We start from the raw sequence: 106,515 nt of genomic DNA on the forward strand, positions 1-106,515 counted from the left end.
TCAAAGATCATAAACGTTGGTGGTAAATACGTGAAGTTGCAGATATGGGACACAGCAGGACAAGAGAGATTCAGGTGCCCTTTTCAGCCATTTCATTGTGTTGTTTCTTCAATTATTACTTTTGGTGATGGGTGGTTGTTTTTTTTTATCCCTGCTTATAAGGAGGGAAAATGGACTTTGAGAATCCCTGTGTGGCTACATTCATTGAAAACGCTTTGTCAAAAGCCTAGTTATAAATAGTCTGCTGCTGCGAAGCTTACTGTGTTTAAAATCATGTTTTATTTAAATAAATAAATGTTTCATAGTGTAGATTGCATTATATTAACCCAGATCTGAAACAACAGAAATGTAACAGTGTGGTGATTTGCACCAATGGCCAACTAAACTCCACTGCACTGCTCTTTCACTCATCAAAGGAAAGGAATGGGGGTTGAGAAACTATTTTGGGGAAAAAAAGTCTCACCGTTTGAGATAAGGCTAATTAAAGAGAAAAGAAAGAGGAAAAAAAATACACAAAGGTCATGTGGAAGCAAAGAGAGAGAAAAACAGTCTCTGCTTTCCATCAATGAGCAATGTTTGGCCACATCTTGGGAAACAGGGTCTCACTGCATGTAGTGGTTGTTTGAGAGGACAGGCATTTTTATAGCAAGAGCTTCCCTTCTGTGTCCCCTTTTCCACCTTTTATTGCTGAGTGTGACTCCATACCATATGGAATATCCTTTGGTTTGGGTCAGCTGCCCTTATGATGTCCCCTCCCCACCTCTTGCCCACTGCCAGCCCGCTGGCTTTGGGGTGGTTTGGAGGGAGTCCTGCTGCTGTGCCAGCACTGCTCAGCAAGAGAGGTAACACTGGTGTGATACCAGGGCTGTTCTAGCCGCAAGTGCAGAGCACAGCACCGTATGGGCTGCTGCAGGGAAAGTTAACTCCATCCCAGCCAGACCTGGTACAAATAGAAATGGATATCTGTAATTCTGTTTCAGGTCTGTAACAAGAAGTTACTATAGAGGTGCTGCAGGTGCTTTGCTTGTCTATGACATAACCAGGTAAGAAAACTACTGCGTTTTGTTTATTGGCTATCAGACATAGTTAACAAATAATTATGTATTCCCCAAGTATCTAATCCTCAACAGAGAATGAACAGGAAGAAAAGAAAAATGTAAAAAAATATTAGTTTTAGTGTGTACTCAAGTCTTGGAACTTGCTCATGTGAGATACTATGAATGCCATAAATGTAAACAGAACGTAAGGGTTAGAAAAATAGATGGGAATGGGCTCACCAGTAGCTATTGTAATCATGGTGGACTAAATGCAGCCACTGGCTTAGGAAGCCTGTAACCACCATCTCTTGGAAACTGAATAAATCAGGGAAGGATCACTGTGCACATCTCGTTGTTCTGTTCCTGAAATCTTTTACATTCATGGTTTTACAAAGCTAAAACAAACCTCTGGCCTGATCTGTGTTGCTTAATTTCATAGCCTTCAAAACAAATAACCTGGCATTGGCAGGGTGCAACAGAAATTTAGAGCAGACTTGAGCCACTTTTAACCAAGGCAGTACACCCCTATTTGTGGAAATTGCTTGTTAGTGTTCCGGTATAACAGGTCATCTTCTGGAGAAGCTAGCTCCACCTATGCATTCCTTAACCATAGCCCCCCCAAAAAACTGTTCATCTGTACTTTATTTTTCTGGCCACCATTGACATACTTGTCGGCTAAGTTTCATGTTGGTTAAAAATGACTTGGCTAGGTCTGTTGCTTTTTGTCCTGTGAGTGTACTGTTCTCCTCTGGGCAATCTTTGAAATCAGTGTTTGTGCTTGAGGTCAGCTGGACTCATTTGTCAGTCCTGTTTCTTGAAGGCTTTAGCATTGACCACTACTACAGTGACTAATGGTGTGTGCATAACTGCCTGCACTGTAATTGGTCTTAAAACAAATGTGAAACTTCAGGTCAGCAAGTCTCTGTAAGTGTAAGTTAATTATTATAATCCCATCTGAAACTTAAGAATCGGTTGAATTCCATGTTAAACAATAACTCATTCTGTTATCCCTACATTTCGTGTACAGAAGGCTGAAACTAGATCAGCACTAAAAATTCTAACCTTTCATTTTAACAGAGTATTTTATTATTTATTTTGACTTACTCCAACCTGTGGGATTTTTTGAGTGAGTAACAAGCAAACTTTCAGAGCCTTGCAGAGGCTACAAGTAGTCTAATTCATCCTGAGCTATGGATTTTTTTTTGTTTGCTTTTTTGTTTCATCATCTGTTCCCCTTCCATCCGGGGTTGTCACTCTAAACCATATTAGTGGTATTTTACAAGAGGTCCTACTTTCAGAGAGCTTTAGAGCCGCAACTGGGATATCTGTATGTGTTTTAGCAAAACATAGTTCATAGGACCTGGTGTCTAATTAGAACTTATTAATCAGAATGACTATCTAATGAAAGGAGGTACGGCAGTGGAACAGAATATTCATAAATGCAAGGAGAAGTAAGCTGAGAGGTATTGCTCTCTAAAGGATCCAACAGCACATGTACACAGCTAGCATGTTTCTTGACTTTGAATATATAAAATACTGCTGAAAAGAAATTGGCTGTGTTTGTGATTAATTGAACTTCTGCGTTTTAAAAGGTTTAAGCTTTTAAATAGTTTCATGAAAGAACTTGATACACTTCACAGATTATTGCTGCATAGGTGACTTGCCTGACTAGCAGCAGTTTGTGGCTTGCCACAAATACAGACTTGCCGTCTAAGTTTTATCTCAGTGATCTGTTCACTAGAAACAAGTGTATTCTAATATGAGATGTTATTTTCTTCGCAGCCGAGAAACCTACAATGCACTTACTAATTGGCTGACAGATGCAAGAATGTTGGCAAGTCAAAATATTGTAATAATACTGTGTGGAAACAAAAAGGATCTTGATGCAGATCGTGAAGTTACTTTTTTAGAAGCATCCCGGTTTGCACAAGAAAATGGTAAGTAGTACAAAATCATCATGTAATGATGAAAGATGTCTTACATTTAAAACAATTTATTTTTTGTGCAGAGAGGGAATACTTTGTTGGCCCACTGTAACTTGTCAAGTATCTGTGGAAGAGAGAATCCTGTTAGTACACGAGGCAGAGGGAAAGGACAGTGTCTGTAACAAGAACTGCACGTACTATTTAAGTCCCATTACCAGTGATTCTTCCAGTCGTAGCTGCTACTTGAAGTGTGGCAATGTAGTTTGTAGGGAGTGCAATACAACCTCAGGTGTTACCTTGCCACCAGTGGGCTGGAGAGAAAATAGAGAGTAATATTTCCTGGTTTTCAGCTTCTTGTAGATATTATACATTATAGAAAAGGTTGGATGGTGTTGACTCCAGATGAAAGCAATACGTTTTATTCATGAGAAACAGTTCAATATATGGCATGGATCCAGAGGACTATTACCTGGTCTGTAGTATCCAGAATTTTCAGTCTTTCAAGACGTATTTCAGTGGCAGCTAAAGCCAGTCTCATTCCGAGCTTCTGCGCTACAGTCCTGCTAACAGTAACATCTGTTTTCAGTTTGCAAATTGATGATGAAGTCGTTTCTACCATGTATCTTACTATGGTTGCTGGCTGTCCTCTTGCATATAGTTTTCTATTAACAGGAAACTATATGAAGCTCTTCAGCTTCATATGCTATTTTGCATGTGCAGCCTAGGCTATTGTGTTTAGATTCCGACTTTCTAGCTTTGTATAAACTTCAGAGGAAGTTTTTTTTGGTTTTTAGTTTTGTTTTCAAAAATTGATTTTTTTTCAGGACCATACTATTCATAGTATGAGGATAGCTCTCCTCTTGTTTAAGAAAAAAAATATTGTTCCTATCAATTTTTATGTTTGAATTACTATATCAGATATTTCAGACTTGCCTTGAGATTGTTTTTTCTGGTGTCAAATACAGAGCTGATGTTCTTGGAAACAAGTGCACTAACAGGGGAAAATGTTGAAGAGGCCTTTGTACAGTGTGCAAGAAAAATACTCAATAAAATTGAATCAGGTAAATAGAGATTAATATTATTAATATTATATTAATACTATTATATTTTTTAGAAAAAATAATATTAAAGTATACATGTAAGTATAATCAACTAAAGTGAATTAATTGTAGTAAAATAACCCGTTTGATTTATAGCCATATGTTTTAATAGAAATGAACATTCAAGTCAGATCAGTATACCTGAAAGGAGGAGAGGGGTGGATTATGGATGTTTTGACGTGGCATTTACCTTAATTGTCAGCTCAGAGTATGGGCAATGCATTCTGTGGGTTGCTATGTCCATACGGGCATGAAGCATGACATTAGTTTTAGCAATGCAGAATAAAAACCTAACATGGGGGCAGGCGTACCCTTTATTTCTGCTTCTCTTATATAGCAGGAAATGTGGTCAGGAGAATTTAAACATGAACACAGAAGATGCCGGGGATGTTTCCTAGCAACTGTATTCCCTGAAGTGACCTCCCTAGCTCTCAGTTGAAATCATTTTTTCTTTTGCAGATCTAGAAATATACCAGAAGCTTCTCAATGCAAGTGGGCAGGTTTCTATCAGAAACAGACTCCCAAGTGTTGTGTCATTAGAGCTAATCTGTTGTTCTGATTTCTGTCTGTCATCAGCTGTCCAATGTCTCCCAAGTTTTAAGAATGAGCTATATTGAAAAGTATCTCAGACTCTAATTACACATTTTGTATGCCAAATTTATGTGAAAAGAATGCAGTATTTTCACAGGAGTTTCCTGATTACTGTATTAAATAAATGCCAAATAGCAACCTTCATTAAAAAAAAATGAAGAAAAGAAAAGCAGAGTATGGCTAGCTAGTCATGATACTGGATTTCCATGACTGATTTAGGCATTAATATGACAAAAACGAGTCCTGCTTTCTGTGAGCTGCTTGTCCTTCCCCTTGTGTCATCACACATGCATTGAATCATGAAAAAAATGAGCCTGGAGAGGGCCTCTGGAGATCTCTAGTCCACCCTCCTGTTTCAAATAGGGTCAGCTTCAAAGTGAGAGCAGGTTGCCCAGAGCACATCGAGGCATATTTTGAAATGCCCCGAGACATACAGTTCTCCTTGTGCTTCCTGTGTCTGTTGCCTTTTGTCCTTCTATTGTGCATTTCTGAGTGCAGTCTGACCCCCGCCTTTAGACCCTTTTAAGATCCTGTAGTCCTGCATTTAGATTCTCTCTGAGCCTTCTCTTCTTCAGGCTGAACAAACACAGCTTCCTTAGCCTCTGCCTGAGCTTCAGCCTGCAACTGAAGTTGGTCTCAGTGGCCTGAAGAGGTCTCGGGGCTCTCTCCTGTACTCTCTCCAGTTTGTTCTTTTGCATTTGTGGAATGCAGAACTGGACATACAGCTCTCAGTGTGGCTTTGCAAGTGCCAAGCAGAGTGAAATAATCACTTGTCATCCTGCTGGCTACACTCCTGCTATCACAGCCCTGTGCATTGCTTACCTCCTTTGTCATGCGTGTATGCTGTGTCTCATGGTCAGCTTGTCCATCAGGACCCCCAGGTCTTTTTTGGCAGGGCTGCTCTGTAGCAACTGGTCAGTCCCCACCCTGTACCAGTGCTTGGGGTTGTTCTGTCACAGATACAGTACTCTGCACACGTAGGCACTGAATGTCACGAGGTTCCTGCTGCAATGCTTCCTCTAGTTTGGTCAAGGTGCTTTCTGAATGGTAGCCCTACCTTCAGGCTCTGCTCAACGTGGTGTTGTCTGCCAACTCACACGGGGAGCAGATACGTGCAATGAGCCTGAATAAGTTACCTGAATTATTTAGAGGGATTTTTTTTATTTTTTTATTTTTTTTACCTATATGTTTCTAATCTTGGCCAGTTCACCATGGAGTAAGAAATGGAAGAGCATTTCTGAAGGCACTGGGTGTGAAGTAAACCAGCCACAGAAATGGATTAGCAGTAGCCAGGAAGGCTGAGGCCATTTCCTCCGGGAGCAGTGCTGTGCAGAATCTTACTGTCAGATTGATCCATTTCTGTTTGGCTTAGTATTAACAGTGCTTGCTTGTTAGTCTCTGAAAGCAGGTGTCTTTTAACATGAAACAGTGTTTGCAGAACACATTTTAGGTATTTCCTTTGTTAGAAGTAGTGCAAAAACACTTCTGCTGCAGCCTAGCTCAGAGACGAACTGCTTTGTCATTATGATTAAGGGCACGCAGTTGTAATTACAGGAGAAAATAGTATGGTTTTAGAGTTGCCTACAAATAAACAGAATTGCAATAGATCTCTCCATAACTAGAGCAGAACAGCATTTTATGTTTGTATCTGATGTCGTTTAAAGTGGAATGTATTATTTGTAAGTGATCCATCCTCTGTGACCATTTTGTTTCTCCTCAGGAGAACTAGATCCGGAAAGAATGGGCTCAGGTATTCAGTATGGAGACGCTGCCTTGAGACAGCTGAGATCACCACGTAGAGCACAAGCGCAAAGTGCTCAAGAATGTGGGTGTTAAAGAAGCAAAGCACAAAATTCCAAATACTCGCTTTAGATACAGAAGGTAAGTTAGAAAAATCTCGTGGTGTTTGGTAAACTACTATATTTCATAAATGGGCTACACTAACTGCTTGGCATTTTCAGTTTCACAGCCTGTAAAAGCAGCAGCATGGAATCTAATGAAATAATGCACAGTAGAGGTTTACACAGGAATAGTATTCCTACTGCTGTATTTGAGGTTTTTACTCTGAGGAATGCTGCGGAAAACATTTGAAAATTCTGTGTATCTGAAATGCATTGTTCTTCTGATACTTACCTAGTGCCCTGTAGAAAAAGTGAATCATTTCCATGATATTGTGAATAAATATTACTAGGAATGAGAATTCACAAAACGCATGGGGGCAGTATCTTGCCCAAAACTATTAGACAGTATTTTCTGAAAAATAATGGACTTTAAAGACTGACACTTGGAAATGAAAGGTAGTACTGGATTTCAAGCTTCCACTGACTGTTTTTTTCCCACTTTCTCCCTTAGTCACTGAGGGTAATTAAAGAATTGCTGTGTATAAGTTGTTCCAGCCTCATTAAGCCTTAGCTCTCTGACATGAGGGCAGTGATATCAAATTAAGCTATTACTGGAAGCATAGTTACTACGTCACTCTTACTGTATTCATTTTTATCAATTTGGGCAGTGCATGGCAGCATTACTCAAACTGCCAGCAGAAGCTTTACAGAACGTTAAATAAGGCCACATTCAATTATGTGTTCTCATATTTTGTTCTATATTCCAGGAGCTTCGCTCCCAATTAAAGCCCAGAATTTTAAATAATGCATGAGAATCCTTTAACTGCTTTCCTCCCTTTTTTATTTTCCTCCTACAAAATACCTTCCTTCAACTAAGACTGCTAAAAGGGGTATTCATTTAGTCCAGCTCTGTATGGCTGCACAGCAGTGCCTATTTATTGATCTTATTTCAGCTCTTGAGATTTCACATTGGTCAGTGTAAGTGATGGAGTTCTTATGTATTTTTCAGCTGTCCATGTAAATGACGTTTGAAGAAACAAGGTTTGAGAGCTATGCAGTTTTTAAACACGCCTTTCCACTACATCCAGACAGAGCAGATGACTGCTGACAGAAAGGTGCGCTGTGTGCTGTGGGTGGAAGAACGTCCATGTGACACAAAGCCTGTAAAGGGAAGCTGATAATTCAGTGGACAATGTTAAGGTGGTACCTGTATGTAAACATTTTGTTGCCTAGTTTTGTTCTTTCATCTTTAGTTGAAAGCATTGCTATATACTGTAAATAATGTAACAGTAAATTTACAAAGCATGGTATACTTCTATGATGATAGAATGTTGCACTACGAGCAGTTTAATATTTTATTTTTTTATCATATAAACTGAAATATAACTGAGGTAGGCTTTGTCATGTTTGTCGCACAACAGTTTATATTTATGCCATATATTATAAAACCACTGGCAGTGTCAGTAAGAGGTGGCTGTTTGTTCTTCCTTCTTAGTTTGACACGTTCTGACAAGGTGTTTACACAGGTGATTTTCAACATAGGGTTAGACCCATACTTAACATTTTGTAGCACATCAAATTGGAGAAGTCATTTTTATTGAAGTTCACATTTCCTATTTTATCATAATTCTTAAATATATTTTGAAGTTATTTTACCAGAACTTAGAAGTTCAGAAAAATGCTTTTAAATCTCTCAAATGGCTGTCAACTGACATGCATCTTGGATTTTTTTTTGGTTCTGATGTTTTGTTTAGCACTGGTGTTATGTTTATAGTATGTATATGTGAATGGAGCTGTGTATCTCCTGTGTGTTTTGTAATTCCAGTGCAGGGGCTTATGGAAAACCATCACAGTAAGAGTTCTATTTAACCTCTTACTTCTGACTAAGAAATTAACTGGTGAAAATGATTTCTGGTGAAGCATACCTGGTAAAGTACAACCTGAACCCAAGTGTTTTTTTCTAGACTATCCTGAACATTTGAAAGTTAGAGTAGTATTATCTTGTTCTTAAACACCTATAAAGTACAACTAAGAACTTGAATTGTAACATTAGACTTTAAGGAACTTGGATTCTGCCTTTCTGGAGTTCTACATTTTAACTTTTGTTTAGATACTATATAATGCTATCCACATTGCTTCCAGAAGACTTGCATGATAGAAGAAAAAAATGCATACTACTGATGTAGGTCTTTCTTCCTGTGAAGCTCATCAATGAAATCTTCAGCCTTGGTGCTGATTTTTATATGTTAGAAGAATTCATTCTTCCCTTCTGCTGTTTTTGTATGGTGGGGAAGAGGTATGAAACAAGAGATCAGGAATCCTGTTGTCATTGCTTAGCTGGAGACAGAAGAGACTTGCAGAGGGTTCAAGAGGGAGGAGAGAACTGCAAGTAGTGCATACCATTTTGTCAGTGTCATGACAACTGATCAGGTAAGAGATGGGGCTTTTGTGGAGCTGTGGAAATAAGTTCATGTTTCTTGGGGTAGCCAAACTCAAACTGCTGGGGGGGAGTGACATTTCAGTTGCACTGAAGCAGAAGTAAAAATATCACCAGTGATTTCTAACTTGAAAGGGGATGTTATCCTGGAAGTACAAATCAACACAAAATAGCTCAGTGTTCAAATTCTAAGGGTAAAAATGCTTTATTTTTCTATATGTGAATCTTCCCTATTTAAGGGACATCAGTCAAATGCCCATTTAAAAAATAAATCAGAAAACTAAACTGAGGCTCTAGTTCAGAGGGCGGTTAATGCACGAGAGCAAACCAAAAGTGCTACGGAGAGGAGCAGTATACTGTTTTCCATGGAATTAGAATTGCATGTAAAAGAAAAGTCCAGACACTTTCAGTTCAAATAGATGCTCATTGCAAAGTTATATACCCTTGGCTCATCTCTGAATTCAAAGTACAAAATAATTAAGTTTGCTATGTACTAGAAAAGTCTAGGCTTAATTTTAAAAAGGTTGGAAGATCAAAAGCTTTTCACGTTATAGCTCTCTATGTATGTCTTAAGATTTGGATTTTTATATAACTGGTGAGAATTTATTCCAAGGCATTTTTTTGTTGATAAACTGTCTCAAAAATATACTTGTTAATATTAATCCTGCATTTACAAGAAGAACTCCAAGTAACCTTACCTGTCTTAGTCATGACATTTTGGCTTCCATTACTGGAAAAGCAAGTTCCCCGAAGTAGATGGTGAATGCAGTTACCTCCTCCAGCACGTCCAAGTGGCAGATTGTTCAGCTGAGTGTGTTGCATTTTTGCTACAGTTCTTGAGGTTGGGGCTAAAGCTGTCAGTTCTGAAACCCCAAACCAATACTGAAATACTGGAAAAGAGATAGAGGAATGTGTTCCCCATGATCTAATCAGATTTCTTGGTACACAAAAATAAAAGCTGTGCACCTGCCTGCCATGACAGCACAGATGAAGCCAAAGGTCTCCCTTCCAGCACTGTTAAAATGGTTGAAGTGGGGTTGGCACTTGATCAAAACTTGTTATTACAGTAACAGTTGAAATGGGGGGAAGTGTTGTTACTTCTGTTGCTTTGTAGTAGTACACTGCTGAAAGAAAGCACTCTACAGGGTGTTTCTTATTTTAAAAATATGTTCCTGTCCTTTTCCCTTTATATACAAGAGTGGCCCTTCATTTATACTAGCTCATGTGATCATTTTGGTAATGTGTCTGTGGTTAAGCAGCAGTAAGCACAGTTTTATTTTTTAACAAATTGTCTTATGCTGTCCCCTTCCCATGAGGAAGGAAAGAATACCTTCATTATAATCAGGCTTGCCAGGTTTTTACCATTCTCTTATACTTAGACCATTACTATATTAGCACATATTATATCTGGTTAATATACATGTTTTGTGAAGTGTTGCACCCTTAGGCTGTATCTCACTGACATTTAAAAAAGATACTTTCTAAAATGGCAGCTTCTGAGGAGAATACTGTTGGAAGCAGTAGCTTTCTAAGCTTTGCTGTTTACTCTTTTCCTCTGAGTATTTTTATTTCTAAAAATAACCATCATGCCCGTAAGAGCTCTGGAATCAATTTTAAGCTTTAATATTATAGTTCACACAGCAAACCAAACCTAGCTCACATAATACTAAGTGATAAATGTTAAATTATGTATGGTTTTTAGTGTAAAGTTCTTACTTTACCAAAGCAAGATGGCTTAGTTTTATACAAAATACTAGGCACCCGGATCCTAGGATTTACTGGATATGGAACTTTAACCATTCAGAGCTTTAGAAGATTTAAATGTCTTATCAAATCCTGTCTTGCCTTTTAATGAGGCTGCTGGCCTATACTATCTCATTTCATGCTTGTATTTAACCCCAAATAAAGAAACTTTGATTTTCTAGGTGTTGTACTGCAAATCCTGTTTATTTTCACTTCTGCCTGATAAGCTACATCCACACAACAAATATTAGATGGCCTCAAAACCAAAAAGAACACTTTTGCTGAATTCATGGTGAAGCTGAGCTGGTAGAATATCAGCTAGGAGAACTGGAGCACAGTTTCAGCACATTTCCCAGCAGCAGTCACTGTATTTCTCCCTGGCAAGCAGCTCCCCCAGCACCCCCACCACACAAGGCAGCCCCCACCCTGGAGCACTGCTGCTGCCACCCACTGTTAGAAAGGCAGCAGCTGCCAAGGCTACCTTCCACAGAGAATCTCAGCTCCTGCATGTCTGAGCTGCGAGGCTGCATTCAGTTACTTGGTTCTTAGCCTTGCTGGGTTTGCCTTTTTGCTCTAAGGATTCCAATACTGATTAATTTCTAGAGAAGATATATCTGCCTAGAGCTCCTGGAGAACATGGTTTCAGAAGATACATTTTTAAAAAAAGCAAAGGGAAGATGTTTCTGTGCAACCTGAATCCTGTATATGCTCTTATAACTTCTACAACCTACTTAGCAACAGATTATCCCCTTTCTTTGTACTCAATTAGATACATCTCCAATAGGAACTATGCCTCTTGAGCCTTAAAAAAAGAACACTGAGAAGTTATTTGTGTATATGGCTCATTTGCATTCACATTCAGTACACTGAAGGAATTAAGTCTTAAGGGAAAAACTCATCACAATATCAGAGGAAAAACATACCTGGTAGTTTGAGTTGTATTCCTCATTCAGTATATATATACACTCATAGAAGCATGTAGAAACTCAGTGCAGCCATTCTTAAATAACTTATTTGAAAAGTTTTCCCAGTTGCAACATCATACTTGTTCTTAGTGACGCAGCTTCTTGCCTTTTCCCCGTACTACCATTTTTTACCCTTTTTCCAGCTATAAAGGAAGATTCACAAGGACTTCAGCCTGCATTTGAGACAGAGCCAAAACTGTAACAAGCTGTTTTTTCCTTGAGTTTATGCTACATTAAATGAGTCATCTAACAAAAGGAAATTTTAAAAATCATGGGAGAGTTTTAGGAACAACGTAGGAAAAACTCAGCTCTCAGGATGACTTGGTTCTGTAAAGAGTGGTTTTAGTTACCTTTGTCACTTACACTCCATAAGGGGAGAGGATATGTGAGAAGCAGAGGCTGTATATAGTCTGCATGCAGTCTACAAGAGCCCAGTAGCAAAACTGAGACCCAAAGAACACCACAGCATAAGCACTCCAGGATACTGTGTCACTCATTTTATTCACATATACAAGTTGACACTACACTATTAAATATAGACAATACAGAAGCATTAAAAACATATACTATTAAAAACTTTAAAAAACACATATTGCTTCAAGCTTAGATGGTATCTCCCTAGAATTTTTAAAGTGATTTAAAGTGAATCCAGTGCTAACAATAGCTGAGGCAGCTTCCCATTCACTTCTACCCCTAATTTTATAGGCGCTATTGTCAAGGTATCGAGTCAGGCTCTACATATGGCTTTGCTGCTGAGTGCACTAACTGAGCTAGAAAATAAACTGGCACATGCAGGTTATTGGACATCAGTCCTCAGATTGCTAGATTTTGGTCCTTATCAGTAAAAAAAAAAATCAGAGGCCTTTATAGTTCAGTTATACTGCATTTATACCATAAAAATTAGAAGGGCAGTATGCACTTCCATAGATGTTAACATTTGATTAATATGCATTGAGTACCTTGATAGAATTCGTTACCACACATTCAGGTCTGTCCCTCGCAGTTAAGTTTGGCTCTAAATTTAGGAATCACCTTGACTATCTCAGCTTCCAGTAAAGACCACCATAGTTCATAGCTGCAGAGATGTGACAGCAGTGACTGAACAGGCATGCTACTGTACTTCACAGGGACATTCATATGCAGTTTTCATTGCAACGTTTCACATTGTAAACACGAGTCTATACAACACTATAGTTAAATTGCAGCATTACACTGTGAAAGTCATTTCACTTGGCTGAGTGCTTTCAAAAACTGAAAGGAATAAACAGTTACTTCAATGAAGACTGGACAACTGAGTATTGACTGTGTTCTTACAAGGTTTTACTGGTAAAACAGGAGTGAGAAGCATTCATAACTTGGCTCAATTCTAAAGTCTATGGCAAGACAAGTCTGAACTTTCTTCATTGATAGGGTAAACATTATCTAGAATGGAAAGCAAAGTCAAACTTGATGCAAAGCGACCTGCTCCTTTATCTATGGAACGTAATTAAAGCTTTGACACTTGAAAGTTCTGTTTTCCAAGTCATTTGTCTGTTCATCAAAATTCATGTTAGAACACTAGAAGAGTTTTCCAGACCTCAGCCTGGCACACTAAACATTTTGCATATACAACTTGCAGTTATCAGGACTATACTAGTTCACAGAGCCTGAGCAAATCTACTAACCACTTTTTTTAAAAAGTCAAATAATGCCCAAATATAAGAAAGCTACCTGATCAGCAGAATAATTTGCCCCTCACTTCAGGCATTACATTACTCAGACTAAAATTGTACCAACATAGCACCCAAGATTTTTAGCTACAGACCATTTAAAAAACACAAGTGACTCACGTGATCCAGTTCTGTCACTATCTTCTAACTTACTTTTGGTGGGGAACTGCTCTTGTCCAGACTAGGATAAGAACTAGAATATTTCCTTAGTACACAGCAGCCCAGATGCTGCTGAAAGTTTCTCATGTTCTACAGAACACCTGAACGACCCTGTTTTGAGACTTTCCAGGTTTGGTACCCAGTATCCAAGGCAGAAGACTTTTAAAGCCCCTAGTCCAACATCTAACAGGAGATCCATCTTATCCAAGAATGGGTACTTAAGGCAGGCACAGTCATCTTGGCTCCTCCATCCTCAGCGGGAAGAGAACTCTGGAAGCTGTCTTGGAAAGTGTGGCAAGTCCGTGATCAAGAAAACTGCTTAATGTGGGCACACACTGAGGGCACACAGTCCATCTGCTAGGGTCACATGAAGTCTACAAAGCCAGAGGTGTACACAGCATCCTGGGCGACAGGAACAGGCTGTATTGAGTAAGGCTGGTAAATAGTACTGAGTTAGTGCCGTGATGCTGCTGTTCAAAACTAGGGTGGATTTCTGAATTCAAAGTGTCAAAGCAACTTGAATATCTTTACAAAAGCTATTTAAATAAGAAAAACAGCATGCAAAAAAAGTAAAAATCCCATGTGGAATAAAAAGCATTTTGTCAAATAGTTTGTCTCAGTTTTGAACAGAGTTTTGAAGTTTTAGAAAGTTCTAAACTGTGGCCTACTAAGAAGTTGGAATATAGTCGTTTTGCCATGTATAAACATACCTAGTCATGCTCTGCTTCCCCAGCTTTAGAAGCTGTAAGATCTCTGGTCAGTAGCCTGAACAAAAGTTATTAGGACTTGTAAAGCTTTATACTTGAAAATCAGGTTATAACTTCATGGGGTCAAAGACACCTTAGTAAGACTGAAATTAATGAAGCCTTTACTGATGTAACAATTAATACTAGAAGGCAGCAGTGTTTGGTCCCTCCACATGATTACTTGCTTTCAAAAACATCCACAACCAAACTCAACTACGCATCTGTCCCTTGTTGCAGCAGCAATTCTAGTCCTGCTTACTCACTGAGATGGTGCAGTGAAGCGAAGACAGGTACAGGCTTCTGCTGCAGAAGTGCAAGTGTGCTTACTGTGAGAAGTTGTCTAGTCTGTAAAAAGCGAGCTGCAAAGGTGTTAAAGGTAAGCAACGTACATAACTAACACACAGCACATCTGAACAAAATCTTGAAGCTCACAACTACAGGAATAGTCTGCCTAAAGCTTAGTTATCAAACTGAACAAGTCATACACAGCAGCCTGAGGAGAAAAAACACTAAGAATTTGACAAACAATGACTCCTAATACATAACAGACCTACAAACTGAAAGCGTTCAAGCTCCTTTATATATATGTACTCTTTACTAAAAGGCTTCTTTACTAAAAAGTACCTGTCCTTCCTTCTCTAGCCCTCACCCCACTAGCAAGGAGTTCTGCACCAATTTGGGGGCAGAAAGCTTCTCAACTTCACCTACAAGCATCATCAAAAATAATTTAAGTTTTAAACCCCTAAAAGCACACTCATACAATACCACCACATGGAATGCATGTTGCAGTCTAACCCCACTGAGCGCAGATATTCCTAAGTGTTAAAAATAGACTTCACTAGACAGAAGCCAGCCCACCGATAAACCGGCATTTACATGATTAAATGTAGAATAAGTTGACCACAAGCTTAATACAGTGGTGCCAAGTTGATCCTGGTACAACAAGCAACTGCCTATCGAGCAGCAGCTGTGAGATGATTGTCTACATCAGTTATTTGGTACAATAGGCACAGCAACAGCAAAATGATCCTGTAGCTGTTACCTGCTCTGATAATTAGTAGTTTATTACAATGACCTTTGTAACATCAGTGAAAATTAGAAAGTATCACCAGATTCACCGATTCAGCAAGTTTTTTGAAAGCCTCTATATACAGACAACACTTGGCATTTGCCTAAAAAGCATCTATGTTTATTAGTGCTGCTTACCAGACCTACTGGCTTCCCTGTTGCCTGTCTTAATACACTTATTTTGGTAGAAATATTGACTCAATAGTACTATAAATACAAAGGCACCTCCATCACACCTTTAAAGTCTCTCCCCCCTAATATAACACCACCTCCCCATGATTTGGAGGGCTTAACTTTGAAGTAAGGGACAGCAGATTACTCATAACCAAGATCAAAAAATGTTTGCCTTGATTGCCAGTATGCCAGGCTTCCCCCTCCACTCCCCCCACCCCCAAAACAAGTCAACTGAAACGCATTACAAAGATTCCCAAAAGGGGAATTGTTTAAAAATTTGGGTAGCTATATCTAAAAGCCGCTTCAAATGTTATGGCTCCAACTATACACCCCACTGTGAGGTAGGTAGCCAAGATAAAAATACTGTAACAAATATTTTAACAGCTGGAAACTCCCTATAAAAACCTTGCATAAGTAGTTTGGTTCCTTGCACCAGTGTCCTGATAGGCAAAGCTTTATGATGATACCTAATGGAATCCAATTTCACCGAGCTCTTGCTGAGTAGCATCTCATATACTCTGTCATCCACGGGTTGTCTGGCGGGGGAGGTTTTATCCGGCAAGGTTTCTCTGTTTCTGCGGATCGTACTCGCCTCTGAGAAAGCTTCCTTTTCTCCACTTGTCTCCTGTTCTTTGCTCGTAGAGCAGATTCATGAATCTGGAAGACCAGAGTTAGTGTTACAAGCAGGAAAACAGGCTAGGAAGCCCCCAGGAAAGCCAAGGGGCACTTGCTATTTATCCCAACCCCCATTCTGAAGAAACAGGGTTTGCTAGGAAGATCACATTTTCTCATGTAATTTGCACCACTAATAAAAAAAGAAGCACAGAACTTTTCCAAAAAGAGATGCTTCAAATTCTACTCTGCAATATTTCCCCCACCTCATGGTGGGAAAGACTGCAAAAATCTTTAATGTTTCTCTGAATCTTAACTCTGACATTTTAAAAAGCCTTGTTTCTCCTATTTCTACCATAGAAAATTCTTAATTATCCCTCAGTATGTATCCCTTAAGATCTAGGCATAGTAGTAGCATCAATGGTTAGAGACTGCTCACTAGATACCAAAGAACTTCTTGACGTTTAAATATAAAAACCTGTGTCCTGATGCATATTCAAGTTATCATTTTCACCAAATTTGGTCTTAATAGCCAGCTTGTGTTTGCTTGCCTCTGTTTCCAGACTTAAAGATCTCATCTCAAGAGGAGAGTAACAACTTTGAAACATCCAAGAAAAGTGACCTAGGCAGGCAGTAAGCAGTCCCTCCTTACAGAGCCACCCCTACTGACAGGGCACTACCATGGCTTTCAATTATTTAACTGTTTGAGAGGAATCCTGCCACTCACTACAAATCAGAGACCCTTAAGGGTTCTTCAACTTTGTTTCTAGCATGAGCAATGTTAGAAGTCTTCCACAGTATCTCTCTCCACTCAAGTTTGACATTAACATTTATTGGGCTTCAACAAGGCACCAGTCAGCATCTTCCACTGCTGATCCAAGCTTATCAATCCAGTAAGAGTGTCCCTTATCAGGACAGGCAGCTTCTTCCAAAAGCTGCAGGTCCCATTCCTCATTTCCTTAAGAGTTCACAGCTAGAGTCTCCCAGGAAGGAGAAAATGCTTCAAAACCTTCCCAAAACAGCCTGCTGGAAGTCAGCTCACACATCAAGAGTACATCCACCACATTAATCCTCAGGTATCTTGGCTCAGGGATTCAGACTCAGAGATTCAGATCCCAGCTTTGGGATGCCTGGTGCTAACCGCCTGCTGCTTTTCATGAAGTTCAGAATGCAGCAATACACTTACAAGAGCCAGTTTTGCTGGTAGCACTATTACAGCCAGAAACGAGATAGCCAGGCATTCATCAGAACTTCCAAGTATTGCTCAAAACAGGTTAACAGTTAACAGCTACTGCAGTCAGACATGTCAAACATCTTGAAGTTTACTGCTATAACTTTTCCTTTATTATTAATGACAATACTGTACTGACAGTACATAACTACAGTTAGGTAGATCTCTCTGAACTTTCCTCTGCTTCTCCCCTCCACACCAAACCCAAGTTCTTGACTACCACATAGAAGTGTTAACTCTAGTGAGTTAACTCTCTTTTTTAAAAAGTGGTTTTTGGTATCACCAAAGCTAGACTCTGCAAACTCAACTGGATAATGTAGAAAACTGGCTGTCTTTATAAAACAGGGTTTAGCAACACACAAAGACTCTGCAGCAAGCAGAGCTAGGCATCCAAACATGTTTTTGTTTTTTGACACTTGCCTTTTTTTTTTTGAAAGCCTTTTCTCAGAAATACCGTACTGCGCAGAAGGACTAACCTGACCAAACTCTGCTCATACACAACTCCAAGCACAGCCAAACCTGGAGGGATGACACCAGCTCTCAAAGGAAACAAAGCAAGCCCCTAACTCCACTCCTGCATGACATAGCATAGCCACAGCAGGACAGTACTTACAGGACAGTACCACCCACAACAGAACAGGTTGTTGAAGCCCTGTTTCCCAAGCAATGACAAATAAAAGCATCCTTGGAAGTTTTACCTAGATATTAGCCATGTGTCTTTTCTAGGCTCTAAGTCATCAGTTCTCACTTAAATAGAAGCTTTTTACTTACTTCATTCACTGAAGCAGAAGCACAGACGTTGTGAGTTTTCTGGCTTCCAGTATCTGTCTGTTTTTCTCCCCACCCATACAGAGCAAATGGATGCTTATTCTCCTTTGGTGCATCTGTCTTTTGAGGACTTTTGGCTGATCTTCGATCGTTACGACTGGACAAGGCACTTCGGCTTGGACGTCGTCCTGTACGGCTGGTTTTATCTGCTTCCTTTGTGGAAGTCTGTTCTACAGTTTTTTCTTGCTCTTCCTTCTGATGCTTTTCTTGATCTTCTCTTTCTTTTTCTGAAAAAAAGAAAGGTCTGCTTTGAGCTCCCAATAACAACCATGCCTATCTGCACAGCCTCTTGATATGTCACTGAAGCTGCACTTTTTTTTCAGCAAGTGAAGACGTCACTAATTCCACCGCAGCAAAGGCATACCTCACTCAAACGCCTTCACTCCTTAGTGACTGATATTTCCAAGCCCATCCCTCTGCACATCAGCTTCCACACATTTAAATGTGCCTTTCGCTAGTGAGGCTACAGAAGCCTAATAGCTCCAGGCAGCACTGTAAATGCACTAAGAATGTTTCCAGTGATCTTCCATCTTCGCCGTTTCGTCCTTTCATCTTTCAGACAGCGAACAGATGGACTGCTGAACGGCATGTAGATGCTGCCAGCCAGAGAACAAGCCTGATAAAGCTATGTAAAATAAATCCCTCATATTACAGACATCCACTGAAAGAAGAGTGCATTTTCAAGCTCCCTGATTATTCATGCATACATCTTGGTTATGGTTTGCTGTTTACATCGGAGAGGGAAATATGAACCAAAGATTTATAAAGCAATCAACATCACCCTTGCTATCTATTCAGTGAAGAATGCCTTGTGTTTAAAGTATCACACAGCAGGCAGTGCTGCCCTAGACTAGTTTCCCCACCTTCCCTAACAGCATGTCAGTCACCACCCCCAGCTCCTGACACCAGACAACAGGGCTGATATAACCAGTGCCATTTTATACAGCAGTTACACCTACAAGCAGGGTGATCAGCACTGAGAAAAGCACACTTGCCCACCAGCACGATGAAAGCCCCCATGGCTGGGCTGCCAGGATGCAGTGACCCCACCACCGAAGGAAGTACAACAGCACATGAGATGTTACCCATAAAAATCAGCATCTGCAGCTTCCAAGTGGGCCTTGTACCAGAACTGCTGCTGGATGGCAAACGATACCACCATGGTCATCGTCCTCCAAGATGAAAGGGATTTGAGTGATTTTGTGTATTCCAAGTCTAGGTCATGACTATTGTGTTCCATGTGGTTTACTCAGTACTTGACCCACACTGCAAAGGGCCCAGGTGATTAAAAATTAGGTGATAATAAAGCTATGCTAATTGCTAAAAACTCTGTATGAGGATAAAGCTCTAATTATACCAACAGCTTTCTGGCCAGTTCCCTATCCAAGATCCCTAAAGGCCCTGCCTGTTCCCATAGCACCAGGTGACAAAGGGGTGCAGCATTTGTCCACCAGACATTAATGTTTACAGAACCTAATATGCATCATTTAAATCTGCACATTTAGACTGATACTGAAGGCCAGATCAGCATTATACAAGACGATATATAATATACAATAAGACATTATACAAGCAGACATCACGACCCAGTCTTTCCGTAACTTTTAGGCCAACCATACCTTTTGTTTAAAAGGCAACCAAAGCCACCTATTAACCTAACAGCACAGCAGTCCGCTGCTAAGAGCTCTCCCTGCGAGGGGCTACCTTTGAGCTTGAGCTGCAGCCTTGCCCTGAACACACAGTGGTGCCCTCAAGCTGCTCGCAGAGCAAGCTGAACATGCAGGACTACTCCTGCCGCACCAGCTGCAAGCTGCCCACACTGCAAGTCGTGTGCTTCCAGCAACCACCAGCACATGCTGGTGTGTATGGAAAGAATTCCTCCACTGATATAGAATGAATTTGTCTTGCTTACATATTGAGAGGTTGACCACAAACAACTAGAGCAAACTTCACAGCAGTACCTTCATTAAGAGCAGAAGGACTTGCCCATCCCATGACACAACAGCAACTGCTCATGCTAATCGCTGTGATTTAGCTAATCAAGCTCATGCATGCCCGATCTGACATCACTTTAATTTCATTCCAGCATCCACCCAGCTTCACCAGAATGGAAGTTACCTGCCTGCGCTTCACTCGTACCCTCGCTCTGCCCCAGCAGGGTACAGGATAATCCGCTGCACGCCCCAGCACTGCCCCGAGGTGGGCTGCCTCAGCTGCTCAGCTTGTTCATTTCCTACTCACTGCCAAACCAGCACAGCACCTGGTGCTGGGCACTCCAGGCTGTGCAGGTGCAGCGTTCAGAAGCAGATGCCACTGCAGCATGGCCAAGTAGCTGCTAGAAGTAGCCAGCAACACAGCAGCATCCAGAGTCCAACTGAGTGCCCCTAGAGAACAGCCAAGGAAAGCAGCCGGTGCCAGTGGAGTGACAGAAGAGCCATGAGTGGCCACATACTGAAATATCAGACACAAGGTTTCGGTCACAGCCAAAGCTGGATAAATGTGAAAAGCAGTGTCCCCAGTGTGGTAAAACACCTACTTTGCGTGGCATCCTGGGCTCTAGGGCTCAGCTTCACTGCTGACAAGGCAGCACATGCACCCCAGCTGCAACAGGCAGCACAGAGGCATCCCCTTGTAGTCTGTTACCTACAAGTTCCTCTACACTGCCCGCTCTTAAAGAGGAACCAGCTTGGTCCTCTTCCACATGCAAGCAGCCATATCAGGAGGAGGCACTGTTTTGAGCATGTCAGCGACGTTTCAGAGAATAACACAGTGAAGGGAGGACATGTTGCTGTCAGATATGCAATGAGTCACTCGGTGAAAGAAGCCATTCCATCCTGCCCAGGAAAACTGCACCTTCCTTCTCCACAGGAGAGCACAACAACACGGGAGTTCACAAGCCACGGAAGATGGCATTTAGAGTCTCCAAAATACAGGAAAGCGGGGTCTCCGCAATCACATCGGTAGCCTTACTTCAAAGCAACAGACAAGCCTGGATGCTGCTCCCTCGGATACAGTCCCAGCTGGTGCAGAAATGACGAAGCCAGCCTGTCCCAAAATAGCTATAAAAGCATATGAGTAAATGGCACGCAGAATCCTGCTCAGCCTTGCAGTAAACGCTGTATGCTGGAGCATACTATGGCACCTTGTGTGCACTTGCTATTAGAGCAGATACTGTAATGAGTGCACTCCTACAGCTCATTTATATGAACTCAGTGAAGGTACAAGGCTGATGTCTTCACCAGACATTTATTTAAATCTTATTTGAAACTTCAGCAGATATCCCAGCAATTTCGTGAGGCACCCCTGTTGCAGGAAGGCAGCAGCTGACAGCAGAGAAGCAGACCCAGGCACCAGCAGCCATCTCCTGCCCCTGCAGCACGGCAGCTCCGGCAGGCACTGCTGAACGCGTGCTGCAAATAGAACAGGAAACCCAGAACCGACTGGCTGCAGCATTACGGGGATTAGCCACGATAGGGAAAAAGCTGGGAACATTTCAGAACTGCATCGCGGATGCTAAGCAGAGCACACTGGACAGGAGGGGATTAAGTGCTTAGCAGCAAAACAAGGCTGCCAGGCCCACCCAACAGGGCAGTTGAAGGCTCCAGCCCAGAAGAGGTCACTTAAGTCCTCCTGCAGCATCCAACTTGCATAACAGCTCCCCTCCACTGCCCAACAAGAGTTGGTGGAGCTTTTCTCCCTCCCACAGCACTGTGTGCTCTACCAGGCTGAGAAGAATCCCATTCCAAACGTACTTCCAGCAAGCCAGCAGAGCCAACAGCCTTCCTATTAGACCTACAAGTCCCCAGGAATCAACTCTATCATCTGTGTGGGATGTCCACCCCACACAGGGCTACCTCAGGTTCAGAAGCATTTTGTACCAAAGCAGGAAACTCTGGGTTCTGCCCCCAAGTCACCTTCAGAGCTCCCCTGTCCAGATGCAGCATTGAAGCCAGGGTTTGAGAGGTGCCTGCTCTGGGAAGCCTCCTGCACACCAGTCCCCTAAGTGCCAACACCCCCAAGCAAGGCAGGTCTCCAAGGCCTCTTGAGGGGGCACATATGCAGTTGTGGCTATGAATAACTCCCACAGCTGGGCAGAAATTTGGCTTGACTCGATGGCAAAGCTTGTTTCCACCCAAAAGACACTCAAGTGACTGGATCACAGTACTGTAACCCCTAAGCTGACACCATTACCTTCTTCCCCCACCACCAGTTGCTCCTCCCCATGCACATAAGCCAGCAACTACACCTGCAGCATCATGACAGACAAGATCCAGGAAGGAGTTTGAAATTGGATCTTCTACTGAGCTACACAAATCCAGATCCATCAGACTCTTGTGTGGCAACTGCTTTGACACCAGCTTGTCACCGCTGTCATTCCAGACCTCTGTACAGAAGTGCTGAAGGCAAAAATCACAATATGGATGGAAAGATGGCTTAATCCTGGATGTGTGCGCAGCAGTATCATCTCACAAACATGTTTGCCTGCTGTGCCGCTGCCAAGAGCTCCTGTCTTTCACTCACCAGCCCACAGGGTTCTGTTGACAGGTCCGAGGATGCGTCAACTGAACCAGCTGATTTAGGTCGAGATTTCTTTGGATTATGTTTAACTCACACCCATGCCTGGACATGTTCTGCAGAGCAGTCCCACCAACAGTGTCGCAAGCGAAGAGCCAGAAGGAATTATGCCAAATTTGCCACTCAGCGCACCTTAGCATCACTCAGCTGCCACTTCAGCATGAGATATATTGACAAAATGCACTTGCCCTAGTTGTCACCTCAGAGTTTGATGCTGGCAGTACTTTAGACCAGCACCACTAAACCTTGAAGTCAGGCAGTGCTGATTTGTGCAGCTTTCAGTGCTCCCTCATGGGTAGGAGCTGTGTGAGGAGCAGGTAATTCTGTTTCTTCTACAAAAAAAAACACTGCGTGTGGTAGTATTTGGACATTCAGCAACATTACTGTTGGCCAAACATACTTTGCCACAGCCACTTTAGATACCACATAGCCAGAAATCCGGCTCCCCCCAGCACAGAGGGAAGCAGCAGTAGCCAGGTAACAACCAGGATGCTGCAGCGTGTGGGTGGATGCCAGATACAGAAGACAAAAGATGTCACTGGCATGAGCACACTCAGCTGCCCCCACAGCACTTCAGCATAATTAAGCTCCTCCAGAAAAAAGAAAAAAAAAAAAAAGGCAGTTGAATAACGCAAGATTCACAGGGTGGCAGTTTGTGTGTTATCTCCTCTGCACTTTTTAATTAGCCAGTCGCTAAAAAGAAAAACACATCTTTAATTGCCTAATATTGAATGAGTCACTTGCTTTCTGATTGTACACTAAGCTATACACTGATATAAATTTCCACTTAATCCAGCTGCCTAAGCGGGGTTGTTCTCAGGCCTTTTACTAAGGCTCTTAAATGCCTGCAAGAAAATATATTTATACTAAGTTGCTTTACAGAGAAGCAAAGATCAGGTACAGATTTTTCTCCCATTGTAAATGGGAAGAACCTAAGCAAAGATGAGGTGTTCTCTTTGAGTAGCCACAGCACAGTTCCACCAGCTACAGGCACAGCTGCCCAAGAGCTCAGAGCTGGGCAGGCTGGCATTGCTCTGCAGCCCCTTTGCCACTAAGGTGAGGGGACAACCATGCACACACACAGGACAGACACACCCTCACTGGCCACAGAAAACACCTGTATGAGCAGCTCATCTGCAGCTAGCAAGTTTTTACCTGCTGCCAGAGCAGATCCAACTGGAATCAAGCCACGGTCTCTTCCAGACACAGCCAGGGAGGGCAGCAGGAAGGCCAAGGACTGCCCAGCATCCCCACATGCAGCCTCAAGCCTCACCAGCTGCCAGTCAGTCCAGGTCACAGCAAGCTACCTGCTGTGCCCCACTGCTTTGATACACAGAAGAATGAGATCCTGGCCCCCACCACATCCACCCAGGATCAGCATGTGTTCAGACTGCATCAGAAGTGGCAGGAACCCCAAGGTCTGAGCCCCAACTGCTTTTGCACTCCCCTCACTAGAAACCAAGCCTTTAGCCCACCCTAACAGAGCACATCTTTTCCCACACTGCCATTCCCTGCTCCTTCAGCAGAGAGATTTCTCAGTGCTGCTATATACTTGCTTCTTCCACACATACTCTGCAATACCCCTTTCCTCAAGGCACTACAAAATACTACTCGAGGAAAGCAAGATCAGACCCACTAACAGTGTTACATTCTGGCTACCTGGGGTGCTGTCATCAGTGTATGGCTGTGGGGAGATGGAGAGCTGTAGTGGGGCAGCCAGCAGCAGAGCACACCTCCAGCTCCTTCAACCCAAGCAGGCTGTGTTCTTAAGAGTGTCTGTGACCATTCCTGATGCCTTGCCATCTTCCCCCACCATAGATGTTACAAAGTGCTATACCACCAGCAGGCACTGTAACACCGGTCCTCCTGAGGAGGAAATAGCTAACAGAGCTAAAGCTAACGTGGTATTCTTAAGGGCAGTGACTGCAGCTGAGCTGTGAATATCAGGGTACAGCCCATTCTGGTAAGCTCAGGCCCCAGGGGACATCAAGCCAGACGATGTGATCTCCCGAGGCCAAAGCAGCACATCTAACCCCAGGACTAATCCCCAGCAGCACGCGGCTTAACTCCCCGCTCCCTGGGCACGCAGCTGGCCCTAAACACGCCGCAAAACACCTGTCAGCGGCTGCCGGATCAAGCCTCATTTCAGCACAGGTGAGGCAAGGCATTTTAGGGGATGAGAAGTTAACGGTGTTGAGAGCTCGGTGGCGGCGCTACCTGCCCGCCCGTGCCACAGCGCTGCTTTTGGGGGGCCAGAAGGTGCCATAAGCTAGCACAGAGCACTACGCGGCCGGTTCTGCTCCGGCTGCAGACCCGGGCTGCTGCCGCTGCGCCTTACATAAGCGGCGGCTCCATGGCAACGCTTTACATAAGCGGCCGGGCGCCGCTTCCCACAGCCCCCCGCTGCCGGCACCCACGCCACAGCCGCCCGCGGCCGTTGGGGCGGCCGTTAACGGCCGGTGTCGCGCGCCCCCCACCCCTCACCCCCCCCCAACCACGCCGCCCCCGCTCCTACCGGGTCTGGCTCCGGGTCCGGGTCCGGGTCCGTCCCGCCCCGCCTCGCCGCCCGCCTCCTCCTCGTCGTGCGCAGCCGGGGGCGGCGAGGGGGACCCGGCGGTGCTGCTGCCGCCGCCGCCGTTGCTGTTGCCGCCGCTGCTGCTGCTGCCGCCGCCCTGCTGCCAGCCGTCCCACAGCCAGGGCCGGTGCGCCTGCTCCAGCAGGCGGCGGCTGAGGCGGTAGCGCAGCAGCTCCAGGTAGCAGGCGCCGCACGCGTCCCACTGCGGCTCCCTGAAGCGCTTCATGTACTCCGTCTGCACGCGCCGCGCCGGCACCACCATGGCGGGGCCCACGCCGGGAGCCCCGCGGCCGCCACCCGCTGCTGCCACCGGCCACCGCCACCGGCCGGGCCCCGCCCCGCCCGCTGCAGCGTTTAAACCCAAACGGCGCCGCACGGGCCCGCCCCCCGCCCGCGGGCAGCCAATCGCGGCGCGGGGATCCCCCCGCTGTGTGACGTCACGGGGGTGGCAACGGCCTCCCCCCTGCCCCAGCTCCGTGCCGTCCCCTCGGGTCCTGTCGCTGTCCCCAGCGAGCAGAGCTCAGCGCCTGCCCCTCCGCTCCCCTCGTGAGGGAGCTGCAGCCGCCATGAGGCCTCCCCTCAGCCGCTCCTCAGGCAGAGCCCGGCCGCAGGGGGGCACTGGCGGCCTTCCGCAAGCCCGTGTGGGCGGGAGGCGCCGGCACCCAGGGTCAGCTCCGAGCAGCATTTGTGCACGGAATTTTTCTTTATTCCTCCCCAAAAAGGCTCTGCCCCCAGTTTAGGCAAGCACGGCTCACGGACACTCCAATCCATGGCTTCCCTTCCCGACAGCGAGGAAGGGATTGCCGAGCTGCAGAGCCGAACTCCCCCTGGGTGCCCACAAGGCTGCCCCCAGCCATTAACACATGCCTCAGCCTTCGTACACGAAACACCACAACTCAAGCTCCCATCTTCTGCATTTTCTCCCCAAACTGCACCCTTCAGAGCAGGTAGCTGCTCTTCATGCTGTCCCACAAGAAGTTAGCACATCATAAGGGTTGTTGTCAGCTGCCCCTGCCCCTCCCTCCATGGTACCAGCCTTGTTTTGGGGCCATTTGCCCTGGCTGGCATGAAAACAAGCACCCAGCCACATGTGTGCTATGAGGTAAGCCGTGTCCTCATGCTCCCGCCCCGGTTTCAGCACATCCCTTTCATTCCTCGCACACACACCCCGCAGTGATGGGCAGATTGGCCGCAGCCAGACTTGGGGAAATAACCCAGGACAATTTGTATTAAAAGACCTGTAACAGAAGCTTGTGGAGACACCCAACAACACCGAAGCCAAAAGCCACACCTTACCCAAGGCACATTCTGCACGGCTTGCCACTATCAATCTTCAGGCCTTAGCAGTGCAGGAGCCACCAGGCAATAGGGCCCGGTGTCCCTCCAGGCAGCCCCCATCCGAAACCAGCCCCGGAGCACATTCAGTGGCTCTGGGGGAGGATGCTGGGCCTGTGTGGGGTGAAGGAGGCGAGGGACAGCTCTTCCTAGAGCTGGAGCTGAACAGCTCCATGTGCCCCAGCCAGGGATCGCTCCCAGTCCTCAGCACAGCAGCTCTGGATGATCTCAGCGTAGCTATATAAACATTTACTTTTTTAATCCTAATGAGTTTTGGCTTCAGCACGTCAGGGCAGAGACCTCCATGGGCTGAGAGTAGCCAGTCATTAAGCAACTGCAGCTCCACAGATGCCTGAATGAGGAACTACAATATTTACGAGCCTGAGAATTTCCTCCCTTACAAATTTTGCTTTTTTTTTTTTCCCTTCATTAAAAAAACAAGTAAAGACACCATTCAAACCAAAACAGAAATTTGAATCCTGCTTTCAAATCCCTTTTCCCCCGAGGATCTTATTTCTGCCTCTTAATCCTTATTATTGTTCTCCTGCAGGTAGCACGCCAGGTGGCCAGGTAAGTCAGGAGTTTCACACCAGATCGATGGCAGAGCTGGAACCAAGCCCCAGAGCCCTGATTTCTTCCACCTCTCCGTGGCAGCGGGCACCAGGGGAGGAGAGGTGGAAGCAGGGCTGGAAAATTACATGTCAACATTGCATTCACATTAGCAGGCTGACTCCCAGCTGAAACAGGAGCAGTCATCATCTGAAATGGGGCTGCTGAGAGACCTCTTGGGTAAAGTCTGAGGGAGGGAGGAAACAGGGAAAAGAAAGAAGCATTTTCTTATAAATAAATGTACTTTTTAAAGTATTTAACAGCATAAAATCCAAATCAGCAAGGCTTTCCCTGCCAGAGAAAGAAAATAACACTCTGACACAGGCTTCCTAGGTCCGTATCTGCTAGTGAAACTGCCAAGCCCTGGGGGTGGCTGTCCCAGCCACCTCACAGAACAAGCCCCCACGCTGCTCACAGAAGCCTGCTTAATCCAGCAGATGCAGGGGCTTTGGTTTCACGGGCTATTATCCCTTTTAGGTTTGTACCAGCTGCCCCCAGAATAAAGCCATCATGAAGAAGGATCGGAAGCCCCAGCGGCTCCCTTGCAGAGCATCCCCCAGGCTGAGGGGCTCTCCAGAACCGTGTGCCATGGAATTAAACACCGAGTCGGACACTCTGAGGGTGCAAATCACCACGCATGGAGACACAGACCACAACGCAGTCAATTGCAATATGTGCAAGGCGTTCTTGAGCTCGTGGTCCCAAGAACACGTGTAGGAGGCCACTGCAAGGAGCCAGCAGCAGCAGCATGCCGGGGACCGGGTGACATCTCCCCCTTCCCTCCCTGCTGCCTCTTCACTTGTTGTCACCTCCACCTAATGGGGAAGAGCGTCGGCGGGGAGGATTAGCGGCTGGCCACTAATCCCCAGTGGCCATGATGCCCTGGGCACGCGTCTCACCTGCTCCACTGCCCTGGCTATGTCTTTAAGCCAGCACACGGGGGGACCTCACGGAGAGCCCTGCTGGGGGGACGCCAAGGGGGGCACGCGGCCGGGGTTTGGTGAGCGGTGTCCCTAATATGGTCTCAGCTGCGCTGACTGGCTGGGGGCTCCCCCGGGAGGAATGCAGCCCCTTATAAAAGCCCTCACGAAGGCAAACCCTCCTGGGTTTTAGCGGGGAGAGAGCGAGGCGGGCTCGATATGGGAATTTCGCCTGCCTCCTGGAGACCGTCCAGGCTCTATTGGGTTTCACGCGGTGCGCAGCGGCTGCCTGGGCTGGGTAAGACTTGACAGCGACCGGGACGTGGTGGACATCAGCAGAAAAAGCCCGTTTTCGTGCAGCGTTGCTTGGGGAGGGGACACCTGCCCCCAGCCAGCCCCCTGCCCTGAGCTCCCTGCTCCACTCCAGCCACAGAAGCAGCACGGCCACGCTGGACTCCCAGCCTATGCTCTGCTCTGACTGCTTTTCTGTTAAATCCTTGCTTTATTATGCCTGCCAGCTTTGTTCTGCTCCTAGTTGGCAAAACTGAAAAAAAAAAAAAAAGAGGAAGAGAAGTCCCCCACAGAGTCTGCAGAAGTGGGCACTCAGGCAAGGAGCTTTGTCCCTCTCTGTGTGGCGGGGAAGGGGCTCTCTGAATTCATCCCTTTTTGCATTTCCCACATCTGTCAGCTTGCCTGCCCCTTCCCTCCTCCCACCCTTTCCCCTTTAGCACAGAAGATTCAGCAGCAGCCTCCCCAGAGCATGCAGGGGGCTGCCATGGTGCTGGCCCCTTCCTCCAACAACCTCAACTGCTCCCCGCCGCGGCAGGACCCACAGCACCACTACTTTGTTTTTTCATCTTCTACATCCACCCAAGTGTTACATTCATCCCCTTAACCCATCCTCATCCCAAACAGCCTCCCCTGCCCCACAGGCTGTGGGTCCAGACCCAGCTGTTCTCTCGGGCACAGCTCCTCCTGCACAGGACACGCTCGCTGGGACATGCCAGGAAGCAAACGGTAAGAAAGGCGGATGCTCGGAGTAATGCACGTGCTGGTAGGAGAGATGGTGCTCCTCTGAACAAACCATCCCAGCACCGTGGTTAAAAAAAATGAAGAAGAAAAGCAATGGGAAGTGTTTTACCCATTCCAACGACCAAGCCCCCATTTTGCTGAGAAACACAAAAAGGATCGCCAGCTGCTGACCGTGCGCCGGGGCAGCCACCGCCCCGGCAGTGGCAGAGAGAGCCACAAACGTGCGAGCAAACATGGTGTAGCACCCAGTTTAGAACAAGGCACATAGATGGCGAATGCAGTCCTGGTGAAATAATACTTCAGAGGGGAGCTAGCCCAGATAGCCATAGTTTAAAAAAAAAAAAAACACACAACCCTGCCTTGAACAAAATGTCACCACTGTAAAAGCATTTTCTCAGGTCTCACACAGGAGTATGAGAATGGAAATGCATGAAAAGCATGGCACACCTCTAAATGGACATGAAACGAGCCATCAGCAGGGGGGGATTTATTTTTAACCCCTCGGAACCTGCGGATGTGCAAATCCCATCTGTGCAAGTCTCTACAGCTAGCAAGAGGCACGTAATCGGCCGCTTGGCTATCGGGCTGGAAAATGCCAGTGCAGTCAGGGTTAATTTAGCCTCCAGATAGGAGGGAGATTAAAGTCTTAGGGTGTCTCTTCCTTTGGCTTCCTAGCAATCCCAGCCAGCAGCTTGAATGCACACACATGTGCTAAGCGCTGCCGACCGCACAGCAGCTTTGCGGTTTGGGCAGAGCCTGGCCCGGCTCGCAGCCTCTGCTCCAAGCAGGACGGAGCTGGTACAGCACATGTTGCTGCCCTGGGGCTCATCATCTCTGTTAGCATCACGGCACTGGGTGCCGGCCCTCGCACATGGGCAGCAGGCAGCATGGACCCAGAGCTCTGGGCTTGCTCCATCCCCAAAACTGTCTGCAGCCCCTCACGTCACTCAGCATTTAATTGGAGATTTCCCATCGGGTCTTAAAGGCTTCCCGGAGGATTGCTGATCAGCGAAGCACAGTGCCTGTTTTAAATAAAAGCAATCATTACAGTGAGTTTCTCCAGTTTAAATTGTTAATACATTTGTCTCTGGATGCCTTTTTGTCCTCTCCAGTACTCTCTATCCTAAAATCCTCCACCAAAGTAGCACTCTTACACGGGCAGTCACCAAAAAGTCCAGCCACTCTCAAACAGCAGCTACAGACACAGCAGCATCCTTACAAAAAGAGTATTTCAGATCCATAACCAGACAGGTTGGTGCTGGGATTTTGATTTTCAGAGGAAGGGGGCCAAGCACAGCCGTGCACCTGGTGGCAAAAGCCAGCATGTGAAGCACTGCATCCCCACAGAGCACCAGCAATATCCCCAGAACGGTTTTGACAAATGGGTGTCCATGAAAAAAAGACACGCACCACTTGTGAGCGCCTCGCTCAGAGGGCGTTGACATCCGCTTGCATTGTTTACAATGGATTATCTGCTCGGCGCGAGGGACCTGTTGGCTCTGGAGAGTGCTGTTCAGATGACTTTCATCTCCTGAGCTCGCTGGTTTCCATCCAGAACCAGCTGCCAGCGAACCAAACCCCACACAGATCGTGCCCCAAGTGCACGGTGGCACAGGGCAGGAGGCAGGCAGCTGCCCCTTCTTGTCCCCAGTGCCACGCACAAAGCCAGCATCAGTTCTGCTCTCAGGGAAGCTGGGCACCAGCTTGAACACTACTGCACCCTGCCTTGCTACGCTGGGCCAGAGAGAAATTGCCTTTCTGTAAAGTCCTTCAGTATCGATGTCCATCAAAGAACAGTTAGCTCCGTGTGACATGCAGAAAAAGGCAAACAGGAATAAAATCTGTCACTTTCATCACAAATGTGCGGCAGCTCTGCTTTCCAAGGAAGATTATGAACATGCCAGACTTGCCTACATTGATACTCTTAATTTTACGGCCAAGGAAGATGGGCAGGTAGGTCTCCCTCTCAGGATCAAGGGCACACAAACTCCAGATTCTCCCCACCCATGTCCCAGGGGACAGGTTTGGCCAAGAAATAAAAGTAGGAGCCACCATTAAATATAGCAAACAGTGAGTGTCCTCCTTTCCCAAAGCACAGCAGCTGTGCAAAGGCAGAGCTCTGTGGTCAACAGGCAGAGTGGCGCTGAGCCTGGCTACCTGTGTGTGCCCACACCCAGCCCTGGCCTCATTTGCCCAGTCCACCAGCAGACTGGAAGGCCACCACTTAAAAATAACCAAAAGGGAAAAAGATGATCGTGCACTCATCCAAACCACTCTTTAAAAACTCTTTGAATGCCTTTGTCCCTCTTTGCCCTTTGCCTGTGGAGAGGAGACAGGCAGAAAGGGTCAGGATCCTTCTCCTGTATCCCAGTGGGCTGGAGATGTTTTCTTGGTTTCTGGTGGAGAAACTACAATGCCAGGCACCTGACAAATCCCACAGAGAAACAATCCTTCCATTCCTTCAACGTGCTACCAAGCTTTCCTTTGTGAAGAAGGTATTTACTCCTAACTCATCAAGGTTTCCCTTCAAGGAAGGTGTAAAACCATTTAAATAAAAATGTTTTGGACAGAGCCAAACAGCAGATCATGGCCTGGAAATCTGCTGTGGGAGGACAACCCTAAAACCCTTAAATTTGCTTACTTATCCATGAAAGCTAATCTAAAAATAATAATAAATAATAATAACTCGATAGATAAGCAAACTCAAAGCCTTAATTTAGTTTGTCATTTTGATCAAAAAAATCTTTCTGGAAAATCCATTTTTCCATCTTTTTTTTTTTTTTAGATTTTTCATCTCCGAGTCAACTTTGTCCCTTCACCTCTGTTTCTTTAGATTGTTTAAGGTGCCTGAATGTTAAGGTCACGGTGACTTCACCTTACGGCAGCCTGCTTTCCCTTCCAGACCCAATGCTGTCTCTCCCTATTCTGTGTAAAATAAAGAGTCAGAGAAATTGGTGGGAAAGTGTCTGAGGGGATATGAAGCGCGGTGTTCCCAAAATAATGCTGGGTAATACCAGGGTTTGCAGCCCCCTGCCTCTGCTGGTCTCTGCCCACCCTGCACCCAGCAGGCCGGGGCTGCCACGCGTGCCGAGATGGCTGTGCCCTCCCCGGCTCCCCTCGCTCCTCTGAATTATTGCCTGCGTCCCATAGTACGCCCCCAGAATCCCTTCCACAGTTTGGAAGGGTTATTTAGCGAGTCAGATATAGCAAGGCATGAACTTATAAATAGAGAAGGGGCATGGCTGGGGACTGTGCAACGTGACTCACGGCTCAAACTGACAGCGAAGAACTTATCAGACATTTGCTTTAAATATTCATTTAGCAACACCAGCCCCTGCTCACGGTTACACTTACCATATAAAAACATCGTGCCCATGCGTGGCCGGTGTATCTACGGCCATTTCTCCAAAACGGGCCTCTTGCTGGCCAGAGGCAAACCGGGGTCCCAAAGGGAAAAGCCACCGCAGGCCCGCAGCGCACCCATAGCCCTACCTCGGCACGGCCAGGGCAAAGCCGATGTGACCGCTGAGGGTATCAGACCCTACGGTTGTGTCACGACACATTTATCTCCTTAAATGCTTCTTTTCCACCCGTGTATCTTAATTGCTAAAGCTGCTGCTTCTGAGGAATATCTGCGCTCCAGACGTAGGCCTCGCTGCTGTGGATTTCCTTCTATACCCCTTATCTCTTCCTCAGTTCGGACTGATTCTTCCACACAAAATGGTGAAAAATAGGTTTCAGTCATGAAATCAGCAATACAAAACCCTACAGAACAGGCAATAGGTTAAATACATACACTTTACAATTTTCAGGAACATATAAATATATATATTAATGGTTTACTTCCAGCCAGTCATTTCATAGTCTCAAGCCATTTTTCTGGACTTTCAGAAATAAAATTAATTGTTCTCTCTCTCCCTTTCAGATTCCTCATGTTATTGCCTTTATTGTTATGGCTTTGTTTCTTAATCTGGGACCGGATTGTGCCAACACTTAGACTTTAACCAAATCCCTTGTCCTCTCAGTGGCTTCAGTGAGGATCACTTGCATAAGTCAATTCCAGCATGTCTGCCAAAAGTTAAACTGAGAGTTTGTCTAACCCAGTATCTGAGACCTGATAAATGGGCAGACATTTTGCTGCAAGGTGTGATCAGTCAAATCTAACCTGCACAGGTGGTCGAAATTAAGTGCGATGTCAATACAGGGCCCCTGGGAGCCTGCATTAATTTGTATTAATCTGGGAGCACATCATTAATGCGATCATCTCAGATGATCCCATATGATCACCCCAGCCCCCTTCTCCTTCCATGGCCACCCCTCCACGTCCACAGCTTCCACTGCTTGCTGTCCCTGCCCAGAGCCCCCTGCCCCGGCAAGAGCACTCTCCACACCATGTGCTGACCCTGCAGTATTTTCCGTGTTATTCTTTGCTCTCCCCTCTCAGCAACCTACTCCTTTTATTTTTAAACAATGATGCACGTCCAGCAGGTGTGCCCCATGGGCTGCCTGCACTTCTGGGTCAGCCTTTGCCCATGCAAGCTGCAGACTGTAACGAAACCCACCATTGCCAATTTGGGCAGAGCTACACTTGTTTTCTGGAGCCTGGTCAGGATCTGACAGGAGTTATCACAGGATCACAGAGTGGCTGAGGTGGGCAGGGACCTCTGGAGCCCACCAGGCCCAACTCCTACTCCAGCAGGGCCACCCAGAGCAGGCTGCCCAGCCCCACATCCAGGCAGCTTTTGGAGATCTCCCAGGAGGAGACCCCACAGCCTCTGTGGGCAGCCTGTGCCAGGGCTCTGTTACCCCACAGCACAGAAGTGAGAGCCATGGCACAACATCACCGTGGAGTTGCTTCAGGTTGCTGGTGCCTCCTGCCCGCAGCAGGAGAGCAGAGGCAGAGTGGCACAGCCGGTGGCGCCGGCACCTCTGGTGGCCACCACAGCCTCGGGGCTGCGGCCACGCTTGGAAGACATTCAGACTTCAAGACTTTCTCTGGTATTTGTGCCAGGAAACTGGATTGCATGACTTTCAGAGCTAAATTTAGGATCCCAAGTATTTCCCGTTCCCCGAATACCTTCTATGACAACACCTCAAAACCCTCCACGGACACTAGCTGTTCCTCATCATCTTCCTCTGAGGCAGAAAACAGAAAAGCCACTTTGCTGGTAACAAACAGAGCCATGACCTGTTTGTGGTCACAGGGCAAAAGCATGATGGGCTTGGGGTGGGAGAGAAAAAGAGGGAGAGAAAACCAATGCACCTGTGCAACCACTCCCTTCCTGCATGAAACACGATGCATCACCTGGAGCAGTGCTGCTTGGATTGGGGTGAAGCAGCACCACCACTGGTTGGGATCAGGGAGTTCTGGGAGCTTTCTGTTCTTTTGTTTTGCTTACATATCCTTCAACAACAAAAAAACCACAAACATATAGCCATAAAGCTGGTTATTAAAATACAGACTCAATGTGGGGGTGCCCAGGAAAGCAGCATCCCATTCTGCAGCTTTCTGGCCAGTTAGTGGCAATGTAAAGCAGTCGTACTTTGCACTCAGGTAGACGAGGCGACCTCTGTGTCTGGGCTGAGGGATGAGGAGGTGTCGTTTGAAGTAGGCATGTCCACCTCCACAGGTACAGCTCAGGCCCTCAGGGAAGAGCCCAGCAGTGCAGAAAGGGCTGTGGCGGCTCCACGAGCAGGGTCGGGCACTCAGGCCAGGTGGCGCTGGCTTTGGTCTGCTCATCCCTGAGCATGAGAGCCCTTTTGTAAGGCTGTCCTCCCTCTTCTCCCTCTTCTCAGCTTCAAAACCTTGTTTTCCCCACAGCGGGGAGAAGCTGCTGGAAACTCAGAGCGAGGCAGCAGGGGACAGGGCAGGCAGGCTTGCAGGGTATTACGGGCTGCAGGGATGTGCCAAGGAGGAAAGCTGCTTCCAGGGATCTATATATACGCAGCTCTGCGAGGTGGGGTTACAGAAGAGCCTCATTCCCTGGCCGCCTGAGGCATTCCCTGAGCAGCCGGGGCCACAGCAGCCTCCAGGCCACCGGCATCAGCTTCAGAGCACGGCCGGGACAAGAGCCTGGCTGCAGTCCCTGCAGGCACTTCAGGATAAACTACTTGGGGTGGCCGGTGCTAGAAGTCTGGGCATCGCTGGCCCCAGCTCTGCTTCTGGCTGCGGACTTTTGAGGCTGATGATGAGCCCTGCATGGGGAAGGAGGACATCCCTGGGGACATCAAATGTTCCTCCAAGTGTCCACTCACCCCCATCACACATAGTGTGCCTGCGATACCCCTGGCTTCCCCCAGTGCACAGAGATCAGAAGCTGCTTTATTTTTCAGGTACTGAAAAGACAAAAAACAGGGTCTCCTACAGGTCTGCAGCTGCTCATTATGGGCAGCCACAGCACGGGAGATGCCTGCAGGTAGACAGGGCTGCCCCACTGCTGGCAGGGCAGCACCGCACTTACCCATTCCCCGTGAGCCCACCCCAAAGAGGGGAGCATATCCCAGCACTGAGCACTGGGCAACAGGTGGTGGTCACCCTTTTCCAGTCCTAGGAGACGTACCATGGAAATCTATACATCTGAACAGTTATTTCAGCTGGTTTTTAAATAAAAAAATGCCTGCTCCATTCAAAAACAAAGAAAGAAACCCTAGCAGGTAATGTTCCTTTTTTTTTTTTTTTTTTTTTTTTTTCCCTGCAGATTAATTAATAGATGCAGTAAATCTGTAAGATATCTGAAATTTTGAACAACTGTGTTTTGAAGGCATCCTGGGAGAAAAAAGTAATTTGCAAGCAAGCTCTATTTTATCCTTTTACTAAATCTTTACTCCTCCCTGGTCAGATTCAATGCTTTCCCTCTCTCAAAACAGAGGATGCTTGTCCTGACAATCCGTAGTCTCCTGCCAACAACAGAGGGGGACAATGAAATTCTTGTTAGATGCACAATGAGGACCAGACCCAGGCTGGTGTCACTGTGAATTTTCACCCATGTGAAAACGCAGCTCTGCTGTTTCCAAACAATCTTTGTCTGCGATTTCTGAAAATCCCAAGCCTGGGTGAAAGGCTAGTTTCAGGTCAAAGAAAGTGTTGTGTTTTGAAACCTGGAAAGGTGAGGTTTTAGGTTGGGTTGGGTTAGGTTGGGTTAGGTTGGCACTGCTCCCCCCCAGCCCCTCTTGTTGGGGGATTTGGACCCTGGCTGTGATGACAGACGTGGAGGAGCTGTGCCCTTACCCCACAGCGAGCACTGTCTGATCCATGAGGCTGCTTTTCCAACTTTTATCTGCACTTCCAGAGCAGCCTTTTCATCAAGTAAACAGAAGCAGGCCCTAAAATCCACCTCATAGCACCACTTAAGCCACGCCTGAACCCTGGATCGGGGGTCTAGCGGTGAGGATTTGCCGTGTGGTGAGCAGCTCCCCACGTCCCGTGGCACTGCCGGTTGGGCACGTGCCGCCACAGCAGCCTGTAAACATGGCAAGTGCAAGGTCACCGACTGCCTCCTGCTTGTCTTTTTTTTTGTCTCCAAGACCCTGAGATCTTCCTCAGGGCTCGCAAGGAGCAGGGAAGCCCCCTGGGAGGTACCTGGCCCTGGGAGGGGCTGAGGTTGCAGGCAGACCCCAGCGCATGAGCAGGGGAAGGGCGAGGGTGTCAGGCAGGGTGAGGAAGTGGCCCTGGGTGCCCTCAGCCCTCCGGGGACGGGGTGAGCCGGGCGGGTTTCCCATAAGCGGAGTGGAAAGCTCTTTATTTAACCTGCACCCGCCACCTGCCCTCAGCCCCGGCCTTGCCTCTGTCCATCAGGGCTTGGGGCTGCGCAGGCATGCCTGGGCTACTTCTGCCGCAGGCTGAGCCAAATAAAATCCTCCGCGAGCCACCGCGGGTGAGGAAAGCTCCAGGGTTGGAAAGCTCCAGGTAACCCTTTCCCCCCGGGGCTGGGAGGAGCACGGCGCAGCACAGCAAGCACCCACCCTGCAGCAGCACGCAGCCACCCCAGGGCTGCTCTCTGCACAATTGAGCTTTTTGTGACCCAAAATTGGACCAGGGGGTCCTGCCAGTGCTTGGAGAACCCCCAGCCCACCGCCCCCCACCCTGCTCCCACCCCCGAGGTGCCACGGTGGCGAGCGATGGAAGAAGCCAAGGAAATGACGACAGAACTGCGTTAGGGGTATGACAGAATGACTGATGATTTAATGCTTCTTGAAGTTTTTTGTTTCCTTCCACAGGGCATTGGTTTTAAAAACAAACAAAACGAGGTAAAATAAATTAATTTATGTACACTTTACATACACTGTGTCACGTGGAGCTTTGCAGCAACAGTAACCAGAAATTGTTACAAAATAGAAAGTTACATGGCTGGTGCAGGTCCTCAGCAGGCTGGAACCTACAAGATTGTCATCCTGAGAGTGGTTGGCAAAGTGATCATGTAAACATGTTTAGAAGCATTTACGGTGGACAATGGATGGGCCAGCTTCATCGTACTCCTGCTTTGTGATCCACATCTGCTGGAAGGTGGACAGGGAGGCCAGGATGGAGCCACCGATCCAGACAGAGTACTTGCGCTCAGGCGGGGCGATGATCTAGAAAAAGCCGAGAGAGATGAGATCAGTGCACGTAAATGCTGCAGGCGCTGCAGGAGGGCAAAAAGAAGGCTGTGCTCGGAGACCTGTGCCTGGATCTGTTACGCTGTAGCCTTACCTTGATCTTCATTGTGCTGGGGGCCAGGGCTGTGATCTCCTTTTGCATGCGGTCAGCAATACCTGGGTACATGGTGGTACCCCCAGACATGACGTTGTTGGCGTACAGGTCCTTCCTGATGTCAATGTCGCACTTCATGATGCTGTTGTAGGTTGTCTCATGGATGCCCGCGGACTCCATGCCTGGGGGCAGGGTGAAGAGCAGGGACAAGCTCAGCGCCAAGCAGGAGCTCTGTGCCAGGGCTCAGCAGAGAGGGGGGAGCTGCTGGGGAGGGGAGAGGGAAGGGGGGCACGCACCGATGAAGGAAGGCTGGAAGAGGGTTTCTGGGCAACGGAAACGTTCATTGCCGATGGTGATGACCTGCCCATCAGGCAACTCGTAGCTCTTCTCCAGGGAGGAGGAGGAGGCAGCAGTGGCCATCTCGTTCTCAAAGTCCAGCGCCACATAGCACAGCTTCTCCTTGATGTCACGGACAATCTCACGTTCAGCTGTCAGGGGGAGCAAAGGCATCAGTGATTGCAAAGAACGGAGAAACAGAAGAGCAACAGAACACCTGCAGCTCCTCCACGGGTCTGCTGGGTCTCCAGACCCCTAACCACACGCAAACGCCCAACAGGGAGCACTCCCTGGGCTTGCAACGGGGCAAGAGGCTGCAGCATCCCCAGAGGTGCAAGGGCTGGAAACGAGGGAGGATATTTTTTGGAGGGAGCGGTGCTTACCCGTGGTGACGAAGGAATAGCCACGCTCAGTCAGGATCTTCATCAGGTAGTCAGTGAGGTCGCGGCCGGCCAGATCCAAGCGCATGATGGCATGGGGCAGGGCGTACCCTTCATAGATGGGGACGTTGTGTGTCACACCATCGCCGGAGTCCAGCACGATACCTGGGAACACGAAGAGCAGACACCTGAGACACGGCCTGGGAACAGCCCCGAGCCGGGGGGCAGCGACAGGGGACACGTCCTGGGTGTCCCTGGGGACGAGGGGCCATCGGGGCGCTGGCACTCACCAGTGGTACGGCCGGAGGCGTACAAGGAGAGCACAGCCTGGATGGCCACGTACATGGCGGGCACGTTGAAGGTCTCAAACATGATCTGGGTCATCTTCTCGCGGTTGGCCTTGGGGTTGAGGGGGGCCTCGGTGAGCAGGGTGGGGTGCTCCTCGGGGGCCACGCGCAGCTCGTTGTAGAAGGTGTGGTGCCAGATCTTCTCCATGTCGTCCCAGTTGGTGATGATGCCGTGCTCGATGGGGTACTTCAGGGTCAGGATACCCCTCTTGCTCTGGGCTTCGTCTCCTACGTAGGAGTCCTTCTGACCCATACCCACCATCACGCCCTGCGGGGGAAGGAAGAAAGGGGCTGAGTGACCTCAAAACGCGTCCACACACGGGGTCCGCGGCCAGCTGAGGGTCCCCTCACGATACCTGGTGGCGCGGGCGGCCCACGATGGAGGGGAACACGGCCCTGGGGGCGTCATCCCCGGCGAATCCAGCCTTCACCAGGCCGGAGCCGTTGTCGCACACGAGCGCGGTGGTCTCGTCCTCGTCGCACATGGCGGGGGCGGGCTGCGGGGGCGGGCAGGGCACGGCTCAGCCTCACGGCTCAGCCTGCGCCGTGCGGGGCCGGCGGCCGCCCCGAGCCCTCCCCGACTTACCGGTGCTGGCTGCGGGCGGTGCTGCGCGTGGGGCGGCGGCGGAGGAGCCTCCCGCTGGCCGTGCCGGGGCTGGGGCCGGGGCCGGGGCTGCGCTGTGCCGGGTGGGCGCCCGGCCGCCCCGCCGCCCTTTTATCGCGGCGCTGAGGAATGCGGCCCCGGCCGTCGCCATATTTGGGCCGCGGGGCCCGGCGCGGCCCCGGCCCGGCGCTGCCCAAAGAAGGCGCTGCTGGACGCGGCCCAGGTGAGCCCGGCCCGGCCGTAAAAGGAGCGGCCGCAGGGGGCTCCCCCCCGGCCGGCACCGGGCGCGGAGCAGCCCCCGGGGACGGCACCGGGCAGGGCAGGGCAGGGCAGGGCAGGGCGGTGGCGAGGAGGTGGGAGCCGGGGGTGAGGGTGCTGCGCCAGGAGGAGCGCCTCAGCGCCACGTTAAATTAATGTTTGGTCAGAGATTGCCTGTGAGGCTTCACAAAGCGGCTCTGCTCTTCGCTGGTGACCAGGCTTCGAGGGGTCGCAGCCCGGCCGGTGAGGCCACGCAGATCACAGAATTATCCCAGAATTGTCTAGGTTGGAAGAGACCTCAAGATCATCGAGCCCAACCTCTGACCTAACACTAACAGTCCCCACTAAACCATATCACTAAGCTCTCAAAACTGTGCTCTAAAGGCACAACTTGCCAAGGCAAATCCTAAACCCTTCTAAATTCTAAAATCCCTTTACACTCTAACACAGGGGAGGCAGGAGAGGAGGAAGAAAGAGTAAACCAGAAGTGTTCCCGCTGCAAGGAGCCGCCTGAAAGCAAGGCAGTGCTGGAGTTACTGCCTCCCGTGCCATGCAGCACAGGAAGGGTCAGTGCAGAAGCGAGCAGCTCTTCGTCTCCGTGCCCGCATCCTCTGGCTTGGCAGCGTTCTTTACCTCTGGCAGCTCCCTGTCTCCTTCTGCTATACATTTTCATTCCCTGTCATGTTACTGTGTTAAATTATACGGGGGATAAAAGATGCTGTTCCCTCACGCTATTTTTCAACTCGCGTTATTATTCTTCAGTTCTGTCATCTACAGCTGGCAGTACACAAACCAGAAGCCCGAAAGCACTTAAGGGAATCACAGCCATCACATTTATTTGCAGAGCTGTGAGACTCCCGGCTTCCAAAATACAGTCAGTCGTGTTGATTAGGCTGTGACTCTGAAATCAAGTTGTGTTTGTAACAGAAATCCCGCCTAAAACATTAACGCTGCTGAAAGATAAACATTCTCAATGGTCCTTCAGGGAAAGCAGACACAAGCCTAAACTTACTCTTTCCCTGTGGTTTCTCTTCATTTTCTCTTTACCCAAATACAGTTCAAAGCAAAACAGTGACAGTGTTGGACTCACTAAATCAATCTGATTTAGGCTGTCAGTCAGAAAACATTTTAGTTTCCGAAAGAGAGCACAAAGAAAACCACTGTACACAACGACCAACTAATAAAACCTACCACAAATGGAAATTGATAAACTTTCCTGCTACTCTTATGACAATAGAGGATAGAAGCATGAGCATTTTGTACCGTGTGTATTGCCCATCAACGAAGAAGTAACTATTTAAGAAACAAGACACACCACCTTATTCTAAAGGAGCTGTCCACACTCCTTTAGCTGTTTCAGTCAAAACCTGCTGTTTTATGTTCCAGCTTTCCTAATTGTTTCCAAGTGTGGCAAAACCAGAGCTCCTGCATGACCTTTGATATGCAGTGGTAAATGAAGGCATCCTCCCCATACAGTAACCTGAGACAAGAGTTCTGTGTAAGAGCAACTTATTACATAATGAAACGGGGCTATTCCTCCTCGCCATTTCCAAATCCCCGACTTTTCAAGCTCCTTAACACACCAGTGAACCAATTTAACATTCCTAGCACGAGAGAACACTTAACTTCAGTTTAGGCATGGAAATTATTTTAATGAGGTTTTATTTAAGTAAACCCATTGCCCGTAGCCTTCTGTTTTGGCAATAGACAGATGAAAGGCATTGTACAAATGCCAAATACCTCCTAACCCTGCAGTAGAATAAAACATTAATTGTGAAGACTACAGGGCTGATCGCTTCCTGAGAACTTGCAGAGTGCTTTTACACCAACCGGAATAAACACATCTCATGAAGGAAGCCAAGAGCTTTGAAGCAGACTGATAGCTACGGGTGGACAGAAACGCGTCCTTCTCGAGGAAGCTTTCCTGGGCTTACCCTGTCAGTCCTAACAGAATCCAGGCAGCCGACAGTCTAGGAAGGCATGAGATATCCCTGAAGGATTTTACTGCGGACAGTCAATTAAAGAGATTCCTCCTCAAGCAAAACGTGTCTAGTAAAAGTTCAGGTAGAACATATTTCAGCAGGGGACGTCAATCATCTGTTACAGTATTCCCTTTCCCTTAAAGCGTTATGTTTCTCAATAACATGAAACCACCTTTAAAGTGATATTTAAACAAAGAGGTGGGATTTTTCTAATGCCTTAAATGACCCACTTCTTTGAAACCACAGCTAGGAGCTGGACCCACACTTCATAATCAACCACGTAAGACAGCAGAAGAGCAGAGTTCGTTTCTTAGAACAATCTTAGAAGATGACTGCTAATGCATTTCTTTCCCATATTAGTTAGAACCTCTCTAGATAAAGCTATTCTTCCAAACATGTTCAGACTCTCAGCCCAGCTTACTGTATTAGTACAGGGAGGAGGGGAAGCAACGGAAGGGGAGCTGCGCTTTTAAAACTAGAAACTGGATTCTCTTCAACCGATTTAACTTCTGACCTTCTCAGCTGTTGGATCAAGTTGTTGCAGCAGGCATCTCGCCAGACAAGTAAAACATAAGGGCATGCAACTTGCTCTGCATTCATTCTCTTCATGTTAAGCTACTTGCAAAGGAAAGGTGCAACGTGACAGATTAAAGTTAACACTGATTTAACTTAAAAATTAAAATCTGCTACCACCCAGAATAACTAAAATGGATTTATTGATTTTGTCTTCCCACATTAGAGATAACGGGGACAATGTGGTGGTAAAAAAAAGAAAAAAAGAAAAAAAAAAAGAAAAAGAAAAAAAGGAGACTCTAAGTAGCATCAACTAGTAAGAAACAAGTCGCCGAGTAAGGACGATCATGCTGGACTCTCACTTCCATTAACTGCTCTCTAGGTTTCTTGCCAGTCAAGCCGTTACAGTGAATGACTGCCCAGTGAGCTCTTAAATCTCATTTTTAACATGTGTTCTAGAAATACTGATATAGTTTATGTGAAAGTTGCAAGGTTTTTATCCATCTATTTTTTCAAAACACTGTAAAAATTATTATAAAACATAAAACCAGGAATACTAAAAGAATGGCATTCCTACTGGAGCAGGGGATTGCCAATGAGAACTGTGCCTTATGGCCGTCACTGACAAGCTGAGTGACAAACGACAAGCCAGCTTTCCTTACAGTAATCTTTAATGCAAAATTTAAATTACCTAGTTTCTACAGCAGAAGGTATATCCACACATTGCACAATGCACATAGAGTGTAGGGAATGGAGCTATTTTATATAATTGTTTCTTCAGCAAGCTATACAATCATCCAGTGTTAATGTTTTCAGTATGTTCTCTGAACTGAAATCGCAGCCCCTGTGAAGTGAGAGCAAGAGTTAACACCTCCTTCGGTGGGTTCCACATTTCACCCCGCTTGTCTGTGTATCTGACTGTCAGGTAGGACTCATACTAATGAAGATATAAAATGAAATAGCAAGTTTACAAGATGTATGGAAAATGAAAACTTTATTTTTCTTTTGCCTTAAAATGCACCCCGACTCTCCTGAGTGGTGTGTCGATGTTTATAAAACTAAGAACAAGTATATTACTCTCCATAGCCTTTATTACAAAGTTTTAGCAAAACAACAATGTAAAAAAACGTAGACATGAATCTGACAGTACTTTAGAAAAAAATATTTTAAAAAGTGTCAATCATCATGCTTGCCCCTGAACGTAGAATTCATAGTTTGCCTTTAACACAAACGCGAAGTAAGGATTATTTTTCAAGTGGTCAAGTTCATTTGCTTGCAGGAAGTCCTTCACCTCTGGTAAATATTCGCTTAGCTGAACTCCTGCAAAACAAAACCTTAAATTACCAAACTGATAAAAGTACTTTGCATTAGCATTTAAGATCATTTTAAGTAAACACTCACTTCTGCCTTTTTTGGGATTGAGAGGATCAAATTCTAGCATGCACGTTAAGAAATGCAATAACAATTAGGTATCTTGTAAAACTGAGTCCAAAAAATACTTCCTGCTCAAACAAAGCTCCCCAGTGATTTTCTCCTTAAATTCATTATTAAAAATAAAATTCTTAAACATGAAATCTATATCATTATGTATCATTTCACAAAGGAAATAAAAAATCAGTCAAATAAATACTTCCAGTTATCAGCTGCAACATTTCAGCTTAAGCTGTGAGAATCTCACAAGAGGGGTAGAAATTGATAGGATTGAACTGTTCTGAAGAATGTAATTTTTGTATTTCTGGTGTGGTGCCGTCTTGAATCTGGAAAGAGGGCATTTGTAGTAGTATTAAAATCTGATGTATTTATTTTTAAAACTTTAAAGTTGCTTATTCCTTGTCCTCCCTGCCATTCCTTCCCCAAAGCTGTAACTTCTATGACCATAGCTTCTTATGGGCATTTTTAGTTTAGTGGCAGTCATGGTGGCATGCACCTTGATTTTGCTTTTGGGAAGAAAAACATAAAAAACATTTAAGCTAAAATAGTTCACACTCTTCTGAGTGACAGATGATTAAATATTAATCCTTTATCTTACAGAAGATACGCATTTGACTGCAGAAGACAAGCTTTACTACGCAATAAAAAACCATGCAAAATCTGACAGCTGCCCTACTAAGCCAACAATTTGAGGGCACTGAAATTGTAACCAAGAAATTAGCTCATCTCTTTCATGTCCTCAGCATTTCACAGAGAGAATTATAATAATACGGGAATTAGTTATCTAGTGGAATGCATATGGAGGTTTGTATTACTCTAAGAATTCACTTATGCTACTTTTCTTATATATTAGTGTTCATTTTAGGTAGTTTTGTAGTTTTTGAAACACTACATTTCAAGAAGTTAATCTTTTCAAGTTCACACTGAAGTACACTTTACCTTCTTTCAATAGTTTTTGTAAGATTTTCACAAATATACTATCTTTAGATGCTTCAATTGGATCATCTCTACCTTCTGAGCTGGACCATCTGCAAGTCAAAGAATAATTTGTTAAGAGAATTGCATAGGTAAAAATCAAATGCAAATAAGAAAAAATATACAGAAAATCCAGTGAGTTACCAAAGGTGATTATGTTCACATAAGCGTTATGTGCTTGGCTATACCACAGAGCAAGAGGTTTCTTTATCCTGAGTTACTTATTCCAAGAGTAGGACTGTAATAACCGCACTACAATAACATGGTCTAGTTAGAAGGACAATGGAAATGCTTACCGCCTTCTAAATCATAAACACAAACATTATTTCTTTGATAAAAACACAAGTATTACCCATCAAGACAAAAATTACTTATTCTCAGTAATTACTGATTGAGATGAAAGTAGAGATTTATCTTCTGGTAGAATAAACTGAGAGCAGGAATTTGCTAATAGGTTTCAAAATGTGAGGAAAAAAATATATAATACAAGTTGCAGTCCTGTAACAGCAGGCAAACAAGAATACGAGTTTCATTTGTGATTAAATGCGAAAAACTTATGAATGCAAGTCTCATCTGCGATAAGAAAGCTCCAAACATTTTTCTAAGAGAAATGTTATTTTAAGGAACACTTTCATTTTTACAGAGCTCTATATGTAGCAGCTTTAAGTCAACATCAACCTAACTTACTTTGCTGTGGTTCTGCCCTTTCAGTTGTTAAAACTCCTTGTTCCCTGTGTTAAACCACCACATGAGAACAGTCATGTCAGTTCCTAAACTAACATGAATTTTCCTTTGGCTAAGAAGACGTGGCTCAGATGTGGACCTGCCTTCTAGACTCTTACTGCTAAATCCTCCATACTTCACTGAAACCACAGTTTTACCCCGGATGTCACTTTCACTCCAAAATTTCTAGATCTTCATCATTAACCCTACTGAGAAGAGTCTGAGGGAAGGAGGCAGTGAAGGGGGAAAGGGTGATGATGGTTCCTTCTCCTAGGCACTGAGGAGGAGGGATAATGAGAGCCCTACCAGAATGGCTGGAACACGTTCAACCAAAAACAGGTAGAAAACAGATGCCACCCTTAAAGGTAGGTTCTGTAATACATCAAATATGTCATTTCAGACACTAATGAACAGAATGAACAGTACCTTTTGAAACAGTGACTGACCTCTTTGTAAGCCTTTGTGAGCCTTGCTGGACAGGAAACTCAACTGGGAGATCAAGCTTTCCAAACACTAACTAGTACAAAGCGATCTCAAATTGTACCTGTTTAGCTAGAGGAGCAGGCAACACGTTGTCAGCACTGTACATAATTTGAATGGTTTGAATATTGCATCCAAATCTGTTCTTGGTTCAGGGTAGACAGGACACAAACCAATTACTGGCTTGGTGCCACGCAGGGATTCTAGATACCTCTGTCTTGAAATTAACAGGAAAGAATTAACAGGAAAGAATTAACAGGAAAGGAAGAAAACAGAATTGTAGAAGTGATATCTGCATTAGTTGCTCTTAAAAAGCTTCATCTTGAGATGCTTCAAAGTTTCAACATTGATCGCTGCTTTTACTTTTGCACAGGGTTCAAGAATGAGAGCTGTATGGCTACATCTCTGCTTCTCGGGTGTTGAAAATGCATAGGAGGTTGCCAGTGAGCTAAGCAAAGTATTACTTTTTTTTTTTTTTAATGGAGGTTTCCACACACTTTCTAACCAGTTACTTTATACTGTATAAACCTCATACTATGAAATTCAATCTTTTCAATGAGCTGAAGAATAGTACACCAATGTGTAGTTCTGGAAAAACCATCACAAATACTCCTGGTAATTTTTATTCACATTGCACTCACCCATCTCTTCGGAGAGCCATGCAGAGAATTTTAAGTTTCAGATCATTTACATCCACTTCCTCTTCCTTGACATCATGTAAGGAAAAAAAGAGAGGTAATTTTAAAAGCAATGACTGTGTCACACAGATTACACCAATTAGATTCTTCAAGTACTGCACTTTTTTTTTTTTTTTTTAAACACCTCCTGTTTTAACAGATGAGCTGCTGATACTGTTGAACCACTCAAGACAGTTCATTTCCATTTGAAGACATGGCTCAGGCTTTCTACATCCCCACACAATTGCTTTAGACCAACCACCAACTATTTGAAAAAAGGGTATATTCCAAAGCACAATCAACTACCTGTATGTAAAAGTTTATTCTAGGCAAGTTTTATTTTAACATTTCTTAAATGGTGACTGAACTCAAGGCTCTTTTCTTGGTGTGGCCAAGCTAATTGACGTGCATTAGCACACACCATTAGGATGTGTATTTTATGACTACATTAATAAATGTCTTCAAAAAATATACACTTGTCTTGGAAAGGTCAGTCCATTCTTTGCAGAGAAACTTTGAGATAATTGGTGTCAGAGACCCTTTTAAGATTTAATGACAGAAGAGGCCATGCATTTTTTTTTCACCTCCCAATGTCCTAAAGCATCACAGATATTTTAAATTCCCCTCATAAAGCTAAAATCTCTTGCCTTTAGGAGCCTGGAAGCAAGAGGATGGGCCTTGTCTTTAGACTTTTGCTGGAGAAAAGCTAGGAAAACTGGTGAACACATATGCGTTCTTAAAAGTGCTGTAAATTGCACTTGTATCCATTACGGATAACCAAACCGAACCCTACGTTTAGCTGAACTCATCTCTGCAAAAACTAAGCTAAGCCATCATTTGCTGAATGGTTCTACCTAAGTTACGAGACTTAAATATCAGAGCAAAAAAATAATTTTGAGATCTCATGTTCCTTTTTCCTTCTTCAAAGACATAAAAAAGCCAATATAGTTGTCGTGATGTTGGTGAAATGGGGAGTCAAAATTTAAGAGGAACATTAGTTTTAGTTAAAATTAAAGACTGAACCAAAATGAGTTTACTCAGATTTATTTTACTGCAAAAAATTATGTTTTAATTATTTAATGCAAAATTCGAATTCTACTTTGTAAAATTGGAGGGAAAAGTCAAAAAATTATACTGAATTTTCTTTTTAAATCTACTTTCTCTTTAAAGCAACTCAATGTAAATGACAAAGCAGTAATACTCCATGGTACAAAATACAGTATAGTAGTGAACACAAGAAAAATGAACAGATTCATGTATAAATAAATACTAGTTAATAAATAGTAAATAAATGTTATCCAAAAGAAAATTCGATTTAAAAATTAAATTAAAAGCAGGTAAAAAAATCGAAGTTAGAGATGTTTATAGTCAGCAAACCAAAATTACTGAAGTTCCATTACTGAAATGGAACAATGGTTTTATAAAGCACTAATAAAATTAGTTATTTTTTTTTTCAACTTGGATTCCTTCTACCCAGACAAACACGAGCTGGGATAATCAGAAAAAAGCTCTCATTTTCAATTACCAAGGAATACAGTCCAACTGATCAATAAGAGAAATCTGAAATAGTTTGCTGAAATAATACAGCTGCTGCTTTTTAGTGAAGGTTGCTTTTAATTCTGGTTTGATGTTTCTCAGAAGTTGATTTATTCATACTTACTGGAAAGTTTCTCCTGGCAAGTTACCAGATCATACAGTGAGATGCAGTGAGCACTTCGAGCTTAGGATAACAAATCTGTGGTTCAGTGCTATTTACGTGTTAAAAAGTTGGTGTCCTTTATTCCACGTTATCTCATAAACAATCAGAGAAGCTGCCACTAGGGATGATGCATGAACTGAACAACTGAAAACAGATAATTTTTGTCCTGTTTGCAGGAAGCCTGTAGGGAAGCAAGGCTCTAAAAAAGAAACTAGACTATAAATGGGAACTGAAGAAGAGGAGTGTCATTTTTCTTCAATGATCTAAACCACACTTGGCATTAAATCTCCAGTGACTTAAAAACAAACCAAAAAACACATTAGGGACTATTTTTAACTACCGTACACTAAGCCAATATGTTCTTAACTAACTACAGATGCAACATCCTCGCTTAAATGATCAAAAAAAGGTCTCTGGATTAGAAACTCTTCAAAACCTTTTCCTACCTCATCAATGTATTCCAGTAGATCAAGCGCTTTCTTGAAGTCATACTCGTTGGCCCTTCTGTTCTCATCACATATGTACATCTACGACATGAAAGATTAACGTAGAGAATTATTTTTAGCCTACACACTAATGTAACTGATACCATGAACAACTCATTGTGGGAAGACCACCATGTATTTTCCACTTACATGACCTTCTCATGAAAATATGCCTTGATTCAATTGCAAGTATTTTTATGGTAAGGAATATACTTAAGGTTTTAGAGCAGCATTCCACGTACATGACAATGGTCTGTGGACAAATGACATTGGATATAAGGCTGCTAGGTTTCAAATTTAAGTGCCATTTAAGGCTGTAACATTCCTGGACTACTGGAGCTAGAGCTCAGCTCCACAAATAAAATGAGCTCTCAGAATCACTTTGGCAATTAAAGCTGGAAGCAGTACATAAGCACACGTACTGCCTTTCACCTTTTACAAACAGGTACGTTTGCTGTTCACATTTCGTTTACCTCCCTCCCCATAAACAACGTTTTAAATTAGTACTTGAAAGCAAAACTAATATTAAGGCACTGTTTGTTTACACTTTCCAAGTTTCATTCTAGCATTGCAAGTAGCAAGTAAGAACATGGGTTTGACAGAGACAATTCGGAAGGAACGCTGGCACGGTGCCAGCACTTGTCAAAACATGACACTTCTTACTCTTCTGTAATCCCACAGAGAAGCTTCACTGAAAGACAGAGGTAACAACTTCAGAATCTATTGACTCTTCACATTGTTCTAAGAAAACAGGGAAGATTCTAACAGGTGCAATACCAGCTCCTAATTTTCCACAAGATTACAGAAAATTAATGAGTTGCTAAATTAACAGACAAGGCGTGGTTGGTTTTACACCATATTGTTGCTAGTCAACAAATATTTTTGTATGCATCACTGGATGATAAAATAAGGCTACTGGCTCCCAGCTCCCACCAGAAAGGAGGGTGGACAAGCAGTCAGCTCTATTGACGGCAGAATTGGAGCAAGTTGCTTTTTTTTTTTTTTTTTTGCTATTGTTCATTGTTTTTAAAGACAGAAAGACTGTGGGTGCTCTTTGCAACAGGTGACCAAAAGCCCCTTCTTGCTTCCAGCCCTTTCTTTTTGTAGACTGTAGCATCTTTCTTCATTAAGTTGGAATTCTTTGTTCCCTCTGCCTTTCAAGTTTTGCCCCGCTGAGGATGTGACAGAAGGTAAAAATTATCTCATTTCCAAAAACTGGTTTAGACCAGAAAGACAGCTTCTGGCACTGATTTGATCTGCAGCTTCTCCTAGCAGCACTCAAAACCACACGTGCAACAAGGAAATTTTGCACTAAAAAATATTTTGAAATTTGCTGTAGGCAAACAAAGAAAAATATAAACAATTTCATATGTCAGATCTTTAGGCAGTTAGCAAGTCAAATAAGACATAAAAACAGCCATGATCTCATTTATTTTATAACACCAGAGTAGAAAATATACTGGAACTTCATGTAATGGAGAAAACAGGAGATACTTACATCAATGAGCTGAGATGCAGACAGCACTGGCATATCATTGAGATTCAACTGTTTTTCTAGCAGTAACTGCTCAGGGAGTGTCTCCTGATGTAACAGAAAGCGTTCCTGTTCCGATATTTCTTGTAGTCATTTAAGGAAATAAATGCTTCATGTTATTAAAATGTGATAATAAATCCTACGGCACGGCAACAACTGCCAAGTCACAATATTTTTCAGGTCTACAAATATTTCTTATGAATTTGGACACTTACATGTTGCTTATGCACAGAAATACTTCTACTGCACTACTGTCATCCCAGCAAACTAGTTGTTACTTTCCAGTCAGGTTCCCAATGCAAAGCTGACTGATAGCTTTTTTTTTTTTCCCCCCTCAAAACCAAAAAACAGATACGTAGGATTGGAGGGATGCTATGGCACTAGGCAGGAAAGCAAGCCGGCTATGATTTATAAGAGTCACATTCTGGCTGAATATCTGTGCAATGGAGTTGCTGCATCCCATGAATTATTCCTTTCTGAATTGATTTATTTTCCAGTACAGCCTGAAACCTATTAGGCTGAAACAGAATCAACACAGAGTAACTTCACCCACAGTACATGAATTCCACTCCCAGGTCCACTGCATGGTAAAAATGGAAAAATAATTCTGAAGGAGTATTTTAGCTGTTCAAGTGGATGAGCAGAATGTGGCAAAAATAATTACTCCTTCTTTATAAATGCAAAGCCTATACACAAAGAGCATAAATTTAAAAAGCTATGCCCTCTGTCATACAGAAGTGTGTACCAGAATAAAATCCACACCAAATTTTGGTAGTCAGTCTTGAAATAAAGCTTTGCTTTCCCCATTTTTCTAAGGTTTTCCTATTTAAGGATGAGATTAGTCACATCAGCATTGGCATATATTTTGAATGTTGCATTCATACAGAGATTAGATGCAACGTTTTATAATTTAAAAGCCAAGCAATAAATTATTATTACAATCTAAAAATAAATTTGTGACACCTTCTTAGCTATCAATTATTCTAGGCCTTTTTCTACAAGACCTCATTCAAGAATTGTACCTAACAGCCGTAGATAAACACGCAGTTTCATAGAAGCAAGCTTGAGATACAATCTTCAGTAATATTTTAAAGCTTCCCCCTGGTGGCCAGTATTAGTTTAACTATTAGTGTAGAATATTTGCTCTTCCACAAACTCACAGCAGGAAAGGGGTATTTTCAAGCGTGACAGTGAGGGCAGAGCAGTGGAACTGCTGTATTTGGTAATGAAGCAGAGCAGGAATTCCCAATTTTTCCATTAATATCTTTTCAGTTAGATCATAATGAAACACTGCCACTAGCCATGCTAGAAAGTACTGAGGAAGCACTTCTTGATCACAAATTTACGTATTTGCAGGTAACACTATTATAACATAACATATATACACCATTTCCTTAGAGCCTAAGGGTCTCAGGACCTGAGTGGAATTCAAAATTGATAACTCCTCAATAATTAGGCTTTAAGAAGTTGATTTATTTTTACCTTGCATATGAAATATAAAATATATGAATATATGAATATGAAATATTTTATATGAAATATAAAATGCAGCTTCATAAAAAAATGTTGTGAATGGTTTAGAAGCTTCAGCTGCTTCAGAACTGTCTAATGACTTTTCCAAACAAACAAACAAACAAAACAACAAACAAACCAACAACTTTGCAGCCTGCTATTTATGGTAATAGCATATTATCAGGAAAAGTGAAAAGGTGAAAGTTTCTCAATGTCACAGTCCTAACTCACAGGGGAAGGTGAATATGGAGGTTATTGCCTTATGCTGTTTTCCTCACCATTCCCACAATGAGTAAAGTCATCAGCCCAATGTAACCTTACCACATTAAGCCAGAGCCCTCATGCTCAGAAAATGAACTATTCACAAAAATGTGACTTTAATTCAGTAACTTCATTAATCTATTCTTCACATTACTCTGTTTTTATTTCTTACCTTCTATCTTTTCTTGCAGTATTTCTTCTGAGAAGTCAGATGCCAGTGCAGCCAATTTGCTCAAGCCAAGAAGCGTTTTCTTCTTTGCAAAATACCTGGTCTCCATGTTTGCTAAAGTCTGCAATGTTCTGTGAGCCTGAAATTAATAAACATGTGAGAGATCAGCTGTAGAAGTTAACATCAGAAGGTTAACAGGCAAGAACTTGAACTGCAGTCTCAGCTATTTATGATTTATAGTACTATAACGTGTTATTTATTAGAAGTCATGCAACTTGCAAATTAAAATGCTGCATTACACTATTTAGGAAGACATGTAGGTCTCTCTTTCGGTAACACCTCTCAAAACTATCTTATGATTAAAGATAAGCTGCAACTTCACATATTATTCCTCTGGGATTTTATTAAAGACTTCACCATAAAATCCAGGCAAATACGCCTTGACAGAACAACTTTGCATGCAGATTATTTATTTGTTCATTCAGGAATTTGGCATACATATAACTATTTTTCAACCCCTGTAGTAACCCAACAGATGTGCAAGAATTTACTTGTACGTCTGACAAAGGAACAAAAAAATTCTGAGCACCTACTCCGAAATGAGCAATCCAGACTGAATTACTTCTATAATCCTGGCCTCCTCCTTCGTAGTGCTTTGCTATAAAAAAACTCAGTCTACACCAACTGAGTAAGTAATAAATTCCGAAACACTTCAGTTACTTGTAATATATATAGATTCCTTCCTGATCAAACTCTTATATTTTGTGTTTTCCTATTTATTTATTTTAAAGGGGTATATGATTCTCAACCTATAATTTATAATAGGATGTTACTATCCTTTGCATATTTAATGAACGTGCATATGAATTGGAAGAAGAATTGGCCATTTTCTATAGATTGTTTATTTGCTAAAGTGAAAAGTATTCATACATCTAGCAGAAGGAAGAAGGAAGACTGACCAACAGGAATTAGGAGAAGAACAGTGCAGCCTACAAGGCTGCGAAAGAACCAAGTTGAAAACCAAAACAACATTAATCTATCCACATACACATTAACTCCTCTAAAAATAAACTGCTTTCAAATTATGAATATACATGAATGTTTTTTTTCTTACTTTTTACTGCATGGTTGAAAAGCAGCCCTAATTTCCATCACATGATGCAGTGGCTTATATGATGCACCAGATGGTGCCTGAAGGGGGGCTTTGGGTACTCCATTAATAATCTGTGACATTTCTCCCCTCGCTTACCTAGTTAAGCATCATTCCTTTGTTCAAGAATTAGGTAACCTGCATACTCGAACATATACCTGACACAGCGGTTGAAAGTTTTACCATATGATGTTTCAGTTTGGTTGCATTAAGAAAGCCTACCTTTTGCAAATCCTGACTATTGATTTCATGTAACCAGCTCAGATGCTCATGCGCTTGCAAGAAACTGGCCAGCTGTCCATGCTGAGCAATAGGCTGGGATAACAGCTTCCCTCGCTTCCCTTTTTCTAAATACCAGCGAAACAGGAAATCTGAAAAATTCTGAATAGGAAAACAAACAGATTATAAAATTTACCTTTAAATATTTTGTTTGTCTTTAAAGGCAAAATACATTCTGTGAAGCAACTGGTTACAACATGGGATAACTTGCTTTAAAAAAAAAAAAAAAAAAAAGACTGAAAAAAATACTGTTGATGAAAAAGGAGTTAAGTCCTGTTAGAAACATAAGCTTTAAAGAATTCATCTGCTATGGATGCTGATACATGCATCCAAGTTTGTCCTTAAATGGAAATAAAGGAAATGCCAAGCAAATTCTTTGGTAACCCTCAAGATTGAAAACAGGTATCACCTCACAAATTCAAACTAACGTCTTCACCTGTTCCTTTCCACCACTCAGAACTCTGTGCTAACTACTTCGTTTCATACTTGAAAGTTTATTTTTCTATCGCTGTTCTGAAACATTCCCTCCTATCTCCAGCTGAACCTGCAACCTTACTTATCCTAGTCATTGTTAGAAAAAAATAAATCTTGTTCTGTAACCAAAAACATCCCTCAAAACTATTTTATCCTCAAGAACTTCAGTGTGAGATAACTATTCAGGATTTATATTTATGATTTAATTTAGACTTTTCAGAGTAATCTTGGAATAATGCTAAGCTTTAATTGCATTAACAGTTTAAAAAAATAAAGTCTGAAGACTTTATCTATTGATCTATTCTGCTCTACGTTTGTCATGTTAAAAAAAACTTTCTGAGAAGAAGTTAAGTAATAAAAAAAACAAAACATAAAAAATCCACAGTACCACCAGTATTTGAGACAACTAATGAGAACAAATGGAGAATTCTTCAGCAGTTTGTGTATTTGATTCTTGCGACTAAAAATGTTTGCTTTCATTTCTGTCCACTACTGATACTTTAAACGGTTCTTATTAAACACCCTTTTTGTACTCTCTTCATTAGGAAACCTAATAAAGAGCATTCTTCATTCCATAACTGTTATGGAAAGCTAAACAAAGATTGAGGTCACTAATTCTCAAATTTGGAAACCTTTTTCCCCAACCTCCCTGACCTCAAGTAGTCTCTTTACCTTTTTCCTTCCATTTTCCAATTTTTCAGTACATGTAAAAATGTTTACACTGAATTTTGACAGATATTGGAAAAATTGCCCAACAAGCAACTGACATGACAACAAAAAAGAACACAGCGACACTTCTGCTTCCTACTCTTCTCAACTCTATTTATACATTTAACAATCTCCTCTCCTCTTTTGGAAGTTATCCCTAAATTTGTATTACATTAGTTTAATAAAACAACATTTTTGACTACAATACTTCAGCAAACAAGTTACAAAATGCTGAAAGACGTCAAGAGTGACACAGTGCAAGTGATGCACAAAGGTCCCCAAAACCCTTTTGTCTATACAGCTAACATCCATATTTCTGTTGACTTTTTTTTTTTTTTTTTTAAAGCTCAGGTCCAAATACTCCATTAAGTTCTGCAAGATGAATCCCAGCCCCAATTTTCCACATTTCATTCTGTACGTATATGTAAATACACACACTAAACAAATATTACTATTACTATTTATTTTTTCAAAACTTCAGGCACAAACTTATTATCAAACGCTGTCTAAAGGAAACATGGAAAAAAAAAAAAAAAGAGGTACCTGATCTGCAAACTGACTCATGTAACGTTGTAGTCTGGCCTGGTTGTCTGTCTGCTCACACATTTGCACCAGGATATCAAAGTCACAGTACTTCTCTGCTAAAGCAGCTGCCATCTGATACTGTCCCAGGGAAACTATGTAACCAAGAAGAAAAAGAACTTATATCACACATGCTCATCTTCAGCTGTTACAGGATGTCTGAGTAAAATGAAAACAAATTTCAGGTGTTCACACCAAGGAAATACTTCATACATCCCCTACACACATGCAAGTTTACACACCTACCACCTCTGTCCCACAGTACAAGGGGGGAGAAGTTTAAAATACAAAATCTTTTTTAGAGGCGGACGTCAACAAGTGACTTAGTATCTTGATTAATAACCATTTAATTACACAAAGCAAAAAAGGAGCTGGCAAAAGCTTTTGATAACATATAGAACAACTAAACACTATGGGACCTGTATTCAAAATATATTGCTTGAACTTACTTTTTGGTTCTATTAAATACATTTTAATCTTATGTTCAATCAAAAGTTCAGATTTCCTCTCAAACAAAACTAAGTATTCTGTTAACTTATGTATTTACAAACTAACATAGCCCATGAATGTCAGTAAAACTGAGACAGTTAAGAGATTTTTCTTGAAGTTTAGTCTAATAATCACTGACTGTTAACATATTTAGTCTTATTTATAGCGTATTATTCATTATTAGTTAAAAAAAATAAAGTCTAAGTTTACTAAAGTACATTTTCTTTGAGTTATTTCCAGTCAACAAGAGGGGCTTTGCTGTCAGTTACTCATTAAAGACTTGACCACATCTGACATGTTAAACAAGCCTAGCTACATAATCAGGTTTCTAAAATTAACACTTTTTCTGATAAACACTAAAAAAGGTTTCAGATGTTTATAATTTTTGTTTCCAACTATCAACAATATAAACATTCAAAAGTCTATTACATTTTCAGTCATCTAGCACAGGACATAAATCCTGCCAGAAAAATGTAACAAGTCAGCAGAATTAAAAAATTAAAGCAGGGATGCTTTATTAGAGGTATGGGCATGGATGCAATCTTGTATGGAATTCTGCCATCTGTTTTGCATATATCCCATTAAATCAGAAAAACTAGTCATTAATACTCTGAAGGCAAATGTGAAACAAATTGAATTCATACACAAATACCATTTACTCTATTAGGTTTGCATCGTTTCCTCATGAAATGGAACATTTAATCCTTGCATTAAAGGAAAACAAACGTTACTTACGGAAAGGAGACAAGAGTTCTGATCTTTTCTGCACATATTCCATTTCCAAATTGCTGTATCTCTCTTGATCAGCAGGTCGGTCCACGGATTTCAGCTGAGAAACATAGCCATCTAGAAAGCAATCCAGCAGTGCCACCAACTGTTCAGCCACAATGCTCCGTAAGTTACTGTCCACCTGAGGATACACCATCTTCAGAATGATCCCATGCTGGCGTGTTATTGCTGCACGTAAGCTGCTAGACGCTTGGAAAGAAAACACAGTAAATATTAAAACAACTATCTCACCACCAAAGGAATCCATCCTGAAGTATAAAAAAGTTGCTAGGTACAATTAAAAAGAAAAATAAAAGCTATTAAGTATCTTAAGGTCAAAATCAGAACAATACTAGAATAATCCTGCAGGTCACATACTCCCATCTTCCTTCTAATGTTAAACATATCCATTTAATCACTCAGTTTCATTGATCAAACCTCCAGCTTCTCCCATTCTTACTGACAAAATTTAAGATTAAGTTAATATTCAGACTGGAATTCACATTTTCCAGAACACATCTCTACTAAACAAAAAATACTTTTCATGTTTACTAAGTAAGTAATAGAGATTTCTCACCTGTCCATGGAATATATTCAGGTTCCCTCTCTGGAAGCTCTCCTGTTTTATATAAAGAGGCTCTAGATTGACGATACTGGCAGGCAGCTTGCAGCATATCCTGTTTAAAGGTAAGGAAATAAATGTTTTAGTTCATCTGCATATACATGGCTATAAAATATGCTGTCTTTTATAATCCTGAAGCATTATTTTAATAGCCCCTTCTTTCTCAGTTATACAGAAAGGTACACGCTGTCTGAGTAAGAAACTTCTGTTCTGAAGCACAAGCTCTTCACTCTTTGCTACGTACACATGCTTTCACAGCTTCTCAAACTCTCTTCTTCAGTGGTTCAGGAGGAAAAGGCCCCTAATTCCACAGAGGACCATCTCTTTTTTCCTAATATATTCAGGCACGCAAAATTTGTATTCACTTTTCTCATGGCAGTAGCTCAAATGAATTCCTTAACATTTGACCCTCCCTTCCCAAAACCATTTTAGTTAATGCAGTTCAGTACCTTAATGATGTTGTTCACATTGACAACTATCTGGGCCCACTCAACTGATTCAATATGCGTATCTTTCAAGATTTGCTCCTCCTCTTCCAGTAAGCATTCAAAGATGGAATCTATCTGGGACACCTTAAAACAGAAAGAAAAATTGAAAAATAAAAAATCAAAGTATACGTCAAAGTACTCCAACTTCTACTACATGTTATACTACACAGTAATTCAGAAATAAAAGGGTTCGTTCTGCTCAGTCTGTTGTTCTTACCTCTCGAAAGAAAACATCTGCAGGAGTAAGACTTGGAGGAATGTCGCACTCCCTTTTGTTTAAGGCAATCAGAATAGCAGCATTCACTAAATCAGGCAGCCTGGAGTGATGATTCTTGAGAATAATGGCAGCTGCTAGTTTTTCTGCGTGCTCACAGAGCAACAATCGAGTTGCCATTGGCATCCCTCGGACTGGAAAACTGCCCAGTCGTTCAAATACGCCAACCTTTTAAAAAACAAAACAGAACAAAAAAAAACCATGACATACACTTTCAACAATGAACTAGAAAGAATTATTTTTCTCCTAAGAATTCTTGTGTGTGCTGATACAAGAACAGTAAAAATCTTACCTGATGAAGAAACTCAATGAAGAAGGAATGAGCTTTTGTCTTATCCTCTAACTGATGAAGAAGAATGAGGGATGTGTTGCTGAACCCAGCTGCTTCTAGAAAGGACAACAAATAAATCATAGAATATTTTATATCTTCATTTGTTTGACCACTATCTTTGCCTCTGAGATAAACATATTTCTGTAAATTTCTATATTGCTACCACACAGGTATTTTTCTTTAAATATATGAACAAACATTCACTTATTGCTTACCATGCTCTTTAATGTGGCTGTTGAGCTCTGCCATATTTCAAGTAAAGCCTTTAGAAGTCAAATATCTTTAGATCAGCACGACTATTCTGAAGTGCTCATTAATTCATTACGCTGCTAAAACAGCAGCTTACTCAAGTTTTAGTATAATTAAGATTTTTATCATCATGGTGGGCTCGCTATTGCTAAATTTATTATGCCCTAGACCACAGCTACTACAAAAGAAAGCGTGCAGCAAGAGGTACTCAGGCCTAATGCCTAATTGCCCGAACAATTCCACTGCACCACATAAGTAGCTACCCAACACCACGCTACTTTTCTTCCTCCTCAAATGAGATTGCTTCTGAGAAGTGTTTTACAGAAATATTCTTCTGTCCAAAAATTACGTCTTCTAAGGAGTCAGCAAGGGCGATGGAAGCTTTTCCATGAGCATCCCCACAGGTACCTCACCTCAGTGGAGCTTTCCAGAGATGAAATTATTTTCTTATTTTAAAAATTTCTTATATTCCACATATGCTTTAAGCCAAAGACTACTAAGATAGAAAACTCAGAAGAACTATCACTATGAGCAAAATTAGCAAAACTGTTTTCAAGAAGCAGTGAACTTTCCCTTCTTCCTCTAGCCAGGAATAAATGCAGATAAATTGCCAAGTTAAAGATGAAATTAAGATTCAGAAAATACTAAAGACTTGATGCCTGACAATTTCTAACTAGCTGCCAGGAAGCAGCAACAGCAGGAAGCATCATCCATCTGCATATGCAGATTTCAAATGTTAGTATTTCCACTTCCAATCTAAGTCTCTGCTCAGAAACCAGGAACTGCTGCCTAGAGGTCTTGGGGACAGCTTCAAGTACATGCTGTTCTAAGGAACAGGGAAGCATGAACAAAGATGTTTCTTTCTGAAAAGGTGTCTGCTTTAATCTTTTATGTACAGCAGAAGTTTCCAAAATAAATTTCTCTTGTGGCAGACATTAATACCAACACAAGACATGAGCTCACTCTACCCAGGATCTAAACCTTTCCGAAGTTGTGCAGCCATGCTGACAAACGTGTTAATCATGAGCAAATAAAACCTTTTTCTTAACATACCTATCTGCAGGAATTAATTTAGATCTATCCAGACAATCCTGGAAACACTAAAGTGGCACCACTTGCACCCTGCAGAAGGTACCATCCTCAGAAACGCACATTTCCTTTGTTGTTTCTGTTGTTCTATGAAGTCAAACTAACCACAGTAGACTGAAAGTTTAGCTGGCAGTCTTGTAAGATACCTTTCTGGAAATATACCTAGTGATGGAGAAGGATATGAAACAGCGATGCCTTCTTGGCAAATTTAAAATCTGATTTTATCTAGAGTACTAAGAACAGTTTTTCACAAACCAACCGTTATGCTTACCTTCAGGTACAGATTCAGCCCACCGTGGATCAGAGGCAGGGTAATCATCCATTAAGTCCACACTGATCTGAGTCACTGCCCTATCCAGTTCAGCATCAGAATCCAAATCTGCACTGCTTGGAAAGAGTTCCACTACCATGCTTTGTGCATTGACTATATCTTTCCTGAAATAAAAGAAACACAATGTATGTGAAATAAAAACAACCGATAGGGTTATAGGAGCAAGAGCTACTCAATCTGTAGCATCTTCTGATACTCTTTCAGGACTGCAGCCTTCTTCAGCAGCTGTTGTGTTTACACAGAGCACCAAATGAATGCACATAGACTTTCTTTCTTAGTCCTGTGCAAGTTTACATCTTGTCCTGGCATTCTTTATTCTGTGCACTTAATCTCCTTCATAATCTCCTATCTAACGTGTAGCTCTATGCAAAAAGAAAACAAAAACCACCTTACTTAATGTTATTTTAAATTGTTTTTTTAAATTGTTTTGTTTCAAATCTTAAGACTCTTTAAGGAGATTAGTATGAATAGTATTGTTTGTCTGCTAGTGATGAATATATATTGAAAAGAATCCCTTTTAAATGTAACTAATCCAACTCTGCAGCTCTGCGTATCTTTTCATGTCTCTACCTCCACTTCTTACATCAGTCATCTAACCAAACAGAAAACTTTTTAGAGGCATTCCATGCATCCCAGCAATAAGGTTGCTTTAATCAGGATAATTTGAAAAGCAGTGCCTTTCCTTGCATTTCCACTCCCCAAAAACATACATTTTTTCCACTTTTATATCTATGCTTTCCTAAGAAAGAAGTGCACGTGCCATTAAAATAACTTTCAATTAAATAGCACAACACTATCTTTACCCAGACAATCTCTTACTCAAGCACCAATGTGCCTTCAAGAACAGCAAACAAAGGCTCAAAGATCAAGTGCAATTTCTACCTGCAGTACTGGAGAAAAGCAGCTTTCAGTAATTTAGTCTTATCTTCTTGGGCTACGATTTCAAGCCTATTGGTTACATCAAACGCAGGACTCTGAAAATGCAAAATAAAAACTTCAGCTGGAAGACAAATATCAAACTTCATTATGAAATTAAAACTCTTTTTCTTCCTAACTGTATAGAGTGAAAAACACAAATGCCACCTGGAAGCAGTTGTGTTTATTAAACCAAACATTAGCCAGAAGAGATGCATTACAATTAAAGTAGCAGTTTGACCTCAAGCATGCATATATTTATATAATATTTTAGTATATTAGACATTCAAAACCAACATTTTTGATGGAATTTAAAAAGGTATTCATGAGTTCTATCTCCCAGAAAAAAAAAGAGTGCCTACAAATCTAACTACAGATTAATTAAGTAAGAAAAGTATAGATCCATCTGAGGTATCGCCACAAAGGTCTTCTACTAAAATACTAGTTCACAATAATTAATCCAAAAAGGAGATTTAATTGGAATAAAAATTGAAACTATTAGCCCACAGAAATGTTCTCTATTTTCTATTTTAACTAATTTTCTGTTCTTCCCATTTACTCCAGGGACATGCTGGCAACAAATTCTATGCACATTTTAAAGAAAACATGTTTGATGTAATTAAGAGCTTACCAAACACACATTACAGAAAATATCAATAAAAATACTTTCACGTGTTTTAGTAAGATTGTATTAAAGTGAAAACGGGTACCAGAGCAGAAGCAATACTCAGCCACTGTAAGGGACTTCTTAGACTCAAAGCTTTCCATAGTGCAGTAAGAAAATGGTGTTTATTATAAAGGAATAGACAAAAGACTGAAGAGACCACCCTGATAGAAAAGTGACAACAAAATCTCAGTCTCTGCAGTTCCATCTGAGTTATCTATAAGGCCTAGTGACATCTACTAATGTACCTACATGAAAAATTATATTATTTCATTGAAATTGCTACTTCAGAACAAGGGGTGGGAGGAAGAACCACCTTACACAAAATGATACGTATTGTAAAAATGCTTGGGTCTTGAAAACTGCCTTCATTGAAAGTGTTCAAATCTATTAAACAAAAAAAAAACTTCCAAAACCTTAAACAAGCTAGGATTTCCACAGTGAAAATACAAAACTGACAGAAAAAAAAAAATTCTATCCTCAGTTTTCAATTATTACCTCACTTCTTGGTCCAGCAACAGAAGAGGACAGAGAATCTTCAAGGTCTTCAGGAAGCACAGAAACGTTTTCTCTGGACAAGATAGTGACGAGTCCACTTTTTTTGGCAAAGAAAATGGGGAGGCTTGTACAGGAACCTGCTCCTAAAATGCTATCTCCTAAAATGGTGAAAAAACAAAAAAGCACGTAAATGCAACTGTAAGGACAAGGTGCAACACAGTTCCATAGACAGTGATCAAATTTTGTGAAGAACCAACAGCAATTCTGACAACTGCACCTGGCTTAACAGAAATCATGGATACTGTTTGCTACCCATGATGTAAATCTCCAGGTACTGCAAGGTTAAAAAAATATAAAGTACAATTACGATTCATGTGTTTCAAACTCTGCCTAGGGAGCAATTTCTTACCAGAGAACACCTCTGAAAGGTTAAGGACAATATACTTAGAGGCACCTAACACAAGGACCTAGGATGAACATTAAGCTGAGACTCAAAACAAAGTTATTTTCAAGAAAACAAAATAATCCACAGTGAACACTGGAAGAAATAAAAAAGTGTCAAATTCTAAGCATCCACTCAGGCTTTCATATATCAAGAGCACAGGTTTACTTCATTTTCATCCAAAATGCTCTAGAGTAAGCAATATCAATACCAGAGGTCACTTCAGCATTTTTCTGTACACCTACAGAAAACATCAGTTTGAAAAAATACAGAGAAAAAGAAACATAAAAATGATTCTACAATCTAAGAAATAAAACGATGTAAATACATTCAATTTTTAATTGAACAAAACCTGACTTTTTTCCCCCCATATGTTACCTTGTATGCCAAATACAATTTTCTCCTGTGGTAAAGAAATTCTTCCAGTTCCGGTGGAACACGCAAACACTTCATCGTCCTTATAAAGGTAAGCAGCATGGCTAAAGAAATCTGGGACTACCAGACAGCACATCACTTCGTCTTCTGACTGAAAGCATTACATATCAACAATCACACATATATTCAGAACCTTAAAAAACATATAACATTTTAAAGGCTGATCTAGAGTTGCATAAAGTTCAATTTCTTAATAAGACAGGAATAAAATGACAAAGAAAACTCTACACCCAAAAAAACACTTTTCATTTGCCCTAAAATTTAAGATCACTCTTGCTACTTTTTTTTAAAGTTCTTGCTGATTTCAATGAAGAGGTGAAGTAAACAAATAAATTACTCTACCACTTTCACACTCACTCCCCTTCCATTTTCAAATTCAATTATGAAACGTCCCAGTAGAAGGGGTTGGGAGAGTGTGAGAAGTTTACCAAAGGAAAGTTAATGCCAAAGCCTGTGCTTCCAGAAGAGAAATCACAACTGAGGTTCTGTAAGGACAACCAATTTGCCCTTCCTTCCCACCAAACCAGCTGCTGTCCAGCAAGGACCAAGGTACAGGACTCCTGACTCCTTGTCCTGCTGCAAGAGTCTCTGCAAAGTCTGTTCTAAATAGATTGTAAGAGTATACTATGAAACTACTCTGTAGAAGCTTTCACAGACAGTACAAACATTAAAACAGGTCAGTAATAATCTGATATTTAGACTTCTGTTTGTGAGACACTTTTCTTAATATTATACTTTAAATATCATAAACTTCACATAAAGTTACTATTAAACAGTAATACATATTTTCCTCAGAACATTACAAATTCCAAGAGCAACCTTAAGACAGAATTTGAGTTTCCTTTAGAGAAAATCTGACAGCTGATGTATGTACAGGAACATTCTGAAACGCTGTGCTTTCTTTGCTCAGAAGTAGTTTTAGAGCCTTCCTTTGCATACCTGAAAAGATGGATTATACTGTGTGACTTCCACAACAATATCATCAGACATCTGGTAGCCTTTATCTTCTACCGTTATCAGAGTGTAGTAGACAAGACACGGATGGTCTCCAGGATGCCATGCTGCAGCAAGTATCACCAGCCCGTCACTGTTCAAGAAGAGAGATCACCCCTTTGTGAGATGATTATTACATATTTCACTTGCTTGAGCTCTACCATTCAGAAAAAAGATACTTAAGTACGATAACAAATAAATGCTTGCCAATGTTACACTTTTTTTAAGCAAAGACTATCCTATTTTTTCTTTCATGATGTTTTATTAACATATGCAGTATGCATATTATAGCACAAAACTGAACCAACCCAGCTGTTGCGATTTATTGTAATTAAACAAAATATAAGAGATACAGAAAGAATTCTCTGCATTTGCTGGTACGAATGCAACATTTGCTTACTTACTGTCTGTTTAATATCAAGAAAAATGTAATTACCCAAAATGACATTACAAAATGAAAGGAATAATTCTTAGGTAAAGAATTGATAATACTAAATAGCATGAAGCATAGGATAGTCATAGGATAACCTATGACTATCTAGTTATCTGACATGCTTATTTTATCAATAGTGGCTGGCAGTCAAGTAAAACTGACTTTCAGTGTCTTTCAAAAAGGTTTTGCAAGAAGACAGAACATACCTCATTAATCTAAGTTTTACCAGAAGCAAGTGTACTTTCTTACCGATTCTGCTGCAAATCCATATACTGTATATTTACTCCTCCTTTAATATCTTCATAGTTACTTTCAGAACCCTAAAAAACAAAACAAAACAAACAAAAACAAACACAGAATCTGGTTTGTAACTATACATAGTTACTTATTAAGGGACAACATAGCAAAAGAAAAAAAAAAACAAACCACTTTTCAAGTGAGCATGCTCTTACCCAAATTGCATCTGAAATGTGTTCCTTGAGGATTCTGTTGACATCCCAGCTGAGAATGTAACGTTCTGACGTATCTTCAATCTCCCATTTGTTTAGATTTGAACTCGTTAGCATATAAAAACTCGATCTCTCTTTATCCCAAAGAACACTAGAAATCTGCATTTAAAAAAGAAAGATCTTTAAAGGTTAAATGACAACGTTGCTGTGAGGATACAAAAATCTATACCACTCTCAGTTCATATAAAAATCACTTCCTTGGGCAACATGCAGAAGCTATATTGGTCAGCGTATTATGATAATTTCTAAAAGAAGTTTTATTTTATAGATTTAAGAGCATCTATAATGAGTACGTTTCTCACACCTTCTGTGGAATTCATTGCCAAAGGTCAACCTAATCCTCAACCTTGCACAGCCCTTTATCAGAAAAGCATATTTACAGGTAACTGCTAGTTTCTTCAAGTAGCAGTGAAGCTATCACTAGGAACAGACAAGATTTTGATGCTTTGCAAAATTGCCCAAGAGGTGTTACTACTTTAAAGCCTACTTTTATTCAGATCTAAAGAACAAGTCAGTGTTCTCCATTACATAATATACATACTTAGTTAGTTTTTGCCTGCCTTTTTAATTTCCAGAAAATATAAATAACATAAATCAGTTAAGAGGCCTGTATTTGTTTTGTCATCATACATCCTTACACAGAATTTTCTTTTTCCTTTCCAAAAGGCTGAGACCAGAAATTACAGAAATTAAAGTAGATTACTATCTGAGCTTTTTCAAGCTTACCACAGCATCATTTCCAGGTGACAATATTCCCAGAAGAGAAGAAACCTTTCGTCCAATTCCAGAAAACATGCCCTGACCTTGTGGCAGGGCATGCTGATGAATCTTGCCAGAACTATCTGGAATCAATCGAACTAGCTGGCCTCTAGAAGATGATAAAATAAAGCTTCCTCCCTAACAAAAAGAAAAAGCAATTATGTTAAAAAATTAAAAGCACGTTCCTGAAGCCATCTTATAGTCACATAAAATTCTTTGTTAAAATGATAATGGCCTGGAGGTTGCTGAAAGAACAGACTGCTTACCTCTACAAGAAATGTTTACAGAATAAAAGAACAGACTAATTTTCATAATCATACCATATAAGTTATGCTAAATGTCTGATCTGTTTAGGAACAGGATGACTAATTATGTAAAGTTGTCATATATGTAATGATGGAGTTTTTAAATCATCATTTATTAATGAAATGGTTCTGCTCTGAAAACCATGTTCCTCTAGCTCTAAATTCTGATAGTTTTAACATTGACATCAATGTGAAGTCTTTGCTTTCCTCAACTTGATACCTGAAAACTGGGCACAACTCAGTTCTAAGAGGGTAGATACCCATTAGTATTTCTTAACCCCTTGAAACTCTCAACAAACTCACCAGTAAGATCACTGGCTTATGATTAGGTTTACAAATGCTTATGATGTGTTGATGCCCTAAAATATTTATAATATAGGATATAAACACTGAACATTATGCTGCCTTGTTGAAAAGATCATGAAACAATATAATTAGGAATAATTAGTTTTTAAGATATCAAATATTGTAACATTTGCTGATTTTTTGGGGAATATATTCTATTTGGAGAGTTTCTTCCCCATTTAAACACATCACCAGCAGAAAATGGAATTCACAGTACAGCTTTTCTTTACTTCCCTACTAAAATCTCTCGAATGCAGCCACTAGTGAGCTTTACCACAAGACACTGAGTACATAGACTGTGAGTTCAGATGAAGCAGTCCCCTCTTTTTTTCTGATAGAGAGGGGTATCACAAGCTGAGACGAGACTTGATAACCCCGTGGTTCAGTCCTGCATGCCTCTCTGACTTTCATAACTCCACAACCTCTCCAACAGAAATCTATGACTGCCACTCATCTCTGCCACTTAATATCACCAACAATCTCTGAAACTCCTCCTCAGAGCATCTGATGGCTTTCTTTGTGACATTCATTGGAGATTTAGTGCTGAAAACAAGGAACATTTGATCTTTGATGTTTAGGTTAGGAAGTAAAGCAGTATTATTTCATAAATCACACTGCACTGTACCTTCACTGCTGTTAGGAAACTGCACAGGGAGCCTCCAAAGTCTGTGAATGTCTCCGTATAGGAACCTTCGTGTGCAACGTTGGGCCAGTAGCGCACAGAACCTTCGCTGGTAGCAACCATGATTGCCAGAGACTTGAAGGGAGAAAATAATTATCAGAACATGCAAAATAAAAAAATAATCACACCATAGCTTTAACTAAATGTTATTTTACATAAAGATAACATGATTTTTAACACACAAATAAGTAGTAAATATGTATGCTCATTGACAAGCAGAGAACTGAACAGCAAAAATGATTCTGCAGCATAACCTAGCACATGCAGGGAATGTTATACTTGCTTATTTTGCTAACAATACTTTGTTATGGGTTCTAGTTCCTGATAATTCAGGGTCTGCTACTGAAAATCAAACCAAATTTACAGTTGCAAGAAGAAGTCTGGATAGTTCCAGATGCCAAGAGTTACAAGCTACTATGAAAGACTTAAAAAACAGACTACAATTTAAGAAAGAAATTGCTCTAGTCATTAACAGAAGAATTATATCACGCAGTTGTTCTTTTGTTCATAAAGATGTTAAGCCCACTGTGTACCTCCATTAGGGCTTCTAACTCCAAAAATCACCCAGATACCAAATTCAAAGCACAATGCAAGAGACTGTGCTCAATTAAAGATTCACACAGAAATCTTTTGCACTGTACCTAAGCAACTGGTTGCTGAAAATCACAGAACAGAAGAACAGTACCTGAGAGCTGTCATTGAGCTCTGTGAGATTTCTAAATGATTTTTAACTAGACACAGATGTGCACAAAGGAGAATGGTTGGCTAATCAATATGAGAACAATAAAAAAAAAACACATAACGCGTTGCCCTTGGTGACTCCTGCCTATTACTTAATAATTTTCAATTTACTTAAATATTTCCTAGCATATTTCTATGACTATGAAGTCATAGTATCCACGCATAGCTCCAAACTAAAAAAAGATGAAATTAAAAAGAAAAAAATAAAATCATTGTTTAGATGTATCGTTTCTCCTGAAACTTCTTTGGGTCTGATAAAGTCATAGGACACTATGAACTATGAGTTAATCACAAGAAGGAAAGACAGCTTTCATCATTTGGAAGTGTAACATAATGACAAGTAAGAAGAAAAGTTCCCAGTACATATCCCAGTACATATTTTTGCACAGCTTCTTCCTTCCAAGGACAACTGCTTATCCGGTTCTATTACGGCACTGTATGCATGAACTCTAAACTATGCCCAAGCTGAAAATGAAAGGTTTCTTTTTTTTTTTTTTCTTCTTCTTCCCATAAGTGATTGTGACAAACACACTTGGCACACTTTCACAAAACCTAGCTGATCATCAAACCTTATCCTCTCACACTTTGTGGTAAGAAAATGTATGTAGCAAAATCATCAGTCAAAACATAAGCCATCTGCCCTTCCAATGTCAGCTTCATTATGAAGATTAGATAAAGGGAGGATGCTGGTTTTTGCTTTTCAGCCACACGTACCCAGAATTAAAAGAGAGCTGAACAACTTTTTCAGCCAGCATGCACTTAAATCACTCTTGCTTAGACTTAATATTTGAAAGCGCTAGTGTCAGTTAAACACAATACTTCTTAGCTGACTTAGTTTGTTAAGAAAGCATGCTAAGTAATCCACACGAAAACTCTTAATTCAATCTGATGCTATAACAGATAGATGGCAGAAATTGAAAAGACTAGCAGGATTATATTTCAAGCATATTAAAAACCCTGACTTTTGGAATATATATTACAACACCAAGTGCACAATTTGCAAAGAAATACTTGATAAAATAAAATATATTCAAAGTTAGTCCAAAAGCATTTTTAACCCCAAACTTTTGAAGTTGATCACCTGCAGGGAAGGCGCTTCGCCTGAGGAACTGTGACAAGATATAGCTGCTAAACTGGAACTCCACTGGAAATCACTGGGTGGCAGCTGCAGTTCCTTACACAGAGATAACTGTAAGAAAGAGATGTGATTATAAAGATGAGACATGCAAAAACTCATTGAGCAGTGTCAAAAATTCTAGAGTCTTTGTGACACGGCAGTATTAAACTAACTTGAACACTGTATAAAGCGGAAAAAAAAAAAGAGAAGAGATTTTGAGCACGTTTGTCACAACAATCAAACAGCTAAAACACACTTATTTAAATATTTTTCAAACATAATTGCTTTCCTTTTGCTATTTCTGTTTCTGAAAATACTACCATTTTGAATTATTTCTCTTTCTGAGGTGCAATTTCTTGGACATTCCTTAAGATAATATACTAACAGCAAAATAAAATTAAACTGAAAGTGGTTGAAAAAGCTCACTAGGTATTCACAGAGACTGGGGGGAAGGAGAAACATTACTCTCCCACAAAACAAGGTGAATCAATCAGAAAATATATGATCCCTTCAAAAACCTCCAGAAGTACCAGAATGCATATTCCTGACACTTCTGCACTTCCATAGCCTCAGTGCAGAATCTGTATAATTAATAAGCTTTTCATTAATTGGAAGGTACTGATTTTTCAACTACAGAGTTCCTCTGACTACACTTTCTACATGCACTGATATGTTGCTATTAGAAAAACTTTTCTGCAGAAAAACATTTTTATTGGCATAAAACTAAATGAAATGTGTTCAGTGCCGCTAAAACTCAGTTGAAAGTCACTCACAGAATTATCTAATCCAATCTGTAACATATCAACTAGTTTCTAACTACTGGAATGAACTTTATTAAGGCTATCTAACATTAGAAAAAAAAAAGGAAACCTATTAAGATGCAAAGATTAAACCTTGCTGTTAAGGTGACAATTAAAATGAAGAAAGAAATCTAAAACTGCCAAGCTCCCTCCAAAACTTTAATTACTGTTGTTACCATGACCTCGTACGAAATGCTGCTTTTGGTAGAAAATGGGCAAACTTTAAGTTATAAGGAAACCCTGGATTTAAAAACAGCACAACTGGGTAACTTGTTCAACTAGCATAAAACACAGCAATGCCTCCATCCTGATCTTCCATTTACCTTTGCAACCGGAGACTGACCAATCTTCCAAATGATCAGCTTCTCTCTATGGACCAGCCAGGCCCATCCACTTTCATCCACTTGAACGCTCAGCTGGTCATCGGCTACATAAAAAGGATTAATACTTTAAGACACTGCAGGAATAACCTGAAAACCAACTAGCCTTCTTTCTCATATGCAAAGAAGAAGTATCTTTTGTACTGAAATTAAATTCTGCATCACAAGTTCTACATATCCAAAGGACCAAATTACTAGATATAGTTTAAAATCCATTTGACAAACCCTCAACATTTGAGAGTGAAAAGGAAGACAATCCTAGCAGCTTTTCATTTCCATCAATTTACAGCAGATAATTCATACCTTAAAAACTGATGAACTTACAAATCCGTTACAAAGTTACACTTTTTTGGTTCCTATTATCTCTATTAGAGAAACAAAATAAGTAATTTCTTTAACTCAGGGAACAGTTTGTATTACCGGGGCTTTTAGAAGTGAGAATAAAACCACCATTAAAAACAATAAAACCACCACTTCTGTTTCTTTATTTTCTACCTGCTGAAAAAACGTGAGCTGAGGTTAAATTAAACTATGTATTCATTTAATGGCTTAGAGTACATGGACTAAAAAAATAAAATTAGAGCATCCAGTCCAGGAAACAAGACTCCAAACAAGCTTGCTGAATTCTAACCAAGACTCACGCATTTTACACTGCAAAGACAACTTTTAAATACCATCATCACCACATTAACTTTTCCCCCACCTGTCAACTCTTGTGAGGGAAATAACAGATAAAATCAATTCTTACCATCAGCCTTCTTCAGGGCTTCCATCACCTTAACAGGCAGAGAAGATCCAAAAGCCTTAACATCATAGTTAATAGTGTCGCTTGCTGAGGGATGCTGTATAACTCTGGTGGGAGTTGCTCTTAAAAAACAAAACAAAAGCTGTGATTAGTTTTCCATTCTTTCTCCCGGAGTTTCAACATTTGCTTTAAACGCGTAAGCTTTGAATGTTTTTGTTTTGTTTTACATGCATAGGTTCTTGTTCGTCCTATACCACAGACATAGCTGAGGAACTCCCTAATATGAGATATTTCAAACATATTGAACTTGCATCATTTAACTTTAAACTATAGAAGAACCAGAAAATTGCTCAGCTATAACAAGTTTCAGTCAGAGTTTGGTACTATGAGAACTGATGATGTCAAACAGCCTACAAAGAAGCATTTAAGAAACTACAGGCCAATAAAGTCTTACTGCTTCTATAGTAGAGTAAATGAATATTTTATATTAGTAACCAGCATTTTTTTTTTGTTATTTTCATACAGGGAAGTCATGCCTAACGATTCCATATGAATTTTTTGGGAAAAAAAAGAAATCAATCAACACAACTGAGACAATACTAAGCACTTCAATTTCTCCCAATCTCTCAAAAAGATCCTTTATCACATATTTCTCACAAAATCAAGCTTTGAGAAAGGAGGAAGTCTTAAAAGTCTGTATCAAAGAAAGAAATAAAAACAAATAACACGGAGGCTAACGTATACACTTTAAGAAAGATCCCGTCCTATAGGATCTGTGCCGATGCCAAATTCTTCAGCACAACCATGAGGAGCCAAGTACCAGAGTGACAGCTGGCTGACAGGGCTGTATGACCTCGGACGGCCAAACAGTATAAAAAAATCAGGCTGAGCTATTAAAAAAGGCTAAAAAGTAGAACAGAAAATAGCATAACGGATCCACACAGCACGTCAGCTCCTCGAGTACGACGGTGCCCTAGCGCACGCACCCCAAAAGCGTATCGTGGACTAAAAAAAATAAAAATAATAAATAAATAACAGGTTTAGGGATGCTCAGAGCCTAGAGAACATCTCGCAAGAGGTCCCTGGGGACCGCCAGCCGCAGGACCGACGCCTCACCGCGCGGAGATGGAGCCGCTCCTCCGCGCCACCGGGGAGAAGAGCCCGGGGGAGACGGCGGCGGCCGCCACGGCCAGGCCCTTCCTGCCGCCAGCCCGGGACAGGGGGCTGGGGGCGGCGCTGCCGAGGTTCCTGCGGGCCTGCCCGACCGGGGTCCGCGGGGAAGCGGGAGCCGAGGGGAACATGGCTGAGGGGACAGCGGCAGCACCGGCCGCGGGGAGCCCGCCTCAGCCCGGCCCGGCGCCGCCGAGTCGCGTCACTGCCGAGCGCGGCCGGGCCCTGCGCGGAGGGCGGGGAGACCCCGCGGCAACCGCTCGCTGAGGCGGTCGCCTCACGGCGGAGCCCTAGGGCGGGCGGTTGGGTGCTGAAACGTAAAGGGTGCTGCTGGTTTTGTCATGTGTCGTTGAAAGATCCCTGCAAAGCGCTGTTTTGGTGCTTTTGGGTGGAATTTATGTGTTCCTGTAGTCGCCCGTTCGTTAAAATCACCTGCGCTCGGCCAGTTTTCTCATTAAAAAGTACCCCCAAAGAAAGAATGCTCCGTGCGAATTTTGCTGAGGAAAACCCACAAAGCAAAAACAAAATGTACGCACAGATGTGGAAAAAAAAAAAAAAAAAAGTAAAATTCAAGCTGCCACCCACAGTTCCCAACGTCCGCGAACAGTAACATTCAGATTGTTTAAAAAACCGGTAACTCCCTTCTACGTCTCCTTTCTAAAACATTTAAGACGATGCAGTCAGTGCAAGCAGCAGCCCTTTGCTGCCCGAAGCCTCGTCCCTCTTCCTCAGTGCCTTACTTGGGTCCCTTCTGCTGCCCAGCCCTGTGTTGGGGCTCCATCTTCAGGAGAGAGCCTGATTAAGCGAGGACTTGAACTGGGCGAATGGAAATAGACCTCCTATTAGAGCCACAACTTCAAAATGTATAAGAATTTTAATTTTTTTTTACACTTCTATTTTGGTTGATTACTTGAAAAACTGCGTGGAAAATATTGCCAAGGTAGACTAGCTGCAAACAGTTGCCTACCTATTTAGAAAGAAAATTAGTTTGAAAGGCTAGCAGCATCTGCAAACAACGTTCTCATAAATTGGTTACAGAAAGTACACAGCCATAAGTAAGGTGTTTGATGTATTTAGCAAGGTAGTTTTGAAAGCACTTGGAAACAGTATTTGAGCCCTGAAAGTCATGACTGGGTAGCAAAATGTTATAAAAGGAAATAGTTCTAGCCTCCAAGATGAAGGTGAAAAAGTCTTAGTAGTAACTACATTAGTAGTAATAAGACTTTGAGATCATGCCCATAGTTATCATGTTAAATACAGAAAATGATGATAGATGCTGAAAAATCATTATACTACGTATCTCTGTGTACATGTAAATGTAATTACATTTTTTTTATATGTCTGGAAATCTTCATTCCTATACAGAGAAGATATGTTTAGGCAAAGGCAGAACACCAATGCATGCAGCATAGAAGTGAGGTGGTCTTTTGTAATGTCCTCCAAGGCTACAAAAACACTTTAAAAACTACCAATCGTGAAATTCATTCAGGAAATGTCAGATGAGCTTGACTTATTATATTGTATTCACCTGTGATCAAAGGCATTTCTGAGTACCATCTGGCCTTTGTAATATACTAGTAGCAACACAGCTGTGTTTTGAGCATGTTAATACCATATTCATGGAACTGAACCTCTTGCTACTAACTTAGCTTAAGTAGCTTAAACAAAACAAACAGCAGAGAGCAGAGAAGAGGCAAGATTTAGGGCACAAATAGCAACAGCTGGCAACATGAGCTTCAAGGTTGGTTTTTGGTTTGTTTGTTTTTCATATAAAGAGTAGACCTATACCCTCTTCAAGTCCTTTTTCTACAACCCCAAAGAACACTACCACTTTTCACTATTTTGTCTTCTTTGTACTTGTTAGGATAACCATAAAAAAACAATAGCGCTAAAATCACTAAAATGGATTGCATACATTGGAGTGAAGAGTGCTTACAGCACCTTGCCAATTCATATTACAGCTGGGGTTTTTCACAATGATATAACTGTGTCAGCACATTTCAATGTAGCAATTACAGCCCCATTAAAGAGAGCTTCTCAACCAAGTTTAAAAGTCAAGGTGTCTGGCATAACAGTCTCCTATCTGTGCATCAGAGCAGTAAGCAGCTGTTGACATCTAGATAAATTAAGTTCTTTTTGAGAAGAGGAAGAATGATAGTTTAAAATTAGAAAAGCCTCGAGCTAGTTTCATCCACTGCTTTTATGTCAAGTGTTTACTGATCACTGAACTTTTTTTTCCCCCCCTCTCAAAAGTCTTGCTTCTCAAGATTTGACTTGATGTGGAATTTGAAAGTTGGGCAGTTCAGTTCTGCATTACCTGTTTTAGGTGAACCATGACCTAATGTCAAATGCTTACTAGCCAATCAAATATTTCTGTTGTGTAATACTTTACAACAACATATTCTTTTTTTTTTTTTTTTTTTTTTTTCAAGACTTCAGAGTAAATAGTATTTTGTACATAGCACAGGTTAGGTTTGAAATGTCAAGTTTTGGGTGAGGAATTTATTTTCTGAAAGGTCTATTTAATCTTTTCAGCAACAGAAGTATAGCATGAAGCAGTAAATGTTTTACACATTACCTTTATGATACACAGCATTACTAAAACATGAAGGAGGCAATCACAAAAAAATGCAGTCACAAAGTGTAATAGAGCTTGTTTTACAGTGCTTTCTGATGCAGTCAGATACTCTCACATTAAGTCTTTTCTATGACATGTGGTCCATTTTTGCCCTATGGAACATGCTGCACAAGGCAGCAGTGTGGGGTGCTGGTCCTTCACGAAGAACACCCAGCAGGGTTGTTAGAGATGCACCACTGGTTTCCACCTTAGACAGGAAAACATTAAACTCATAACAAAAGCAGAATACAGTGCTTTAATTCATTTCTCTCTCCTTTTCAAACATTGTCCCCGTTTCCTCCAACAAAAGGATCAAATTTTCTTATTAAGCTAACAGAGCTCCTACAGTTCGAAGTGCAACCACATCCATCGCTGCCTGGCACTGCTGGGGAGGTATACAGCACACCATGTGCACACAGAGGCAGTGCCACATGCCTTGTAGGTGTGTAAAATAATAATCTGTACTTGTCTAGCAAAGCTTTCTCACCTTGATAAGATCTTGGTTTGGTCCAAGGAATATTATAAGGTCTGCTATCCGCTGCACCTCTTATAACAAGTATTCACCTTTCTTTGAACAAGACCTTTTCTGTAGCTTTTCTCACTTTATGGTAGACTGCAACACCTGCCCGAACAACTAATGATCAACAGACATAAAACATTCATTAAGTTCAGCTGCAATTAATTCCCCATAATCTCACAGTTTAAACTCACAAACAAAAAGGCTCATTGCACTTGCATAAGGAGAGAGATTAAAGAAGTTCAAGCTCCTCTAAATACAGTATCAAGGCAATTATTGTTAGTCAACACTGAAATTAAATGTTTGGTCAGTGGTATTTTTGGCATATCTTTATCATATCTATATAATATCTGCTTCTAATAAGACTATATCAGAAGGCATAATTTTATCTGGAATTAATTTTATTTTCATTTTATACTGCAAGGATCTCATTAGTATTTTCACAAAGTGCCATTATAATGGCACATTAGAGTTCTTAAATTAGAAACGTGAAGCCTACTTTATAATGCTACTATTTTACCAGTTGTCATTGAGAGAGTGACAATAAAACCAAACTTGTACATGCCTTAAAGAGGACAAAAACTTACATATATAACAACTGCTTTTGGACGTCATCTCAGAAAGGGAAATGAAACTAAAGAACTGGGAAAATAGAGAAAGGAAGATGTATGCAAATTCTAGATTTCTCTATCGTGAACCAAAAACAGTAAAAAAAAATACAATGCCTCTGTCCTCATATACAAAGTCAGCTAGTTGTTTTTTTAATAACTTTCCTCCATACTCTCTAAAAATGAGTTCTCATTTGTAATTCTCTATATTAACTGTAGATGGTGACCATAATCAACTTAGCATTTGCTCTGAGATAGAGCGGTGAGACATGCACTTCTGAATTCCAGCATTTTAAGATTAGCAACAAACAATGAAACAAAAATTCCTTGAAAAGGGAAGAGACAATGACATGAAAATGATGTTTGACACTTAATTCCCCTTAAAATACTGATTTTACTTGAGAATGCAGCACATAATCATACAGTGCATTACAACAAACGAGTCTAAATGGTCTCAATTAACGTAACACACAAAGCAGAAAAATCTACACACTGAAATTGTCTGAATGTGATAGACATTTTAAAAAGTTACAATAATTATTAAAAAGCTCTCAATAAAAAGTTTAAACACATTTCAGTTTCAAAAGGATATTTTGTACATTTTGGAAAAATATAACATTTACTTTACATAACTGAAACATAAGTTATATTCTTTGTAGTTTGTAAGCTTCCATAACTCATACATTCTCTCGTACATTTTCTTTTAATAGATTATTTTCTCTGGATTGTACATCTAATGCAAAAGCATCACTATTCTGAAGAAATGCTTGTTTCTGCATTAGTTTCCTGAAAAGTCCATTTGGATTTGCAAGCAGTTCCTCATGTTTTCCGCACTCAAGGATTTTGCCCTGGCCAAGGACTGCAACAGAATCAGCATTCTGAATCGTAGACAGACGGTGAGCAATAATTAAGACTGTCCTCCCTTCCATCAGCCGGTCCAGAGCTTCTTGCACTAGATATTCATTTTCAGCATCCAAAGCACTAATCAGAAATAACAAACAGAAGGGGTGAGGAGAAGAGGATATTTGTTATTTTAAGAACAGGTTAGTTTTGTTTGCGTTAGGCTTATTTTGCTAAAACTCCAAACACTTGACATTGTTGGTGAAGCTGAACGAATGGAACAGCAAAAAAAGTTTGATGAACATGCATAGTGCTCACATCCAAGTTATACGTGTTACATATTCTTATATGCAAAAATATGCATGAAGAAATAACACAAAATTAATTCAGTGGAAAAAAGTAAGTTATGCTGCACTGCAATCATCTCTTTTATGCTATCAACTTCATCATTTAAACTAAATATACAAAAAGATTTTGAAACAGCTGTTTCAAAGCTAAGTTGCATGTTACATAGAGTTAACCGAAATATTGTAATACAGTGTACCAGTACCTTCCACTTTGCATAAAGAAAGCTTTTATCACAGGTCTCTTAATCTATTTACCTAAAAAACACTTTTTGGGAGGAGGATGAGGGGGTGCCAGATGCTAGATCATTTGTGCAAGGGCATGCAGATAAAGGAAATGAACACTTCCCAAATCTCAGTTTTAGAAATAGATAATTTCTATTTTCTTTCTTACCTTGTTGCTTCATCTAACAGAAGAATTTTAGGATTCTAAAGAAGAAAGTAAAATTGGTTATAATTACACTTAGATATCTGAATATTCATAACAACAGCAACAGTATTCATACAGCTGAAAACTCCAAGTACATGTTTCATCAGAAGAACCGTGTGTCACTCAAAGAAAGCATTGCTTTTAAGAAGACTACATGCTTAGAGGACAAAAGAAATAACTCATCTTCAAATTTTGCAAGCTGAAGTAACAGAACACCATTAACTGATAACTATTTAAAAGATACAAACTAGTAGTACTGCTTGTAGTCAGTTGCTACAAACTAGTAGACTGCTTGTAGTCAGTCTACTACATATAACTGTCTAGAATCAAAAAATATCAAGAATCTACCAACAAGCAGTACTTCACCATAGATTAAATACATAGTATTTAAGAACTCTTCCCAACTAAAAAACATAGAAACATCTGCATACAAATGCCGAAGGATTATTTTCCAAACTACAGTACACAATCCAAACTTCCTTCTCCTTCAGTTAAAATCTAAAGATTTTACTATCAATTTACTTGATTTAGAGGCTACATTGCACTCCCAAATGCATGTATCTCAACAACTCATTTTTTACCATTTATATATGGTAAAAAAATAATTTGTTTTTATATATATATATATATATATAAAACAAAGTTATATTATGTAAGTTTACTCGCACCATATTCTTAAAGCCTTCCTTCATCCTTGACATGGTCTTATGAAAGAAAGCCATTATACGGTGATTTACTATCATTAGAAAAACAGGACTGAAAGACAGGAAGAAGTGCTTACGTAAGTAAATTGTCTGCATTTAAACCAATCAGCACTTTCAAACTCCCTGATACAAAAGATGTAAATATATATATATATATATGTATTTTTATTTTTTTTAAAGATTGTTCCAACCCTCCCAGTGAAAGGCTTCCTCCTCTTTAATCCTCTCCCCTTCCCCACAAAGTAGTTAAGTAGCTGTGCAGTCTTACCTTGAGCAGAGCTCGAGCAATAGCAATTCGCTGCTTCTGTCCACCTGGGGGAAAAAGTCAGTAAATTCATAGATGTAAATTCATCTCAGTAAAGTCAGTAAATTCATACTTTTAGCTGAAGGCCAGAACACAATTAGGCATGTGCAATTTAGGAGGGGAATAGAAATATAGGAAGTATTTGTTAATATTTATGGTGGGCTATGAGTTGCAGAAAAGACCGATTAACAAAAAATAATAGAATTTTGGCTTCACTCTGTAGCAGCAAGATTTTTTTTTTTTTTCGAATAAAATGAAAATGTACCTGAAAGTAGAATGCCTTTTTCTCCAACTACAGTGTCAAATCCTTTTGGAAAATCTCTGATGAAACTAGCAGCATTAGCTATTTCAGCAACTTTCTGAATCTCCTCTGCAGTCACTGTAGATGGATTCTCTGCACCATATGCAATATTCTCAGCAATAGAACAAGAGAATAGAATTGGTTCCTGAAAAATTCAAAAATGTGGCATATTTGTAATTACATGCACGTATTGTCTGTATTTCAAATAACATAAATCCCACTTAGAAGACCCAGCATTGTATGTATGCTAAAGTTAATCAATTTAAAAACAAAACAAAGAACAAAACAAACAAAACAAAACAAAAAACAACACACAAACTAAACTCTCCTAACATCAAAATGGGTGGTTGAAAAAAAAAAAAGGTGTTTTTTTTTTTTTAAACTGACAAAACATGACATAGCCCTCAATTCATAATATTTGAGAAAGAATTCAGCAAGATCTATTCATCCAAACATCAGAAAATCTCCCTTCATGTTTTATTACATATCGTCGTTTACAACAATACTGAATCTTCTCTTAGCTATCTCTACATAAATTTCATGGCATTTTGTGCATTTAATGAAAACTTAAAACAGAGCAGAGGATTGTCATACAGGACAAGTGATGGGGAAATAGGAAAATGTCTGGAAGAAGGTAAGTCTGCTCTGGTATAACATGTAAGAAACACGCTATAGTCTGCAATCTACTGGTAACTCCAGCCTGGATAAAATCAAATATATACATTCAAAAAGAAAAATGTTAATATGTCCAAGGGAACATCATTTTTGCACAAAACCTTTTGGTGGCATTACTACATAAAGATGATGTTTTGAAAGGCAATGTATACCCAGTTACAGAATTGCATTTGCCAGGAAATTACACTGAGCACAGGTCATTTTTCATATGGTTGTGTAAAATATGATTGTGTAACTGCCATTAATACAAACCATGACTAAATGTTGAGTTTTGTGTTGCTTTCTTCAACAAATCATAGCAAACATCGAGGTACTCCAACCCATATAATTTGCAACAGTGTACTTCCCAGTCTCCATATGCACATTTTTCTTTTCAGCAGATAGTTTGTATCTCTAGAGTTAGACTACAGAAAAAACAGACTACAGAATAATAGGACTAGCTCTGAATACTTATTTTTAGAATAAAACATGCATAGCAACAGTTATGGTGAGAAGGAGGAGCTTTACTGTTTTCTCTGAGATGCAAGATTGCATACTACTAAAAACAAGAAAAGTGAGGCACCACAAGTTGCTTAGACAGAATTATTTCATTCACTTAGAATTTGTTTCTTCCTTACCTGACTTACTGTTCCAATCTTTGTCCTGAACCACAGTGGATTTAACTGACGAATATCAAAGCCATCAACAGTGATAGTACCTTAAAGTAAGAAACAGTAAAGTCAAGTGTGTTCTGACACGTACTGTAAAAGAGGCGGAAAGAACAGTTGAGAACAAAGACCCCTGGGGAATCACAAGCTGGCATCTTGTCAGGGCAGATCAGAAAGGCAAAGCTATGCAGGCACCACCACAAGGTAATCGCACACCCCAGAGGGAAGCACGCTACATCAGTGGGAGAGTCACAACAGGACCTCAGTGCAGGAGCCCTCCTTGTTTATCGGGTGTATCTAAGACACAAAGCATCATTTGTCAAGTGAGAGCAACACTCAGAACATACCTGAGATAGGATCGTACAGCCTCAGGAGAAGGGATACAATAGTCGATTTCCCGGTACCACTTGGGCCAACCAGAGCCATGACAGAGCCAGCCGGAATGGAAAGGCTGAAATCTTTGAAAATGGATGCTTCTGGACGTGTCGGATATGCAAACTCTACGTTCTTGAACTCCAAAGCGCCTCTGAATGTGGCTTTGCCTAGTGTGATTCCCTCTATATGACAGAATTAAATAGAAACATTTGAACAGAAGTAAAAATCAGCTCAGACCTCCGAGACCTGCCTTACACATACTCAGTAGAAAAATCTGTCTCCTCATTAAACCTAGGGATAGCTGCAAGCCACAACAGTGGCCCGCAGGGATTATATTTCAGCCATGATTGAATCAGCATGGGGCACTGCTCACACCCGACTGCAATTTCAGGTTGCTCACCAGCAGTGAAGCCTTAGGCTGCTCCAGCAACAGGAATAATGTGCATCTTGCTAATATGTAACGACTAATGGTGTTCACTTCTAGTACAATCTGAAATTTTAAACATATTACAAGCAATTTACATTTGTCAATGACAAGTAATGAAATAAAATGACACACTGTTGAAGGCCAAAGTCCTGTTGCCATAGAAGAGATGCAAAAAGATAAACATTGCAAATCCCTTACTGCCCTCTCCCCGAGCCACAGTCACCTGAAATGCCCTTCCCTTTGGATAAGAGCGTTCACTCTGCACTACCCGCTAATTACTTAGCATTTAAGCAAAAGCTGTCACTAGAACAAAACTGTTGCTAGGTTTGTGCATAAATGGCTATTTTTACAACTTGTATTTTTATAAATTGGAAAATATAATAAATTATAGACAAGAGAGGATTCAAAAGTCCAGAATTGTAATTCTTACGCAACAGTTCACAGAAAGCAAGGTTTCAGTTTGTGAAACACCATAACAAACCAGCATCAATGAATGATTGCCAAAGTTAAATAAAAGGAACTTCTTTCTGGAACACAACATTTGACTTGACAATTATCTTAAAACACTATCACAGTACCGGAAATGCATAAAAGTAGATAAAGAAATACAATTTCTTCAAGCCCAGGTATATCCCAACAAGACATATCCATACAAAGTCAGCTAATTTGACAGTGGTGCAGCATTATCAACAGATAGCTTCACTCGAAGTTCCTGCCAGTTTTGGGAAAACTGGCAGCACCAGAGCAATACCCAAGAAGTGTTCAGCTAAAGCCACATCACCCCTGAGCTTTCATTCTTTTCAGATGTAACCCCCAAGTAGCCACAGCAGATGGTAGCACATGCCTGTTCGGTTGAACAGGTAACTGGGAGAGGGAGATGGAGAGGGAACACAGACACCAATCGCTAGCAGTCAAGATTTTGCTAGGGCAAGCCATTTCGACTACTTTTCTTTCTCCCAGATTGCTTCCTCTTCCCCAGCCTTTAGACTTTCAGTTTAATGGTAGCAGCATAGAAATGGCAAAGGCAAGCACATGCAATTTTAGACTCCTTCCTAGACTTTAATCTATGGACATACACACAGTAACTTGTTTGCCACCTGAAGCACAACAACCCATAAACCCTTCACTGGGAAAAGAAATGCATTTGCTAAATCCCCTGCTAGCAGCCAAATTCTTACTATGTCAAAGCAACAAGTAATCACTTATCTTTATTCTCAGTTCCAGTTATTGCATAGTTTATTACATGGCCTGCAACACAGGAAGTCTGGTACCACAAGTCCTTCCTCTAAATATTACTTGTAAAAATATCTAAAAGCTATATGCAGGATTGTGCTTGATTTATGTTTGGATTATAGAGACGGGGGAAAGAAAGACGTTATCATCAGTTCTTGAAATATTTGTTGTCACCAGAAAAAAAAAAAAAATCGAATTCAGTGAAAATAAAACCTAGGCAGCCAAGAGAGTAGATATATAAACTATAATTGTTCCTTGAGACAAAGGTTTATATCTTTTCTTAGGTATTTAGTTTATAGTAAAAAGAAACTTAAAAGAAATTTTCTGTAAGCCTATGCAACGTGGATACCTGAAACTTTGTCCAATTTATTTTCACTCTATACAATAAATATCATTTTCTGGATGAAAACAAATGGTATAATTAAACAATTCAATACCTTCGGGGGAAAGCCAACTTCTTCCCCATTACTACCTGCTTACTCTGCCCTGATGCCACCATAAAGATGAAGACTACCGAAATAATCCATATTTAAAAAAAAAAAAAAAAAAAAATCATGTCCAAATGATGATGAAATCAGCAGTTGCACTACATCTGTATAGGGCACAGCACACTGCAGTGCAACACTGGATAATACTCTGACATGGCAGAAGTTTAAGGTAACTTCCTTGGTTAAGACAAGAATGTCTAGTTTCATTAGCCAGTTGGCGGTTACCTCGTGGACCAATGGGTTTTATTCTAAGTCTTTACCTCCCTCCATCCACTGGAGACAATAGTACTTTTAATTGCCTAAGTAAGGCCTATATGCACTGAAAAGCATCCTACAGACACAGGCTTGCAGCTGCAAAGAGAAATAAGACAAAGGCCAGACTGTGCCTTGGTGTCAGTCAAATTAAGAACCCAGTAATTCCAGCACAGGGAGACAGAAACTGGAAAAAAAATAAAAATATTGAAGCTTAGTATTTCAAAAATACCCCTCTGTATCAACCAACTCAAAGATAAAACTCAATTCCCTAAACCACGCATGGCTCGCTCAAAAGATCTGTTAGGTCTGTTGAATGTTCTTTTCTCCTCTTCCTCTTATGCCAGCCCCTACAAAGTTTCCAAATTAAAATTTCCAGATAAAGATTAGAGAGTAACTACAGTGCTGACGGCTCACCTAGACTCTACTATATTGCGTTTGTTATTAGCATGCAGAGCTGGACAAAACTTGTGTACTATTTCTGCTTAATGGGATGCAGCTGATGAAAGAAAACAGCAATATCACACAGAAATTATCTTCTAAAAGCAGCTTAGTGAACTACTTTGAAACAGGCAAATGCTGTTTATACACTGGAGGGCATTGCATGGCTTCTAAAAAATAGAGCCGTCAATTAAGAGTTGCTGACAAAAAAAAAATTACAAGGGCAAAAAGGCAGGTTTATAGATGGTGTTTGCGTATCTTCTTTTGGGAATTTGACAACTACATCAGCAAGCTATTCCTCTATAAAATCTAACACCTCTCAAAGGTGAGCACCTTTTTCTGTAAACCTACTGATAAAAACAGATGTGATTTCAGACACGCAAACCTATCTTTAGGCGTAAAGCAGCCCACAAAAAGTCAGATGTGAATGACTGATTTGTCACAAAAATTGTTTTTCTTCACACTTCCAGCAATGTCAAGGACATCAAGGACATTACCTCCCCTTCAAAACTTTTTTGTTCATGGCTTAGAGCACTGCAATTATATCAAAAAACACTATGCCCATGTAATCAGGTCCAACACCACAACACCATGCATGCCAGGCAAGGGGACTGCCTGGTATGGAAAGCTGCTCATGCACAGAGACCCATAACTCCCCTACCCATGGGTGAATTAGGCAAACCATGTGCCAGAATGGCTCCTTCCTCCTCTAAAGAAGAGGGAAACGTGTGCGGTGGTACTGGGAGGAGAGGGCCGTAAATTATTCCAGAAGTCACAATTGCTGTACCTGTACATCCTACACTCTCCCAAGAAGGACTTTCCATCTCCGCTCCCTTCCTTCTTTTCATTCCCTAGTCATACCTTAGCCCCCCAACTCCCACAGCAGAAAAGCCAGAAGTTCAGTTTGGCATGCAGCTCAAGGGCCTCAAACACTCTGTGCCTGCAAGTTGTGCTTTTCAAATTGACATGTATTACCAAGGAACCATTTTCACTGGATTTATATGAATGGTTTGCATAAACTTGATATACTCTTAATGAAAAATACCTGGTTTTGAAAGCTTCTTTTTTTCAGACTGCTAATTTCTTAGCCATTAGAGATGCGCATGGTAAGCCTTTTAGTGAAAATAGGAAATACAGCCATCTCAAACAGAGCTCCTCCCTTCTTTTTCTTCCTTCCACTCTTAACTCTAAAGCTGATCCAAGAGAAAGCGGTGCTGACATCAAAGCAAGGAGCTAGAAATGAGCATGTCCTCAGTCACAGAACTCTCAAAGTAATATATTTAAAAGCATATCCTGAATCAGTTAAAAAGGAAGAAAACAAAACAAAAGAAATTTTGAGCTCAATTAAAGGAAATTTTCATCATGTTTCATAGTTAGGAAAAGGCAGAAAAGTTACCACTGTATCTTGTTTCTTTCTGAAAAATTTAAGTTAATACTACCTTTAAATATTACACACCTCTTTCTGAAGTACAGAGGAAAGTCAACCTATCAACAATAACGAACCAAGGACCCACCATTAAATGGAAGTTGGGGCTTCCTCTCAATAAGTTCCCATAGACGTCCACCAGCACCTAATCCTTTCATTAGTTCAGAATAAAAGGAACTTAGACCTAAACAAAATCAGAAGAGAATTATGAATGGAAGACATTAGGAGACATTAACTTTGTGTTACATCAACATTAAAGCATCAGAAACACACAGGGGATCTCTTACTCCAATACATTATCAGACTTGTTGATTTTAATCCTACCTAGTCTCACTTGAGAGCTACCAACAACCCTTATTCACCATTTTTTATATCTTTAAAAAAAATCAAAGGAAACAAATTGAAGTTAAAACATCAAAGCTTGTGTCTATTCAAAAGCAAAGCATGCTTTGCAGAGCACTATCTGAAAGGTGGCCACACAAGGCAGTAGCCTTGGCGAGAAGCCGTCTGCTTGGAAGAAAAACCCAAACCTTCTGCAGTCTATAGCACAGCCTGGAGGAGAAGGCATGAGTCTCACAAAGCCCCTTGAAACTGAGACACACAGGCTTGCAAATTCACAACCACTCATAAGGAAAAAAAAAAAAAAAAAAAGATCGTATAATATGGACAGCAAATACTAATTAGAAAATGTTTTCAATTTTCACCACCTGTCTTCAGCGTTTGGTAGAAAACACAGTAAACTGTTGTAAACAGAAAACACAGCAAACAAAAAAGGGGGCAATGTTCCAGATTATACAATGAACTTCACAGCTCACTGCATGAACTCCTGTATGTACTGATGATGGCATATACCAAGCAGACTTGGGGCTCAGCAGATTTCTGTTTGTAGGTGTCAAGAAGGGCAGGCACCTTGTGGCACGACAGCTTTACTTCAGAGTCCCCATGATGTACGTAATGGAGGGACTGGACTGCACAGAGCTCGCAGCTGACAATGGCACAGCTGGGAGCCTCTGGGTAAGTAGTAAGGGACAAGCAAATGAAGTGGATGTTGTGGGAGTCTGTAGGTTACCCAGCCAGGATGATAACACCAATGATTTATTCTTCAAGGACCTGCCACCAAAAGTTCAACCTTGAATATGGGGAGAGCACTTCAGGTTGCCCAGGGAACTAGTTAGTAGGATTCCCTGGGAAACTGATCTGAAGGCATTGGGGTCTATCAGTGCTGGTCAATTAATAAGTACCACCTCTTCAGTGCATAGGAAATGGGCAGTTCCAAAATGCTGGAAGCCAAGCAGCTGGGGCAAAAGGTTGATTTGGCTGAGCAGAGATATTCTTCTAGAGCTCAGGCAGAAAAAGAAAGCATACAGCCACTGGAATTGAGGTAGGAAGACTACAGCATTGCTGTTTGCCATTGTAGGGAGAAAAGTCAAGCAGCCAAAGCTCAATTTAGGTTGAAACTAGCAGGTACTTGCAGGGGATAATATAAAGGACTTTTTAAAGCACGTTAACAGGCAGAGCCCTGAGTTGGACTTAACAGTCCTTGTGGGTTCCTTCCAACTCCGGATATTCTGTGACTCTGAGAATGAGCTCTGTGCAGAACTATATTCCACAAGCACAGAAGGTCCATGGTTGGAAAGGACCTCTGAAGGTCATCTAGTCCAACCCCCCAGCCAAGCAGGATCACCTACAGCACATTGCGCAGAAGGGTGTCCAGGCGGGTTTTGAATATCTCCCAAGGAGACTCCAAAGCCTCTCTGGGCAACCTGCTCCAGTGCTCTGTCACCCTCACAGTACAGCAATGCCCCCTCATATTCAGACAGAACCTCCTGTGCTTCAGTTTGTGCCTGTTGCCTCTCATCCTGTCACTGGGCACAACTGGAAAGAGACTGGCTCTATCTTCTTGACCCCCTCCATTCAGATATTTATGCACATTGATGAGGTCTCCCCCCAGTCTTCCCTTTTGCAGGCTAAACAGGCCCCATTCTCTCAGCCTGTCCTTGTACAACAGGTACTCCGGTACTCTAATCATCTTTGTAGCTCTCCTCTGGACTCGCTCCAGTAGTTCTATGCCCCTGTTGTACTGGGGAGACCAGAACTGGACACAAAATAATCTTAAGTAGAATTTAAAAATATGTTTTTATTGCAGATATTAGCCAAACATATTTTTTAGCGTGTCTAACACTATTTTTGTATCTTTAATATTAATTTTTCCCACGTTTTCAAAGTGCCAGGTATCTGTTTGTTGACCAAACTTGAATGATTCAAACAGAAGATAGGGGTTTTGGTGGTTGGAATGGGTGCCACAGCGACTTTGATATCCACGGAAGCAGGTTTTGTGAATTTTGCCTTCAGGCACATCTTTGTGCTTCCCACGATATCAGGCTTTGTCTTAGAAAATAGGAGTACAGATGAGCTGCACTGCCCTGCCAATCTATCAGAAGCAACACTCATTCTGAAGAAGAGCCCTTCCAATCAGTTATCAGGCTTCAAAGTACCTTATCTTCGTTTTTGCCTGCATGCCGTAGTGAAGACTGCTCTCTCAAAGAGATGAACAGTTTGTTTCTGGGCCAGTAGATTACAGAGTCTGAGCTTCAGAAAGGAGTCAACCAGTAAGGTAAAACAAAAGGTTAGCACCAGAATGTAGTGTTCTGCTGGCATTTTGTTTACTTTTTCCAGCTCAAGACACTCTTTATACTGAGTTACAGGTAAATTCTACATGCCTAACTAGACTGTGTTTAACGCAGGAAACCATTTTAAAACAAATACTATTTCTTTACAAAACATGCCAAATATCTTAGTTTAGATCCAAAGAAAACAAGAGCAATATTTATCTATTGCATATCTACATTGATAAAAATAACCTCTGTATTCTTTTGGGAACATACAAAGCTTATATTAAATTATAAATTATTATTTTCATTAACTCTTCAGAAAAAAAAAAGTATGGTTTCTTGGGAAGATCATTTTGAGAAGACGTTTTAAGCCAGATCTTTTAAGAGCTTCTTCCCTCCCGCCCCCAGACTGACTGTAATGCTTTGATGTGAACAAAATCTAATTTCTTATTCCATACCTCCAATACTTATTCCAACCCAGAAGGCATACATAAGGAATGAAGAGAGTTCACCAACTGTCATGTAGGCATTGCCCATCAGTAATCCTCCTTTGTACAAGACTGAGAGGACAATTAAGTTTCCAGAAAGACCAGTCTAAGTAAAAACCAAAAAAAAAAAAGAAAAAGTGAGATCTGTCACATACATCCTAAACTTCATCCTCTAAAATGTTGTTTCAGAACGTTCCTTCTAATAAAACAATTCCCATACTAAGTGTACATATAGTTTTGGAGTACTGAGTTAAATTCAAACAAAACCAACTCTAACCCCAAGCGAGCTGACAGCCCAACAGAACAGCCCAGCAGCACTACACTGTGCTATCCAACAAGTGTTCAAAGAATAACCCCACTGCCCCCTTTAAAAAAAAAAAAAAGAACAACCTCATTCCTCGTGATGGAAAGGAATGCCAAACATTGGCATAATTCAAGGAGAAGAATTGATAGTCATCAGTTAAACTGCAGTTTTAAATGTTAAACAAATTCACTGCAAGCGGTATAGAAAAATGCAATCCCATCCCCCCTCCTCTATCCATGCACTCCCCACCTTCCTTGGCACGGATGCTTCATCAGGAAGCCAAAACTTTAAAACACCAAAGGTGGGGGAAAGGTTTCCACTGGTTTAGTTCCCTGAATCAAAGTTATGGGCTTAGATAAATAGCACCAAGGAAGGTGTGGGGCAGCAATTGAGGCTTAAACTTGCTTTATCCTACCACTTCATCTCAGGGTGCAGTTTCACAGCAATTTGGACTGATTTAAGTTCAGTATTCCCACAGTTCTATGGAGGTTCTATTTACACTCAATTCATTTATTTGCAGATTTGTAAGTATCCTCATGAATTTTAAAACAATTGATGCTTGGAATAGCGTGGTTGGTTTCTTTCATCAGGGCATACTTACTGCTCCAAAGAAGCCTGCCCGAGCTAGTGCCTCCTTTTTAGCCAACTGCAGCACATAATCAACTTTATTGGTGTATTTCGCCATTTCAGCCATTTCTTGCCCGAAGGCTCGAACTGTTCGTATGTTTCCAATACGCTCTTCAGCTAACTAGATAAAAGCAAAAACCAAAAATACACACAGACACACAATTTTGAAAGTTCATATTATAGAACATTTGAAAGTTAAGCCAGCAGCTCCAAATACTTTCCTTTGGACAACACTGGAAATTTTCTCATGCCCTCCTTGCAGTTATTTCTTGAAACAATTCCACTCATTTAAACAAAGCAGCACTGGGAACTAATCTAAACTACTAATGCCCCATTCCAGCTCAGTATTTTAACTTCTAAACAGCAAAGTAATAATTCTAAAATAACCTCAACTGTAACCAGTTAGACTAAGTTGTTAATAGACACTGTGATGGTCTGACAAAAAACAAGGCCCCTTTTGGAATTAAAAATAGGAGATTAAAATATAATTACTCTTCCACACCCCATTCAGCCTGAAGATTTGAATAGAACACTAGCATTGCCTGTTCATGCGAGCTCCCACACCTGGTTTTCAGAGACATCAGCTTCATTTTGATACAGGACGAGGCAGATGAATAGAAGAGAGAATTGTTGTACTGCAGAGTCAATGTACGCAAGTCCTATGCAGGACATTCCAAGTTTACAACAGCTGACAACTATGGCTATTTTACCTAGGAGTTTGATGGCTTCAAGCTCATAACCATAGTCCAAGAAAAGTCTTTGTCAAACCCAGATGCTAAATTACCCAGGGCTTCACAGATTGATTATTTTGACACTGTCACACAGCTCTAACCTAATCTCCTTATCCTCTCCACAATGCACATTTCTTAATTCTCAAGGCACATTAGGATGTATGGACAGTGGGTTTTTGTTTGTTTGTTTCCCCACCCCCCAAAGCACTGTTGTTTTTGAGATCAATGGATAAGTGTTAAAGTTTAGCTTTCATACTGTTCAGGTGCAAAACTACAGGCACGGCAGGCCTAAGGGCAACGAACAGTGCAATTATTTTCAGAGTATCTGTAGCTGCAGAGATGCTAACTTCAAAGTTGCTCTAGTGTATTTAAGTTAGCTAGAAAGTATCTGTTACAAGATTACCTGTGTTGCTTCTGCAAGAGAATCTTGGGTCATTTTAGTAAGTTTTCTCAAGTATCTTCCATAAATCACAGCCAGGACAGCCAGGGGTGGCACAATGCTCAGAACAAATGCAGCAAGGCTAGGAGACACAAAAAACTAGAAGAAAAAGGTATGTATCAGGGGTTTATGTTCAGAGTAAAAATAAGCCACTTGGGTACTGAACTGCAACTTCCCTCACTAGAGTTTTCTGAAATTAGTAAGATTGTAATTTAGTGTTGCCATGCTTTCATTTATCATGTTTTATTTCTTCCAGGCAAAGTATCTATTCCTCCATAGCACTTGGGGAATGTATCCCATGGCTAGAACAAAGGATTAAAAGTCAAGTGGTCTGGATTTCATTTCCAGCTTTCTCAGTGGTTCGCTGCGTGGGCTCAGCCAAGTGTCTCAACCTGCCAGTAAACAAGCCTACCAGGAAATCTCCTGGGAATGCTGAAAGACACAAGCTATTACATAGTTTCTAAGGTGCTGTCACAACTTTTAAATAAATGGTGTAATAAAGTTCGAGTAGAGAAACATCATACGGTACTTTGGGGTACCTGAGGAACAGGTGGAGTCACCAGCACTCCTTGGCACTCATGGGCATAGCGTGGAATAATGGATTTAATGTTGCAATACCTTATCACTCGTAACAGCAATCATCATTAAAGCTCCTAAGTAGATTCTTTTCATGATTTAACATTATATGTAATATGTTTTGACTTCATTTTGCTTTCTGTAATCAAACCAGACAAATCTCAAAAAAGAAATTCAAAATTGATTTGACAGGCTTTATAATTATTCTACAATAATCCCTCCTTCTAGGTAATCTTTTACAGTCTACTTTTTAAGACTGCATCATGGTAGCATTTTTGAGCAAGATGCCTTATATAAGGTTATTCTAGTTAATCTATGGTACGATAAACCTTAGACTCTATTGGCTTAGATAAAGACAGAAAACCAGAATTGTTATCAGCAACAAAGTATTAAAGCTTTAAAGCTTCATAATGGAAACTGTTACCCATTTCTAATAACATCAGTCTTAGAAGTTTTTGTTTATTTGTTTTGAGATTTTTTGCTCTCTGTTTTTATCCCTAGGTAGATGGCAGAAGTTACCATACTTTCATTTAAGGTAATTGCCACCAACTTATCTTCTCTCAGATAAGCACAACAAAACTCATACCACAGAAACCACCACGGGAAGTCAGATTTTTATGTAAACCAACTGACCACTGAGGAATATTAACTGATGCCCTGCACAAAAGTTTTTGCTAGCATGCTTCCTACCTAAATGTAGCAGTAAGGGATGTGGTTTAGTGATGGGAGGCTGATGGTTGGTCTTCTTGAAGGTCTTTTCCAACTGAGATGATTCTAGGATCCTATTATATGATTCTATTATATATTTCATATATTCTATATGTTCTTTATTGACAGATTAAAGCAGAAGGATTACCACTGATAAAAATCTTCCGCAGTAATTCGAAGTTCAGTGCTGTTCTTGCTCACCTAGGCTTTACCCAGAATCAACAAACTTCAACGACTTTCACATCAAGCCCCTCACACCTTATTCTATGGGAACATTATCACTTATTTTAATATCTTCTGTAAGAACAGAGTTCAATTATTTGTCTATAATTTCACTTGATAAATTAGGGAAGCAAGAGTAGTTAATTTCAAAGCTTCGTTCTCCATATTTTGGCTCATGAATAAACATCAAGTGGCTATAGGCACACTACCTCTTGCAATGCTGTGCACAAAGGCTATTGTATGAGTTAATAACCAGTGAAATACACTTGGATCCAAGAACACACAACAGTTGCTGGACTGAATGGCATTCACACATTACCAAACAGAAGAGGAACAAAGATGAAACTGCAAGAAGCAACAAGCAAGGAGGAGACCACCCTACCATCATTCCAACCCCCACAGATGCCTGAGCTCCTGCTCTGAGCCCATCGGAAAGGTTTTCGGTCAGCGAACGGCCCAGGAGCGCTGTATCTGAAGATAAGCGGTTTATCAGCTCTCCCGTTCTGGTCTTGTCAAAGAAAGCAGTTTCTTGCTTCAGAATAGAGGAGAACAAGGTTGTTCGCAAACGTTTCACAATTCTTTGTCCTGTCAGAAACAGAAGGCAGTCAAGCACGGCATACAAGACCTTACACACACCAGCCATATAGAAATTGCTGAACTCTATAACACCGAGCCAGTCACATTACAGTTTTAACACACCACTGGAGGGGGAGCTTTGAGGTATCACATAACAGTAAACAAAAATGAACAATTATTTCAGCGTGCTTATCTTTTCGCTATTCATTTACCTTTGATCTGGTAAGAAAAGCTACTGATTCCATGACAATTTCTTAGCCGGTGCCAAGAATTCATTTCAGATCGCTAGATATGCTGACTCTGTGAAAACCAGATAACTCACAGGTCCACTTCTTCGTTTTTACCTGCAGTCTGCATGAGGTAGACACGAGTAGCATTAGCAGCAGCACCGCATAGAAAGATTCCGCTCAGCAAGGCACACAGGCTGGAGAGGCTCTCTGTGAAGTCTTCGCTGGGATTCGTGTAAATAACGTCAATAACTTTCCCCAGAAAGAAAGGGGCTGACATGGTAATGACACTGGAAACTGTCAGAAAGCCAACAGCAGCTGCAAACCAACATGAAAAGGGCAAGGAAAAAAGAGTGAATTTGCAAGATCGTTAATAATACATACAAAATACTTTTTCACTCAAAATTTCTATTAAGCCCTTAAGTGCCAGCACTAAATACTACATAATCAACATTCTTTTTTTTAGCACCCACTCTGAATGGGATATTTTAAGTCACTGTATAAACTAACTTAGGCAAGGCACATATTAAAATCCTGAAAACTTTTCTATATAATGACAGCCCTGGAATTGTTCCTTTTCTCTGACATTTCCCCTTACACTCGACAAAGCTAACTTTCTACATCTTATCCTGAGAGAGCCCAACAATTAGTAAGTTTTCTGTATCTCACACACAATCCTTCACTCCGGTTTGGTTTGTATTTCATTATTCATGTTTATTACCGTATCATCATATTAAGGCTTCCAATAGTCTGAGAGAGCAATGGACTGAAGCAAAGATCCACCTGAGAACCATCTACACCATATGACTTTATTTGCAGTTATGTATGTTTTACTCTCGATAGGCAAAAATTAAAAATATATTTGTTTTGTTTTACTCTTCACTATTGCTGGTCTAAAAGAAAAACAGCATCAGTACAAACAGAAGTCTGTTTGAATTCCTGTTGCAAGATCACCGGTGCAGCTGTTCGAAGTTGTGTCACAGTGTATGGAAACTGCACTGGGCCAAGACTTCGCCTTATGAACTTTATTCTGCAAAGGGCTTTCCTGAGCCAAAAACACAGCTTGATTCTGAGAAGGCAAGCCAAGCCTGAAAGGCTGAGAGCTAGAAAAAACTCCTCTTGATTGGAAACTGAACAAACCTGATATGAAAACCACTGAACCACAACAAACAACGCCATTTATACAGCATAATTTTCAAACAGCCAGCCCCACACTTAAAGCAACCATTGACGGGGCTACGATAAAGCTACTAGCAGATAACGTCTGTAAGGGCAAAAAGGATCTCTGTTGCAAATCCTGGAGCTGTCCCAGTTTTCCTTCCATTTTAATGAGCTTCTGTTATTGCTTTTATTATGACAAGAGCAGCGAGCCCCCAGCAGTGCACCGCTGTGAGCAGTATGCTTCACATCTGTCACGGAGGGTGTGATGCCCCTTACCACCTCCACACACGCAGGGAAAGCTTTGCTTCAGTTTTTACTTTAAGTGTAAATACAGCTGTGCATTTATGATGAAGAATTCGAGGTATAAAGAGCTGCATACCTGCCACCACCTGAAGCAAGCGCTTTAACTTGAAGCTACAGAAACTGTACAAAACCAGAGCAGAAGGAGAAAGACTGCTGCTGCAAACCTGTGTAAGCCATGACACAGACAAGTCTCATAAACATATTATTTAGTAGCTAAAGCTTCACACAAACAAGTGACCTTATTAGCAGGCTGGCTGCAGGGGTGTATTCAGGTTGTGAAGCAGCAGGGAAAAATCCAACAAGGCTGGGTCATCACCTGGCAGGCAAAGCTGCTCTATAAGACAAGGGAAGATGGTCAAAAGCATTGCTTTTACGGGCACAGTGCTGTGTAGCAGCTTGGTGTCCCTGAGTCCAGCCCTTTCCTCAGTTATGGATAAACTGGACAGCTACACACATCAATGTTCAGCCAAGGAAGAGGAGAGTGCAGCTACAAATCCTGTATGCCTGCCTAGCGGTACAGCATTCCTGGCTTGCATTTACCTTCAGCTCTTCTTCATTTTATGAACAGCACGGATTTCACTGTAATTACCTCCAGCAGCCTTACCCGAACTAAAAGTAAATACCAGTACCTAACACCAACTGAAGACTACTAAACGACTGCAATATTCAAGTGTCAAAAATATATGGGAACAATGCAGCCCTGAAAACGAAGGCTCACACGATCCAGATTGTTATTTTTAATTTTCCCCTTAAACAGTATGCATGTCTACAGCAATTTAATCACAAATCACACACAAAATGAGGTTCCATAATTGAAACTCTCGCTTTGATTACACCAGCAGAATAACTAGAAAATTGCACGGATGCCAAGCTGTTCATCTTTTTTTTTTTTTTAAAACTGTTGACTAATTAAAGAAAAAGTAATCAGCAAGCAGTCCTATCTCCCCGCTCAAAGAAGAGCTGTCACTGTGATAAGTGGCTAAAGGGAGGAGTATGGGAGGAGTAAAGGGAGGTGTTCGGCAAGCAGATAGGAAGACACTTCGGTGACACTGGAGGCTGTCAGTGACAGAAAAAAAGGTCAGAGTAAACTTTTAGTATTCATTTCACACAGCCTACTCTGTTAGCTAGAAGGCTGTGTCAAATGAAATGGTGCATTCAGGAAAATAATATATATATATATATACATACATACATATATATACATATATATATGTATAAATACAGATATATTTAGAGTAAATCAATTTTGCAGGCTATGAGAAGAAAACAGAGAAAATGTGAAGCAAATCAATGGGACTTACAAACCTGGGACTATGTCAGATTGACAACAGAGGCAAAGACAAGGTGACCTGGCTCCAGGAGTGGCTGAGAAGCCCTGCTGGAAATCTTAAGCAAACATTTTGCTTGTCTGCCTGCACAGAAGCCTAGCTGGCTGTGCAAAGCGATGCCTTTATCGCTGCAGAGATCAGCGTGCTCTCTATTAAAGCTAAAGTGGGCTTGCTTGTTGACAGCAGATCTGCAACTTCATTTCACTAGACACAGCTCTTGCTGCTCTTGGCGCAGAGGACAGGCCACCAACCGATAAACTGGGGCATTTACAAGCAGTAACTAGCCAGAGCTATCAGAAGTCTCTCTTCAGAACAGGGACAGAGTGACTCCGAAGGGTCATAATACCCATTTTCTACAAGCAGGAACACCACCAAGAGTGCTATGAAAAGCTCTAATTTCGCTGGTCCTTACCAGAGCATCCCTCTCACTGCATACAGTATGTGGAAGAGTACAAAGCAAAGAAACTGCCCTTCTCCCAGAAAGGCCTGTAAGCAATTTTATACACAGACACATCATGATTTGACCTCAGAAGAATTACGATCATTCAAGTTAATCAAGGGACAAAGGACATTAAAAAAAGGTAATAATGAAGCTTGGCAACACATGTTGACACAGCAAATGAATGGAGTACCTAGCTTTTCCTATTCAGTAAGGTTATAGGTGTTACCTCCCAGAATCTTTCATGCATTTTCCTGGTTTCATTTGAACATCAGAGCTGGCAGGACAGAGCTCTGGATTTGCGAGAGATGCTTTTCTACTAGAAACTGAGAATACTTGTCCTTTACCAGTTATCCGCACAGTTTTATTCCAGTACATATGGACTTTTTAAGCTTAACAATGAATTTCCACAAATGTATTTGGAGTGGTGAATAAAATCTCCTATGATGCACACACACAGAGATCAGGCTATTCGTTGCTATTTTATAGTAGAAAGACCCACTGATAAATGCCATGTTTGTTGGGTAGGTGAAGCCCGTTTCTGTTTGGGGAATCCTGGCCCACAAGGAATTTGTTTTGGATTATGCAGGAAGGCTGAATGGCTGTTATCAACACTGTGAAGAGGCAGTTCTGCAAATAATGATTTCAGGATAGAAGATCTTCTTCCAGAATTCACTGTCAGCAATTAAGGATTTTCTAATAGTCCTCCTTAGTTCGTTAAAGAACAACTCTAATACTGTTCTTGGGAGAAATACAGCATGTGTCTGACAGCACAGCTGCGTAGGACATATCCAGGATATTCCGGAGAGCTGCTAGCTCATTTAGTGCAGGTGTGTTAATTCACAGGTGTGGCCAACATACTGAATCTTGCAAGTTACTATTTTCTGTGATGATTATGGGTTTTAGAAAAAATGCATAGGAGATTTCTAAAGACAGTCTGATGTGGTTGTTGGATCATTGGTGTTTTGTTTGTTTGGTGTTTTGTTGTTGTTTTTTTTTGTTTTGTTTTGTTTTGTTTTGTAAGCACAAAAGGAACAGTTCCAGTTTCGGAATGACAAAGACTTTTTTTTTTGGTGCACCAACAATACCATTGCACAACTTAAAATATCTTGAAGACAGCTCACGAAAAGTCCGGCATGCTGTGGGTCATCTGACTGACCAGGATGATACAACAACACTTTGGAGGAACTGTCAGAGAAAATTGCTGTGGAACAGCAATTAAATGAGATGTAATTTTGAAGGTACAGCCCGTCTCTCTTAGGGATAAGACCAGTGCCCAGGGTCTGAGGGGCACAGCGAGATAGATGCCAGTGCTGGAGAGAGCCCCCGAGTATCGGCTGGGTGCATCCCTTGTGCTCAGCACATTTACATGATGCAACCTAGGGAAGTCTATCATCTTGAAGAAAGCCTGCTCTTCGAGTCGTGACATGTTTGGGATTCACACAAATCACCCTCAGGAGCTCCTCACTGGACTGACCTGCCAGGAGCCCTTCGCCACAGAGCAAACGAAATAACAGCAAGCCTTTGCAGAGCAGGTTACGGGGGGTTGTCAGAAGAGCTTTCAGAGAAGATACTTAATGAGAGAGGCACAACACAGTGGTTTGAGGAAGCCCAAGCAAGGGAGGAGCAAGCAGGACTGCTGCTTTGCACAGGGGAGAAGGAGGAAGAGGCAGCAAGGCCCGCGGCCCTGAAGGCCCAAGCACAGCTGTGCAAAGCCTGCACCCGAGAGCAATGAGGGAGGCTGGACTCGGACGGACTCCACTATAAGGAAACGCCTGCACTTTCTTTCAAGAAGCACGGTATCTCTGTTTTACAATGGGTTGTTATCAACACGCCCAGCACCACAAGCTGGTCCCTGAAGACACTCGCAGAGAGCCTGTCACAAACAGGCCTCCCCACAGCTTTCTGCCACTGCGGAAAACCTTTGCAACCCCCACACAAAATGTAAAAGTGCACACACAAAATGTAAAAACTCACACACAAAATGTAAAAGCAATTACTTTGCTGGGGCTAGGAGGGAGGAAAAGCTTATTATCCTATCAAAACCCACTACAAAGGGATGGCCCATTTATTTACCCAGCCAGAATCCCCTGTATGTTCTCAGCACCTTCCCTGGCTGTTATTTCAGGATGCTGGACCTGTCTGTAGTTCAGGTAGAGCAGAAGCACAGAGTTTACTCAGAAAAGTAGGAAAGCATTAGAAGTTTCTGTGTATTTACCACAATACGTTAAAATAGCTTAAACAACTAATTAGGGGCTCACAGTGTTTAATCAGAGATATTTAAAAACCAGACTTCCTTCCAATAAGAAAGTATTTAAAGCTTCTATTTTATTTTCTCATGATATTGATTTTCCTCAGCTATAAAAACCAGCCAAGCTTTTAACCACCAAATGTTGGAAAGTCACAAAATAACTCGAGGTTTTCAGGAGAAGTATTTTTTTTTTTTAATTTACCTTTGACATGTTTAAAATTAAAGCACTTATCTCTTTCATATTCATCTTGTGTAGAAGATGGTCTTTACGTCAGACCAACCTAGCAATTATTCCTTCTATCTTCACAGTTCCCTCAAACAGAGAGTGCAGCAAAAACATTTCCCACAGAAACAAAGTCCCAAGCCCCTCATTGATGAGGGCGGTCAGCAGTTAGTGTTTCTGCAATGTCCTGGTGAAATAGCTTCACCAACAGTTCACCACCAACTTAAGATAAGGAACTGTCACCAACCGGCCAAAGAAACGGATTTTTTTTGTGTGTGTGATAAAGCCACAAGGCTGCTCAAATCTTTTCTTAAAGCTTAATAACAAACACCAACAAAAATCAGAAGAAAAGCTGGGGGGAGAGGGAATTCAGCCTCTTTGATTTCTACAAAAGGCACACGGCACATGAGAAAACAATCAGCACGTTACCCTTATAAGTACCATACATACATTAATTACAATTTTAAAACCACAAGAATTGCCTTCAGAAAATTCAAGTTAAGGTGCGATTGTTGAGTTGCTTTTACACAAGCAGAACTGCTTTACAGTAATGAAATGTAGTACTAAAAAAACAGTGGCCGCTTACGTGGACTTGGGAAGTAAACCTAAATTTTGGCCAGGAATGTCCCAGCTACTGGGTGGCAGCACGAAACAGCAAGATTTACAAGCATGGGGTTCAATCCAAGTTCCAAAGAGAAGGGCGTTCTGGTGCCTGTCAGCCTTGGCTCCCACCAGCTTCCTTCCTGTTTGCACACTACAGAATTAATTTGACTCACCATCAAGGTTTTAGTGAGTGCAGGAAAACTGATTTGTTTCAAAGTCTTTTAGTTAATTTTTCAGTGGAGAGGCAAAAATATATCTTTCAAACAGTGCATGGATTGCCTGCTGGTGTTCAAAATCACGCTGCAAAACTTGGAAGAGCAAAAGTTTCAAAATTTAACCGAGTGTTACTACAAGCTAAATACGTATTATTTGCCTGATTTCATTTCCTAAAATAACTAAAAATGTAAGTTATCAAAGATACTCCTACTCAAGTACTTGACAAAAAAAAAAATCATCTTGTAAGTATTAATAACTAGAAGTCTGGTCTTCCAGTAGTAATACTGGGAACTGATGCGCTCCACATTTCTATCTGCATTCTGTACAAAAAATAAAATAAAATAAAAAGTCAAGTTGTTCACTACTCCAATCAAATGAACTAGTAAATTATTCAAATAGTTTCTGAACTACATAACAAAGAAATGTAAAAACTTAAGGTACTCTTAGGTAAAATACTTTGATCCTATTTTTTTTTTTAAATCGCCTTTCTTTAAGAATTGTTTTTTCTAGCGATTTATTCCTAATTAAAAATTACAAAAGGAAAAATTACAGCAATTCAAGTATTCCTCGTTCAAGTATGAGAAAGTGCATCGCCTGGCATAACTTCAAAGTACAGAAAAACCAGATTACGAACAAGGCAGCGTTCCTCTGATTTCATGGCAACCCTAACTCATAGGGTTGTTAAAAAGATGCCCAAAATTCTAAAATAAAACTTAGAAAATAACATTTCGTGCACATCTTTAAAGAAGACCTGAGTACAAACCAAACCTTCTTTCTTCGATTCAGTCTGTGTTATACAGGAAAAGGGCACACTTTGCTGCTGGATTAAAAATTTCAGAATTTCTTGTGCTTACCCTGCAGTTCAATAGAGCCATTGTTTACTTGGCGTGCGGTTTGGATGAAGCGCAACAGACAGATTCTCACAGGGAGAAACAAGGAGGTGGGAAGAAATGAAAAGGATAGTTTTGAGAAGGCATTTTTGTGGCCTCGCAAACACAGTGGGATTTAGTAATTTCAGCAATGGCTATATCCTGCTCCCTGGGAACCGAGTTTAGCTGAAGACACCGGTTTACCTGACTGACTGCACAACATTAGATGGAGAATTCTTGAAATGACTCTCCACCTTTGTTAAATCTGGGAGGTATTACAGAATTTAAAAACTCGTAATTTCACTGCACAAAAATGTAGCCACTAATGGAGTAAATTCCCATCGTAGTATTTAGTCATCTTTTTACCCCTGTTAGTAAGAACTACGATATTTAACAGACATGTCCTGTGTAAACTGTAGCCAGCTCTAGGAGTAACTGAGGATGAAAGATAGGATGCATCACACTGAGATAAGTGTGTGTGTGTATTTTTGGCAGGACGACATTTGGTAATTTTCACTTCTGTTTTCCCTTCTAATGGACCCTGGAGGGCCAGAACCTCCTTCTGGGAAGGAAGCATTGCAGGGGGTGCTGCATGCCAGTGCACAGCAACTCCTGGTCAGAGCACGCCACTTCTTCCTCAGCCCAAAGACAGGGAAGAGGCCATGTGTAAAACAAGATGAAAACACCTCCTCTGGTGCCAGCCAGGGCAGGTCACCTTCCCCTTTGCCTCTGCACCTGCTCAGCTGACACCACGTCCCCCCTGCACCCACCCAGGTGAACCTAGTCTTGCACAAGCTGCTCTTCCTCACAAATCATCCTCCTCTGCTCCCTAGCCCTGATATTAATAGGGCTCCATCTTCCGTGACTGTGAACATGAAGGAGCAATGACAGGGAGCAGCACATCACAGCTACCTGCTACCACGGGAGAGGTACGCGACTCCACGGGGCAATGCCACGAGCCTCTGCTACCAGCCACAGGCTGCGTAACCTGCAGAAGGTCTGGAAGAGCTCAACTTTCTTGCAAAACAACACTGCACCTGTAAGCTTCTTAGGAGATCCCATGGCATTTGTTACATGGGCTGGAGGAGGAAATTAAATGTTTCACCCTAGATTCATTGTCTCGCACTGTGAAACCATTAACCTTTCTCTTTCCTTAGAGAACAGAGGTAAAGATGCTGAGTTTGTAAGGACTAGTATTGTAGTACAGAGATATTACAGGAACAGGAGAAAATGTATTTTAACATATTTTAGATACAACACACATATGTGATTTCCCTACAACCACCTACAAGAACATTTTTACACATACTTTTTATTCCTGCTCTCTGAAATAACCCAAGGTACCTTCCTTGTTTGCTTTTCCATCTTCCCACTCTATTACAACTTAACAACAGAAGTTTTGCTTAATTAACGTGTCAATAAGGAAGAAAAATTTTACACAAACTCACTTTGTTCCCAGAATGAAGACAAATAAAAAAGTAGTTATTGCTTTTGCATGTGTCCCCCACCCCACTCTCATGAATTAGTATTATCAGGTTATTATTATTATTATTTTAATAATTCAGGCCATTTTGTTATCTCAAAAGATAAAACTGCACATAGCTGATTTTCAGTAACTGTGACAGTCAATTTACTTAGATAAAAACACCAGGATACTGCACAGGTGATGGTCACTTAGCCCTATTTTAGAACACAATTGCACACTATTGTACCTAACTGTAAATTGAGTTCTCAGCTCTAAGCCCCTGAATCCTAAAACCCTTCTTTAAAGCAACTGGTCTCTTTGTTTTTGTAGGTTGTGCATGGAAACGAATAAGAACCTCACTGAAAGACAGCAGGCAAGCTCTGATCAATTCTTCACCAGAATCTGAATAGGCTGGACATCAGTTACTGGCAAAGGGATTTTAACTTTTAGTTCATAAGCCAGCAAAGAAAAATAACTGTGAGGAAGGCTGAAGCCTTACTGCACACCACTTTTGCTCCCTCCATCCACCCATTTTTCCTTGCTTTCACTCCGCACACACAAGACAGCTGCGTTAGCTGCACGAAGCAGGCGCTCGTGGCACAGAAATACTACTATTTTTTAAACAATCCTTTGGATCCAAGTTATTTTGGCTGCGCTAACACGTCAAGAGGCTCTGTAGCTACACACTGTGAATAAAGACTCGCACAGGAGCATTTCCCATGCCGCACAGACACGTCTTCGAAGAAGCCTCCTCGCCGCCCCTCTTTGCTGCTACCAAATAAAGGTAAGGGAGAGGAAGGCCGCCTGTCCACGGTGGGAAGGAGCCACTCGAGTGCCCTGCAGAGCCCTAACGCTGCCACGCAGCACACATGCCCCACGAAATTACGGTGCTTTGCAGCCCTACAGGGCCAATGCCACCATGCAGCTGTACACCACTACGGTGTTTAAAAATATATAAATAATTAAAACCCACAACCACTGATGTTTCCTTATTACGAGGAGCTATCATGCCCCGATCCCTGCGAGCAGGGACAGCGGGAGCAGCCTGTTCCTGCTCGGCGCAGAGGTGCAGGAGTTCACCCTGGAGAAGCCGCGAAGCAGCACAGCGCTCTCCAAACACCTTCACGAGCTTCAGACGAGAAACTCTCCGCAAACACAAACCCAGTTACGGCCACACGGCTCCCCCTCGCCTCCCCCTGCAGCCCGGGGCGGCGGCCCGGTACCTGTCAGCCTCCAGCGCTCGGGCCGCGCCAGGGCCAGCAGCCTGCTGGCGGGCAGCCTCGGGGGGACGCCGGCAGCCGCCCCCCGCCGCGCCTCGCTGCTGAGGGGCCGCGGGGCGCCGCCGGCCGCCCGCGGCGGGGCGAGGAGGAGGCGGCGGCGGCGGCCCGGCGGGCACGGAGGCGGCGGTGGCGGCGGCCCGGGGGGAGCCCCGCAGGCGCTGGCGGAGCGCGGCGGGGCGCTGAAGGCGGCGGCCCGAGCCCACGGGGGCGGCGCCGCCCGGCGCAGCAGCGGCAGCAGCCAGGGCAGGCGCGGCGCGTAGCCCGACATGGCGCTGCCGGCCCGGCCGCGCTCCGTGCGGTGCCGCTGCGGCGGGAGGAGGCGCCTCACGGCCGCCGCCGCCGCCTCCACCGCCCATGGGCCGGGGGCCGGGACCCCCGCGGCGGCGGCCCGGGCTGGGGCCGGGCTGCGGCGCGCTGATAAGGCTGCGGGGGGCGGCCGCTGCCAGCGCCCTCTGCCGCCGCCCGCACGGAGGGAGGGAGGGAGGGAGGGACACGGCGAGATGGCGGCCGGGCAGGGCGGCTCTGCCCCGGGCGGGTCCCCGGTTGTGGTGTCCCTGGGGATGTATCCCGTGAATCCTGATGGGAATAATCCTGTGCTTGGACCTTTGCATGGGATCCACTCAAATAAGCCTCCATTCTCATTTATTTATTTATTTATTTATTTATTTATTTTTAATACGTATCGCTGCACAGAGCACACACCGCTTCCCAATAAACTTCCCAATAACACAGCTGCCCTTAACCTTGTGTTAAAGAAACTGGGTTATCAGGGACACGTTTTCCTGCAGTCCCATGCCACCGAGCGTGCTGACCCGCACGTGGGGTCCCCATCTTCCCACCCAGTCCAGCCGGCGCTTCACCATTTGTCAAAGTTTGACAAAAAAGTCAAACTTCAGCCAACTTGTACCACCAACTTGCCAGACTGGGTTTGCAAAACCAGCGTTTGAACCGCTACGAGGCGAAGCGACACTGCAGGTTGACAATTTCTAAACACGCTCTCTGGCTACCACGAGCGAACATTGGGGGACATTTTGGGGACCAGCACACCCAGCGAGCCACCACCCCTGGGCTACACCAGCTCTGCGGGCCCGGTGCCCTCACACGCCGCCCCTCCACAACGCCTCCCCTCGATGCCCCCCAGAGCAGCCTCGGGGCCCGAGGCGCCGCACGGCAGGGCCCGGCCACTGGGGGCCCTGAGGCGCTTTTTGACGCCGCTCCCCCCCGGCGGCCGCCCCGGGGACTTTTGTGGCGCTCGCGGCCCGCAGGCGCGACCAATCGATCCCGCGGGCGGGGCGCGGCCTGGGCGGGAAGCGGCCGCTGGCTGCCTGCGGGCCCGCTGCCCTGAGGGGGGGGAGCCCCGAGCCGCGTTGAAGCGGTGCGAAAGCGAAATAAAGCGTCCAGATCCCGCAATACCTACTCGTCTGCAGAGCCAGCTGAAGGCACATGCAGCAGAGCTTTACATTACAACTTGTCCTAAGCTTCGGTTCTGAAAAAAAAAAGAAAAAAAAAAGTGTTAAAAAAAAACCACATCAACCCCCAAACTCACAGATGGTTATCCACTCCGTCTAAGCGGTCGTGAGATATTTGCACTAGTGGAGTTGCCAGGAGGGAAGAGGGTGCATAAAATTCTGGCTATTCTCTTCCAGTTTGTTTACCCCACATGCAGATTGCTCTGCTACTGCCTTCAGCACAAATGGCAGCAGCAGCAGCAGCGCAGCACGCAAGTCTCCAGCTAAGCTGCTCACCAGCACAAAAATCAGCAAAAGCTGTGCAAACACGCCTTGGTTCAACTCCAGCCACGGACTGCAATGATGTATTAACCTAAAAAAATACAAAGCCATGTGTGTGCTCACAACTCCAAACCTTGGGATGTCAGAGCTAATAGCTTAGGGTTGCCTGTTTTTTTTTTTTGTTGTTTGTTTTTGAACTATGTGCAGCTCAGGAAGGATTTGTGCTAGTCCTAAAGGACAAAATATCAGTATATGTGCTTTGCTGTGCTTTTCTGGATGCTGGGCCATCCTCAACACACAGTCAGCACTAACTTTTGTCTGGGGTTGTCTTGCAGCTCCCAGTTTACCACGGCAGTAAGCACACATCAGTTTCGTCACTTACCTTTACCCTCTCCGTGACCTGTGAAGCATCGCTAGCTATCACAAAACCAGGTCCAGCGCTGGCCAAAGGCAGACATCACAGGCTGTGATTATGGATATGGTGAATAGGGAACAAACCACCCCTACTCACACTGTGGAGCGGGTGCAGTCGGAGGAGGAACAGCCTTCTTTCTCTGCTTCCAATAATTGATTTGTCTGTGTTTTGTCATGAAGTTCTCACAGGAAAGTTGTTTAAAAATAATAAAAGAGGAACTGGAGATTCTCCCTTAAAGATTTTTGCTTTCCATGGCAGACAGGTACTATCACTACTACCCAGGGTCCTAGAGTAACTGGTGTAAGTAATAAGAGTAATCTAGCAGCCTTGTTCCCCTTATTGTCCACCCACCCCTCCTCTAGTGACCACTTATAGGAACACCCTGAGTGCCATGGCTCTGTCTGGGCAGCCTGCTTACCTAAGTGAAAGTCTGATGTGGCACCTTCCAAATTAGAGGGTGTGGGGAAGTGGGATATCCCCCAAATATCCAAAAGAATATCACAAAAATCAAAGGCTTCTGTCAGACAGAAACCGGTACGTTACCACTTAACTGTGCTAAACTATTTTTAAGCCACAGTTACAAAAAATAATAATAATCAGGGATTCTTCCTTCCATCAGAGAAGCACTGCCCATGGGCCTGGGGCATGTCTGGAGATGAAGACCAGCTGGGGTCAGGAGGTATCATGCTGGGCTCTGCTCCACAACGCGGAGTTTCCCAGGGACAGGCTGTCCCTAAAATTTGAGGCCTGAGGGGAAAAAGTGCACAGAGAGAAGAGAGTCAGGCTCTTCCTTCCATACGTGCCAAACCTTGACAGTGATTCCAAAAAGATCACAGTACTGTGAAAGAATGAGGAAGACTTGCCTGTCAACTAACTGAAAGACAAGGTGAATTCACCCTTTCAAAAGTATTTCTATTTTTATTTATTAATCCTGCAGCAAATTGACAATGCAAACTCCTACAGCTCACTCTGCTGACCCCTATTGCTCTTTGAACTGGGGTAACCAATATGCTTATACACTACCAAACACCATAAAGTCCTATTCTTAGCTGATGCCTCAGCTGATGCTAAAAGTAGCGCTGTTATCAGGCCTGTCATCAACAGAGGATCGTGACTTCACAGAAGATTACAAACCTACACAAAGAGGAGACAACTCTATCCTAAACTGAACTGTGAAGATCTGAAGTAAAGAAAGCAGGGCTACTGATAAAGAAAGCAAGTCTTCCTCCTTTTCTGAACCTCAAGCTAATGCAGCTGACCCCTTCTGTCTGAAAACAGGATGCAGGTTTTAGTTGCAGGGCAACACCTATGATAATTAAGTTATTGCAATAGCTTCTACAGCTGCCTCATTCAAGAATTTCACAGTCCCAGGAGAATATTTCTGCAGGAAGATAGATGCAGTGGATAACACGGTGTCTTAAACCGGGCACTTAATAGGGAATGTGCTATATTCTCTGTGTAGCTGCTGCTGAATACTGCTGCATAACAGCACCCAGGAAACAGAAAGCCAGATGCAAGCTTATGATTGTTAAAAAATTAAAAAATATCAGTCCTGAGACAATTTTGAACTTGAAATGCACTGAGCTTGGTGAGCATTGTTGAGTTATTTCAGTCAGTTCTGGCTCCTATCCAGTACTTAAAAAAAAAATAAAAATATAAATCATAGCTTACGTGCAGCATGATGGGATAGTCTTTGGCTAGGGACATCCAGGCAGTTAATTTAACTGTCACATTGGTGTCTTGTAATGGTACGGTTTTAGACCCTGGCTCAGTGCTGGCAACAAGACACCGCTCACAAGGAAGGCCATTTCAGGACTTAGCTGAAGAACATACCGAGCCTGGAGGACGAGCAGTCAGCAGCAGTTAGAAAACGAGGTTAGCAGAATTGCCCGGAGCCCTCTTTATTTTTCTTGGCAAACCCAAAGGTTCTGCTAATGGAAATATCACTTCTGTAACACGTTCTTAGACTTACAAGACATTTGTAGGAGACAGCTTTTTAACAAAAGAACCTGAATGGAGAGAAATATCAACTCCACTGCCAAGGGAGCGAAAACTCAGA

The 106,515-nt window shown here is 42.1% G+C and overlaps 5 protein-coding genes across 7 annotated transcripts in view; 1 reads left to right on the forward strand and 4 right to left on the reverse strand.

Moving 5' to 3' along the window:
- Positions 1-10,825, forward strand: part of RAB4A (RAB4A, member RAS oncogene family) — a 19,492-nt gene extending 8,667 nt beyond the window's left edge. Inside the window, exons 3-8 of the mRNA XM_084284790.1 lie at positions 1-74; positions 981-1,043; positions 2,820-2,974; positions 3,928-4,023; positions 6,374-6,534; positions 7,504-10,825. The exon at positions 1-74 is cut by the window's left edge and continues 41 nt beyond it. Coding sequence (XP_084140916.1) covers positions 1-74; positions 981-1,043; positions 2,820-2,974; positions 3,928-4,023; positions 6,374-6,489 — 504 coding nt within the window. The 3' untranslated portion in view covers positions 6,490-6,534; positions 7,504-10,825. The remainder of the gene's footprint in view (positions 75-980; positions 1,044-2,819; positions 2,975-3,927; positions 4,024-6,373; positions 6,535-7,503) is intronic.
- A 4,955-nt stretch (positions 10,826-15,780) lies between these two features.
- Positions 15,781-25,578, reverse strand: CCSAP (centriole, cilia and spindle associated protein; the record flags this gene model as incomplete). Its single annotated transcript, XM_084283365.1, has 3 exons — positions 15,781-16,152; positions 18,110-18,393; positions 25,257-25,578. 3 exons carry the CDS (start codon positions 25,576-25,578, stop codon positions 15,979-15,981), a joined length of 780 nt encoding a protein of 259 aa, XP_084139491.1. The 3' UTR covers positions 15,781-15,978.
- Positions 25,579-37,372: 11,794 nt separating this feature from the next.
- Positions 37,373-39,706, reverse strand: ACTA1 (actin alpha 1, skeletal muscle). Its single transcript, XM_084283695.1, has 7 exons — positions 39,551-39,706; positions 39,321-39,461; positions 38,908-39,232; positions 38,621-38,782; positions 38,198-38,389; positions 37,902-38,083; positions 37,373-37,783 (listed from the first exon to the last, which is right to left on the reverse strand). The coding sequence occupies exons 2-7, from the start codon at positions 39,447-39,449 to the stop codon at positions 37,640-37,642; spliced, it is 1,134 nt and encodes a 377-aa protein (XP_084139821.1). The 5' UTR covers positions 39,450-39,461; positions 39,551-39,706; the 3' UTR covers positions 37,373-37,639.
- A 3,442-nt stretch (positions 39,707-43,148) lies between these two features.
- NUP133 (nucleoporin 133) lies at positions 43,149-72,205 on the reverse strand. Of its 3 annotated transcripts, none has more exons than XM_084283714.1 (26): positions 71,981-72,205; positions 70,868-70,986; positions 70,063-70,166; positions 68,904-69,011; positions 67,025-67,156; positions 65,717-65,887; positions 64,934-65,089; positions 64,731-64,801; positions 63,995-64,142; positions 62,999-63,146; positions 62,179-62,336; positions 60,984-61,075; positions 60,042-60,205; positions 58,394-58,482; positions 58,045-58,269; positions 57,789-57,911; positions 57,295-57,394; positions 56,685-56,927; positions 55,422-55,555; positions 53,640-53,798; positions 52,271-52,406; positions 50,290-50,408; positions 48,753-48,833; positions 46,572-46,636; positions 44,692-44,780; positions 43,149-43,641 (listed from the first exon to the last, which is right to left on the reverse strand). In XM_084283714.1, exons 1-26 carry the CDS (start codon positions 72,163-72,165, stop codon positions 43,505-43,507), a joined length of 3,456 nt encoding a protein of 1,151 aa, XP_084139840.1. In that variant the 5' UTR covers positions 72,166-72,205; the 3' UTR covers positions 43,149-43,504. The 3 variants fall into 3 exon arrangements, with proteins under 3 accessions (XP_084139840.1, XP_084139839.1, XP_084139838.1); XM_084283713.1 differs by having other exon boundaries at positions 58,394-58,485; XM_084283712.1 differs by having other exon boundaries at positions 58,394-58,488.
- Positions 72,206-75,551: 3,346 nt separating this feature from the next.
- Positions 75,552-102,713, reverse strand: ABCB10 (ATP binding cassette subfamily B member 10). The gene is made up of 13 exons (XM_084283598.1): positions 102,255-102,713; positions 92,291-92,491; positions 91,753-91,955; positions 89,829-89,963; positions 88,669-88,815; positions 87,734-87,869; positions 84,752-84,847; positions 80,369-80,578; positions 79,992-80,071; positions 78,664-78,844; positions 78,363-78,406; positions 77,355-77,389; positions 75,552-76,757 (listed from the first exon to the last, which is right to left on the reverse strand). The coding sequence occupies exons 1-13, from the start codon at positions 102,577-102,579 to the stop codon at positions 76,454-76,456; spliced, it is 2,097 nt and encodes a 698-aa protein (XP_084139724.1). The 5' UTR covers positions 102,580-102,713; the 3' UTR covers positions 75,552-76,453.
- Between the last annotated feature and the right edge of the window lie 3,802 nt (positions 102,714-106,515).

The sequence above is a fragment of the Netta rufina genome (assembly GCF_964035555.1).
Source record: "Netta rufina genome assembly, chromosome: 3".
Classification (NCBI taxonomy): Eukaryota; Metazoa; Chordata; class Aves; order Anseriformes; family Anatidae; genus Netta; species Netta rufina.

Coding starts and splice junctions, on each gene's coding strand:
- ACTA1 (XM_084283695.1), bottom strand. CDS start 39,449: ATGTGCGACGAGGACGAGACCACCGCGCTCGTGTGCGACAACGGCTCC. Junction 38,390..38,620: donor CTATTCCTTCGTCACCACGG/GTAAGCACCGCT, acceptor TCCCCCTGACAG/CTGAACGTGAGATTGTCCGT. Junction 38,084..38,197: donor CTTCCAGCCTTCCTTCATCG/GTGCGTGCCCCC, acceptor CCCTGCCCCCAG/GCATGGAGTCCGCGGGCATC.
- ABCB10 (XM_084283598.1), bottom strand. CDS start 102,579: ATGTCGGGCTACGCGCCGCGCCTGCCCTGGCTGCTGCCGCTGCTGCGC. Junction 84,848..87,733: donor GGTTGGAATAAGTATTGGAG/GTATGGAATAAG, acceptor GATTTTGTTTAG/GTCTAAGTTCCTTTTATTCT. Junction 77,390..78,362: donor TTGCTCGAGCTCTGCTCAAG/GTAAGACTGCAC, acceptor TTTCTTCTTTAG/AATCCTAAAATTCTTCTGTT.
- NUP133 (XM_084283712.1), bottom strand. CDS start 72,165: ATGTTCCCCTCGGCTCCCGCTTCCCCGCGGACCCCGGTCGGGCAGGCC. Junction 64,802..64,933: donor ACATTTCAGATGCAATTTGG/GTAAGAGCATGC, acceptor TTTGTTTTTTAG/GGTTCTGAAAGTAACTATGA. Junction 58,270..58,393: donor TCATTGAGTTTCTTCATCAG/GTAAGATTTTTA, acceptor GTTTTTTAAAAG/GTTGGCGTATTTGAACGACT.